Source organism: Chaetodon auriga, chromosome 15, assembly GCF_051107435.1.
Source record: "Chaetodon auriga isolate fChaAug3 chromosome 15, fChaAug3.hap1, whole genome shotgun sequence".
NCBI classification, from domain to species: Eukaryota; Metazoa; Chordata; class Actinopteri; order Chaetodontiformes; family Chaetodontidae; genus Chaetodon; species Chaetodon auriga.
In genome coordinates this window covers 11,725,478-11,869,656 of record NC_135088.1, presented here as the reverse complement: position 1 = coordinate 11,869,656, position 144,179 = coordinate 11,725,478, and the positions used below count along the sequence as shown (strand labels likewise).

The following is a 144,179-nucleotide window of genomic DNA, read 5'->3' as shown; positions in this document are numbered from 1 at the left end:
GATTTCAGGATTGTGATAAGGCGTCTTAGTCAGCTGCATGTCGCGGTCTTCATCTCGGCCCCCACTTGATGTTGGTGAGGCCTTGGAACTGTTTTTTGAGGGCCTGTCTGTCTGACCACTCTGAGTCCAGGTAGCTATCATCGTCTGCCTCCTCCAGTTTCTGAAAAAAAAAATCAACGGGAGAAGTTTAGAGAAGGACGTTCAGTGCAAGCAGGAGCATTTTTGTAATGTGTGCACATATTTACGCAGCCTCTCCTCACCTTGAGCTCCTCCTGCCTCCTGTAGTGATGCATCATCATCTGTTTCTGCTGCTCGTCGGTGATCAGAGGCTCCCTCGCTGGTGCCCCCTGCCCTTTCTGAAGGGAACAGTTGAATTATAGTAATTCAACAAACACACTGCCCGTCATATGCCACAACAATGCCCGCTTCAGACCGGCTGAAATGGCCCTCACCTTTTGGATTTTGACCACAAGCTTCGTCTTTTCATTTTTGCCGATGTAGTCCTGCAGTTTTTTCCCCCTCTGCATTTCTTTGGCAGCCCACCATAGCTGGCACTCGTCCTCTGCGATCACCTGCAGAGACGCCTGAGGTATGGAGACAGATGGAGAGCGCAGATGCCGAGGAATGGAGGGAGAAAGAGAGAGGTGGAGAGATTAGCAAATAAACAGTGAAGACAGCTTCAAATGTTCCAAACAATGGCAGCTTATGACCTTGTTGTTGACTGAAGACTATTCCCATCAGCCAACAGCCACGAGGAAACTCATTTCTTCAGCCGTTTACCTGTGTTCCTGACAGGTCTTCCTGGTCCTCAAACTCCATCCTGATGGGGTCATGAGGAGGCAGCCCCATGGGATACACGATCATGACTGCACCCCTTAGCTGATCCAGGGCTTCCTTAACCACCTCCATGGTGACACAAACGTTAGCTTGAACTTGTTTCTGAAAGATGAAGAGAAAGGCTGATTGAATAAAAAAGTACTGACCCTTGGTGAACAAGACAGTATTAAAATCTTTACACTAATACTCACTTTGGAGACCAGGGCCTTTGCCTCCTCCACTGTTCTCATCAACACCTCTTTCATTTTATCATTTGGAGCTGCAAATAGATGGATTGTCACATAACATTCTGCTTGCATTAAACTGTAAAGGTAATTTTGACAATGCTAGACATGCAATTAGAATAATTAACAGCAGTCTTAGTCTCACCGTGTCCATTTCTCCTCCCAATCTCATCCCTCCTTAATACTGGCCCTCCGCTGGGCACACACTTGTCTTCCCATTCATCCTTCAGTCTCAGCTCCACAAGCTGCTCCTCTGTCAGCCCCTGCATGTTGGGGGGCAGCGTGATGCCATGGTCTGCCAGCTCTGGCATCTCTGAGGGTCCATAAACGAACAAGCAAGTCCATAATGTCACTGTATCCTCCAGGTCTGAAAGATCTGATTTACTCGAGCTCAGAGACGTGTCACAAGGAAAATACTGATAGACAGGGCTGACATGTTAACAGCCAACCAATACTGATAGTCACGTATTATGAATTAACTTCAACTTTTTGCTAGCAAGCTTCTCATCCCTACAGTGTGTACAGAAAGCACCTGCTGTCTTTCTCACCTGAACATAATCTGTCCACTTTGAGTCTCCCGTTGTAAATGGCTGTAACTTGCTGGATCACCGTCTCCAGGGGCGCGTCCACCGTGGTGGTGAAAAGAAACTGGCTTTCATCTCCACGCTTCACATGCAGCTGCACCATCTTGAAAAGTCACGTTAGTTCACCACCTGTTCAGCCGCTGTAAGAGACGTTCAGGGGTGGAAGTTTTGCGCGACTTTGGTATTGAATAAAACCGCAACAATACGATTTGTCTGTGAGTGAGGCAGCGCTCGGGGTCTTCGCGTAAACAGTGTAACCATAGCAACAGCCGTGCGCGGACGCTTCCAGAAAACACCAAGCTAACATTAGCTTTTAACAAGCTAGCTGATGTAGCTAGCTGTTTACACCTTTGCTCCACGTTTTAAGGGTATTTTCTCTAAACTGACTGAAAATGGTAACACTTACCTACGCGAGAAAACGACAAGCTACGCTGTTCAGACTAGGCTCACACTTTACATGCAACCGGTAACATTACAACCTAAAGGTCCCATGAGTCCTCATCCGGACACATGCTTCTTCTAATAGCTCTTCACAGCACGTTAGATTAAGCCAAGCAGTGTCACTGCCCTCTAATGGTCAAAGATGGTAACACTGACTTATGGACAATGAGGGGATCCGGTCCGCAGCATGTGTTTTAAATCCCCGACTGTGACCAATAAAGTGCAATTCAGTAGGAAGGAAATCCCATTATATTATTGTACTGTAATGTGTTACACTCCACAGGGATGATGTGCCTTGCTCAAAGGCATACCAGCAGAGCAGATGAATTAATTAAACCTCTGTAATTTTGTAGAAACGTTTATCTGTGAGCCTGCCCTGCTACACTAGCAGACAAAAGGACAGTTCATCCACTTGCAAAGTAAAATCCTGTATGCAATTTAGCCATTTGGATATAATATCCAGGACCTGAAGGCTATCTAAATTACAGAGCATGAATATAAGTCCCATTAACAAACACATGGTAAAATATCTGTACAACTGAGTTTTGAGTAGAGGTATGTGATGTATAATTCTTTATGATATGCAAGTTACAGCTTGCTTTAAAAAAAAGACAAAGACCAACATTCAGGTAAACTTACATTTATTTTTGCATACATACAACATAAACTGCTTCATACATAAATGTGCAATCAGCGGTGCACTTAAAATATGGAACATTGGATATTAACATGAATCGCAGCTTCATGTTTTCTCTTTAGTACATACAGAATATGTTCAACAACACAGACTCTTATTTACTATGGATTATAGCCATAAAAAGGGACACCAACCTCACAAAAGGAGCAATTTGTTTCCTATAAAATCTCATGTGAACATGACATGACACAAAGCGCTGGCTAGTCACCTACTTTTAATGCAGATACAGTATCTACTGCACACATTTGGATAACACAATAAATGCATTTCAGAGATGACGACATGTAAGCAAAGGCAACCTGATACACTTGCTTACATAGATAGCTACTGCCTTCAGTGCAGTGAATGGAGATTACTTTTTACGTATTTTACACAGTGTTTAAACAAAGCGCAGAAGCATTAGTTAGCTGGTACGTCCTTGGCTCAGATGTTTTATCCTCCGTGGACCATGAGAAGGCTTTTAAGACAATTCAGCCGGGTAGATAATGTCTGAAGGCTTTGGGAGGAAACAACATCTGAGCAGACTGATACAGCTGCCGTGTCGCGTTAGGGAGGATTGTACTCTCACTGATCCTTTTGCAAAACTATTGCCTGTCATCATTGTCAACATTGGCGCCGACCTATACAACTCAACAGAAGTGAAAGAGTGAAGTAGGTAGTTCAGGGGAAAAATACTGACACATCACCTCTGACAACACTACACGCACCTCATGAATGACATCAGCGAGGCTCAGTAACAATTACTGTCAACCAGAGGAAACAACAGAGAGTTTAGATATCACGGGTGGACCTGCAAAGGCTGAGAGGAGGTTTGACACCCAACACTCAAATCACACTACCGTCCGGAATGTGCGCCTGGGAAGGACACGACTGGAAAGAATCATCTGGTGATGCATTTGGGTCCGAGCAGCGTTGCTACCGGGCAATTCTCACTCAGGTGGTGGGGGGAAAAAAAAGTCCTACAGTGCTGCCTCTCCACATCCCTTTGCAGGCTGCAGGGCGGGAATACAGTTAAAGCCATGAGCACATGAATGCAGTGATTCTTAGTTCGTAGTTCTGTGAGCAAATACACTGTGTGAAGACTTACTATGGAAAAAACTCTGGTAATCCACTCTTAACTCACTCACATCCACACACAAACACCACGACAGACAATATGCACCTCAAACACAACACATTACTTCTCACCACAGTAGCAACAATAGATTATTTAGAGTAAATGTTACTTGAAATTAATGTTTTAAAAAAAAAAGTGCCCTCTTATTATGACGCATTGCATGTCCCTGCCGCCGTGTCCACAGACCCAAATCGCATCATCTTCGTACTAACGGAAGTATAAGCAGGCATATGCCACATTCTCTGTATTTACAATAGTATGACTAAATGCTTTGGATAAAAATCAAGAAGGATCAAAATACTACAGAGGTGAAAAGGTCAAAAAGCCCTCTCATCTGCTCAATCCGCTGGCTCTCGTCTCTGTCACTCCGCCATCAACAAGAATACAACCAAGACGGCACGCACAGCATTTCAGTGCATATCAGTTACATTGTGCAAACCACTGATACGTTCATCACAAACACACATACGCACATTAAGCGAGTAGTTCCCATACGGAAAACATACATTTATACATAATCACTATGTATAGGTTTTGATATAGAGCTACAAAGAGCTTTTTAGCTAAGCGTACCAGCCCATAGACAAAGAATGATGACTGAGTAGAGAGAAACCAAAATGTCTTCCTATCAAGTGGGTAAGATGATGTTACAGAGCATCAGTCCCGCGGCAGTGAACGCTTTGACTGTGACGCTGACTCGTGCTGTTCTTGTTCACACTGAGGCGTCGGCAAGGAGGCCGTGACAAAACCCAGTGCAACATAAAGTACATTCGTGATTACAGGAAGGGCACAGTATGAAAAAAAACACCTCTCTGCAGTCAAAGCAATTCTGAGGGCAAATGGAAAACCTGCAGTGCATAGCCTTCTACGATATGTAAACGGATGAAACAGAGAAAACAGATTACGCTCTACTCTGAGAAACACCGTTCTGATGTTACAGATCAGTCAGAATGGTGGATATGAGCCACACAACGGCAGCCAGTGGAGCAAATGCCAACGTGACACTGATTGCGTTGAAAGCTCGCAGGCGAGTGCGGGGCGCTGCACGGCCACACAGACGTGTCTTGATATTGCACAGGTGGTTACACACATGACTTGTGCGTATAGATGTACTTTATATAATTCTATACTGTAGACACAGGCACGTGTTTGCTGCCATAAATAAAAATAAACATCAGAAGGATGCATATTAAAATAAATGTTAATATCAGGGAGCGAGCAAACATCTCTGCGGTACTTCATACTCATCTCATGTTTCTGCTCGAGTTATAAATCCTTTCCTGTGATTCAGAAGGGGATTGGTCTATACTTCTTAAATACTGTCTCTTTTGTACAATACACACACACATATACACATTTATGATAGATCTATACATATCTGGATATGCCCTTTACGTATCAAGAGTGATCCTATCTTTCTGTCGACTCCCTGGGGAAGAAGCAGTCGTCACTGGGTCCCTCTGGGAGCTTTGGGTTACTGGTTACTGTTCTAGTTGGAATGGGAGGAGGGAGCGTTGGGAATACTGAAGGGGCCGAGGACAACCAGTCGGGCTCTGAGTCAAACACGGAGCGGGAAGGCAGTGTCTGAGTTTGGGACACTAAGGAGCTGGAAGGGAAGATGGGGACCTGTGGCGTTTTGGTCGAAGCTGGGAAATCATCATCAAACGTAACCCACTGCTGGGTCCCTGCTGGGGGAGGCGGCTGACGACGAGGAGCAAGGGCAGGTGGAATGGAAGAGGGCGCTGCCAGAGGCAAGGCGGGGGCGGGAGATGGGTCAGGAGTGAAGGGGAGCAAAGGAGCAGGTGTACGATTGACAGCGGGTGGTGGTCCAAACAGGGACATGGTCCTCTGGAGCTGGGAGGTGGGTGCAGCAGCAGGGGCTGCTGTTGGTGCAGAGGTCGGGATGAGTGGCTGCGTGAGAGCAGACATGGTCCTGTGAAGGTTTACTGCTGGGGCCGGACGCTGGATGCTGAAGTCCGGGGTGAGCGAGCGGTGCTGCTGCGCCAGAGGGCCCGTGAAGGGATTGGTGCTGCTGGGTCGGGCAGGAAGCGGGTCAGTCGGGAACGGCCCAGGGGAGGCGCGCAGCGTCTCCTGCGAGCGGCTACGAGACGGGACCGGAGGAGGCGGAAGCAAACAGGAGGCGAACGGTGATGGGGTGGAGAGTGAGGAAGAGGAGGACGACTCAAGAGCCTGCAGGTCTGACAGAGCGGAGGACTGGAGGGAGAAGGATGAAGGGAGAGTGCTGGAGGACGACTTAGGCGCAGGGATGGAGGGGGGCGTACGCAAAGAGGAGCCTCTGGTCAGGGACTGGGTGGTGTGCCAGGGGGATGAGGAAGAGGAGAAAAGGTCAGATGTGAGTGTGTCGAGGGGGTCGGGCTTCCATTGTGCTTCTCTCTGGATTCCGTTCAGTCCATTAGTCTAAGGAGGAACAAAAACAAAGAAAATGCCATTCAGCTGTCACAACAAAGGCTGTGTGAAAATATGAGCCCATGAGCTAATTATCACTGGAGGGTTTTACGAACGAATCGACCAGAGGTTGTTTTTTTTGTTGTTGTTTTTCAAGAACAAAGTTTAAAGATACCCTTTGGAGCATTCTTATAAACAAACAGTTTATAACACATTTCCAATTAGTGTTTCTAACTCAGTGTGTCTCAACAAATCTACTGAATGCATTTCCTTCCTCTGATGATCTGATGTAACTGCGTTTGGATGATGTGAAAATACAAATGATGGCCTAACCCGATTGCATTGTCTATATCCATGTTTACACAATGATCAGTCATCTTTTTTCCTTTAACATTGCTATATTTCTTGGTTAAAAAAAACATAAGTCCATAATTCCACAAGGCAGTCAAAAACTCCACAGGGTACCTTTAATCAGGCCAACTTAAAACATTTACAAACATGTACAGTATTGTGTTTACGTTACTACACTGACAACTGATGTATGCATCACACTCAACATACTGTACAATCACCAGCTCTAATACAAATAAATGGAAAACAAAAAAAAAAACGTCAAATTATGAGGTCATTGCATATGTGCTCACTCTAAGGACCTGAACCACAGTGAACACATACGAAAGGACAAGTGAGGGGCAAATGGCCAACAACAAACATCACATGTTCATCTGTATTTATTTCTGTCGTTTATGGCTTGATATGTTGACCGACAAAAAGAAAACAAATAATGCTCCATTTTGTGAGCCTAGCACAAAACAATGCATGGCCTTGCAGTGGACTAAAGGTTAAAACAACTGAGGAGAGGATGTAAAAGGAAGGAATATCAATTACGAAATGAGACAGGAGGTTACTGGGTATGAGAGGTAAAAACATCAGAGAAGAGGACTGTTGTGCTATGGAGGATGAGACAAAGAGGTGTTTTAATATCAGGTACCTGTCACCCTGAGGGCTTCTCCAGCTTGTGAGAGAGAGACAAATGTATCAGAGAGACAAAAGCAGGAAGAATGACACAGACAACTAAGCTCATCTGATGTGAGACAAAGGAGCAGAAAGAGGTTATCTCTTTACTGTCAGTCTCCTTCAGCAGTTTTCAGAATTTAGCAGAAATTATCTAATGAGCAGAATTTGAGCAAGAATGTGATTTAACTACATGCAAGCAGAAACATCTCGGTGTACTCGATAGATAATTATGTTCGCTGACATTCCAATAATCCTGTGAAAAAGAAGTTGGCACCAACCTGTGCAGCTGGGGCTGTCTCAGCCTTGGCAGCATCAGGTGGCAGAGCGTGAGAGGAGCGGGAGCGTGGTGGGGGTTTAGGAGAGGCTAGACCCTGTGGAGGCCCAGCAGGGGCGGCAGCTGCACCAGCGGGAGGGGGCCCTCTAGGAGCTGCAGCTTGCTGCGGCTGGAGTGGAGCTGGAAGTGTGGGCTGCATCGGTGGTGGGAGGTGGGGCTGAGCCGAAGGAGCAGCAGGTTGGGGCTGCATGGGTGGCTGCATGGGTGATGGAACCTGGGGTCTCACAGCAGGGGGCTCTGTAGGAGGTGGGCCTGAGGGAGGAGGACCTGAGGGAGGGTACAAAATTAAGCCTTAAATTCATCCATCACATTATTAACATTCTGGTGTTGATGATCCAGTATGTTGCCCTCTGTGACAACCCATTTCCTTACCCAGAGACAGGTCGGTCGGTTTGGCCAGGCCACTGGGCACAGGTCTTGGGGCTCCAGGGTGAGTGTCTGGGATGGGTCGAGGGGCACCAGGATGCACCTCTGGGATGGGTCTGGGTGCTCCAGGGTGAGAGGGAGGTGGTGGACGTGACTGAGGGGGCATACTGATTACCCCAGCGCGAGGAGGAATATTCTGGTTGACAAAGAAGAAATGGAATAGGAAGAAACGGATATCAGTAAAAGAACAGCCAAACTGCTTTTGTTATGGATAATGAGTTGTAAACTCACCGGTCTGGGAGCACCTCCAGGTCCAGGAGCTCCCACTGCTGCCTGGCCTCGGCCTGAAAGAGTTACAACAGACAAAACCAGCTACATTAGCAGTAAAAGACTTCATACTATTTTGTACTTATCACGTGTGCTGTGTTAAAGTGTTTACAAAGATGGGAAGTTCAACTTTTACAAGTACTTCACTAAATCACACATGACTGCACTGTAAACCCATCCTAACCTGTGACAGACCAAATTCCCCATGGCTGGCTTCATTATTACTGATGACTCAGTCATTCCTGAGCTGCAGGAGGTCTGGGGGAGAGGCAGGCCTTGTTCTGTGAGCCAACTGCTTACCACACAGCTTGCAAGCGCACACCTTCACTATTCTCATGCTGAACCCCTCTCAGAGCCTGCGCACATGTTCCCACGCGACTTAGATGTCTGCTCCTGCGTAATTCTTCACTGTACAGTCACCAAACGTAAGTCAACCCTGCTAACCACACACCCCCTCACTGTGACAGAGGCATTCAGTCACACACACACACACACACCATACAAATGGGTTGGGTGAAGACAAGCCAAGTCACTGATAGGCTAAGCAACCAAACCTTATCCTCCACCCTGGGACAGGCTTAATTTGTGTCAGGGCATAAACACATAACACAGGATTATATTAGACAGACAGGGATAATCTCTGCCACGTATCACTACCCAGCAAGTACAAGGAAACTCCACACAAAGACGGGCTTCATGGGAAAAACACAAGCCCACATAACTGAGTATCAATCCTCTGTCTTCATCGGTACATTAACGGTAAGTGAGGCTACGTCATGCTTTGTGGCACTCACCTGCAGCAGCATCTGGCCGAGGAAGAGCGGGGCTTTTTGGTCCTTTGCAGCACAAAGGAAACCAAACCATATTACGGTTACACAAAGCTTGTTCACATGAAGCAGGTGAACCAATGACAACACTTTACAAGAAGCACTAGGAATAGCTTGTGGTGGTAATAATGCTGCAGAGCAGTGAAGCTTGACATGCTGTGAGTCTGAATATCTGCCTGCCAGAGGAAGACTTTCCCCACTAATAATACTGGATTAGTGTTGCTGAGCTGACTGTAAGACATTTTAAATCTTGACCAAAGAGATTTTCCTTTAACTCACCTCATCTCCCCATTTATGAAAAGCCTATAATCACCACATCAATACTTGTTTCATCCATAATGAAAGAGTGCACCCTTGTATGTGTTCCTATGTGGAACCATTTGAGTCAGGCGACCTCTGCAACGTATGCAACCTCATTCCTCCTGATTATAATGCGACTGACTCATTATAGTAGCATATCTTCCCTCTTGCACAAGTTGAGATATTCACTTTCAGTCCCCAATATAAATGTTTTTAATAAATAACTGCATTCATTTTACAACAGTCTACCAAGCACATTTCTCCCACACACACATACAAGACTAGGATGGCCCACAATGATGCAGAATTTGTCAACAGTGACCCATCAATGTCAGAAAAGTATCAGTGACATTGATGACTGGGTGTGAGACTACAGGGATCAGATGATACTAAAAGACACATCGCCAGTTACCTTCACTGCCTCGCCTACCAAGCAGTGGGCTGGGGCACTTGCCACAGTCTTAAAGTCAAATAGGGGAAAATGGGGAAAAACATAAAAAATACATTAAAATAAAAGATTTTAGCTGTAGTGCTGGTGGCACAGTATGAAAAAAAATACATTATGATCTACCAGCGACTCTCACATTAACTAAATTTAAATAATGGCTACAAAACTACTCACATATATATATCACAATGGAGGGATAGCTGTAAATATTACTGTAAAATCATGTATTATGTGGACATATGTGGTCATTCACCAACTCTCAACTCAACATGACTCAGCAACTGCACGGCCTATTTCCATTTCTAAACACAAGACCAGCTCAGAGGAGTGTACATCCAGTCAGGTGTAGGAGAGGGTTCATGTTATGTTGATGATTCAGTGAATAAACATACTATCTCCAGTGACAATGCCACTGTCTAAAACCTGTTGGGCTGAACAGACCTCAGTGAGGTGAATCAAATTTGTGGGCAGACTGTTCAAAGTCAAAAGGATGAGCCAAGAGACAATAAAGCATGGTCTGAAATACGGCAGTAAAACTGTCAGAAGTCATACATGAAGCCTAAAGTCAGGTTTTACATGCACAGGAGCACCGCTGTGACGAGCTATGTGTTTCACTGGATTATTGATGATGGCGTCTTATTGAATCAGCACTAATGCAATTATTATTTCTGTGTAGCATCAGATGGAAAACAGCAGCCGCTATTTTGAATGCTTCAGCAATGTAAGCACACAGACACACAGTTCCACTGCAATCACTTTACCTCCAGAGTCCTTTCTAACTGGCAGAGGGCTCATGCCTCCTTCAGGAATGAGGAGAAGCAGTGGGATAAAGGTGAAAACGTTAACAACTGCCTAAAGCACCTCATACCATACCACTCTGAAAAGTTAAGCATCCACACTTCTAATGTAGGATTGTTATGTATTTAGCAGCTCTGACTAAGGTTGCAGGTGATATTTCTGTGATTCAAATGTAAGAATATTGGGCTTTAATCAACGGCATCCAAGGAGGTTAAGGATGAAACTTTACCTGAAGGTGGTGGTGGGCGCTGAGGCGGTGCCGGTCTGGCTGGGGGGGCCTGGGGACGAGGGGGAGGTGGACGTTTGGGCTCCATGCTTTGAGATGTAGGGGCACCAGGCTGGAAGTCAACAGGAGGCCCTGGAAGGAAAAAAATAAACGAGGCGAAAAGGGAGTGGTTTAACTGAGGAATTACTTTTTACCATTTGCAGTTTCCAAAGAAATGTCACTGCCCAATGTATGCACTTCGTGAGATCTTGCACATTCACAAAATACAGGAGATACCTCTGTACTGTAAATTTAAATTTCTTGAAAAGAGCAGGGCTAAATGCTGCAAATGTCACTGGTCAAACATATGTCAAGCCATGTGCCGTCCTACAATTAGTTATTAGTGCATAGCTGTGATTCAGTGTTTCAGACCAAAGACAAGATGAGGCAAACACTGCACACATTTTAAGATTGCACCGTAAAACACGATTCAAAAGGAAACAAGTAGTTTACTGTAAGACACACCACAAGCTTTCTACCACTAAACAGAGATGAATTCATCACACGTCACATTTTACCTGGAAATTCTCTCCTCAGTGCTGATGGACTTAAATCTGCTTCCACGCATTACAAACAGAACAAAATGACAGTTTATATTCCAGCAGGTAAAGACTGGAGCCTGAGCAGATGATAGGACTGTGCTTTTAGTAACCTGAATCCAGGTGTGCATCGTGCTGCATTTACCTTGTGATGGTCGGGAGGGTTGTCCACGGCTTGGCCTGCTGGGGGCTGAAGGCTCCCCATGTGTGGGGGAGGGACAGGGACTACTGCGGGGGGAGGGGAGAGGGGAGGATCCCGGGCCAGAGCCTGCTCCGGGCTGCAGGTGTTGGGGAAGGATCTCCTCCACCTCATCATCCACATCACCTGATACAGAAGAACGGTGGAAGCAAAAAACACAAATATAAAAAGTCATTCATAACATCCACATTTTTAATGATGAGGATCGGGACTGCTCGTCACTCCTCACCTTCCATATCGTAATCATCGTCGCCCATGTCCGTGTCCTCAGCGAGCAGGGTGGAGCTGGCTGAGGTAGGGATGCTCCCACAGATCCTCTCCACGCTCATCTCCTCCTCCAGACTCTTGATCCAGCCTGGACTCTTCAGACGGATGTCAATCACCTTTCCAAGGACCTACAATGCAACCAAGAGACACAGACAAGAGAGAAGCGGTCATTGGTTAACAGAAAAATGACATGTTTTTGAGACACATCTTCAAAGCACAGGGGTGATTAAAATGATGTGACTTTGAGTTAAAAACACTAAAGATGGATACACACTTCATATTATTAGTGCTATGACTTATGGGAGCATTTTTATAGCTTGTAAGTTATACATATAATCAGCGATGACTTACAGTGGAAGCACTGAGAGACAGAGCAGCAAGAGCAGAGTAACCTTCCAGAAAAGTCACCCACATCTTCTCCTCAACAAACCTGCATAAACAAGGACATTGTCAATGCAGTCTCACTGTCTGAAGGTGATACACGTCTGTCTGTGTGTCTGTGTTCAGGATGTCAGGCTCACCTGATGAGGATGACCTCTCCAAACTGAACAAACTTGTCCAGCAGCTCATCTATGAGTGCATCGTCAAAGTAGTCTTCAGGGCCGGAGGAGCAGAGCGACACCAGGATGGTGCCGTCTGGAGGCCCCTGCAGGGCAATGACGTCTTTGTAGACCTGGTGCCGAGCCTCCGGGTCGACCTCCAGGATGTCCACGTCTATTATTGACACGACAGGCCTGGAGACAAGCAGGAGACAATGACGACGGTAATGTTTGATTAAAGAGAAATACCACATAATTGTTTGCAGCATTGTTATATTTCGGGGTCTATGCGATCAGTCGGTTCCACTAGACGTGGCATGAGATGCTGCTTACCTGTGGTCTGAGGTCTTAAGCTCAGCCCTGCCATAGTACTTCAGAGTCCCAGAGCTCCAGGGGTGATCTGGATCATCTTCATTCTCCGTAGATGTACAAGATGCCCCTACTACATTCATCTCCTCAGCTGTAAAACATGCATAAAGGCATACATCAATAAAAGCACGCAAAGAGATAAAGGATCAATCGGATTTATTCTGTCACACGCAAATAGGAAACAAACAGAGGCAGGCAGGACAGCTGGACATAGAAGCATAGTGTTGTAATGCTGTCTTCAGGCTAGAGGTCTGAGATAGAGGTGACAGAGATGATCTAGACTTATCCTCAGTGGTTCTGCGTCTTACCTGTTTTGTCAAAGTTCCACTTCCTCCTCTTCCAAAGTATGCGGTCAGTCCAGGCTGGTGTGCGGCACTTTTCACTTGTGTCATAATCCTCTGAGAAAAGGTCATACTTGTAGGTGGGGGCGAAATCTAACTTTCCCTCGATAAAACCTCGGAAAACCTGTTGAAGATGTGTCTGCATTAGCACAGGCTAGAAAAGGAAGGGGAAGAGGGAGAGGAAGTGAAAGTCACTGGTGATGCAAACATGAACGTGTGCTTTAGGTCATACCAAACCAGCATTCTTCTGGTCCACCAACTGGTCCCCAGCTGTCAAGGCATCCCAGTTCTGCTGTCTGATCAGCTCTTTTACTTCCTCGTTAGGCAGGCTGATTCGATAGTTAAAGTCTCCGCACCAGAAAACGTAGTCGTGCGAGTACAGCAGACGACCCTGGCGAGGGCAAGATGGATGCGGTTATGCATACGTTGTGGGAACCAAAAAACAAACAAAAGAATTTTAAAATTCACTCATTAATGTCCCGGTTCTTACCATGGGGAAGGTGAGTCTGCGTGTGATCTCGTTGTAGTCATCGTTCCTCTCTTTGACCTGTGATTGGCCAGCAGCAAAGTGGGAGCAGACGAAGCAGATGCTGGTGGTGTGGAACAGCAGGCGGATGGCCACACCTCCTTTATTGCCTGTAGCTCCGCCCATTCCAGTTTTTACAGTATCAACAGCAACATCCCTGGAAAACGTATTGAATGACAATCTGTGACCATACCAGTGATTTTCAGTATAATTAGAGAAGCGTCTAATGAGAATGTGTACAGCTCATACCTGATGAAGGGTGCGTGCTGTGGGCGGATGAAAACAAACAGACACACTCCCACAAGCTGCTCGGAAGCAAGCAGCACATACTTGTGGTCCCGTGATATGTTTTTTTGTAGCTCAGCAGCCCAAAGTTTCTGGTTAGTAGTGCTGAGACGACAACAGAAAGATGTGTCATATACCAGAAAAAGACACAGAAAAGACTCAGATTCAGCCAAGACCATAAAGTGAGTCAGAGGGAATGTTAACATTTAATCGTGTCAAATGTTACAAAATACTCTGATCTTCTTTAGGATGTAAAATTAAAAAAGCCTTGTTCAATCAGGCCGAAGCCATCCAGCTCCTGAGCTTAACGATCTTATGATGTCAAATTCAGGATCTGGAATAATTCATGGCCACCTGTGAAGTCAACTTTCTTGTGGATGACAAAGGCAGATCAGTTATCTCAAGCAGGAATCTTGCACACATACCTGGCGCTGACAATATTGCCAGCATTCAGTTCGACCATTTCCTCGAAACCAATGGCAAAGATATCTATTGGGTTGGCTTTGCTGTCTGTGAAGAGAAAGATTACAAAATGTCAAACTATCAAAAATTATGAATAAATAAGAGTCCTCTGAAACATAATTTCCAGAGACATTTACCAGCACAGTGCAGTTAAATACACACAGACGTACCCTGGAACTCAGGATGCCCCGCCTTCTTTGGAGCATCCAACAGCCAGTCATTGAGTGTCTGGTTGCGGAAAGCAATGCTGCGAAACTGTTTACCCCCGTTGACATTCCAGGTGCCGACACACACCCGGATCTTCTTGGGCTTTGTGTACTTCTGGTAGTTTTGACACATTCCCAGCAATACTCTTGGAGAGGCTGTAGAAGGAGAAGAGTGGGATTAGTGTGTTAAACAAGTGTGTGTGTACCTGCTGGAAGGGTGGCCTACAGGGAAACAAAACACAAATGGGGAAAATGCTGATCAAAACAACAAAAATGCATGGGAGAACACCCAAATACAACAGAGGAAGACTGACAATGTTCTAAAAACAGGGGTGGGGAACCTCCAGCATCTGGGCCGTATATGGCCAGCGAGACGAGGCAACTCAGAAATACAGAAATTTCTCTCAACAGCAATTAGTTTTTTCAAAGATAAATGAAAATAACACAAAATAATAAGCTAACACATCTTTCTCAGTGGTCGCACTTTCCAATTAAAATGGACAAGCTAGTTTGTGGGAACGAGCTTGCAGTGGTGGAAAAGGTCAATCTCGAGCAACATTACAGCTTGAAACATGCTAAACTGGATAAGCTGCAAGGACAAACGCCCTTGAATAAAGTTAACGCTCTTCTGTGGCGTTTGGGTCCAACAATCAGCTTTCACTAGACTGGACTGTGACTGTGACAGAGACAGAGTGTTATGTAGGCACGTTTAGTGATGAGCGAGTAGCATCATCATCTCTACCATCTGGCCAAAGAGAAGGAGTTCTAGCCACCACGCAGGTTAGTGTGATATAGGAGTTAAATAATTTAGTGTGGCCCTTGAAGGATGCTATAAAAATCAAACTGGCCTTTGATAGGAAAAAGGTCCTTCACCCCTGTTCTAAAACATGGGACATGGGAGAAAGGATACAAACAAGACTTGTGCTGAAATGCAGATAAGATTCAAATAATCAACATTGGTAACGGCTGATTTCTGTCTGTAAATCTCCACTCAAAGTGATGTTAAATTTTATTGCAAAATTCAGCATCCTCTTTCTTTTTTTTTAACCACTATTGCAAAAGCAGGATGATATGCAACAGACAGGGTTAAACCACTACCAACATTGGATTACCAATGAATAAACAATAATGAGTAGCAAACACAAATGATAGGACAACTACATGACAGGATAAAAAGGATCCATCCGCTGGGGGCAGTCTGTCAGTTACTATACCTGATTGTAAGACGGGCTCAGTGACTAAGATTTTGCGCAAGAGCAGGGGAGGAAGAGAAGGGAGAGAAGGGCGGGTTAACCAGTGCTTCAACAGATAATGCTAGCAGAGCAGTTGGTCAGCATTAATCTCAGTGGCACAGAGAGCTGACACATGGAGATTACACTTCCCACTTGAGCAGACAAACCCTTGCATTGTGTTGAGTAGCTTCTGACTAACAGGGCTAGCAGAGATACGGGTCAAAACTCGACAAAATACTCAAACACCCCCCCCCCCCCCCCCAGGCTGAGCAGAAAGGAAATTATGGGTGTTAATGTTACAAGAGAAGCTGCAAAAATGTAATATGGAGCAATACGACTTGTATTTTTACACTATTCATGTGCTCATTTTAGGCCAGATCTGAACAATATTACCACACTGTAAAGAATTACCATAAAGACTGGAAGTGGTGAGCAAGGCCCGAGCTTTGTCAGCCAAATCGCTGTTGAGCGTGGAGCCCAGCCTCAGGATGTCTATCGCCTCTTGCTTGGAACTGTCAAAGAAGTTGTTCTGGATGGTCCTGGTCACAGAACGAGCTCCATCTTTTAGCTTCCCCGCCTACAAACAGACACATAAACACACACTAAATTCAAAAAGGATTCGATAAAACCACCTTTATCATTAGCTACACTCTCACTTTGAACAAAGTCTGTACTTCCCACTCCAACCATTGAAGAGAAGAAAAGGAGGAGCACATCAGAGATCTAAGACATACAGATTTTTGAACTGAAGGATCAAACCTGCTTCACAAGGTGCAACTTGAAAATTTCACTGATCGATGTGTGACGTGGTCTGATGCCACATGGCAATGATTTTGATTGATTTCTCCAGGTTCATCCAAACAGGAGGGCAGATGTTGCCATGTAATTTAGGCAACAATTTGGAAATGATACTGTAGTAAGAAAACGATCACTCAACAATGGAGGGCAATGGATGCTTTCCTTCGTTTTCTTTATATTAAGATTTCTGTCGATCAGAGATATCCATGGATCTTTCGAGAGTTGCCAGGCCAAGACAGTTTGCATCACCAAGACACCTCAAGGGGAATAAAATCAAGTTTTATTTAAAAAATAAAGGGGCCCCACCTATCCCATCCTCATCATCATTTAACCCAAAGACACTGAAATCATTAATGCACCAGAAATAGACCCACAGCTCAAAAACAACATCGACTGGCTTGTTCACTTACCACACATGTAGTGAGTTCCAGAGGACAGCAGAGAGAGACAGCACACGAGAGTTAAGAAAACAGAAGCACACAGTTCTACACGCAGAGAGGATCAACTGTGCATGCAGACTTCTGTCACCGCAGGCATGATGCCCAACTAGCCATTATTGTTTTTTAATGTGCCAATTGTGCTTAATATAATATTATAAAAATAGCCTGCTGAGCATTACATTTTTGCCTCAATGATTAAATTGTGATTCGCCGTGAACTTGTATATTTGTGTGGATTTAATGTGTCCATATGATGTACCTTGGCCTTGCCATCCAGGGCACCGGTGCCGGCGTAGATCTTACTGACGGAGTCTCCGTTGGCAGACCACATGGTCCTAAAAACCTCCTGGAACCTGGCCACCAGCTGGGGTTTCTCTGTCAGACTCATTTCCTCCAGCTGCTTTGGCAGCATCTGGTGTGATGAGGAACAGGGGGTTAGACTAAAAGCACCACCACTAAAAAGAAAACAATGGCTTTGTTCTTGTTGTTTTATAGGAAAGCAAGACTTGTACCTCAAGGGCAAAAAATGCCTGGACACTGTTGGTTCGATCCAAACAGTCCAGGCAGTTGGTCCTAATAGTCCCACCCTGAGTCCTACAGAACACATGCTATAATGTTAAGAGGCAATAACAAAATGACATTTACTACTGCTTCATACATGTCTGTACTGACTTCTCACCTTACAATGCCCATGTCTCCGGAGTAGTAGAAGAACCCACACTCCTCGATGAACTTGCTGAGGTAAGGTTTGAGGACACTGTGGAGTTTGTCTGTCTTGCCTCCCTTCACATTTTGATGGTAGTCAAAGTTCACCATTTTCACTGCTGCTGCATGCTCCGATGCCTTCAGGTGACTCTGAGAGGGACACAGAGAGGAAGAGGACTTGTTCCTCAAAATGTAAACTGAATGCAAAACTGATGCACATGCAAGGTGAGTTGCCTGTGCCTACAATGCTACATTAGTTTGTGTTCATTAATTCACAAGCAGGTTATGCTTTGGGGACCAGGACTCAGTTAATACTTGCCAATACTATCGACTTTGCTCCCTCATTAATAGGAAAGATGTAACTCAAGTTTTGCCAAATATTTGCAGCTTAGCTAAGGGACTACATAAAGGTTTTGTGCATTTCACTTTGCGAACAAAACAACCCAAGTTTGATGTCAGCAGGACCTCACAGTTCCATCATATACAGCCAGGTACCACAGCACCACAAAGTAGGATATGAAAGAATTACTGTGCGGGTTTACAAAGAGGATAAAGGCAGCAACTGTTTTGACACACGTACTGTTTGTTGCCAGTGTGTTCTGGACTATATCTGTTTTGTTAGGAGCATCTGATAAATGTAATACAGAGCATGCCAGTGTTGAGGGACAGAGGAAGGTTCCACCTACCTGAAACGCTTTGCTGAGCATGTGTTCCCCTTCCTTACTCCCAAGCAGGTTGATGATCACCTGTTTACCATACAACCTCCGCAGTGCAGTGAAGTGTCTGGACAACACATATTCATTGACATAGTCAACATTGTTAAAGTCTAAAAAGACATCATAGACTAACAGTGCACCAATACCAACATTTATCCTAACATATTAAAGCCCTCACTCTTGTCACCAGTCTTTAAGTTTGATAGATCTCTCAGCTTGTCAATCAGCAGCACAGCAATCTCAATACCTGCTGGGCCCACATCTCAAGACACAATACAGTTTTTATCACCCAGGGCTATAAACCCACTGGCAGGCCCGTTTCATGTTCTTCTCAAATGTTACTTGTGTAACATGTGTGGTAAAGGGATGGAAGTGACTTTGAATAGGGCATGACACATCAACAATGACATGCAAATGTAGATTCAAGCTTTATTCAACAGTGGAATACGAATGTGCAATGAATCCAAAGCCATTTCAATGCACTTTTCTGCAGCTGTGACACATGCACCTAAATAGCTGAGGGAATACATTACATTAATTATGTTTCTTAGGTGGTTATGAGTTCTGCAATGTTGCACAGACTGGAGGGACAAAGGACGGGACAGTGCCTCAAATTAGTTTAATATATCGTGGATATCTCCAGTGGAGAGAAAAGCAGACCTAGACTACACTCTGCTCCTGTGGTCGTGTTTATTAAAAGATGTTGTTGTTGACTTTGTGCTATCGAAGAAATATCAACAGAGATATAATCATCACCGCAGAAAACTGACTAGATATTACAAAGGAAGAGATTTATGTCCTGATGTGGGAAGATTTTGAGGAAGAATAGCTGCCAACAACTTAGTGTGAAAAAAATTACCAATTTTGTTACAAAACACAAATGGTGTACCATCTGATATGCTTGTCTTGACATGTTACTCGATACAAGATAGTAATACGCAGAGGGAAACGTGACATGAAGACTGAGCTCAGCCCTGCCGTGTCCATCCTCTAAATTCTAAGATGTCTAGAAATTAAAGAACCACAGGTGGTCTTATAGCTGCCCTGAGAAAGACCTTTCCTTTAGAAGGCCTGGGTTTCATCCCAGAGACAATCCATCTGATGTGAGTGCCTTTAAGTAAACTACCAACTCTAAAAGGTGCTGCTCTGTTGCTGACCATGCATTTATAATGTGCCTGTGGACATGGAAAGCAAAGGACAGCTTTGCCCTTCAAGCAGCAAAATCATCATTTTTGAAATGAATCTGTCCTCAAATTTAACGTTTAAGGTTAAGCTAGAATGATGCCAGAATATGTGAGTACATATAAATGTATTTTGTGGTATCAGACTGACTGCTTCGTGACTGTATACTCTTCAAATTATGCTGTGGTACTTGCAAACATTGAGCTATTTTCTGTAAAGAAACGAGTGGATGTTTCCCAAGAGGCTCATATTTGTCACTGCCCACCTGGCCTCCACAGTCTACTTACTACCAGTTAAGACAAGATGAGTAACCAAACAATGCAGCATAGCTATTTTTGCAACTTGCTGAGTACAATTTGGGAGGATACAACTACTGAGATGACACAGAATAGTGTCTGGAAGAACAGAAGTGGAGAATTTCAATACTTTGTATTGCTTGGTGTTGAGCTATAAAAAGCTTTGATGCACACAAGCACAAACTTAATTAAACACACTGTAAAATAAATTCACTGCCAAAAGAGATGTGCAAAAAGGCAAAGACAGACTTTTGAGAAGAATCTGTCTGCAAATATAAAATACAGGTTATTACAGTCGACAGCTAATCAAGGGCTACTAATGTGCCCTTTATGTTCCCAGCAATCAACTGCCCTCTGAGGACACACTTCAATTAACATCTTCTCCTTCAAGAATCTGGAGAGCTTTTCTCTGTTGTGGGTAGCAACTGGAGGAGACATTACAGTGTCTCCTCTGCTCCTCGGGGGGCTGGTAATCTGTTGGAGGCCAGATAAAGCAGCTGAAAACTGCTACACAAACAGGGAACATTTAAATTACCTTTCGAATGCCGGAGCGTTTGCCTCAAATCCTCTCGAGAGTTTGACACGATGAGAGCCAACCTGCAGAGCAGAGACAGCGAGAAAAGACAAAAAAGACACAAGTCACAGTGTCCTTCTTTACTCAAAAATCGAATCCTTTAAAAGGAAAGTTGGGCGAACACACACATGTCGCAGAGGGCCAGAAAACCTGGTGGTGAAGAATGAAGTTGGGATAGGAATTTGGGGTAAAACTGAACAGTGGAAACAAGACCTTCAGAGTGATGAATAAAAGACCGGTACAGGACATCAGCAACACAGGGGCAGCATAGGGAGATTTGCTCATAGAGAGACAAAGACACTGAGCAGCAGAGAAACCATGTCAGCTGTCATCTCTCAGACACCTTTCTTTGGGAATTTTTCCTTTCCCCTCTCTGCTCGCTTCTGGTCTCACAAAGTCTCCTTTGTATCATGATACAATGTAATGTAATGACAATGTAATCACGGGAAATACCACAGAGCCTCCAGAGGAGTAAAGACAGTCATGACCACACCTTGGCAGGCTTAAAAGGACCCTTACACAGTGGCTGTTTCTCAGAAATCTACTCACTCTGCACTGCAGGACCGGGCTTGTTCCCTTGTTGCTCCCTACACGTCTGTGTCTGTGCACAAACATTCCTTATTTTTACGTATTAATCTTTGCTTGCGTTTCAAATCTCCTCTTTCCCGTGTTAAACAGCTTTGCATCAACTGAACACAATAAATTTAAATGTCATCATCTCCTGTGTCATTCAGTTTCTGCCTCCTCTTCCTTCTAATGGTCACTCCATTCACGTCACAAGCAACATACATGCGTTCTGGGTCTTAAACACTCAATCACTATTAGCACTGCATCGTCTCTGGATTCATTATTGTGATCTCTTGAGTGCACTTTGACTCTCACTGTGTCTTTACAGTTTCTATCTTTCTATTCCACTACCTGCTAATGTTTTCCTCTGCTTTATATTTGAGTGTTTGTATACAAATATTTTGCTAGGTCAGTGTTTGGCAGGGCCAGACATTTTGCTCCATGCTGCTGCCATTTTGTCACTCCTTCCTCTCTCTATTGTTGTGCAGGTCTATGGTATGCATATTTAATAACTTCCTGAGATGGCATCTAAAAAGGACTCGGGTTACAGGTGAACACCTCAGACCAAAACCGGTTCACATTTTACTTCAACTAGATAACATCACAAGAGGCATTTGTGAACCCAAGGTTACATAATTCATGTCACTTACTAGGTTTATCTTTTACTAAAGAAACTGCTAGTTGACCATTAATCACAATAATTCTTTAATTAATTCATTAGACGCTTTAATGCAGTAGTTTAGAAGGATTTGTAGAAATCTAGAGTGGATTAATGTATTTGCCCAACACAACCAAAAAATTATCAACTAAGATTTTGGGATCAACCAGGATTAATTGATAGAGAGGGGGCAGCCTGGCAACTTTACTATTTTACATCTTTCCCGCCAGGGTTTTATGATACTACATGACAAGTATGACTGAGCCAACTATTTCTAATGTCAACTAACTGTAAAAAGATTGATAACTCTTCTTCTGGAAGAAAAATAATGAAACTATCCATCCTGCTCAGGGAGTGAATTAGAGAGTATGGAGAGGAGAAAATAAGCCTACAAAGCCACAATTGGTACAAGGGGTCTAAAAGCTAAAACAGTGCTTTAAAAGCAGGAGGTCTACAGTTCTGTCTGAAAACAAACCCGAGCCCACTACCCTCTGTTTAGACCAAACCATAGATCTCGTGGACTGAATAGGTGACAAATATGGTCTTGGCCTCTCCTGATTTAGATTTAACTGCTCATTTTTCCATATTATCAATTAACACCTATCCAGCTGTCGGGGGAACATTAGCAGACGAGGTGACAGAGAAGTGGCTTGGGGATGTTTTCAGAACAGGCTCTCACCTGACCAAAGAAGTCTGGGAGCTGAGGAAAACAGAAAAATGCCCTTTACCATCCACTATATCTACCATGAACCTCCCCCACGTCTGATTTAATCCACCGGTCTGTGCAATGTCATGACAAGGGCAGGAGAATCCCACTGATGTTGTTTATGGTGTACAGTTAATGGGTGACCCTAGTTCCTGCTTTAAATCTTAAAAATAGCATTTCCTTGACAGGTACTGTGTTTGGGACCTGGATAAAAATTCATAATGGGATTGCCTTGGTTTTCACCCCTGCCTTTTGGCAGTGCACAGAGGAACCCCCCCATCTGCAGTATGAAAGCGCCAGCACCAGCAAGAGCACAAAAAAAAGGAAAAGTTATACCAGGTGGGGGTTCTCATCCAGCTGTTTAGGGTGCCGATTCTCATTCAGTTGCAACAAAACACCCTTAATGGACTTTTTCTGAACACAGCATGGATAAAATGTGTTAAAACTAGAATAAAGACATCCAGTATGATTACCAGGAGAATTTTCATCCCCCCCAGACACAAACACCAACAATTTATTTTTCTGAAAGTTTTTTTCTTGTTTTGCAAGAGCTCCATGTAAGCGTCATTAGAGTTTGGTGTTTGCTTACACTGTCCATTTTGCAGCATTTACAAAATGGTCAAGGACTTCTACATAAACATGAGGGCTATATTTATAGTCATATATATATATATATATTTATATGACTTTCATATAAATTTGGCTTAATATATGAAAACCTCACATTCATGATTCAAGGCTGGCTTTATAGGACAGGCTTAGTTTCCATTACCTGGATTCCTGGCTGTTCCCAGAAAAGAGGAATGGACCCACGGATCTGAATGAAGGATGAGACTTTGTCATCCAGGAAAATAACCTGTTCAAAAGAAAGGAAAGTTTGGTTAAGTTCATTTGCAATGTGGGAAAAGATGTACATGTAGTTGTAAAAAAACGCTACTACAAACATATTTAAATTAAAGACATTACAAAAAACAATTCCCATATGATTGTATAACACAGAGAGGGAAACGAGTTCACAGCACCAGTGCATGCAAAGGAGAAATCAGAACATCAGGCAATGTGTCATATGTACAGGGGCTACATTTTTTGTGCTGTGCTGACGGCATATTTTTGAGGCCAAAATCATCAATCAGCATGACTAAAAGCTGTCAACGCAGAGCAACAATACATATTCCAACACAAACACCCTGCAATTACCAAAACTAGCTATTAATGCTCAATTTCTATTCAGACACACTGAATGACCTCTTTGGTAATGTCTGAGGCAGCAAATATTGATGTGCTTGTACTGCGTTGCACTGTGTTGTAATCGCAGTAGTTCTCATTCTGTCCAACCTACAGCTTCATGTTTGTTTCCTAAAACAGGAACTGTCCACAATGGAGAGCTGTAACCCTTCATATTCAAATATACATGTCTTTTCTTACAATGTGCTGACTCAGCAATGAAAGCGAACTACTGACTGGAGTGACGTACTAAAATACTGCAAAGGCTTCAGACTGAAACTTGACCAATAAATCAGTGTGCAGATGTATTACGATCATCATCCTGCTGGTTTTCCGAGTTTTTCTGGAAGTTTTAATGTTAACTATGCATCTATAACTATCAGCATTAAACAATTTCTTCCTACATTGACAGATGGACCAATACTCTTTCACTATAAGGCTGCGCCAGGTTTGCTCCTGAACTGTCAAAATGTAACCAGTGTTTAAATAGGCTGTATTAGCCAAGGTCAAATAACTCTAGCCAAATGTGCATAACACACATGTTAATACCGTATCCCTTGGACTATTCTGCCTATTATTTATTAATGGTATGCACTAACAGATTAAAATCCCGAAACTTCACACTGCACTGGGGCACCAGGCAAGGATGCCCACTCTTTAACTCTATTCACCATTTTCACTGAATAGCTAACATAGTATATCATTACAACAAACCATCAAGCTTGTATAACAGCTCTCCAAAATTTCCACTTACTTTATTGACTAGACTGAATCAACTATCCTCTCTCTCTGCACAAATAGCTGTCATGAAGCAGCCCAAACACCTCCTTCCCCACTGGACACTGGTAATGTTATATTAAGTCCTCAATATTTCCCCCAAGCTGCCAGAGTAGTTTAATCTGAACCTGATCTCATTACTCAAAACAGTAAATGATTAACTTTAATGTTGGAAAACCCCCGCTACCAACATCCTTCATGGGCAGAGTGGCAACAATCAAAATCCAAACAATACACCCAAGAAAATGACCTGTTTTCAATTATTCCTATCCACCCACTAGTACCTGGGTCTTAATCTTAATATTCAATTATTTCCAAATTCTACTGGAAAATAGTCCACCTAGAAAAAATTAGAAACCACACAAGAAACATGGAGGCCTAGATGTTTAAATGGACCCAACCCAGTCAGGCAACAGCTGAAAAGACCTAAAACAAAACTTGTGGAATACTATTGAAATTACAAACTCACCATTCTTCGGCCAATGAATCAAACATCACTCTTGTTTCAAAAACCTGTACAATAGCAACAATTCTGACACATGGGTGCAAATTCCACTGCGAACTGCACACTTTCACCCCTTTTCACCCCAATCTGCAATAACTCAGATTTTCTACTGAAGAAGTCTCCTCTTTCCCTCCTCTTGGAATGAAAAAGGCATTGCACATCTTAGGCACATCTTTAAAGAATAACATCCTGGCTTCATTTTCCAAATCTGTCCAGAAGTTTGGCATCGGAGAAGAAACACTTTTCTGGAATTCGCAAGTCAGATCTTTCATTCAGACAAGTTCAACACAAAAGAGCAATTCTGATCACTCAAAAAAACAAAACAAAGTAAGCAAACAAAAAAAACTCCTGTCGAAGATATACAAACTGATATCCAAATGTGACACAACCATCAGGAACCTGGCACTAAGCTCTATCCATTCCACCAATCCCAATGCTGACTTCTGGACCCAAATATGCACAAATGTTTTCTCAATCACTAAGAAGACTAACACATAGCTCATACAGTACATGGTAATCCACAGAGTGCACCTAACTGGGCAAAACACCCTTGACAGCTATTCCAACACTGCCTGGAACTGTACTCCACGCCATCATCGATTTTACGAAACTGCACCTGACAACAGTTCTGCCATGCAGAGAGAATGTAAAAACCAATGCATACTGATATCTGATCACCAGCCATTCATCATAACAACTCTAAAACAAGCAGAGAAAAACTGTCAAAGATCTGAGTCACCTGTTCAGTCTCCACAAAGTTGGCCACCTGTCCATCGTCATTTGTTCCTCGGACGTTGAATCGTGTGCCGGCTCGCTCTGAGCTGAGGCGAGAGAAGATGCAGGCCTTAGCCTGTTTGTGCCCTGCATAGATGGTCCTGATCTCCACACCGCCACACATCAGCCTCAACAACCAGTCATCACAGTTTACTCCGTAGTGTTTCAGGTGCAGGTGCAGAGATTGGTTCCTATTGATTTATGACATCAAGACAGACACGACAGTAAACACACAAATAAATTCAGTGTGAGCAGTGAATTTTCACACCTTAACTGCAAATCACACAGCCGCCCCCCCAATCATATCACAAACTCAGAAGAAACTATTCCACCACAGAGACTGGGCAGATTGCAGAACGTGCACTTCCTTCATAACTACTAATTTGGAGATTTTTATAGCCAAACACCTGCCTACTAGTGTCTTGGAATAGTAATCATTTCAGGCTCTTACCAAAAGAAACGGTTATCTGTAGTGTCTTCTAGGGTCCTGCGATGTGCGTTGAGGCTCAAGTCCATGCTGACTCCAGTGGAAGACCAGGCAAAGTAGAAATGTCCTGAGTTCAGAACCTTTCGCACCTCACCAATCCGGTCCTCATCTCCTGGATCATTCTTCAGCGATATAAAATCTGTCTGCGTGACCCTGAAAACCTCAGAATCCTGCACCTTCCCTACAGAGCTGCATCCTGTCACAACCACCAGACTGTGCAGCATGGTGTCACCTGCAGAAGCAATGTGGCATATGGCAAAAAAGAAAGGATGTGAGTATGAAAACATTATATGTGGTGGATTGTAAAGAAAAAGGGAGGCAGTATGTCGACAGACATAAAGCACTGCATTGGCACCAATCTTTTATAGGAAACCACCAGCCTGTCAAATCTCAGCCATCGGTAAGACTGAGCTTTAATCTTTTACGCAGGTTTTCCTTGTTGTGATAACAAGAGCATTCAAGGTCATGTAGAGGACAGGAGAAAGCAGCTTACAAGTAAGAAGCAACAGGACGACAAAGCAGAGGGCCGTCACAGACACAAGACCCTGCAGGTCAGAATCTGGACTGGACCCAGGAAATTTCTGCAACAAGAAGCAATAAATAGAGAAGACCTTTCTGTAGCTTACCCAGGTTTAGGCGGAGGACACCCAGGATTCCATAAGCATCAACAATCTTGACGTATGTGTTTTTAATGGCCTCCTTCTCTGCCGCCGCTAGACAACAAAAGCAACAATATGTCAATATGTCTCTTATGGCTGTTTCCCCCTTGTAGCATCCTAATTTGGGGCAATAGTTTAAAGACTATTTACATACTGTCCCACTACAGTGCAATCAATCAAGATGCCTTACACAGAACGGCAACAGCCCCCGATTCAAACATGAGGCATTCTTCCCTGGTCCTAGTTTCCACTATGACACTGTAGGGGGGTGGGTCCAGCTTGTGGTAGATGCGATATCCTTTGCTGAAGGCCATTGTAGATCCAAGATGAAAAAACCTGTTATGACCTGAAAAAAGCCAGAAAGAATGAAGATCACATAAGAGACATTTCCAATCAGACACAACATCTGTTAATTTGAAGGCTGCTAGACAGACTGATGCTCCGTTTGTTATTGATGGAGAGGTGACGTTATATTTTGTATATACCTCACATTGTGACTGAATGTTCGAAAAACTAAATTTAGCTAATTGTACACCGCTCTGACTGTAGGTGGTACAATATTTGGGTTTAACTTCTTCCTGCTCATTAAAGAAATTGTCATATTAGCAGGTAATAACGTTACTCAATGCGTGATTCAGACTGACGAAAAAACTTTCATTGCGAAATCAGCAGCCTAATGCACTATACGGACATAGAAAGAGGCCCACATATGACAAACTAATCTTATTTTGAGTTGAATATCGAAGGTAGCTGGAAATTATAGGCAGCTGGAGCACTGTGAGCAATAACGTTAGGCCGAGGGACTGTAGTATCATCCATCCTGACACGGCCAGTCACGACTTTATGTAGTGCAACTGCAGCGGGCGAAGCTAATGCTAACGTTTAACCGCCAGCTAGCTTTAATGCTAGATTTAGTGCAATGGGAAACCAAATAACGTTAAGAAAACGAGAGGTATAAAAGGATAAAGCGAAAAATTAAAGGTTACTGTCTTTCACCTGCCCAACGCTAGCTGCTATCGTTAGCTGAGTTAGCTAAATTAATCACAGAGATAGCTATGATCCGCTAGCTGACGATATGTTGATGGTGGAACTACCTGCAGTCGGGAATGACAAGCTGACATTTACTAAAAGAGAAATTCGAGCAACTCGGGCATGGAAAACATGTAAACCTGAGCAAACATGGGAATTTCAGCTTCATCTTACAATTGTAGGTTCGGTTTAAATTACACAGTGGAAGGACTATTGATTTGGCCTTACCGTCTCCCCCCGCCGGGTTGTAACTCCGCTGTCACAACAAAATCCTTCCCGGTGTGTTGGCAAAATGGTACATTCCAACTCAAAGCACGCCCACCTGGCGTTACCAAATGGTAGCTCGCGCTTAGGTACAAACGAAACGGAAGCATATAGTGTATGTAAAGAAAATATTTTGTTAGTTAATTCCGAAGCGCGTCCCTCAGAGGTGTTTCAAATACACGTTTAATATGCAATAAAAGCCTGTTAAAGAAAGTCACAAACTGTTCTCATCCGTTTTTACTCATGACTGACAGCTCCACCGTCGAATTAAACGCAGTATTTAAAGACTGCTGTCCAATCGTATACGGTGAGGGGCGGGGCCTAGCGTTTCGTAATGCGTTCCATATGACTTCGTCTTATCTGTTTTAAACAGGAGCACCGAGACCGACCTCAGTAAAAGGATGATTCGACGGGGTGACTTTAACATTATAACATGATCCAAGCGACCATCTAAAAAGTAGGTGATCTGTTGCATGTTTTGTCAACATCCTGTAATATGGCTTAACTGTTGTTGTCTTTCATTGCGTGTTATGTAGACATTGACCTAGCTCTGCTCATCCTGCAGCACGCCGTAGTCCCAGACACAAACAAACAAACTGTGCATGTCGAGAATATTGTCTCACATTCTTCTTTATGTTTCAAACTCTCAGAAAATGTTTGCACCCTCGATTATCACGACAAGGCAAAATCAACCAAATATCACCCGTACTTCTTGTTGAACCCTATCTTATGACTTGAATCAATACTATTTAAAGAGGAATACTGTGAAAGTCACACACTGTTACCTGCATGTTCAGGTCAAGTGTTGAAGGTTGTAACAACAGAATTATCACCATCAAACTGTTCAATATTCTAAATCAGTTACATTAAAAAAAAATCTAGTACAAAAATGGAAGTCTCTCATTTTTAACCTCCTATTTTTATACCTCCAGTTAACCTGTCTTCTTACCCTCATTTCTTTTTCAGGGATTTTTGCAGCCCCTCAAAATGAAGGGTCTTTACCTCGTGGAGCCTGTGGTTGCCCTGTACGCTTTCTCCAGTTTTCTCATCTATCCTCTTGTGCAGCAGTATGTGTACCGGACGCTGTGGCAGCAGCTGACAAACACCACGTTTCCCATTTCAGACAACACCTCCAGATGTGCAGCAAACAGCAGCAGCAACCAGTCAAGCTACCATAAGGTTAGTCCTGAATCGCTCGATGTAAAAGAGCATGCATTCTCAGTGCCAAAGGAATGAGAAACGAATGTACTTATGTTAACATATCCTGTATCATATGAAATATCCAGTATTTCCAGGCCACTTTGCATTTTCTGTCTACAGCATTGCTGTACATGTGTGTTCTGTAATGGTTTCTGTGTGTTTATGAAAAGAAATGGCTTACGGACTTATCGTAACCTGCAGTTCAACACACAATAATGGTGTATGCCGTCTGTTGTATTTTGTATCTCAGCAACCTTTTCTGTCATGACTCAGCATAAATTTTTATAAACCTCTTTCACTCCTCCTCTTGCAACATAGCTCATGTTAAAAAGAACTGATTCAGCTTCTGCGCCATAACGTGGTATGCAGGGGAGACCTGTGGCTAAAGGTTACTGTTCTGAACACATGCATGCACTGACTGACATACTGACGGATAATCATCATTTCAGAGCACACGATCACTTATTATTTCACGCAGCACTTAATTCTGCAGTACACCAAGGCATACCGCATTTATAAGAGGAAGTTAAAAAAAAAGGACCCAGCAACGCTTTATTTTAAACATGTATTTATAAAGAACGATGAAACACAACAGGGAAGTGAGAGCAAACACACTGATCTGGAAAAACCTATCAGAAAATAGCCAGTACTGCACCTGTTGTGCTGTTGAGGGCTTTGTTCCTTTCGGCCCTCAATAAGAAAACCTCAATGTACAAATTGACATGCGTCCAGTCGATGTTGCTTTCATGACTGTCATGATGGTCACTATCTCAGTTTACCTTGTATTGTTTGTAGGATAGTTGCCAGCTTGAGGGTTGTTACTTTGCCTTCTGAGGCCTGGTATAATAGCTGAATGCAGACAGTCCGCTGTCAGTCCATGCATGTCTTTTTGACTTAACCATGTCTCTCTTTTTCTGTGTTTTCAGGAGGTACAGAGGCAGGCATCTCTCTTCTCCCTCTACACAGAGCTCCTATCCACAATCCCCTCTTTGGTTGTCACTCTCATGCTTGTGGCTTATAGTGACCGTGGAGGACGCAAGATCACAATCATCCTGCCTCTCATTGGCACATTGATCTACACCTTGGCCTTCCTGACGGTGTCCTACTTTGAGCTCAACATTTACTTGCTCATTGGTGCCTCGTTTCTCAGCTCTCTGTTTGGTGGCTTGGGCACGCTCCTGGGTGGCTGTTTCGCCTACGTAGTAGACTTGTGCAAGGATGAGCATCAGAAAACGCTGCGGATGGCTGGACTGGACATGATGATAGGCCTGTTGTCTGGGGTGGCCGCAATATCAACAGGCTACTTTCTGAGAGCTGCAGGCTTTAACTGGCCTTTTGCAACTTCTGCGTTATGCCAGTGTTTGATATTACTCTATGCAATATTCATCCTAGAAGAAACCGTGAAGAAGGCTCCCACTGATGCAGTTGTTATAGATGGGTCCCCTCAGCGTACAGCCTTGAAACAGATGATCTATGGGGTCTACCAGATGTTTGCAGGCGTCAGCTGCAGGTGTAAAACTGTCTTGCTCCTCTTGATGCTCATCTTCACCAGCTTTTCCTTTGCCTATTGGGGTGGGATCTCCCTGGTAACACTGTACGAGCTCAATGAGCCACTGTGCTGGAGCGAGATTTTGATTGGCTACGGCTCAGCGCTGTCCACCGCTGTGTTCCTGACCAGTTTTCTGGGAGTGTCACTGTTCACATACTGTGGTATGCCACCGCTGCTCATTGTCCTGATTGGGATCCTGTCCGTCGTGTCAGGCATGGTCCTGCTGGCATTTACGAAGACCACTTTACTGATGTTCATAGGTGAGAAAACTTCCATAACAACTGTGCTGCTTAAACCAATGATGTACAGTAGTTTTGAATGTCCTATTTGGTGAAAAAAACAAAAGAAACACAGAAGCCTTGTCTATCAGTTCAGTAATGCTGATTAATTTGAACAGAGCAATAGAGAATTATCAGTTAGTTTCACTTTCTGCTGTACAGTATGTCAGATATTGGAAATTGTGTTGTGAAAAATGTGTCACACACAGGATTGTTCACCTGTGGCCGTGTTAACATGCCAACTTAAATACAGTGATTGCCATCATTTATGTAACAACATATTCATATCTCTATGTTTATATGGCCCTTTTCCAATTCATTACATGGAGCTGAAAGTTCTTTATTAAAAAATGAATGGTTGTAAAGAGACAGGACATATCATATTAAAAATTAGACGTATTATATATACAGACCAAGACCACACTGAAGACTAATAAAAAATACATAAATAAACATTACAGGCCGGTTACACAGGTTACTGATTGACAGAGCCAAACTTTCCTATCATATTTAGTGATAGGAAAGGTGTACAAAAGTTACGAGGGCTACAGTATCCTGTGTATTTTAGGAGATTATTGTATTCTGAGCTGATAAGACAATGTAATTATGATATATTATCATTATGATGTTTATTTGAATTGTCATGGAGTCATTACCCTAATGAGAAAACTTAAATCAGTCACTTTTTACAATGTTTGAGATTTTTTCTGCAAACCCTAAAACAACAAACAGCATTATGATGAGTCATATAATGTCTGTCTTCTGTTATTCGTTCACCACAGTGAGGGTGCCATTGCTTCTCTCTATCATGCCTTTCCCTGTTCTACGCTCCATGATGTCCAAGATCATCCCGAAGTCTGAGCAGGGTGAGTGTGTTTAGGGCTTTAGAGGAGCCACAGAACCGTGTTTGTAGAGTCATAGTCCAATGAAGAGTGGCCTGTCCCAGCCACTTCATGATGCGCTTGAAATCAAAGCACTCCCAAGTTTCAGTTCCTTGGTTCAAGTTCGAGACCTTTATCCCAGAGGAAATATTGGTTCTGCTCCAGTAGCAATAAAACCAACACAGGGCGGGACACACAAGATAAAAAAAACACAGTTACATAAGCACACGTGATAAAAAGCATAAAATTATAAGCGTAAACGATGAACACATGAAGTATAAAAGTTACCCTGCAAGTGGAAAAGAAGAAGAGAGAAGAGGTGTGGTTGGAGGTGTGCGGGTGTGAAGAAGAATTTCTATATGGTAGTTTTATCTGATGGCTGTCTGAGGATAAACTGAGGGCAGGGCAGAGGAGGGGTAACGTCAGATATTATGGATTCTGATCCGTTTGTCGTACAGTTAGACTTTTCTGCTGAGTGCCAATAATTTAGTTTTTCTGTTGGAGGTTGAGACATGCGCCCCAGCAAATGAAAGTGAAAACTGACTCAGTGGGGCGAAGGGGAATCTTGGAACCAAACTGATTTTAGGCATATCCTGTTGTTCGTCACCTTATCACTTTTTGAGTTTTTCTTCTCTCCTTTGTGTGTTTTTGCAGGAGCCCTGTTTGCCTGTCTTTCCTTCCTGGAGAGTTTAACTAGCAACGTATCGAATGCAGTTTTCAGCAGTGTGTATGCTGCCACAGTGTCATGGTTCCCTGGCTTTTGCTTCCTTTTGGCTGCAGGACTCTGTGTCATCCCTGTGCTTGTCCTAGGGTAAGTTCATCATGTTGCCAATGCAGATGACACAGCATTAAAGGACCATATCAATGTTTTTGCATGTTTAGCTACAAAATTGTTAGTGTAGTTTACATAATTAAAGTATACCACACTCATTTACTATCGTACGCTCCAATATTGATTGGCATTCATTTTAGCGTGCCATTAAAAAACAATATGTTATTTTATAACATGTTGCAAGCAGGGGGATTTCTCCATTTTCAAAATCCATACTTTAAAGGACCCCTCAAAATTAAAAGAAATAGTGTAAAAATAGTGTCCTACTAAAAGGATTGTGTTCGTGATCTATGGTGGCTTATGATAAGGTGTTCACAGAGTATTCTGCCCAAAGATGTTTGTTCATTACACAATAAACACAGAGCAGTTTATGCTTCAGGTGTTGAAACTGTACTCTGCGGGCAGAGTTGCATTACAAACACCTCTTTTTTCCCGCAAAGTCACTGTCTGCTGGTCTTGCTTGAGGGGGGAAATGCTTGGCTTGATTTGAATAAGACCCAGTTCCTGCACTCATCACATCCAGCCTCCCTCTCCAAACTGTTTCCCTCTTCATAAAGTATATAAATGTCTGACAGATGCAGTAATGCACCACTTAGATTGATCCTCTGTCATATAGAAGAGGAAGAAAGGCCTTAGATGGACACTCGGTATGCTGTGTTCTTACATTGGTTTCGTTACACTGAGTTGACAAAGTAGTGCTGCTGAGTCAGTCTGGGAGGTGGAGCATGACACATAACACTCCTTGAGTGAATCCAGCTCTGTCACATGCACTGCTTCTTCTGTTACTCCATGACTAGTTGTAAAATAACAAAGCCCCTGCTTCAGCAGTCTCAGTATAACATACACTTTTAAAGCCATTATCCATTTAATGTATGTTCATCTGTAGTCCTTTTGTTAAAGGTACCAGTAATGTTGTGTTTCCACAAAACAGAAGTGTAACTTGTATTGTTTGTGTATGCGAAAGGTGACATTTATATTACTACAACGTGTTTCAATTGGGGGTTATGTCTCGTAAAACTGGAAACATCAGAGACTTTTAAAATATGTGTGTTGTAAATGTCTGTATTCAGGCGAGCTAATGCAGGTGTCTACAGAGGAACTGATGACCAGTTTGAATTGGTAGAGACAGTAATATACCCCATGCCATTCTGCCTCTTAAGCCTGTTTTACCACATTTCAGGGTGGTGGGTCTGGTCGGAGTGGATGTTATCAAAGAGGATAAAAAGGCAGAGACCGACATCTCAGGGGAGGAGGATCCAGTTGAAGATCAGAATGACAACAGTCCTCTTGTCTGCTGAGCCACTGCCAAAACCTCACCAGCACTTTTTCTTTTTTTTCTAAAGCCATTTCATTCTCACATAATGTCTCCAAAAACACATCTTGATGGCTTTTGTTGGAAGTTTCATAAATTGGTAATACAGATTACACATTCACCTCTTAGCTTTCGTTGCTGTGGTTGTTTGTGCTACTGAATTTGAATATGATGAAGATTTGTAGGAAAACAATAAGGGATATGACAGGAAGTGCACTAATTCTAACAGATCTTCAATCAAGAATGGTGTGTGAGCGTTCTCAGACATTATTTATAAAGCAAATGCCCGGACTGTGACATAACCAACACATTCAAAATGAGTTCGTGTTTTCATAGAGTTTTGTAGTGTGATATGAATTGCACTTTTAAAAATGGAGCTCCAGTTATGCAAACTGATGCCAGTCATTTACCACATCAATGTCACTGATTTTTGTAAATATCTGCTTATTCTGAATTTGATGCCAGCAACACATTTCAAACAAGTTGGGACAGGAGCAAATAAGACTGGGAAAGTTGTGGAATGCACCAAAAACACCTGTTTGGAACATTCCACAGGTAAACTAGTTTGTTGGTAACAGGTGATAGTATCATGATTGGGTCTGAAAAGGGCACACAAGGCATCATTGTGGCCAATTGGTTGCATTCTGTTTTTGTTAATGTTTTACACAGCATCCCAGTATAGCACAAATCTTGTTTAAAATGGAAGATAATAAGCAACTTACAAACAAAATTATGCATTTTTGTCACTAAATGATGTAAAAATAAATTGAGTAATTAATCCAATCAAAACCATGCAGCAGATAACCTTCAGAGGAAGGAGGGAAGGAAATTTTTTAAAGGACCAGTGTGTAGAATTTAATGGCATCTAGTGGTGAGGTTGCAGATTGCAACCAGCTAAAAAACCCCTCGCCTCACCCCTCTGTGTCCAAGTCTGTAGAAGGACTTGATGGCTGGAGGTGGTTGTGAAACAACACGAAAAACAAGAAAGGCACTCACTCGAGCCAGTGTTTGCATTGTCCTCTCTGGGCTCCTGTAGAAACAGTGGTGCAACATGACAGACTTGGTGAAAGAGCGCCCACTCCCTCTAGAGATATAAAGAGTTCATTCTAAGGTGACGAAAACACAAAGATTCTTATTTTCAGGTGATTATACATTAATGAAAACATACTTATGAATATCATATGTCTGCCATATTCTGCCAATAGATCCCCCTGAATCTCACACACTGGACCTTTAATAGAACCAATCAGTGCTTTAATGAATGAGTGGTTTTTGTTTTTTTCACAGGGTGAACCTTTCCATAAGCTTTGTTTTTGTTTTGGACATATGAATTGTTGTTGACTTTAGTTGCCACACAGACGAAGCACTTTTGAGTGTAATGTTGTTTTTGGACACAGTTCCAAATGTTTCATAGTTCTATCGAGAAACGAAATGAAAAATTTTGTATTTGTCGTGTTTTTAATTTTTTTCTTGAAGTTTGTGGTGTTCATCTCAAAAATGCAAATAATCTAACATATTTATTTGCCTCTGATGTCTATAATTCTGTGCCTTTACGTGGAAGTTAATACCTTTGTGTGAGTACAGTTAAAAAATATATAAATAAATAAAATTTCAATGGAAGACCAACCACCAGGAAGACTTGTTTTTGCTGTTGGTAAGAGAACATACTCAATTCACTTAAAGTTTGCATTAATCCTTCCTGTTGCTTTCTAAAACCACTAATGGAGATTTATGTGCTGTGTCTGAAACAGCGATAACAGGAGAAAGTACAAGTGAGGTCCTTTCTCTTGCAAGAATCAGCTAAATTAGTTAATTAGCGAATCAGCCTGTAACAATATGCAGACTTTGTTGCCAGGTCTAATGTTGGGTTTTGGAATGTAGAAATTAATAAAAAGAGGATTCAGGTACACAACCATGTTTGCCACCACAGTTGTAAGTTCTCAGTGTAGCTCCAGATCTCTGTGTGTCCACCTCTGTTATTTGTTCAGTGATTCAAATAGAATGAAGGAAGTGAAGCAAAGTGGCTGCTCAGTCTTATTATCAGACCACAGTTTCCTCTCTCGATGCTTCGAGCTCATTCTGTTCCCAGGTGACACAAATATCACCAGAGATGTACTAATATATGACTAAACTGGGAAATCCTTTCTTGCTGGGGGGAGTTATCTTACTATAAAGGTTTTGACGCTCGTCTGTGCTCATTCTTTACCTTGTCTGTAAAGTCGTAGGGTTTAGGCCTTGACTCTGATGTGCTGAGAATAAACTGATTCAAATTCCCATGCAGGCTAGGAGCAGAAGTGATGCTGTGTTTTGTATGTTGGCCAGTAGGTGTCACTCTTGTTACACTTACAGGCAAACTGACAACCCCTACACTATCGTCAGCCAGCACCATAGACACATAAAGCCCTACATAAAATACCAGCTGCTGTAGACATGGACATAAAGGGAAGATGTTTAGGTCTGTCTTTTCTTATCCTCAGTGCTGTCTAATAATAAATGAAATGACGGACAAATGTAGCTGTAAATCTGCCAGGCTGCATGTATATGCCCCTTTTTATTAGGCATACAATTGTGTACTCTAGATTAGCTGTGTTTAAAGGCAACAAAGAGACTATTGAGGACCCTGGGTTTAACAGCAACAAATGTAATTATGTTGTCAGTGCAGCCATGGTCTGATAACTAATTAGGAGCTGTCTCCACACAATGTCAGGGTCCCTAATACAAGAAAAACATTCGTTTGAGCAGAATATGAGTCGCCAAATGCAATTGATTAATGTGAAATTATGTTGGTGATCAATTCCTGCTGATTAAAGTGAATCAGAAATAAAAAAGAGAGAGGCCCTTTTCTCCACCAATGCATGCTCCCAACACTTCAGTTTTTAACTTCCTCATTCATGTCACACCTCAAAGTTATTGCATTTGTTTTTCCTGCACTGAGTTTTCCAAAGTTCCCACCTCCTGTCTTTGTCCTCTGCAGAAAAGAGTCGTCATTGTGCATACATGCATGTGTGTAAAACCCATTTTTCTTCAACTCGCCATGTCTCTGGGAGAGATGTGAGATTCAAGAAAAGCCTGTAAGCATGCAAACGGTGTGTCCGCCTTATGGATGATGAATGGACATCAGAAACCCTGGCAGGGATCCCATCAGATTGCATGCTTAGTTACTGGACCGTTAGTGGAAACAGAGAGGCATGTAACCAATGCCTGCCACCACAAAAGATAAATGAGATGGCGGCGATGCAATACAATTCCCCCACATGAATCTGCACTGAAGATGCCACATAAAATCAGATTAGACATACACATGGTGCATCACGGGCATAGTTATCAGCTCAGCTTTAAATTGGTTCTGTATGTTCTTTCGTTTGCACTTTGATTCTATCTGTTAAACTCTGTTGAGAGACGTGACTTCCACAGGAGGATGGGAAACCTCCATGAGAGAAACCCACCTTGAATATGCTTGTTTAAGGCCAAGATCGAGCTGGTTCAGTGTGAAAACATGTAACAGACCTCCTCACACTTAAGAGAAATAAAATCTTGTTGCTTTTGAACGTTGTTGAAGTTGAAACATGGCTGTGAAAGTGCACACAATTTCCCTTTTTCCCCTTTTTAAAAATTTATACATGGCACGTCAGTTTGAATTGGCTTCATTCACGGAAACCCAAATGACGTCTGGTCATAATGTGCAGTTATTTGATTTCCACCCTCAAGTCTTGAGAACCGTGACTGCAGCTTGATTGTAAGGTAATGTTGACACTGAGTTTGGACGAAGTTTCTCAGTGCTGGAGGTTACATGAGCGATCATCTGAGGCAGGGCTTGCTTGGCACCAGGCATGAGGTTTTCTGGTTAAATTAGAGATGGAGGTGTGGTGAGCAGTGACGGTTTTCCCAGGGGGGAGGAACTGAGGGGGTTGCCGGTCGTGGTGGTGGTGGCTTGTGTGTGTCTAGCGTGCATGGGGTCGCTGAGGATCGGGGGTCTCTGGTTTCTGGTTTCCAAACCAGCTGAATCAGCAGTATGATCATCTGCGCCACACCACATCACATCACCAATAGCTCAATCTCTGATGTTGATCCAGCGAGTTGCTAACAGACTTCTCTTTATCTCAACCTTCTGCTGCCCAGGAGGAGATAATTCACTATAATATAAAACCCCATTTGAGGTGGTTTGTGTGACTGAAGCTAAGGGGGGAATAGACTGGCTTCTCATTCTGGGGTGACTTGATCATTCGAGGATCATTTGATCACACCAGAATCTGCTGCATATTTATTTTCAATCTCAGTTTTCATATCGTAACTGGGCTCAGCAGCACATTAACTACATTATAAGACTGGTAGTTCATATAAATGTGGGTTGATTTTGATGTGCAAGCAGATCAATTTCTTTCTAGCTCTTTATTTACCCAGGAGAGATTTTGCTGAGCAAGGAAGTGGTTTCTGAGCTGGAATCTGTTTTCAAATGAGCAGCTTCACTGGAGCAGATGCAGCTCAAATGCTTCCCTCAAAGGCATCTTGACAGTTGAGGTAGTGCAGAGGATTATCGATGCACTTAACATATTTTCCCAGGCAGGTTATGAACTTTATGGTTAGCTCATGTGTCTTCTTCTCTACGTTCTAAATGAGCTTAGGGTTTGCAGTTTACAATACCACAATTAGGACTGTGCTAGTACTTGCCCTGATCTTTTTCAATTTATTTGTGTGCATATGCATTAACCTCCAATCCCAGACAGATAGTTTTAATGGAGGTACATTGTTTGACTGTGGATGTGCAGTTGGAGGACTGTATTCAGGACAGTTGGTTCCACCATTGTCAAAAGCTGGAGGTCATTTTTAGTTCTCTTCCACCTCTCTTTCCCTCTGTAAAGGTCACGTTGCTGTGTTTGTTTTCTCCTGCTGGCAGGCCTGCCATGCACTGCGGATTATGTGAGTTGGTTAAGTGTATATTTTCTAATGCTCTGATCACTCAATGCTCCCCACGCGCTATCTGCCTCTGCGTATGTGTTGTAGGCTGTGTGTGTGCTTAGCTGGATGTTTCTGGATGTCTGAGGTCCAGCTCTGTCCCTGAACCATAATTACTGCCATTTCCCACTGTGTTTTTTTCTATGAAGGGATATAATCACTTGTCGTACGTGAAACAATCTTCCCATCACTTTTTGGATTTTCAACTTTCGCCTCAATACTTTTGCATGGCTGTTCCTGTTCCTTTTTTGACTTATCCCTTCACATTACTGAGATCAACACATTTGCCGGCCTGTTTCTGTCCCATCTGGATCCCATGGCTTCATGTGGTTACCCACTCCTTCCACAGATGTCTTTTCCCTGCCTTAACTGCCAATAATGTCGATTCCCCCTGTCGGTCCTACTACCTCCCTGCTTCACATCCTCCTTATTTTCTCTCCACTGCTTCACCTAAGAGAATTGACTGGCTTTTTAATGATCTGTTTCAAATATAGAACTGTAACTGTCGTTATTGGCACACGCCTTAACAGACCTCTCTTCTCTCCTTTGCCATCTCCAACCATCCTACCATCCATGCTTCAAACCCCAGAAGCGGTTTTACAGTCAAGTCTTCACCTCCCCCATGCTGCATATTTACTGTATGTGTCTCCTGGCCTCTTCCACATACACTCAGACGCACAAACACAGCCTCAGCCAAATGCCAGTACCTTCATTCAGCTGCTTCACTGCCTTCTGATGTGCTATTACACCACACAGCAACACAGCAACACTGTAAGAGTGCGCACACACACAGACATGCACACCCAAACTTCTTTTATGACTTTTATCTCTTTGACATGTCAGGAAAATCTCCAGGTTTTTACTTCTTTGAATGTCAGTATTTAGTACTTCAATATGATTATTTTAAACAACTGTCACTTTAAATTGTTGAAAGCTACATCTAAATAGACCTGCGAAGAGATCTGAAAGCATTCAGACTCGAGCATATTCAATACGGGATTATTTGTAGATAAAATACAATCAAACATTAGTACATGCAACCACTATTGATCGATAAGCTCACTGTTTTGCAACATGTTTGATTGCTGTACAGTGCTGGTGGTAGCTTTTAGGGGTGATATGAAATAAATATGAAACAATTACAATGGTCAAAATGATTACACTACCTCTATAATTCTACGTTATTGAAATAACACAACAACCTGATTATTTAAAGCTAGTGTTATTGCATTAAGGCATGCTTCAATTCATGCCCATGGGCTATCTTTTCCTACAAACATGATGAGTTGTATTGATTATCGTCCCACCCTGCTGAAGCTGAAGGTTGCTGTGTGGTTGTGTCACCCTGCTGAGACCACAGTGATTACAATTTAGTGTGTGAAAGCTATGAATGCCATTTGTGCAGAGCAGCGTTCCTGTCTTCAGCCACATGGCTGCTGGTGATTTGGAGTCTTGAAGAGTGGCAACCCCCCCCCCCCACACACACACATCTCGAGAACAGTGGCAAAATAAAGGTCACTGTGACAATCGATACACTGCTGTTCGTTTGCCTGCTTCTGCTCCAGTGCGTCAGACTAATCAGCCTCCTGCCCGGATTGGAGGAGATGTCAGGACTTGATCAGAGAAGAATGGAAAGAAGAAGGCTTGGCTTAACAGTGATCTATGGGCCACAGTCAGTGTCTGTACATTTAAGGGGTTATAGAGAGCATTACTGATCCTTCTGGCACTGTTGTTGTTGTCACTATCCAAGTCATGATTTCTTTAAAGTCTTCATCATCTTACCAACTGATGAGTCCAGATTCTACTCTCTTTTGGTCTACAGTCTCCTTTCTCTGGTCTCAATTTTCCTCCTGAAGGTTTTATTGTCTCTTTGGGTATATTGACAGCAACTTGTGTCTTAAGTGGGTTCACACTAATTGCATTTGGCCGGGGCGTGCTCTTAAACACACACAGACCAGAGCACACAGACTGACTAAGAGAGATATCTCTGGTCAAATCAGAAGCTCTCCTGTTTCATCAAAGGAGCCACAAAGCCAGTAAGCCTTCTGTTTAGCCGCACTGGCAAACAGTAACCCGGCATGCTGTTGAGTGATGTGTGAGCACACAGTCACATCTGTATTTATCAGATTTTCTCTGACCCAGCCCATGCCTCTGTTCTTTGCAATGAGCTCATTTTTTACAGCCTGCAGTTGGCTACGTCTGGTTTTCACTGGTCTATTAATAGGCATTTTCATTTCAGTTTGTATTAGCGCCGTTTCCACAGCGCTCACAAGCGTCAGGTTTCTAATTACGGCCTTGGAGTGGAAATTGCCCACAAAAAAGTTAAGAATCAGTACAAGCAATGGAGGGTATGTCAAGCTATTATCTTCCAGATATCCAGAAGGTCAATTGCCTGGAACATTCAGTCTCTGCACACAAATTACAGATGAATAAAATCCAAAATTGCTGGTCATATATTAAACGATAACTGCTGTTTTTCTATATTTTTGTAACTGTCAACAAATTGAACGAAAAGACCCAAAAGATCAACAAGTTAGTCTGTTTCTCAATACTTCATATACTATATATACTTGAATACTAATCTGACTTCTTCATCCTGTCTGTAGCTCTCAGCCCCAAGCTCATTGGTTCCCACTGAGGACAGTTATCTTTGAAAAATGGTTCACAAATGTTTGGATTCATTTTATTTTATTTTTTTAAAAAGGCTCTATTGGTGGATTACTATACATTTTGTGCTATAGTGAGTATTTCCTGCAGCAGGATGTATGTGTATGTGGATGGACTTGGCATGTTGTGAGCATTTCTATGACTTCCGTCTTCACCATAAAAGCTCAGTTTTGTGTCAAAAATTCCCCAACCAACAATCTCTGTCTGGAACCCCCCCATCACCGACCCTTTAAATATTATTGTTTTGCTTTCATTTGTCTGAATTAGCAAATCCCTTGGTGTTCAACAATGGAGTCAAATGATACATCTGGACCGAGCTTTAATGAAAGCAGTTATTTGAGACAGATCTGTATTTTGTCTATCAAGCCTGTGCCGTGAACCTAAACATGAGAGAGGAAGTCTCCATCACATTTGGTACAGCAGTAGATGATAGCAGATGGGATGGGGTTGGGATGAAGGGGATTTCGGGATATTAAGGTGAATTTATTGTCCATGCAGCCCCAAGGGCTTCCTCCCCCTCTTCCTCTCCAACAAGTGATTTCTTGGAGGGAAAACTTACAGAATGAGACCACTGTGATGTCCTTGAACCTTTCTTTGTTCTGACTGCCATCTCCACTAAGGAGGGACTTGGACACAAACCTCCTGGAGTGTGTAAAGCCTTGCTGCAGAGGCATTTGCAGATACTCCTCCTACCAGCAGGGCAAGTCTCACGGCACAGATAGTATCCTGAGGGATGTTTTGCCCTTATCTTCTTTTCAGAGGTCTCTTCCTCCAGCTGTTTAGACTTATTTATGTCTACTGGAACACTGCTGAACATCTGTCCCGTGTCTGTCAGTGATTGATGTCAACCATGTGAGTGATATCGGCAATATCACAAACGCATATGTACACGAACATATGCATTTGCAGTACAGAGAACACATGTGCTCATATACATGACTGCATATGCAGACAACCAAACGTGCACATAATAGCTTTACTGGCTGTTAGCTCCACAGTTCAAGCTCTTGTCTTGGCACATTTGCAGTCTTCAGAGCCTTATTTCCTGAGAATCTGGATGTACTATCTGCAATTGTATGCAGTGTGATGACTTAAATGCAAGGATTACATAAAGGAAGACAGACAAGACAAAGGGATTTTTATCTAATATTGTATATTGTATGATGGTTTGTGACATGGGGATGTAGTATGTATACATTGGCCAAAAGCTTTTTTTTTTTTTTTTTTTTTTTTCTCATTTAACCCAAAACAAAAGGCAGGACTCTCAAATTTCTCATCATGTCTAATTATTTTTATTGTTTTACTCACCCAAACAAAGCTGTAACCTTAACCCTGACCTTAAATAAAGCTGTTCAAGTTGCCTAATCAAAATCTACCTCAAAGTTATTTTACTGGCTGAAATGTAATCATAAGCTAACCTTTCACACTACTGTCATGACTATTCACCTGTGAGATCATGTTAAAAGTGTGGTATTCATAAAATATGTTGATAATCTGATGCAATGGAAGTAAATATCATTACAAAGAAGGCCACACCCACTGTGCATTGTAAAATATCTTTAAAATCAGTAAAAAACATCCTTGTCGTTTGGATTGTGAGTCCTTTTCAAGGTACAAAAGTGTCAGATAAAGGTCTAGCAAAACAGTGACTTTGAGAGAAAAACAGGAAAAACAGCCTTATTTTGAAAGTTTGGTATAGTTTGATGTTTAGGCTAGCTGCTTGGCAATAAAACACACATCTCCCACCTAATCACAATCATGCTTTGGCAGAGTAGTTGTTAGGCTAAATACCTGTGATAACCAGAGAGCATCATTCATTTTGCAGCCATAACAATTCACCATAATGTCAGCTATTCCTTCCTCTGAAATGTCCACATTGTCGCCAGTCCAGTCAAGCCGTTATAGTGCTCCAGCTTGATGTATAGGCTGTATAGCATTCAGTTTGTGTAGGAGATGCCAAGCTAAACAGATGACAGCTCATGTTACGCTCAGAGGAAACCACTGGTCAAATACCAAGCTATGTCAGTTTTCCATCGCTAAGTATGGTCAGACAACGCTTTCGAGAATACTCTTTAAGACCACAGAAACACACACATGCAGCCTCACACACAAACCAAAATGGACACACGCACACAAGCATGCAAGCTTGCACGCAAACACATTGACACCCGCTTTTTTTGCAGCCTCCCTCACTTGTTCTCGTAGGCTTTAGTGTTGTATTTGAAGGTAATAGCTTTTGTTTCTTTGCCTACAAGATGAAAAAATGGAGCTGAGAGGTGCTTTTAACTTCCTTGCACCTGGAAACGTATAAACTCTGCCAAGACTTTTCCTGGATTTCAGCTGTTTCATGCTAACTGCCACACTAGGGGGTACAACCAGATGCTTTAAGCAGGACAATAGAATCCTTTTCTTCCACCATACTCACCGATAAAATGGAAATGACCTTTGCGGTTAAAGCCAAGAGGCTTTAATCATAAACTAAGTTTTTTTTTTTAAAAAAAGTCCCTGTAAATGCATGTGAGCTAAACTCTTTTGGACTAAATGTCGTTGTTTGAAAAAATCTTTTGGTGTTTCCTCCAAATCCAGTGAAATATTTTGCCCTGAAAAGAAGCTGGCTACTTGTCAGTTTTAGACTTTACATGTGTTGCCATTTTAAAAAGTGAACTTATGCGACCCAAATTATCTGGCGGTGGACTCAATTGTCTTACCAGTACCAGATGCAGTTTTTGTGATACAGCTTGCGTGGTGCTGAGTGTTATGTTTGACACAGTGATGCAGAGCCGGGTGGTTAACCTTCATTTGAACTCACTGATAATCCCTTTATCAGCCTGGTGTGCTTATATAATTAGTGTTGCTTGGTGGTGAAACAAGAAAGAGAGATGGGTAGAGAAAAAAAAACACTTCTCTATCACATTTGATGGGAAATACTTACCAACACTTTTAATCGTTAGATCTCTTTATTATGCCAAATTCTCCATAAGGAAAGGGGAGGTCAGTTAAAGTGGGACAGAAAAGAAAAACATTCGATGCCATTGGTTTTTCCATTCCCCTTTCTTCACAATGGTCACCATATCCTAAAATCAACATCTTTCCTTTCATTTCTTGAAATTTTTGGAGCCAAGTAGCTTCTGGTCTCCAAGTCAGATCTACAGAGGAACCACAATGCTATTGTTCTCTGAGATTTATGAACAATATGTCATCGACAGCTCTGCTGAAATATTTCCCTCCGCTTAAAGACTGTGCCTGGGTGACCTCTCCGACTGGGCTCAACAAACGGCAACTAATTGACGCTAAATGTCCGTAGTAATGCAGTGTTTTAAGCAAATGTGTGTTTTAAACAAATACCCCTTTTTTAAAAGTGTGGTTTGCTCATAAAATTGACCACTAAGCTCAGACTCAGCTGAAACCTGACTTAACCAATAACCATTTTCTCTTTAGCTTAGTTTTTCCCAGTGCCTTGGTTCATACTGTGTTTCCACAGAGGTTTCGTGAGTGGACATGACCTTTGAAATACTCCAGGGAGGGAGTTAAGCAGGCAGCAAGAGTTTCAAACAGTAGTCGGGCTTTGATGAGGTCTGCTACTGCCGTCTGTATTTTAAGAAAGAAAAAAAAAAGGCTGTGCCAAGCGCCCAACGAGTGCATAGACTGCAGCAGCTCCAAGCGCACATCCTAAACACAGATTTAGTAAATTACAACCTGTGCTTAGAGCTCTTTAAAAAGCTAACACTTTCTTTGATGCACTTTAATGGAAAGCAGACCACAAGGCAGCACACAGACATACAGTGCATGTATATGCAGTGGACTGAGGTCTACTGAGGTCAGCAGTGTTGGTATAGGATGTCCTGTTGATGTCACTCCAAGGATGAGGATGGTGTTAAAAGGGGGAAGGCGCAGCTGGAGCTACTATGGGTTCCACTTTGATCCTGATGTGTTTGCTGGAAACCCCTGACAACATCAACATTACACTTCACAAATGAATCCTCAGTGTCATGCCTAAAATATTACATTTGAATGAAAACAGTGTATCAATGGCACACAAATGAGAAAAATAACAGCATTACTAAATGTCACATTTCCTCTAGGCTCTCTCTGCAAGATGAGATGCAAATCAGTTCAGTGAAAACCACAACCCCCCCTGCTTACTCTGATTATTTTCTTGCTTTCTCCAATATGTTGTTGACTATATTTATTTAATTGTGGGCCGGGAGTTTGAATCCAGTGGATGACATTTTCCAGACCTGTTTGATTCTGCACATAACAATGAAAATCATACCATGAGGTGCAGGAGAAAGAAGAAAAGACAGGGTGAGCCTGTCAACACGCAACACTGACTTCTCCCTGGATCAATTCACCAAAAATGTTATTGTCACAAATTCGGAGCAATGCTTTTTAGTGTTCCCACTTTCTGGAGTTAATTTTTGGAGACACATCACCATGTTCCGACAAATAGTCTGAGGCTTAGCGAGCTAAACTCAGATTTAGCGAGGACTGGGGATGAGAAGACGCAGGGGGATTTGTCTGTGTTCTCACAGTCTTGGGACTGGATTGCAGAACTATGACGTTTTCTTTTATGTCACGCGTTTCAGTACGCCACACCAAATCATCTCAAACTCGTAAAGGTGACTTTTAAACTCAGATACATCTTTTGTCAGCCTCTTTATTGTTGTGCAATTATTGTGAACAAAATGGGGCCAAAGTCAAGATGATTTGCAGCTTCTATCCCACAGCAGTGGCCGTTTACTGTAAGTGTTTCTTAAAATTATAACCACATTTTCCATAAACTGCTTCCTTTTGCAAAGAGCATCTCTATTTCGTCTGGTTGACAGTTTTTGTCTTTGCTTTGCTGAAGATAAACACTTTGGTTAAACATAGAAATCTTGATGAGGGTCTTTTAGAATCTTCCCATCTGCCATTGCAAGAAACTACTGCAGTAGAGCTGAGCCCTTTTCCCAATTTGAATCTTAAACCGATCCAGGGGGGTTCAGTGAATTCTGACCTGAAGGCACAACATTTGAAACAAATTCCGGAGACCAGTATCAGCTGCAAATGTCCCACCAGTAAGACTGTCTACAGTAATTATACAAGTGTTTGAAAGCAAGCCTTATGATGATTTGTTGATATTAAAACACTACATTTGGTATCAATTGGGTGACAAATCTTTTGAACGTTTTTATTTTTAATGACTCATGACTGCTTCTTTTAGTACAGCTTCAGAGACTTGGGGACAGACAGAGAAAAAAGCAGAGGGGAAAAAGCAGCAGTTTGGAGAGGTTAAGTGGGGATGCAAGAGTTGGGTAACGTAGAAAAAGAGGGTGGGTCCGAGTCCAGACAGCTGAAGAGGACAAGAATCCAAAGATGATACTGTCACTAAAATGAAAACCACCTGCAAATTAAAATCAGAGGCAACCCATATAGTCTCTGTTGCCTGGGACTGATCACAGTGTCCTCAGGGGGGTTATATTTGCTCCGCAGAATCAGCTCCAAATCAGACTCCCACACACTGTATCCAAATAAAACTGCCATATATTAACATTCACACGCACAGAACGCAGACATACAGGCAGACCAGCACGCACAGAAAACACAAAGTACGCTTTGTTTATTGGTACATTTCTGATAACATCCCTCAAGGTTTTCTGGACTCACTCTTCACTTCCCTCCTATCACATGCAATCTGAAATCCACTTGCTTGTTGCAACCCCTCCAATCTCCCGTTGCATCACAGTTAAAATCTCCCTCCAAGAACGGCCACATCAGAGGGCGACAGACCTTTCGCGTTAGCCAGAACTGAACAATGCTGGCATGTTCAGCGGTGTGGCAGATGGGCAGAATGAAAGAAAGAACGAGAGGAGCCACAAGCCATATGAAGGGTCTCGTTAAAATCACAGCACCCTGCCGTCTTTATTGGGCCGCGATCATCACAGCGGCTGACTAAAAAGTATGGACGTCTGGTAAATCTTCACAAGGAATCTGCAGCGATCAGGGAAGTGTTTCATATTTTTCAAACCCATGGACATCATGCACAGTGAAATGTTATTGCATTATTCTATTAGTATGAACAAGAACTCCTTCATTCAACGTCAAGAATTACTTTTATGGTCACACTGAACACCTGGAGCACACTGCGAGGTGCCTGAACAGTCATCAAAGTAGCCTATTGCGGTGGAGCTAATGGTGTACAAATGGGAAGGCCTGTTAGGCTTCCCCTCACACCTTCAACCCCACATGGCACCCATATTTCCCTTCACACACACTCATGCACACATAGAAAGAGTGCTTAGCATCGCACAATATGGTCATAACTATCAAAGCCCTCCGTTTTTCAAACTCTTTCCTGTCTTTGTTGTTGAACCCAGCCCAGCTCTCTCTGATGTTCAGGAAATTAATCAGTTGAAGCACAGGTGAGTATGTGAGTGTGTGTGTTTGTGTGTGTGTGCGTGTGTAGAGGCCAAGCTGGCTTGTAGGAAATGTGATAAAGCTGACAGACACGCTTAGGAATTACCAAATAATAACACGTGGCCAAAATGCACAACTTTGAATTTGACAACCAATCTGAGAGTGTTGTGTGATTGAAAGGGGGGATGCTGGGTTTAGTTTTCATTCAATGTTGCTGTCGAGTGTCTAGAGTCCTTCTTATGATTCCAAAAGGCACTAAAAGAGCTGAACTTTGCATTCAATTTGCAAAAGAAGACAGTTTCTTTAGCAAATCCTGGGATTGTCTGGAAGCTGATCAGCAACAAAAACAAACTGTGTGGTGGACCTCATGACAAGGACTTAATGTACTGACTCTTTCAACACCGACCCACTTGCCGCTGAGATGATTCATTGCATGGTGATGTTATTCCTGCAATAATTTACGCCATGATCATTGATAGAGCCAGATCAGATTCTTTCTCTTTGGCATGATTTACATACCATCTGCATACAGGCTTTCTGCATTTACCCGCCCTCTGGATCCCTTGTCTTATAAATGAGCTCTGACATGCCTTTATAGCATATTTAATATATCCATCATGTAGTAGAATTTCATCACAACTTAAGAAAACATTCCACGCAGAAGTAGAAAAAGATGTGTGTCTTCTTCAGTTGTTATTGCTGAAAAATTGGGCGAGGGGCTATAGTTTGCTGCTGCGGTGGCTAGGAAGCAACTGACAGAGGATGTGGCAATGTCGATGAATGCATGTCAAGGTTTCCAGTTCAAATCATCACTGACTTTTTTGTTAGTTTGTGTAAGCATGTATTCATTGTTTATTTTCCCGATTCTCTGAAAGACAGCCCGCATGCAACCTATATATTTCTCTGCTGTGTGTGTATGCCTATGTGGCTGACACATGCTGTATGTGTGTGCCAATCTCTCAGCAGTCTGCCAGTTGACGGGAGTCACATTTAATAAATACACGATGGAGCGTTTAAGACTGGAGGGATCCTGACAGAGTCTTCATATTTTTATCCATTGAAGGAGCTAATTGTTGGGTTGAGCTGACTTTCATGACAGTTGTAACCGCAAGCTCTGTAATGAATTCAAATCTGGGAAGACTTGGGACAAGTTTGTGGGTCTCCAACACATATGTGTGAGCCTGACAGAGTATAAACATTTATGGCTATGTCAGCTTGTCATTACACCCAGCTGATTAATAGTGGATGAGGAAGAAGTCATCAGTTAGACATGCAGAAATGGAGGTGATTGAGTGTGAGAACGAAATAAAATAAAAGGTTTTTTTTGTCTTTTCTCAGCTTTCTAATGGTCTGCCCCACATAAAAACCTACTTGTTCTCCATCTTTTAAAAACACGCACACACTTGGACATCATAGATATACACATACACACTCCCGTTCAGCTGCCACCGCTCTCAGACCATCACATCTAATCTCAATCTAACTCTGTTTATTATTCCTTACAAGCAACTTCCACCCTCTCCATGGAAACACTCACTATCCCTGGCAATTTGCTGTCTAATCCATAGTCAGATTGTACCAAAATAGCCCTGCGTACGGTGATTACAGAGCTCAGAAATCAGTGGTCACTGTGATGTGGACAGCCGGTGGGTATCCTAAGCGGTGCAGCAGATTTTCTGGTTGCGGTTGCATACACACCACCTTGCTTTTCCATTTAGGGCTATCTGTGTGTGCAGAGAATGATGGGAAACACAGTGACCACTCTGTCCCCATGTAAGCCCTGCGCACAACCGCCTCTGTGGCATGGGCATGACAGTGTGCACGTGTACGGTGTGTTTGAGTGTGTGTGTAAGGCGGCTGCAGTAGTTAAATAATAACTGCTTAATGCATGGAAAATTTGGGAATAAAACAGTGGTTGCCTGGAAGAGAGATGAGCGACGCCCCCTTGCCACAACCTCAATATCCCCCAAATCCCTGCACCCAGCACCCGACACACTTCACCGACATGAAACAGACTGCCTCTGCAAGGCACAGCGATATTTCAGAAGAAAGCATTCGTGCCTCCGGGGCAAACTCAGAAAGAAAAGCAACAATCGGGTTAAGAAAGGAGGAGAGCGACAGGGAGGGAAAAGAGGTTGGGGGCAAAACAAAATAGAAAAAGGTGAAGGATGCCAGCTGGGGCCACGTGGGTTGTGTGACAAATCTCAGCACCCTCGAGCATCCAGGTTTACAGATCTCTCTGACTTTAAGTGACTTTGAAAAGCAGAGAGCAGGCAAAATGAAGTCATAATGATGTCAACCTCACCGTCTGCCTGATAGGCAGGGAAATAAGGGAAATGAAGATAGCCTCATTAAGTTTCACGGAAGGGAAGGACTGAGAAATGGTGGATTTCTTCAAAAGCACTCAAAATAAAGAAAATGTGGTAGTGAATCACAAACACATAAAAAGGAGGAACAGCTCTACAGGGCCTAAGAGGAATGCTTTTGACCAAATTAACACTTTTTTTTGATCAACTTAGTGTTATGAGCCAACATCAAGGCTGGCAAATTCCACTGAGCTCAGTAGTCACTGTGCTATGATATGCTGAACCCTCTAATAATACACAGTATTAAAATGCACTTTAGTAATATAAACAAATACCAGACACACAGAGGTGAAACTGAAGACACTCTAATCGTCCTAAAACACAAATCTGATCAAAGGGCTTCTCTGCCAACATGTCAGAGTCATCTTTTAAAGCAGTTTTTCACATTTTACTGAACCATGCAACCACACGTATTATATTCCATGTGCATATGGATATAGGCATGCTGGGTGAAAATGAAAAATTAGCCGCCAGTGTTGGCTTCTTTGGACATTCATAGTCATCTCACTCATTATTTAAAAGAAATATTGTAAAAATTAATAGCTGTTGTAAACATTTAAATTACTGGAGTGCACAGGTTTTTTTTTTATTTTTATTTTGGAGCAAACATCTATGACCTACAAGCTGGAAAGCTCACTGCTTTGTGGCCTGACTATTCATAAACCTTTGGAGGTATGCACGGTAAAAAAAAAAAAAAAAAAGAAAAAAAAAAAAAGAAAAAAGTTCAATAAAAGAGAAAAAGGCTGTAAATTGGAGAATACCTCCCTTGTGGTAGGTAATCACTGGTAGCTCATACAGTGCTCTTTGTAAAGCCAAAAGCCCCCTTCCAAAAACACCTCACCCTACTGTCGGCTTGAGGCAGCCTACCTGGACCTTGAATCGTGCAAAAGTAGTGTTTATGATTTCCTCACCAGTCAAAATGGTTTACAGAGAGTATTTAACAAACGTCATACATGCATCCAAAGTTTCTCCCCGTCTGTTTTGAATCAAAGCCATCGGGACTATACAGTTGTTGGTGGAAAATGCTCGCAACTTGGCCTGGACCTGCAGTGCTCTTTTTGTCTTTGTGAAATGAAGCATAATTGAATAAATATGTCATGTAGAAAGGGTGTTTAGATGGCAGACAAGGCGCAGTAAATATTTGGGTCTTACTGACTGCCAAGCTGCCAAGGGAGGAGAGAGTTAAAACCTCTGAGGACACACTCACCGGTCAAAACACGGCATGAGCTGAACCCTCTATTATTTCTTACACTATGATATATGCAGCAGTATAGCTGCATTACATGAGACCTGATGTTAAGCTATACTGATCATTATCAGTGTGTGTTGCTGTATATCTTTTATTTCCTCCTGAGTAATGATCAACATGCACAGACAAAAATCATGAGAAAAAGGAGACGAGTAGACGTACCTCCAAATGAGGTTTAATGAGTTAGTTTTGGGAAGATGCATGTCTGCCGTTAGAAAACACATAACATCATCAGTGGCTCCTGTCTGTCTCCAGCTCTTATCAGCGTGGAGTCTTGACTTAACCTTATTTACCGTGTTTACTATGCACCTAGGACTGTCTAAATGTGTTTACTTTATTTTACTTTTACTTGTGTGTGTGTGTGTGTGTGTGTGCCTTTCATGAGCCATTCAGTAAAGAGGAGATCTTGGATGATGCAGACTGCACGATCCAGGTCACATGTTGAGAGACACACAGGTCACATCTCTATATCGGTAAAGATGTACTTCACGATGCACAGATGAATAGCCCCCTGTTCAGTGGTCGATATGCCTTGAATGCTCCAAAGCAGATCTAATAGAGACACTGTGCTGTGCTGAGGGGGTTTCAGAACCACATTCAAATCAATCTCAGCTTGTTAGTTAGACTGTTGGAACAGTGTTTTGTGGCTTTTTATTTTGTCATATTCTGCTCACGTTAGCTTACTTAATGGCTGAGTCCTTTCGGTAACAGCAGTCCAAAACAGATAAAATATACTTTTGAACTCTGGTGATCAGACTCCTCTACAGAACCTCAGCTGCTCTGGTTTGTCCTGTTTTTTTTTTTTTTTTTCTTTTTTTCCAAACCATGGCCTCAGCTTAACTTCTCTGTTGCTCTCCATCTTTCTCCAAGTCTCTGTATACTTTTGTCACTTTGCCAAACTAGCTCAAGCATCCTTATGAACAAATATGAGCTTTGTTGGAGCCTTTCCATCTCCTGGCCCTAATCCCTCTAAAAGCTCAGACAGCCCTCCTTAATGTAAACATATTGTGACCTGTACTGTGTGTGGCACTGGTTGGGAGAGCAGTGCAACCTTATCTTGATTATTGTCCTTCTTTAACAACTATTTATTGGAAAAGAAATCCTAAACGCTTCCAAAAAACAAACAATCAAACACAGTCAGAGCAGTGGGAGAAAGCCGGTCTGGACATAAATCACAACCGAGGAAGGATGCAGAAAATTCTCCAGCTTCTGCCCTGGCTCCAGCAACGGACAGCTGTGAGAGCTACAAAGCTGATTTCAGAAGTTTCTGGACCATTTTCCAGACTCAAAGTGGCCTCAAGTTCCTGCTCTCTGATTCTAAGAAGATAGGCAAAGTTTTGAGAACACTGTATCATAAAACCTTGACTATAATCTCCAACTCCTTCTGTCTCGATGTAAACTTATAACCTTATAGTAAAAATAACAGATCTTGCTTTTGGGACAGTTTCGCGCTCTGTAAGCCAGATTCTGTTGAGTTTCAGTCAGTGTATGAGAAGCTTTCAAAGACCTCTTTGGATAAGAAAACTGCACACATTTAAATAATCTGTCCTAATGCATTACCAAATGTTGAGGGATTTAATGTGCAGTTTGCTTCAGTGGTTGGGAAAAGGTACTAGATTGCTCCTTTTGAGAAATAAAAGATGGGTCAGTATTAACCATGTTTTTCTACTTCCAGCTAATTATTATCCTGCACGCACTCAAAGCAATGTTGGGCCACAATGATTACGTCTGATAAACAATGGTGATTAATAGATATACTAATGATCATGTCAAGGTAGCCATTCAATCATAACGCTGCACTATGATCCACTGTGACGTGCTAACTGTCCAAATGTGAGTCGTTGGCAGGTCACGCCGGTCATGTGATGAGACGTGACAAGGCACTGAAACAATATGGCATCCGTCGCGGGATGTGCTTCTGTTCCGCCGGAGTCAAAGGTCAAAGCCTTGTTATCTTCATAGAACAACACTTCAGTGCAACAATAAACAGGAAGCAGCTGATCCAGAAGGGCAATGTGAGGGACGACTTATCTCCCCCGACGCACTTGACCCTCTCATCTTCCTTTTCCTCTGAAGTCTCCGACACACACATTTTACGAGCTGAGCCAAGATTCAGGTGCCTCATTACACGTGCAGCACACACATTGCACGGTGCATGAACAAAAGAGTAATTGTCACATAAAGCTGCAAATTTTATTTTGGCAAACCAGGGATGAAAGAACAATGGAGGGGAGTGTGTGTGAGTGTCATACTTGTTCTGGAGGTTTGAATCTGGTCCAGGACATTAACCTTCAGCATGCAAAGAACGATCAGATAAGTTAAAAACAGACACTATAACACACTTGCTTTGAGTGAAATAAAAGCCTCCCTCCACCACACTCACAGACTCCTTATCGGTCATACCCTAAAGATGGAGTCACGGTGGCACTTTAACGGCACAGTTTCATAACAGTTCCACGCGGCAACACATCTGTTCACAGCACCCATTAAATCTGTCCCCGTCTCTGCTGCTTTATGTGTGTGGGGAGTGAGTGAGCGTGGAGTGTAGAGGTGAGACTCACTCTTTCCCACGACGCCGTGCATCAGCAGGCCAGGGCCAGGGAAGGAAGCAGAGGGGACGGAATGCTGAACGACAAGTGCGCGCACACACACAGTAAAGACACATTCAGGAAACTCCTGTGCCCATAGTGCAGAAGCTGGCCAGTGGATGGGCTCATACAGGAAGTTCTCAGCTTTGGCTACTTCCTGTTTGCTAGACGCCTGTATTAGAAGCACATTGTGGAGTGGAGAAGGCTTTCAGCAGCTATTCACTAAGTGTAATGAACCAGTATGAGAGTACTGCAAGTAAGAATTCTGTAGCCGCTGGTTGTCATCATATGTATAGCTCATTGTCAACTCTCTGCACATATATAAGAATTTTTAGTAACACTGACATTTCAGCTTCCCCTTGTTTTATTCATATAGTGTAACAGATAAAATTGGCACAAAAAACTGTTTTGGACACACAAAATAGGACAGATCTCTGGAAAAGAGTCATTTTAGTTAAGCCCATGTTTCATCGTCGCCAAGGTTTTATACTATGTCAGGCAGCCAGCAGCTAAATGGTTTCCTCACAACCTAAACAACCTCAGTTCTTAAATCGAGGCGGTCCTGATTTAGTGGTTCTGCCTGTTTAGAGTATTTGCTTTGTAACAATAAAACACTCTGATAGAGGGAGGAAAGGGGGTGTCATGGAGAGATGAATTGGTGAGGAGGGGAAGTGTGTGACAAGAGTGCAGAAGAAGCCGTCTGCAGGTATTGCGTCAGTGTGATGTCCAAGAGATCACAAAAAAAGAGTCTTAAGTGAAGAGATATAGTAGGTTGATATTTAAACCAGCCTCCAGCTTCTGAAATGATTTCTTTGGAGCAGGTCCCTGTGACAAAAAATCAACATCTACATCCTGTGGTGGACTCTTCCATAAGACCCAGTGGGAATACTGTACCTCACAGATGTGTGATAACAGAAAAAAAATTAGTACAAACCCAGATAGCACCTGGTAAGTTACATTCATAAGAGAGATATAAGAGAAGGGAGTGCAAAGATCTTCCCAACAAAGTGGGAAAACCTCAGATGGATTGTGACCCGTAAATTTCCTCCATCGCACAAAACCTGGAAGCTCGTCAGAGGAACCATTTAATCTCCTTCTCTGATATCAGCCTGCACGTACAGATACAGTGACAGTATAGGCCAGCATAAAACCTGGACTGCTGCTTTCCTGTTTTCAGTCTTAACCCCAAGATGAGCGCTCGATAAGAAAAAACTTTCGACCTTCACGCTTGAACATATAAGATAAGTTTCTCAGCAAATGTTCAGCTAATGCTGGGAGGCCTTGTTCAGGTGAAGCTTGCCAAGTGGAAGCAGGCCAGCCTCTGAGGCAGAACCTCTGAAGATATAACAGTTCAGTCAGAGAAAGACAGGTTTTAACATTTCTTTCAACCCGGTGCACATTATGGAGATGACGTAATTCAAGATAAGGCTGGAATATGACGCTCAGAATTAGAGGAAATCTTTGCCTGAGTGAAAAGAGGATTTAATGATGGATTTTGGAAAGTGCTATAGTGGGTATTTTAGGGGTGAGTAGCTGCCACGATGATATCACAACTTTAAACGCTTTATTTCAGACATAATTTCCCTTTGCATGTGGAACATTTTGTGTGATTTCATTCTGCAAAGCTCTGGGGGAAGCGCTATCACTCTGAGCTCCTAATAACAATGCCCTTTTCCTGCTCTGTCATCCCTCGGTCTATTAATCCTCGGTCTCTCCCTAAAATAGTCCAAAAAGCTGCACGCGTTCATACAGACAACTGTCATAAACAATGCACATGTAAAAATCACTGAAACGGCTAAAAAGGTCTGCAGGAAACCACACATAACAAACAGGAAATGTGGTGCCAACACCCAACAAAATGGAAACAGCTTTCCCCCCCCCCCCCTTTTGTTGGCAGAACACTACTTCTCCCATAGATTTACATTCAGTTCATCTTATTCCACTTTGCTCTCGGTCCCCTTTTAGTGACATCTGCAAAAATGCACAACGTAGTAGCTTTGAAAGAACAGCCAAAGTCATTGGGCCGGTGTATGTGGTTGCATGGCAGGCATTCTGGCCTCAGAGTAAAGTAAGCTATAATAATCTAACCTAAGAATACCCTGCAGGGACAGATGAAGACATATACAAGTCTATTTGTTACCAGTGGCAAAGGAAGGCACTTGAAGAAAAAAAAAAAAGAAAACAGCTTGTGAAAGTGCCCATAGTGTTTTAAGTGTGCGAGCAGAGGTGAACCTAGAGCCATATTTAAGTGTTGTGTGTGATGTCCAGGATTGTAAAATTTTGACATTTCCTTTCTAGCATGGAAATAAAACTTGAAGTTGAACTTTCCTGAACTTTATAATATCTAAAACTATTTTAAAACAAACTGAAGACGTAAAAATATTTGCTGGGGACGATTTTCAGTGGCACACTGATACATTTTTGTGCTTGAGAGTAGGACAATGCATGTGGAATTGACTAAATATGAATTACAGTGCAACACATCCTCATGCCTAAATGACTGAATAGGTCGATTGCCAATGACACCCAGAAAGAAACAATCTTGGAGAGCATGAATGATAGACTTATCGGACCTTCGCAGTCAAGAAAAGTACTTGCTTAGCTTTAGGGAAAGATCATGGTTTGGGTTGTATTACTGTTTGTCCTATTTTTTCCAAGCTAGGACTCAAACAGATGAACTCACACCAAAGCACTCCAGAGCAAGACTGAGAATTAACCTGAGGAGGTGAGAGACAAAACAGGCAGGAGGGCAGGTAAGCAGCTGTACATGCGAGCAACGACACTGAAGACAAACTGTTCACAAGAGACAATTCAATTCAATGAATACTGGAGAGCAGGTGGGTAATTGGCCGATGAGTCTCAGGTGTGCTGAGGTGATGAGGAGAAAGTGTGGACAGGTGGAACCAATCCTGTTGGTGTGACCTGTGTGACACACACGCAGGGAAAAAGGAAACAGAAACACAAGGCAAGGGGAGGCAGACTGCCGAGCCTAACACTGTTACACGCGCTACATCACTCAAATATGTTACCTAACTTGAGATGGGTCGTCCTTGACTTTTGGTTTGAAAGGACTCTGCCTTCAGGATGAAAGTCCTGTGTTTGTTTGGTCCTCCCACCACCTCCTCCATATGCTGACTTTCTAGCTCTTTATGCCACACCACCTGACTTCCTCCTTCGCTTCTGTCATAATCACCACAACCACTTGAGGTTGCAGCCTAACAATAAGCTCAATTATGGGTCTCAATAACCTCCTTGTAACATATACAACTGTTTCTGTGGTGAAGAAAGGCTGTCAAACACCATGTTCATTGCACTGAAAGAGTATGCAACCCAGTGCAAAGGTGCTCCTCATCTATGTGTCTCTCATGCTTTTGGACAACAGTGGAGACTGTTATACACTTGCTAATAGGATCAATTTGTTGTACGTCTGGGTTTTTTCATGGGATTTGTTGACAATAAGAAAAACCTAGAATATTACCAGAGTTATCCTTTAAAACACTGAAGTGTGAATAACGCGTTTTCTTTGCTCAAAGGACTTACAGAATTGTTTCTGAATGAAGGCCTTATGACAAGTGATATTTTGGCCATGGGAAAGGAAGGTCTGATTAAGCCACCGCTCTTTCCTCTCTTGGCACGGAGTCACCGAGTGGAGCTGTGACCTCATCCCATCCTGCCGCACAGGAAAGGTGGATCAGATAGCCGGGACAGACACCTGGACAGACACAGCGTCGTGCGTATGGTCGAGGGAGAAAGAGAAGGAGTCAAGAGGCATAAATAAGAAGTTAATGTATGTGCAGTGCTGTAGAAAGGAACTTGTGTGTCAGGAAAGAGACTGAATCCAGAGAGATGAAGTGATAACATTTGAATGAAAAAAGACATGGTGGAAAAAGACACATTAAGCTCTTTTTGGGATGGAGCTGCCAGGATATACGGAACTAGGATATTGTGTTGCTGCTCGCCAGTCGAGGAATTATTTCAGACATATTTTCCAGAGGATTTTGCTCAGAGGAAGACTGCTTGTTATGTATTCAGCGTTTTTTGATTTTTCATTTTTTTCAAAGTGATGAAATCTAAAAAATTAGTTTCAGTCCACTGCACATGCAAACATGCCAATTTGGCTAATTTGCTGCTTTGATTCACATCACAGGCATCACAGTCCTGCGGTCAACTGTGTGTGTTTGCACAGGAGAGAAAGACAGAGCGACCCAGCCAACAAGTCCAATTGTACAGCCAATATAGACAGGCCCCTCCATTAGCTCCTAACGATGCATTTCCAAATGACCTCCCAGCTACCACTTGTTAGCTAACCGCCATGTCACGCTTATTTCTGTGTTGTGTTCATGATGACCATGGGTCCAAGCTAATTAAAATGAGGATAAAATAGCAGCTGAGGCTCGAAAGCCTCAGATTAAGTCATTTTTACTGGGCTTCTGAGAATTTACAGCTCTGGTTTAATTAGTTCCTTTATAAATGCATCGAGTTGGAGTAAATACAAGGCTTATCTAAGACTTGACAGACGATAAATTTGGGAGGTGTGCGAAAGGTTTGAAACGTGGACCGGGGTTATCATGGTCAGGCTGTGGATTTTGAGGTTAGAGGGGGGAAATGACAAATAGGATAGACACGGGAGCCAAAAAAATCCTTTGACAGCACATTTCATGATATATGTCTGCATGTGCACACATGAGTTTATGTGTACACGCGTGTGTTTGTATTTGCAAAAGCGGCAGAAGGAGATTTTACATCCATGAATGTGTGCGGCAGCGGTATAAATCTCGCACTGGTCTCCTCCATCGTGGGGAGCCCCACCAAAAGTGTCACTCCTCAGCCATCTGCTATTGGTTAAAGCTGTGTAATTGCAACTCTGTGGCAAGTGTTCACACAACAAGATCGATGCCGAATCTCACACACACTCAGACTGCACTGTTACACACATGCACAAATGCAGACTCTGCAAGGACAAGGATAGACAAAAGATGTGAGAAACAGTGTTAAGCTCTGAAGGGAATCTTGGGGCTTGTTTCACTGGAAAAGGGTCTGTTTCTTCATCTGCTTCTTCTGGTGACAAGTGCTGAGGATCAGGATTTTGTGCTTTTTAAGATGTCAGGTCTCTCCAGCCAAACAGCAAACATTTCCAAAGACATGCATAGAACAGTCATCGTAAGTCACAGCCAACAGGGCCAAGGCTCAATCAACTGGTGGATCACTTTCTACTCGATCATAAATCGTATCTTTCATGTTAACCCTTTGGTATGTTTTCTTAGAAGTGCAAGCCTATCTGGGGTCCCGGGTTCAGTCAGGAGGTGAGAACCAAAGGGTGAGAACAGGAGTTGGTTTACACGTCGTATCCTGGTAATCTTATCCAACACATACCATCATCCTAAAAAAATAAAGTTAAACTCGCTATCATAACAACATAAAGCAGGAACATAATGAATTAGATCTTAAATGTTGTTGGGAATTTTGTTGGCCTGGTAAGGATGGCAAATACTTTACTGATTGTTTGCAACTCAGAAAATGAAAAGAAAAACATTGATAAGAGCACATTTATAGCTTTAAATAGCAGAGAGGAAAAAATTGTACTGACGGATTGTTTTAAGTGGAAAAGTGGAGATGTCAAAATAAAGCGCACAAACAAGCTTCTCTCTCTCCGATGACTCCACAGTTGCCCAAATTATGACAAAGCTAAGCTTATTTTGCACTCAGGAATAAAAGGGATTTTAACTTTAGTGAAGCAACAAAAAATCCTCCTCAATTACAAGAGGAGCATTATTAGTTACGGTATGTTGACCCATTTAATTTTAGGAAAACAGTACATGTTTGCTCTTCAAACCACTCCCTCTTGCTCGTTGCTCCTCTGGGATTTGATCTTATACTTTGTTCACTTTAAGAGGAAGCACATGACACTAATACTGCTGTGACTGAGGGTTCAACCCTCTAGCGACTGCAGTCACAATATGGGAGAACGGGGACATTTTGTTTGCTTGTTTTTCATAGATCGTTGCTTTTTGCAATCACCACTAACCAAACAGTTTTTGATGTAAAATGGGTCTCCTGCAGAGTTATATGAGCCTGAATCCTGGTCATCCTGTCACAGCCAATGTACATAAACGTAGTCGCTACCATTTCCCTCCATTGACTGCAACATACGCACTCATCCGGCATGCTGAAGGAAGAGGGGATGGATTGATTGCTGTCCTTGTCCACAGACCCAACACCCACCCACAGATTCCTCCCCATGTTCACACATCCCACCTCCACACCGTCTCCCCCTCTTCCTCCACGTCTCCTCCCTCGCTTCTGCTTCACTGATGCAGGTGGAGGCTTGACCTAAAATCTGGGGTGATAAATGACTCCCATCTTGCTGATGCTTGCAGTCCAAATGGTGTGTGTGTGTGTGTGTGTGTGTGTGTGTGTGTGTGTGTGTGTGTGTGTGTGTGTGTGTGTGTTTGAACCTCAGCCTAGTCTTCTCTGCTGCTTCCGCTCTCAGGTTATAGTCTTAAGCTTCCAGATCTAGATCCTTACTGAAACTAAATAGCTTGGACTCTTCAATAACGAGGCTACTTTAAATGACTCTAATAATGCCTGCGCAGTATTAAATCCCTTATGCAAAAGAAGAATTTTGTATTCCTGTGTTGTAAAATGTGTTTGACAAACTTTTTTTTTTTCATCATGTTGTTCATCTTACATGATTATGGCTCTTTTCATGAAACATTATACCACTACCACGTACTTAAACCTGAAATATTATGTTTGCACAGATAAAAATCCTTTAAAAGGAAACGCACACATTTTGTGTTCACTAGTTCACTAGAGTTACTAGAAGCCTCACATCCAAAATATATTAATAGCTATAATTCCTCTGATTTCTCATCATAGAAAATACAATGAAATAAATAAAATACAAGATTCCTTACATGTCTATGGGGTTTTATAGGGTTTATATGCTTTTGTGAAATTTGTGTGATGTCCTTCAAAATTATGATCATTTTGATTACAGTCTGCACGAAGAAGGGGAATAGAAACAATGCTGTTAATGAGTCATTTCCATGCATAATGTGCCATGCTGAGCTAAACTCCTCTTCTGATGGTGCATGGTGCGCTCCTTTGTCTCAAAAACTACTTCCACTGAACGGAGCTGGGGGGCACCAAAGTCTGCTCTCCAGTCTCCTCTCTCCACAGCCTCCCTCGGCTCTGTCCCCCCTTTTGTGTAGCCGAACCCGAATAAATTAGCAACCCACGTCGGAGAAAGGAGGAGGGAGAGAGTAAGAGAGGGGGAGCAAGGGGGTGGGGGGCCGGGCCTTGTGGCGGAGGAGTCGGCTTTCAGTCGGTGAGGTGCACGGTGCCCTGAAGCGGCTCTGTCTCAGCACACACACACAAACACACACGCCGTGTCGGAGTGACTGGATGCTGAGAGAGAGGGAGAGGAGAGAATCTTTTAGGATCAGCGAGAGACCGGGCAGAGCACTGCAGGGCCACAGACGGCTCCTTTCTTCTGCAGACGGCAAAGAAACCGTGGAGCTCTCCAGCTGATCCAAACGCGCTCACCTGACACGGAGACGCAAGAAAAGACCCTTCACTGGAGGAGTAGCGGTGTACCGGATTAGAGAATCTGTGGAATTGGCTCAACTGTCATTTTTGTGGATATTATGTAAAAACAAAAAAGCCCAGTCCAGCTGGCCAGCACGGCTCCATTCAAGATTTTGTCCCGGTGGATTGTCTGTCGTTGGGGGGGAATTGGAGAGCCGTGTGCATACTAATCAGTTTTGGAGGGGATACCCAGAGCGCACATCCAGAGCTGCGGAGTGGGTCAGATGAATGTAAGTGACAGCTGCTTTATTCTCATCCTCTGTGTGTTCACTGATGCATCTGATCAGGATAAAGGTGGAGGAGAAATGAGCTCGTGTTGGGTGGAGGCGTCTGGCTCCCCATATAGATGGATGCACCCTGCATCGGCACCTTGCATGCATGAGCTGGTAGCTGGTGGGGCTGTGGGGAGACCATAGTGTAGAGGGGGCTACAATTGTATCACAAGATCAATGGATCATGGTGATGCGGCATAGCCTCATATTGATTATTGGTCACCGTTCACAGCCACGCCAGCTAAACAGCCAGACTGTAAAAAGAGGAAAGAGTGGAGTCCCCTTTTACAATATGTGCTTAACATGAAAGGGAGGTTAGTTTAGTAGGCCAGTATATAGGTTTCTTAGTATGTCTCATGGAACTATTTAATAAGAGTGAGTCAGTGGTTTCCTCACCAGGGTTGCCAGCTTCGAGCAAATACACTTTGTTTTGGAGGGAGGACCAAACCGCTTAATGGGAAACACCATGAAGTGCACAGAGTGGGCCAGCATTCTTTGGACTATTTCCTGGGGGGACCAACTGATGTGACAGTGCAGGGATTTTTGGAAGACTGTGAGGCGTCACTAGTGGAGAGAATTTGAAGTGCTGTTGTGTGCCTTTGAGCAAGGCACTCAGGCTATTAGCTGCAGATGATGTGAATACAGAGCCAAAGGGGGTGTCTCAGCAGACAATAAATCCAATATGTTAAGCATGCAAAAATAAGAAGTCCAAGAGGACTTTAGGTAGTTTAGTTATCCAGCAAATAGATTCTGACACAATTGTAATTTGTTTTTTTTGGGGTTTTTTTTAACATGAAGTGTATTTATAGCCACCAGTTTGCCTGTATATGTTTACATGGCCAAAAGCTAAAAAAGGGAACCCAGGGGCATATTTAAGCACCTAACCACAATAGTTATTCCAGTCATATCTGGTGTCTGCTGGCATCCACAGCTCCTGGTTTTCTGCTGTAAGGAGGGATACGGATCTTTGCATTATTACACTATCCACTTACATGGTCCTGCGTGCTCCAGCTCGGCAGTACACTGGCCTCAGCCTCTGGTCTGCAAACAACCAGTAAGAGTTTGGTTTCTTGCGGAGTGATGAGGCGTGCAGCAAGACGTTTTCTAACAGGAACCATATGGATATCTGTTGGTGCGGCTGCAACCGAGTACAAACAACGGATGATTAGACTACTCATGATCAGCTGCTTTACAGGAGCAGACCTGGAACAAACTCTGGATACTTTTCACAATTGTGACAATTAAGACTTTTGCTGGTTTTGATTCTTTAAGTAGATATTCAAGAGGATGCAATTATAAAAAGTGGAATTCCAAGTTGGAGCCTAGCCAGGCATTTAATGTGATCTTGGGTTGGCTGATTTCAGATTGTGGCAGCCGAGGTGTCCACCTTGACCCCTGACCTCCCTGTGAAAGATGTTTTTATTCATCTTCATTTCAATTCATCAAGAGAGTTGTGATAATTAAAGTTGCTATTCTCATTACAAGCTGTGTTTGCAGCAGTGTCAGGGCAGAGGGGACAATTCATCCAGTTCAGTGTCAAGTCTTTGTAGAGCTTATCAACAAAGTAAACAGTGTGCTGTTTACCTTGCACTTCATGTGGTTCTCTGCAGATGAATCAGTGAGCCTGACTCTAGCTCTGACAGGGTCAGGGTCTTAATTCTCATCAGGGCTGTGTTCAAAATGCAGGCACTTCTTAGACAGCAGCATCTGCTAAAAGACTTTATATTACAGTTTTGGGGGGAGGTGACTGAACAGTACCCAGCAACCTCCAACCCCCAACCTCTTCACTGCAAATCGGATTATTTGGGGTGCATGTTGGCAGCAATGTGGCATCAAACTTGGCTTGGTTTCTGCATCTGATTCCGCTGCTTGACTCTTGAAACCTTACATCTGAATCGTGCTGGCATGCAGGGAAAAATTGTGAAATCTCTGCTTTAAACTTTCATCAATTTATTTTTTTCCAAGTTGAAATATAATACAAGCATCCACAGTCTTTAAGGATCTTTTTTGTTTATTCTAATGGTATTACTTTAGGGAATGTCCAAGTTGAGGCTTTATTCTTCTGCAAATCTCAAACAATCTTGAGAGTTTACTTTAAACTCTGGAGATACACAGAGTAATCAAATTGCGCATTCGCCACCCACATTGACACTGAAATCCCGCTTGTACTGTATACACCGTTGTCCTCTTTGTGGCTCCCTCAAAACCCACATAAGAAGAAACATTTGTCTTTTTCAGTCAAATTTCATTACGTGCATGGTTTTCCTATAACCCCTTTCTCACAAATTCACATGTTTGAATTGTTAATTAAGAATACAAAGACACGATATGTAAACTATTGCAGAGAAAACTGTAGAGAGCGAAGGGTTTGGCGTAATATCTGCTTCTGCTTATCAACTCAAATGGTGGAGAGCTGCCAACAGAGAAAGAGAGTGAGGGGGAAAAAAACAGAAAGCATCTTCCCACCCAAATGTTGCAGCTCAAACAAAAATCTGTCTGATTGTATCCCAGGACTGTTTTTTCCTGGGTTTTTTTGTTTTTTCATGCATGGGAAATCAGCGTATGAGTACAAATATCGGAAAGTGACTCAGAGACTCCCTCTCTCTCGTCCCTCTCTCTCTCTCCCTCACACACACATCCGAGCACACACACAAACACTGCTCCTCCATAAGCCTAACCTTTCTTCAGTTTTATTCCTAACTGTGACGCCAACCCAAACTCAACCCTAGCTCTTAAGATCATATGCTTTAAATGCTAAATGCGCACCTTTAAAAATGAGGACAAGCAAAACAACAAACAAAAAAACGTAGATGTGCAACACACACGCTCACCACATTGTTGAATGGGTAGCAGATGACAACTAACAAAAAACTAAAGTAACATAAATAGGATTGTTTTCCTCTTCCCTGGCACCACAAGTAGCCAGTGGAAATATTTACCCTCCATCTTTCGCTCACTGCACGCTGCTGACGCCTGGGGTTAGTGTTGGTGTTTTTATTTACCTCTCAGACCACCGTCTTAGACATAACATAAACCAAAGAGTCAATATTGAGGGGATTTCATGTAATTTTAGTTTATAAAGCAGCATGTGAACTATAACCGGTGTTAAGCTGCAGTGTTTCGCACGAGGGAGTTTCCTGGAAAGCCGCTTCTCTTTTGCATCATCCATCCACAGGAAGGCGAGGCAGTTATTATTAGCTTTAGTTGTGGAGTCAGAAAGTATGATTCCCATTGATAAGGAATCCCCTTTGCTGATTGCTCCACATTTCATTAGCTTTACCCCTGAGGGCCTCTTGGTTGCCATAGCAGCTACAATCACCAAGTCTGCCATCTTGCAGTGATTATAATCGTGAAATTTCATTACAGCGTGGTAACATTTGAGTTGTGGTGTGTGTGTGTGTGTGGTTACATGCAGAGAAAGTGGTACCCAACATCTCAGAGCTTGTAGTATATCAATGCATTGGTGGACTTTCTTCAGTAAGTATTGTATCAAGATTGAAGAAACAGGTTGTAATTTCCGACTTTTATTTTGGCGAGCCACCCATAAAAATGAATTCCTACTTTCTACACAGTTAGCATCCTTACTTGTTCCATTCTTGATTCATGCTTCTCTGGGAGATAATATTTGAATGATGAGATGCCTATTTTTTAATTTGTGGTCATCTGATGTTTTTAGACAAAATAAATCCTGGCAGAATAAATCAACCCTGATACATAATCATCCGAAGTCATACCTCATCTTTTAGCTCGGACGGAAGCTTTTTTCTGACAGTGTGCTGTAGTCTTTCCCCCTGGGGGTAATACTGTACAGATCTTGCCTTCCTACTTACGATATGAAGACCCATCTATCTGCTGCTCTGGAGAAGATATTACTGTGTGCCTGACTCAACTAATCAAAGGAAATGACTGGACTCTCCTGTCAGACGCACAGTGATTGACTAGCTGGAGTTTTGAGACGGCGTGTTTCCATTTTTGTTTGTTCTGAAGCCCAGTTCTGAAGTAACTGCCTTCATCGTTATTCATGGTCTTTGTCCTGGCAGTAGGGATCCTGTTAGTATAATGATCAGGTCAGCTGAATGAGAAAGTCTACAGGCACTGGTCAAATTTAAAAAAAGACCTCTTTTGTGTGCAGGACAGTAGCTGCTGCCTGCAGGCTTCAAACGTCTCGGCTTGCTACAGTGCAGTCTTCAGATTTGACAACAGACGTTGATCCAAGCTGGCCGGCGTGGCTAGACCATGCCTTTAGCTGGCTCGTGATTAGGATCTGGGATAATGACTGTTGGAAATGGGTTGTTATATTCCTGGAGGAAGCTGCAGATGGAAGTCCTCTCAAGCCTGGTGTTGTCTCGAGTTTCCCCATCCTGTGCTTCTCTGCCGTGGGTTGGACCTGTGACACTGGCTCCCGAGTGCCAAAGTGTGGCTAGGTCGTTGGAAGTCTGTGTTTCTCGTTGCTGCAGTGGATGAATGGAATAAGTGAGATTGTTTCTGTGTATGCATGCTAGCACGCAAGCAAGTGTTTGGCCTTCGGAGTTACACTGGTGTAGCTGATGGTGATATCTCACCAGGAGTGCAACCAGTGACTATTTCCATTAGGAGTTATTTTGTTTACTAATAGATTATGTACCATTAGAGAGAACACAGTAAATCTTCACATTTTGCAAAGCTTGATCCAGCAGGTGTTTGGTATTTTTGCACAATTGATATCTTAATTGTTGTTGATTATATTTCTGTCTGTCCGCTAATTGAGTAATTCGCTAGTTGTTTATACACTGTAGCCCAGTCTGTTACTTCAGATGCCAGCAGAGACATTTCTGCTCTCGCGTCTGAGACGACGACTGGCGCAGGCATGTGTGCAAATACTGCACATGTTTCTGAATGAAGTGATGTATTCATTTCTTAAGTCACATGAAGAGGTACAGTGAATGTGGGAATGGGAATGGAGTGAAGATGAATGAAATGTGGTAACTTCTTCCCATCTGGGAGCTTGATGGATGAGAAGTGTATGAGCTCTGAGGCAAGCCGGCCGAGTGGAGAGAGGAAGAGGGAGAGCCTGTCTTCGTAACGTCTCATGTGTTTTTAATGAAGTAAGTGAGATGATCTGAGCTCCTGGTAACTTCAAACACTCGTGCCGAGCTGTGAGCCGCATGTAGGGCATCGCAGCTCAGGTAGTGCAACGTGTTATGCATGTTAAGGGATTCAGAGACTGGGTGTGTGTGGGTGGTGTGAGACAAAAGGAGGGAAAAGAAAAAGTTGGAGGGGAAAAAAAAAAAAAGTTTTTTGGTTCTTGACAACTTTTCCAAAAGACAAAAATTGAAAGCAGTGACCTTTACGAACATCAGAAATGTTATTCGATGCTGTTTGCTTTTGATATTTCTGTCAGAGAATCAAAGCGCTATTGATCAGTCCACACATATTTTTCATTTGGAGCTTCAAAGCCATCTATCACATCTTACATCTTTTTATCAAGATTTTATTTGCTCATCATTGACTGATGAGTATGGATGTCTGTTTAACTCTGTCGAGCAGATTAAAACAAAGACAGACAGCCTTAATTCCCAGGCTTACCACAAGAAATATAATGGAGTAACGTGATACAAAGGCATTCTCTTGGAGAGCAGCTGTCGGCGCGCCACTAACCCGAGAGTTGATGGAGAATTTAATATCTAATAAGCCAAGTCCCATATTCTGAGCTAGAGATGAGTAATTACAGATTTTAATAGTTTCCCAGATCTGTCAGCCAAAGAAGAGCTAAATTCCCCATCTCTCCCAGTGAAGTTAAGCCCGTAGCATTTCTCTTAGGAAGATCCTGACCTCTTTTCAACCTCCAAAAAATCGCTCCGTAAGCTGGCAAACTTCTCAACAAAACATTTCATCACTTTGATTAATGTTTATGTGTTTTCTGAAGCAATAACATGACCCGATGCAACCTTGTGCCTGGTTTGCCGTGAGGTCACATGGCTGATTATTTCGTTGGGTGGAACGCAGAAAGAGATTAAAGTGTGTGCTTGTCTGCGTGTGTGAGAGCGTGTGTGTTTAAGTTACAAGATGGATCTTTGGTTTCCCTTCTCTTGGCCCTGTTTTGGCTATCAAGACAAGTGTTTTGTCTCTGAACTTTTCCTCTGTTCAGTCATTAACGAACGCTGTGATTCCTCTAATGTAATACTGTGTGTGTTAATGTATTCACATTGTGGGCACAAACGTATGGTCATATATTACCACATGTGGGGACTCGCCTCCCATATGGGAATAAAACTCCAATCCTCCAATCCTGTTGAGTTCAGAATTATGAGTCTTGAGGTTAAGGCTAGGTTAAAGGTTGAGGTTAGGCATTTAAGGTTAGGATAACCCTACAGGGATTTAACATAGGTCAGTACACTCTCCTTACAAGTACACACTCATGCACAGAAACAGAGCAAGTAATTTGGTAAACACTGCAATTGAAATTTTAATTGCAGTATAATCAACTCCTGAGTGGTTACTCGCATTGCATTTACATCACATTAACATCCGAATGTAATGATTTTCAAGCACCGTCACACAAGGCATGCAACTTCAAGACATACTCACACATGCACACTGTCTACGAAAACTCTGCTAATATTTACTTATAACAAAATACATGCTGCTCGTTCAGCAGAATGTGCAGCCAAATGAAGCCATTATGTGTTTTTTTGGTGCGTTTTAATGTCTTCCGCATTCAACAGTAATAAGAATATTTCCTGCAGTTTAATAACTTCCAGCCAGCGTTCTGCAGAACATTGAATTGTGGTTCACCTCTCAGATTATGGAACCCAAAATGCAAATCATGAATAGAGAAACAGTTAGTTTGAGCCTCCATAAAGGCATTTATGTCAGTTTCACTGTGAGGTAGGGATAATGAGTTTTGTCAGAGTTGTGGACTCGGTTCAGCTCAACTTTTTCTCGTTTGTGATGAGTGATGGTAGATGGCGGTAGCTGCTTCACCTTCAGGGACATCTCGTCATGCCTTTTTATGTTTTGTTTTACCTCACTCTCTCTTGTCCTCATATTCTTTTGAATTCCTCCCAACTTTCCTCCCCTTTTCTCTTAAAATCACCAGAATCAAAACGTACGCACACACGAACACACATCCTCACCAGAGAAACAAAAACCACTGCACATTCACTCAGCAGCGTGGCCTTGAAGGTTAGCGAATTACCTCCGACTGTGTTTTCACTTGCTCCATGTCTTCACTGATGGTCCAGAGGGTACATTATTTATGTGTGTGCATGTGTGTGCGTCTGCATGCAAGTGTGTTTTTCAGCACTCACTTAGGTTAAGTTGAACTTCCTCGCATTTCTGTCTCTGTCACCGTGACAGTGTTTTTTTTTAAGGAAACCTCATCCAGAATCAAACTTTTCCTCTCCACCTCTAGTTCCACTTCTTCTCCTCCTCCTTCCATCTCTGACTGTAACGTTGTCTTTCTCCTTCTGGCCTGTCGGGCAACGAAATCTAGGACGTTTTGTCACAGGGGACCTGGTGCAGTTTGTACGTGTGTGTGACTGTATTCCAGCTTGACAGCCTCTGTGTGGGTAAATAAACAAATCTGAGTCATCACACCAGCTTTGAATTGTTATGCTGCTGCTGCAGAGTTTCAGAGCATTCTGCAGTTGTTTTTCCCCAGCTTGTATCCCCATGGAGTTGAGTAAGAATGCTAGTGCAGAAATGCAAAAATGTAAGTGTAGCTTGCCTTAAAGTCTTGTTGTAGCAGCCGAGTGAATTGAAACTGATTTGATGACTTCAAGCAGTCATGACTAGTAAAAGTGCTACACTACAGAATAAATTAGTCAAACCATAGCTCAATACTCAGATGATTAAGATGCACAGTGGCTATAAATAGTGCTCAAAACCTTGACAGTTTCCTTGCATGCAATGGGATGTGACATACAAAAATGACTTTATTGAATCATGTCTTAAATAGCACTGACCCCAAAATGAGGACACATAATGTACAACCATGGCTGTCTTTTATAGCTGAGAATAAAACAAAACTTAAACAAGTCAGCACTCTAACCTCATTTTCATCGCATCATTTCACATCCAAATGAGAGTGTGGAGTCAAACCATGAAAAAAATGTCTCACTCTCCAAATACCTTTGGACTGCAACGAAAAAATTTCATTCAGTCAGTCACTTCCTTGATCAGGGAACGAGGCTCGTGCCCTCGGGTTTAGTCTTTTCTAGTCTGCTCTTAAGGGTAGAAGAAAAACTGCAACACAGAAACAAAGTGTGGACTTGAGCCTCAAACTCTAAGTCTCAGTGGGCTCCTGGCACAGAGGCTCGCTCTCACTGTGAGCCGATGAGTCTCTGTGATGACGTGGTCCCCCTCCCCCCACCCTTCCCCCTCTCTGCAGCCTCACTGATGTCACTGACATGGACATTTATGTAGGAAATAAGTCATAAAATAAAACTCCAGAGCAGCATTTCATGGACAGAACTGAAAACAAAGGCTTTCACAGAGCTGAGTTAAAACTGGGGAAAATGGGACAATTTGGGTCCTCAGCACCAGAGATTTATTGATAAGATGATGAACTGGATGACGTATGAACCTCAGATCAGTTTTAGTGACTCATTTGCATTTGCGGCTGGATTAGTTGTCGCCCTGTGTCACATCAGCCAATTGAGCCACAGCTCAGAGGAGCCAAGGAACTGGTCCTCACTTCATCATAATTAATTCAAACTTAGACACTACCGCTCTCCCCAAACCAGATAGGTTAGGGTTTCACAGGTTGTGAGAGCTTTTACGGCTGCTTCCCCTGGGTGAGGTAACCATTGTATGACAGTCATGAACTCTCGCAGCTCATAGTAGTATTAATATTGATTGGGCTGTGGTGCAGCATGTGCATGTATATTTCAGTGTGTGTGTCCAGACAGTAGTCGTCTGGCTGTCTGAGGGGCTGGTGTTAACACACATTGGATCTTTGATTGAGTCAGTTATGGAAGTAATTTGAAACTGACATTTAGTTTGGGCTCTTAAATGAAGGAAAAAGTAAAAGAGGAACTGAGGTATATGTGCACAGAAGGGTTGAATACACACACACACACACACACACACACACACACACACAACACACATGCATATGCTCACAGTGCTGGTGACAGCTGGGCATGGAAATGGGACGACTATATCCAGAGATCCGGAGAAAGGCGACTGAAGGGGAGGCAGTCGTCCCCCTAAACAGCCACAATCCAAACGACATGAAAACTGAGATGCAAGGCATTCCTCCATCCTCTACCCCCCGCCAGACTCGGAGCCTGCTTTCCCTCCCTTCCTCTTCACCCAAAGTTTTTTACCACTGCAGACCGCCGCAGCCTGTTTCACCACAACCTGGCCTAACCTTTCATTCTCAGTCATTTAACGATTTGGTGTTGCTCTAGCCACCCTGTAATTGTACACTTGCTGAGAGCTGTTATAAAAAAAGTTTTTCTTTGCACTTTTAAATTGCACCAAAGCTACAACACTTTAATGTCTTAACACCATACACATGTAGAGCACATGCATGGATTGCAAGAGAGCTGCTGCAAAATGTTAAAATTCCTCTCTAAATGTGATTTTTGCATTTAGGGTTTTGAATATGCAAAGCCACGTTCGTCTCCAGTGTCTGTCTTTATGGCACACATTCATTTCTGTTGTAATAGAAGATGACTTGTGTATTTCATTTTGACAGCCTTTCCCTTTATTCTTTCCCCTGTCTGACTTAACTGTCAATCACAGGATCTGGCCACTGTTTGTTCTGGGCGACACAGAAGCAGAAGTTGCAGGGCTGAATGAGTGGCTGCCAACTATCTGGAGGCAAAGCCAGACCTCTCAACCGCTGAGGAACTAGCCGAATGCAACCATGTGCTGTTCCATCAAAGCACAAGAAACATGGTTGAGATAGAGGCCGTTTTTTTACTTGGAACTTCGTGACTTTGGGTCCTGTTTAGCTTGGCCACGGGTAGCTATGGCGTGCCCAACCAGATCTGCTAAATCCATTAGAGGGGACGGATGGAGGGAAGGAGGAGGGACGGACATGGGAGGGAAAGGGAGATAGAGAGGCCTGTTCAGAATTGGCACTGCATGAGGAAAATGAACGATTCCTCAACTGAGATTTGACAGTGTAAACACACTCACACACATTTTCATACACATACTGCACTGCATTGAATGGTCCCATCCTATAGAAAACACTATGGTTTTCTATTATATGTTAACAGCACTTAAGAGTGGAGGCCCATGTATTTGAGGCTTTGAGGCTTGCGCACACCAGAGGCAGATTATGGGGGTGCAATGCCAGATAATAATGTGGCTGAGACTGCATGGAGCCCTCCGGGTCTGCCCTGGCTGTCAGTGTGGTCGCACAGAGATGATGTCACTACTCGCATGCACATGTGCTGCATAGGCGTGCAAAGAGACCCATGCAACTAGACAGACAGGTGAAAATGCGTTGTTTGTTGCATTTCACTCATTTTATGAACTTTGTATGCATTTTAGATGAAACTACAAGACACATCATTTGTCATAATTAGCAGAGTGTTGTAGAGTGCCACTAGAGGGAGTGAATCAGGTGGTTGTCTTTTACTAAGCTGAGCATCTGTTCAGGCCAGTATCCTTTCAGCACGAGCTACATTTTAGCCCTCCATTCCTCTTCAGCGCGTGTTTTCCAGGGTAAACACAAGTGCATTACAGCACACGTCAAAAGGGAGATGATGTCATGGGCCAACTGCTCATTGACAGTGACAGATTGCAGCCGTGTGATTTGTTCATCAATATAACCTTTCACTGACACTCAACTGAAGCAATGAGGGAGAGAGGACGTAAAAAGACACACATACGCACTCGCAGACAGTGGAGTACACCCTCTCTGACTTCATTTTTCAGTCCCAAGTTTTGCCTACGCGGCTCAGTGGTCCCTAAAGACAACAAGGCCGTCAAGCCAAAGCAAACTGCAATCACTCCTCAGAATGTAACTTTTTCTATTGTGTCCTAAATCCACTTTTTCCATTGCTTTGCTTTGTTCTTTTTCTGTTCTCCCTGGTGTTCTCAATGGCTGCATTATGGTACTGTGCTGTGGGTTCATTTCATCAGAGCAGGGTCTCTGAAGGCTCTGACTCAGCAGTAGAAAGGTTTCTTTTCATCATCACACCCCTAATTGTTTCTCAAACCTCTTCTTTCAACTTCTCTCTTTTATTTCTCTTTTTACGTCTGCTCTTGTTCAAGACTGTCCCGTAGACACTAAACACTCACAACTACTCAAAAGAAGAAGGGTGTGTGTGCAGACAGTGCTTAGTCTCGTCTCAGTTTCCCCCTTTGTGTGGGACTGCAGCAACTGTCCAAAGCAGCCGTCTGGACCACATGTAGAGGTCAGCGACCGTACCGGAGGGGCCAGTATCAGTGTCCTTCCCCCTGTCCCAGTGGAGCTGTAGACTTTATTAATCTCTCCTCCTCAGAGGTCTCATAAACTACCGCAGAAGGTCAGGGTCAGCAGAAAGCCTAGTGTGTTGGATGATTCCAGGAGGATTCTTCAGATATAAAATAATGTTTTTTAAATTTGCTTTATATGTCATCTGAACTCTAAATAGTCTTTCAGGGGCCTTGCAAATCAACAACATAGTAGTAGTTGTTCAGTAGACTCAATGCATGTGTGATGATTCAAACAAAAGAATCAGACATACCCTAAAAGTGCTTTTTAGGCAACTTGAAAAGAAGGAAGGAAAATTGATAAATCTTAATTATGTTCAGCTCAAAGCAAAGTTTTCAGCTTTTCTATGTGTGCCACCATATTGGTGATCAATATAGTGAATATACTCCTACTGCTGAGCGCAACTTCAATCTGGCAGCTATTTTATATGGAATAGCAGTCATCCTTTTTATCGGCCTGCAAGAAGGTCAGTCTATGGTCGTTTTGCATGTGTGAGTGTGAATGCTTCAATTTAACGTATGTGCAAATACTGCAGCCGGCAGCAGGCTGACTTTCTCTCTAGAGGTGGAAAACATTCCTAAAGTTAACTGTCCAAATTATACATGCACAGGGGGAGTGATTGTCTGGGTGAATATGGCTCGCCAGCAAAGAGCAACACCCTCCACTGACAACTAGTCCTGTCTGCGACTGGTCGTTCGCCTGCGTCACACGTTTTTAGTTTTGATAATTTGTACCAAACATTAGCTAATAGAGGCAGGACTAATTCACATTCCATTGAGTTTAGGTATTAATGCTGTGACCAGTGTAGAGGGTTGTTAAAGCAGGTTAGGCCTCCACATGTGATGAATAAGTTGTGTCAGGCCTCGATGGTCCTCCTCATTTCAGGATGTTTTGAAGAGTTATATGCTCAATAAATCTTCTCTTATAAATACGAGAACTTGCATAAACTATTGGTCTCATTTTGAACATAATCTAAATATTTGTAGACCTCATCAAGGGGTAAAATGAACATTCATCTCGTGAGAGTTTAGAGCAGCCACACAGGTTAAATTTGCCAGAACAGTTATGAGTGTATTTCCAGAATTTTGTAGTAGTGTGCGAAAGTATGTGTGTCAAACCTGGGTCAAATACCATTTGCAAATAATTATTGGTGTTTGTTTAAACTTGCTAAAAGCACCAGATGGTGGGTTTGCTGCAGGAGAGCTCACACAGTGTCAGGTGTCTTTAGTTAGATAGCCTTTTCAGCTCTTGTGATTGCCTTTCTTGCAGTCAGCGTACCATCTGATGGGGTATGTCCACTTCTGGTGCAGCAGGCAGGTTAAAGCACCCTGTAACGATTTTTGGACTGATGCATGACTTTGTAGACAGTTGGAGTATGTGTATCTGTTCATGATTAGAACCAGTCTATGACTGATAAGACTGATTTAGCATTAACATGAGGAGGATATTATCTTTATGGATTTGTGCATGATTTAGAGTTTGGGGGAACATACAGGGTAAGCTTGCAGTCTTAAATGACTACTTTTCCCCATAAAGGCCTTGGTGAAGCAGCTATAGAATTACTTTCCCATGCATTCCATGTATTTGTGAATCTGTGTGTGTGTGTGTGTGTGTGTGTGTGTGTGTGTGTGTGTGTGTGTGTGTGTAAGCATTTGCTATCACAAAATGAAAATGAAAAAAGGATTTTGATGCCTATTTTAGTGTCTTTAACATGTTTTCCCATGGGATTGCAGTGTGTGACCACTCTGGACACTTTAAAATGTTCTCACCCAGTGAATAAAATTTGTTATCCTTTAGATAAATATAGTTTATGATTCTGTCCTCAGTGTGGTTCAAGCCAATGTGGATCCTGGACAGACTTAGAATTCCATTTTCATGCTCTTTCAAAGCTTCCTGATCCAGCCGAGGAGTTCTTTCCAAAATGTTATATATATCCATTTTATGGGGAAAAATGCTGAAATTCATCAGGCAGTGTCTTTAATATAGGTTCTGGATTGTAAAAGTGTTAGCACATTGTCACGCAAGGATTTAAGATACATACTCCACTTTGGGAAAAAAAGGACAAATTGTATTCATTTTGGGAGAGAGCAAGTGAATTTTCAAGATGTTTTCAAGTAGAGAATGAAAAACGTATTCAATTGCTCAATTCACACATCATAAAACACATCTACACTTGCAGAAATGCATCTTTTCTTGGCTGATGTTCTCTCCTTTTCTCTGTTTTTCATTCTCACAGGTGTAGCAGTACCCAGCCATGCCGTTAACAAGTAAAGGGTCAAGACGGAGGCCTTGGGTCAGCGGACCCTGCGTGTGTTCAAGTCTCTGGCGGCGGAAGTCACTATTTTATTTCTGCATCGTCCTTGTTCTTGCTCAGTCTACAACTGTCCTCGGAGCACTGGAGCTCCAGCTAGATGAAGGGCAGCCGGCAGGGACCATCGTTGGTGACATCAGTGCTGGGCTACCGCCTGGTGAAACTACAAGTCTTTACTTCATCTCAGACCATGAGGGCACAGGTGTTGGCAGCGATCTCAACATCGATGAAACCACAGGCATCATTACCACCGCACGCAGTCTGGACCGTGAGCAGAGGGACCACTATAGCTTTATCGCTGTAACAATGACGGGGGTCACTATTGAGGTGTCAATTACTGTCAACGACATCAACGACCATGCACCTGTGTTCCCCAAAAAGAAAGCTGTTCTGAAGATTCCAGAGCACACACAAGTGGGGACAAGATTTTCCCTGGAGCCTGCAACAGATGCAGACAAGGACCAGCTGACCACTCAAGGCTACGCTATTCGAGAGGGCAATGTTGGCCAGGCGTTCAGGCTGGAGACCAAGAGAGGTGCTAACAAGGTGCTGTATCTAGACCTGGTGGTCAACGGACTGCTGGACAGGGAGAAACGCTCAACTTACACCTTGGTCATAGAGGCCTTTGATGGTGGCTCACCCAGAAGGATTGGATCCATGACCCTGGAAGTGACTGTGACCGACATCAACGATCACGCACCGCTCTTCAATCAGAGCAGATACCATGCTATCATCTCTGAAAGTCTCCCACAAGGCAGTAGCATCCTACAGGTTAGCTCAGTCAGGTCTTGTCAGTGTTCAGATAGTGACTTGTTACTTCAGCAGTACTTCTTGCTTCTGTACATCCGGATGTTCCAGTGTAATTTTAATTTCATTATTTGATTTTCTGTTATTTGCAGGTGTTTGCAACAGATGAGGATGAGGGTGATAATGGTCTGGTCCTTTATGAAATCAACCGGCGTCAGAGTGACCCTGACCGCTTCTTTGTCATGGATATCAAGTCTGGGGTCATCACCCTGAATAGGCCCCTGGATTATGAACTGAAGAGGGTCCACGAACTGGTGGTCCAGGCCAGGGATAATGCCAGCCACCCTGAGGTAATTACATTACTGTTATTCATTACAGTGCATTAAACATACAGTGCTGTACTTTCAGTGATGACAGATAATGGCATCATTTTCAGTTTTTACTGTTTTCTCAGAAAAATATGCATTTTTTTCAAAGAGCACATTAGTATAAACAGATTTTACCCTGTAGTTCATATCACCACAAAGTGCAAACTGCTTGCCCCTGCAAGAGGACACTGGCCACTGCAGTTCACAGTAACCAATGTCTTCTTGCAGCATTGACAGCTCAGAGAATACTTCTACCATCAGAGTACATATGAATGAGTGCTTGTACTGCAGATAGTAGTATTTAAAATTTAATTCCTCTGTGGATTTCAAAGAAATTGAATGTGACACAAATGATTGATCACTAAGTAACATGAATCATGCATGATTTTCCCAGGTGACCAATGCGTTTGTGACCATTCATGTACGAGACTACAACGACAACCAGCCCACCATGACCATCATCTTCCTCAGTGAGGATGGCTCTCCAAGGATCTCAGAAGGAGCCCAACCAGGCCAGTATGTTGCTCGGATATCTGTCACCGACCCAGACTATGGAGAGTACGCCAACGTGAATGTGTCCCTCGAGGGGGGTGATGGGAAGTTTGCTCTTACAACCAAGGACAGCATCATCTACCTGATATATGTGGACCAGGTCTTGGACAGAGAGGAACGGGATTCGTATGACCTCAGGGTTATGGCCACGGACTCTGGCACGCCGCCCCTCAGGGCAGAGTCATCTTTCACCATTGAGGTGACTGATGTCAATGACAACCCCCCACTGTTCGACCAGCAGGCCTACAGACAGACTATTCCTGAGGTTGTCTATCCTGGCTCCTTTGTTCTACAGGTTACTGCCAGGGACAAGGACCAGGGTCCCAATGGGGACGTCCGATATAGCCTCCTCAAGGGCAAAAACTCTCACTATGATTGGTTTTCCATCGACCCGATCACGGGGATCATTACCACAGCGACGACTCTGGATTTTGAATCAGAGCCGGCACCCAGTGTGACTGTTGTTGCAACGGATAGCGGCCGCCCGCCACTGTCGTCGACGGCACAGGTGGACATTGTGCTGCAGGATGTTAACGATAACACGCCTGTGTTCTCCAGCAACTTCTACAATGCCTCCATCAAGGAGAACACCCCAGCTGGGACCTGCTTCTTAGAGGTAAGAGAAACCCTGCAGAAGTTTTCTCTCCTGTTTTCAGCCTCTTTTCCTCTCAGTCGTCTTTCATTCGGCTCTCCTTTCGCTCTACTCTCCTTTATTTTGTAAGTGAACTGCCGTTTTTATTCTCATGGAGCTCAGTCTTGCAGCGTGTTGGCCATAACACTATTGTCCTACTTATGCAGCCAAAACCAAGTATTCACTGTCTTCCTTGTCCTCTCATCTCTTTCTTCACTCTCTCTTTTCACACACACCCCTCCCCTTAAGCCCCCTCTGATTGCTCCCCTGGCAAAAGCCTGATTTATACATCAATATAAATGAGTCTGGAAATCAAAGTCATGTCTGAAGTAAAAAGCCGTCTTCTGTCCTATTTCAGAACAGGATGGTGCACTTGGAGACACTGATGCGTTGTGATGTGATTCATAAAAAGTGGGCTATGAGAGTAGAAGCGAAACCATTCAGTGCGTTCATTAAGAGGGAGAAAGATTTATAAAGGCAGGAGAAAGAAGAAACAGCGAGAGAAAGGCAGGGAGGGAAACTTCACCTGCATTCCTGAAACTGCTGCGAGGAGATTTACTCTGTACTGCTGGTATGTCCTCTCTCTCACCTCGTATGGTTGCCATGGTAACCAAGTCATCAGCGGAGGGTGAGGCCTTGGTATCGGCGGTATCTCGTGGCGGCTCGGCTGCTTTGCTTTTATCTCGATTCCAGCAGCTCTTATTCATAAAGAGGACCTCTCCTGAGAAATGAAAAAGGATGACTGGCTGTTTGTCTTCCGGCAAGGTCTTAACTTGGCATGGTGCACCGTTTAGACCAACTGTTTTTACAGGTTGGTTCTACCCCTCTACTGTGAAGTGGATGACAAGAAAAAGAAGCGTTTCCGTTTCTCAGCATTTTTAAGAAAGCCTGCGACTCGAACTTAAAAGTGCAGTGGTTCTAATAAATGGCTTTGGACCCCTAATCGTACCATCTGAACTGGAATTCGATAAATAGTTGAATTTCACATTCTTGCAGGTTCATTTAACGTATATTTGGAAAGGATGGCTGGTTGGTATTCAGTGGAAACTGGCAAACTGGTCTGCTTTGGGAAGGCAGGCGACGAGGGAAGTAATGGAATGTCATGAAGAATAGTGATGTGAGATGCAAGTGAAACAAAAAGGAGGAGGAGGAGGAGGAGGACTGAGAAAAGGAAAAAAAGGGGATGTGGATAAATACAGCATTAACATGATTTATTTTTGAGGTGTCTTTACAATCACAGATACAGCCTGTCCATTGCTGAATTATTGAACCTTGTAATTTGCTCCTAATTAGGCTGCTCTGTTGAATTATTGCATCCCTCAACCAACTAAACGAACCCCCTGGACCTCGATTCCAGTGGTTGCAACAGTTGTAATCAACTGTTAGTCGTTTTTCTAATCCTAGCCGGCAGTTATTCTGGCACTAGGTGCAAGCGTAATCCCATGCCAGACATCACGGGTGGTTTTCCAGTATGCCAGAGTGAGTGAATAAGGCTTGATTTGCTCATTCCGGCACGTTCCTCAAGGCTCGCTCGGACCGAGCCAAAATTCTCCGGGCGAGAGTCTCCCCACAGGGGCTGCTATTTGCAGGATAATGGTAGTTGGAGTAAACTTTTTTTCTGGGCCAGTGGAATATGTGGCTACTCAGATAGGACACACGCACACACAAATGTTGCTAGGCCTGACATCATAGCCTAATGGATGCCCTTCCAGATTTGTTCTGTATTTTCTCCATTTGCCTGCAAACCAACTGCCAATCTCAACAACCTTGAGATCGTGGAACATTTGGTATTTTACTCTGTCAAGATACAGACAAAGTGAGGAATTGGGTCAGGTGGTCCAGCGGGCCTAGCTTACATTTTCGTGGGATGTTATTTGGCGCAACAATCAGGTTGTGAGGTTTGTCACGTTCATAATCGAGTCGAGACGAAGGCAGAATGTTCTCAGAATTGTACCAATATTTACAATAGATAGCAATCACTATTTGGCTTTAGGAATTATTATACTGGCTGGCTCCATTTGAATTCTGGACACTGTGTGTAAAAATGGGTGGAAATCAGCAGATGTTTAACGTCTAAACAAGAAAATATGTTATCAGAAGAAGTGTTTGAAGGACTGGGACACATATGCACTTAAGGTAAGAAGTAGTTTCTCCCTATTTTCTGCCCCAAATTGTCTTTCCAAAGTTCCAGGTTTCCTTTTTTCCATCTATAACTCTTTCTTACTCTCTAATTCTCTCATTGTCCACTAATGTGTGATCTCATCCTCCTTATTTCCTCTCTTTCTCTTTCTCTTTCTTTATCTCTTTCTTATAATGTCTTTTGCTTTGTCTCAGTCTCTACTCACACTTACACACACACGCACACACACATTTACATGCAGCAAAAGTGTGTAGGAAGTTTTTCTTATCAGTTCTGCTACTATAGTAATCTGTAATGTGCTGCACTGTTTATGTAGCCGCGACACAAAGGAGTTATTTATTTCTTGGTTTCCCTGCTTTCCTCTTCCTCCGCTTCCTTAAAGTTTTTCCCAGGCAGGAGAGGTTATGGTTCCTCAGTGTGTGTGTGTGTGTGTGTGTGTGTGTGTGTGTGTGTGTGTGCACGCGTAAGCACATCCATCTGATTCAGACTCAAATCCTGAGAAGGTAGAGATCATGAGAACAGTGTGAACTGTGGCCGATGATAAAAAGTGACAAGCATGTTTTAGAGTGGGGCATTTTCATTGTTCTTATTTGCATGCAAAAGTTGCTGAAATCGTCTGATCTGTGTGCAGCCTGGTTCAGTGAGTGCCGATGCCACTGAGTTGATATGATTACTTTCAGGTTTCTTGCTCTTTTTCTTGGGTATAATCTGTGTTTTTCAGAGTCTAAGCCTGTTTTCCTTCCTGTGTGGGTTGTGCCTTGCAGACTTTCTGTCAAATCCAATGACATGCTCACTTCCAGCATGACCTGACCGCTGGGAAGCCACTGCTGATCTCACAAGCAGTGACATCCACGCTCTTGCCAATACTCAAATGTGGTACCAACAGACAGCAACAGATGAGCTGCAAGCTGGAAGATATATTGATTGAAGAATTAAGAAAAATCAGCTCAAATGATGTCTTTTTTTTTTTTTTTTTTTTTTTTTTAAAAAAAAGGACCTCAACCGTTGGAGAAATGACAAGAAAGCAAAAGTTTGCATGTGTGCTACATGTACATGCACATGCCTGAATGTCATACATCTGTGTATGTGTACTTGTGTACACTGCTGAGGCCAAGAAGTCACTTTCAGCAGGTGATGCGTTTCCCCTGTGATGTTCAGCATGTGGTTTCCTGGTCAAGCCTGTTAAACGACACTCAATCATCTCGACAGACACGCAGATGTGCTCAGCTGGGAGATATACAAAGACATGGAGGATGGCTTGCTGGCATTGCAGCACAACAGTACAATAGTACTGCACTGTCTGTTTGCAGAGTTGAGTTTGACACAATGCTTTAAACATGAATAATTTTGACAATCAAAAAGAAATAAGGCAGGGGAATAAATCGGAAAGATGACTAAAACCTGGAAGGCATGTGCTAAAGGCCCATAGAGGCTGCACATTTCTTTACACCTCATCGTACGATGCTGGAAAGAATGAGAGGCATACTGATGATTTTTCTATTCCTACATCATTGTTAGCACTGAGGACAAAACCGTTGGATTTGTTGTGAGGATGGTACGAGCAGAAAGGAATCACTGAACTCTGAGGGCTTATCCCCAAAGGAACAGGAATGTGCTCCAGATTATCCGAGATAGAAATGGTTCATCCTCTGGGGAGCATAGATGTGGTCAACATATGTAATTATAATATTTCCATTAAATTCGAGCTGCCCATTCGGAGACTATGACTCTCAGTGAATTTCATGGACATCTTTGTGTTCTTTTTTGAGCTGCTTTGCACTATACCGCTGATTAAGGGAAGTTTTGACCTGATTTCATTCCAGTTTCACTGATCAACTGTGGCTAAATCTTACTCTGGATCACATTTTGCAACAGACAGACAGACAAACTATCTACTTACTTAACAGGCCGCACTGGTAGTCTGATAAAAAAAGGAGAGAAAGTCAGGAAGAACATGTGTGTGTGGTGTGAAGGTGACTGAAATAGAGCAAAAACAAGTGAGAAAGGAGACAGGTTTCTTTTGACAGGTGGAGTTAGTCCTCCTGAACTTCCCACAAAACCGCTTAAATAAACACAGCATGTCTGCCTGTCAGAGTAATCAGTCCCTTTGGTGTGAAGTCCAAAGTCTGGGACCCTGTGGCTGAAGTCTATACGGCTCTATAAGGAAAGGCTAATCATGTTTAAAACATACACACGCATGCACACTGAGACTAATCGCATTTGATAAACCAATAGAGCCGGAGAAATACTGTAAGGTGACACACTGGAAACAGGAAGGTGTTCAGCTTAAGCTTCCTGTAAAACTGGTCCAGTCTCCCGCTGGTGTCGCGCTGAATCCAGCCCCCGTGGAAACCACAGCCAGACCAAACCACTTCCACTTGGAGCTCGCATGCTCTCCTTCAGCCCAGACTCACAACACACACACTCGAATTTTTATTATGCTTGAAAATTTGTGGGGGAGGGAAGATGAAATTTATTGACCGCTTGATGTCTTCTCCCCCCCCCCCCCACTTGTTCTCAGACAGTGGCAGCTGTGCTTTACCATGGGCCTGCCCTCTTGAAGGTTTATCATGCATGTTTTAATTAATCTGTCAGTGTGTTTAATTTGAAGGATCAATAGCTGAGCCAAGAGAGGTTGCAGGTTGGAGCGATCACTGTCACCACATGCCTCGGTTGCATCTAACAGGCGATCAGCGCTGACAAATGTTTGGGTTCACACACAAACAGACACCAGCGAGATCGAAAATTTGGTGAATCGCTTCATGCTGTTAACAGCTGGCCCCTGTTCTGACACGCTTACTGTCTCTCCGGTTCTGTCTTTCTGTCTTCCACTCTCTCTCTCTCACGGACTCACGCACCCCTCAGCTGCCGGCGATGTTGACAGGATGTGTGTGATGAGGGATCAGGATGGTGTGTCTGCGATGTGAACTATTCTCATAACATCCATCAGCACCGACGGTGAAGTCATCACCTGTTGCTAATGGAGACTCAGATGCTGTAAACTAAATTCATCTTGGTTTCACGCTCATGACCTAAACTTTCTGCGTAATGTTGTGGACTTTATTTGTTAATTTTATGGTGGTAATGTCTTTTTTTTTTAGTGGCATCATCAGATCAATGTTTTAATTATCCAAAAACTCTGCTTTATGAGCAAATACATGCAAAACTAATTAACACCCCTCAGCATTGCTTTGTGTTTTGTTCTAATTAGCATCCTAACATGCTAATCGAAGACTGTGAGCATGATACTGTCCACCTGCTTAGCATCAGCAGTAGTACAGCTTCACCGAGCCGCCAGCATGGCTGTAGACTCCCACTCCTGTTCCAGCAACTATTCACCCTGCTTGTATTCTGTAACTGTCTCTGTATGTAGTACTTCTCATTTTTTAGTGGAGCACGTCTTTTGCTTGGCCGCGCTGCAAACAGAAAAACGAGCTGCTCTTCTTCTGTTGCATTTCTGACTGATTTCTGACCCCGCTGGTTGTTTGCCGTTACCTCCAGTAACCAAGTTGCCAAATCTACTCAGGCTGAAACTATATATCACATTAGAGCAAAGTTTTGTTTTAATGAATTTTTTTTTCGGGGGAGGCATCAGTTCAGAGCCCAGATTCTCTGCTGATCTCTCTTTCTGCTAGAATAGTTTCAGTATCAATCAGCTTCAAAATGTAAATGTGGTGCTTCTTTTTTTTTTTTGTTCTGCATGAGCATTTTTTTAGCTCTTTGCAGGGTGTTGGATTCTGGCCTGAACTGGGTAAATCATTCTTTTGTCTTTCTTTTTCCCTCAGAAGCAGTAGTTTGGTTCCATATCACTAGCTGTTGGCATATGCTGTGTTTTAAACCTATCACAGTGTTCATTCATGTGTGATCTGACTGGCCAATGCCTCTGTGGAGAGGATGGCCTCACGCCTCATTAAGCCCAATACTCTGTACCATATGGCACTGAGGGGTTTTCTTCTCTCGCTCTCTTTCTGTCTTTCTCCAGTCTGACTGGTTTCTATTCCATTTCTTCATCTCATCTGTTAGTGAGTATCTCGCTTTCCATTCCTTTTTTTCTTGTGTTTTTTACCACGTCTCATGGGCTTTTACCCTTTTGGCTCCTGCATTCGTCTCAACTTTATCTTTTCCTCTGCTGTTTTAAAGGAATCAATCTCCCATCAGTGAGTGAGACTAGTATGGAAAGTATTTTTTTTTCTTTGTACTGTGCTGCTTATTGCTGGCATCATTTTATTCTCTGTCCTGGTTCACCGACAATCCTGTTTTTATTCCCTGAAAGTAAAATAAATGAAATAAATTATACCTGGATTCAAAGACAACCACTGCATCAGTGGACTCTTTTAAAGATAAGCATGCCAATATTACATAACTAAATGTAGTAATGCACCATCAGTTTTGCTTTGCCATTCATTATCTATTAATCCTGTATTATATAAAATGTCAAAACTGGTATTAATCTCAAAGTTTCCCATGGCCAAAGGTGATACATTAAAATTGGATGTTTTTCCCATTAAACAGTCCAAAACCCAAGATATTCACTTTACAAGAGAAAGCAACAAATCCTCACATTTAAGAGGCTGAAAACAACAAGCTGAAGCCATTTTTGGTAGATGAATTTCATATATGATTAATTGTTGTTAATGATGGTCAAATCAATCAATTACTTAACTTTCTACCAAACCAAAAAACACTATTGGCTGTTCTGGGTCAAATGAACGGGATGAAACCACCAGAATACCAGCAGATTAAACTACACAGCAATGGATAAACATGTTTGGAAAAGACGCCAGTGAATTGCAAAGCTCGTCTTCAGTGCAACGTGTTTCTTTCCACAGTGTGAATCCGACAAGGTGGACGCTTTAGTGAGAGCACAGATGAGATAGCTCCTCTAGACTGTGGAACAGACGGATATCAAACAGCTGCAGGCACAGGATCCTCTATAAACGCCACATACACAACTGTAGCCACACATCCACGCTTTTTCTGTCTGTCTTTCCCCTTCAGCCTATCTCTCTATTCCAGCTCTCCTGGGCTGCCTTTGCATTGTGTTTCTTTTCAAACTTATCTGACCCTGTCCAGGCCTCCTCTCCTTCTCTGTCTGCGCGTCCATTTTGTCACTGTCTCATCTCTTATTGCTTAAATCCTCTGTGTTTGAGAGTCAAAGGACCAAACACACACACACACACACACACACACACACACAGTCACACATTGTGCTTGAATGCACACAGAAGAGCGACACACACACCACACACGAGCGGCAGGTGATCCCGAGGCGCTCTCCACAGTTCATTTGGTCACACTAATCTAATTTCATGACACATTGAGTTAAGTTGGTGTAAATTAGTATGCTTCCTGTGTTTCTCTAGATTGTATTTGCTTTGGGAGGGGTTCTGCAGTTTGGGACAGCAGGTGGTCAATAAGTTAGGGGTGAAGGGTGGTGAAAGCGCCGGTTTCCCAGTGTATCAGATTCTGTCATTTCGGCTTTACAGAGAGATAGATTTGAAGTCATAGTTGGGTGTGGCCGAGACATTTCTCTCTGAGTGCTGAGTGTCATAGTGTGCTAAAAGATATGAATGACTTAAGTCCATTAACTCATTTTTCTTTATCTTTTTTTGCAATACTCAAAGGCATTACTTTTAATTGTTGTGTACGTGTGTGTGTGTGTGTGTGTGTGTGTGTGTGTGTGTGTGTGTGTGTGTGTGTGTGTGTGTGAGTGAGTGTTGTGGCAGCAGCCTCGGAGCTGTTATCTGGCTGACTCTGCTCCTCTGGTGTTGTGTATGTCCCTGCTCAGGGGTCTCAGGGGTCAAAGACTGTGCGGCTACGGATATTTGTTTTCTCAAATGAATCATCCATTTAATCATCTCACTTGTCCTCTTCTTCTTCTCTCTCACCTCAGGAAGTCAAGCGTGGAGAGATGCTGAGAGAGGCAGAGAGGGAGACGTTAGCGTTCCAGATCTAGTGTTGCGTTCACAGTGCCAAGAGACACAGTATTAAACAACACTGATCCTGCCTGGTCTATGTGAGATCACAGACGTGGCACCGACTAACAAAAAGCATTTTATATTCAATATGGTCCACATCAGGTCTCTCACTTTCTTTACATCTCCCAGATGCATTTCTGTCATGCGTGCGCCTCATATTGTCTTTTCTTTGGACTTCAGCTTTTATAAGGATAGTTCTCACCGTGAGATGTCTATTAAAGGTTAGAGCAACAGTAGAGAGAGTGAAAGAAATTTTCCACTCCCCCAGAGTGGAATCTTTTAAGAGAATCTCTCACTACGTCCCACCTGCCCACTCTGACCTCTGCTACTCCCCTTTTCTTCTTCTTTTTTGATTGCTGTCTGGTTTCACTCGACTGTACAAGGGGTGAAGTGGGACATTTCACTGCACATATATATATAAATACATACACACATAGTATGTGATTAAACAGCATTATATGTAGATGTATGAATTGCATGCACAGAAAAGAAAAGGAGCACAGCTTGAAACCCTGAGCTTTGGCTTCAGGGATAAAAACCACCAAAAAGTCTGAGACTTATTTCCACTGTGGGCCTCCGTGCATGTGAGCGTACATGTGTGTTAGTGGTTGCTGGATGTGGTCTGTCAGACAGGGTTGGAAGGACTACAGGAGTGGAAATAACTTCAGTGTTTGCATGGGCAACTGCTGCGATTTGTTTCGACGAACTGTACAAATCTCGAGCCGCGAGGGCGACGGGAAGGGAATGAATGAAAGAGTGACGACAACGAAGGGAGAAGTGATCAGAGAAGGGATCAAAATGTTGGAACAGAAAATCAATCGACGCAAGAAAAATGTATTTATAGAGTTGATTATTTAGCTTTAGCTCCTGTCTTCAGACACGCTCTGGAGGCTCTTCTGTTCTGTAGCCTTCTGGACTCAGTGAACCCCGTCCCTGCAGGGCTAGCAGAATATTAATTTAATAAGCAGCCTTGAGATGAGGAATAAACCTCAGTGTTTTTTTTTCCCCGTTTAAATTGACAACCAAATCAGTGCGGGCTGGCCTTTTCAGAAGCTACCACTGTGCTTATTACAGTCTATCCTTCCTCCAAGGTCTAATTTATCAATCATTTCAGCACAAATGTGATATTCTTTTGAGTGAACACTCGCTGTAATATTTGTAAAGCTCCACTGACATTAACACTAATAATATGCCTATAAATGCATGCCTCTGAGTTTGCCGTTCATCAATAATGCCTTCGATTATTTCTCTAAGCTCTTGGCTTTGACATTTTTGACAAGGCATGCAGATTTCGTACTCGGGTCAGTTCAAAATTTTGCCTCAAGCCACTTTTATCTGCTTCAGGGTGGTCTGTCTTTTTCTGACCAGTCATACTGAAAGGCATTATTAAGGAAAAGGGATTCTTCATCTTGCCTTTCACTGTGTCTTTCAGTATTTGCACCCTGCAATTTGGACAAAGCTCTTGTAAGGACTATGACAGTCTGAAAGACTATGACAGTCATTTTTTTTTTTTTATAGACACGTGTATTGCACTCAGATCATGCATAAGGTGTTTGTGCTGGAGTCGTGTAAGGACTACAAGATGAATCTTTCTGACATGAAACAGAAGTCGCTGTGTATTGTTATAACCTCACACTGAGTACATTTACAGGCATTTGGCCTGGGCGATAGGTGTTGGCTGAGGTTAGGTAAATCATATGATTTGGCCTGTGTTCTGTCTGGCTGTTGTAAGTGATTTAACTTTTAGAGTAAGGATGTGTCAGATTTAATGTCAATTTAGGAGAACCAACATTTCTGGTGCATGTGGCCCACATTCAGCTCTGTGGTTTTGGATCAGATTTACTGCGGCCTAACACACCCTGGTGTGCAGAGCACAGTTTAGGAAGTTCTTTATACTACTTGGAATAAATCTCTTGGTTTTGAAATAACATGTCCGTCTTGCAGAATTTAGCAGTAAAAGTGCTACTATATGATGTTCTCAAGTCAAAGTGCATGGACATGAGGAAGAGGGAGGTGAACGTTACTGTAAACAGACTTGTGATGGAGATGCGTTGCTGTCAGAAGTCTGGATTTTGGAGACATTCAGCTCCCTTCTCTTGAAGATGCTGCTCTGGTCCTACTAAAGGGATCAAAGGAACTGACAGCAGGAGGGAGTTGCACCAGCCATCTTTGAATGTCAGCCTCTGGTGTCCAAACTGCTGTCATTCACTTAATGTTTTCACATCATGGCTCAGCAGAGCGGGACTGTTGTGGCAAGTGGGAGCAGTTGGTTGGCTGGAAGATGAAAAAGGACACGTATTTCATTGAATCTGATGTCCTGCTCATTCATTTTCACACAGACAGGAGGGAAAAAACATGGTTTGGGCTCCCAGCCATGTGTTAATAAAGGAGGTTTTACAAGGAGGGATTTGCTCTAATGATTCATCTGAAGTGTTCTTCCCAACACCGACTAAACCTCATGTCTAGATACAGTAGATGTATACATCAATACAAATTTATACAGAAATGAAAGGCCAATCACAAGTGATGCATCTAAAACAAGCCCAATTAAGCAGGTGATGCATATGAAACAGAAGCCCAAAGAGCCATTGTTTTGCGCAGCAGTTGTGTATCTTTTGTATGGTGTGTGGAAGAGACAGTGTAAACGGTGCATAGCTGTGTCTGCGTCTGCTAATGATCATACAAACCATTCCTGTCAGGTCTGTCAGCCTTCATTGTTAATGGAGGAACCCTGTTCTGTTGGCGTTGCACTCTCTCTCTGTATCTCTACCAGAGGCAGGCCTCGGTATGTTGGCCAGCGTCCTGCTCTCTGTAGGGGAACGTCAATTTAGAAAGCTGGAAGTGCTCTCTGATGTCAAGCGCTGTTCATACACACAAACACACATACAGACATATACATACACACACACATTTATGCATGCCCGTGTATACATACCTCCCCACAAACACTTGCACACTGATCACCCACGCCACTGGCGGGCTGTTGAGAGCGCTTTGTGTCGTGCTCCAGGGGACGATTACAGAGGAGCTGCTTGATTGCAAGAATCTTGGAGTGCCGGATCTGCCGCTGTAATACCGGATACGAGGCCTAATGTGAATCCATCGAAGGGCATTTTCTTCTCTCAAGCCTTTGTTTCTTATCTAAAGAACGGTTCTTTCAAGTCACACAGATGGAGAAACTGAGATCACAGGAAGTGCAGAACAGATGATACAGCTTATTTGTGAACAACATGTAATGCGATGTACACTCTGCACGGCATGTTGGAATGAAACATGCCGTGACGTCAAGGAATTGCAAGAGTCTGATCTCGACTGATCAAGTCCATGGCAGTTTGATACCTTACCATATAATGCAATTGTATTTACCTGCATGGAATTATAAGTTGATCCCCGAACATGTATTAAGGTTGAATTATACTTTAAGAAAATAACATTTCAGTAGCTTTTTATGCAATATGTTGTAATATTAAAGGCTTACTTTCATCAGATATGTGCAGCTTTTAGCTTTATTTAGTCTGTTTGGAAAAACTCCCTCACACACAAGTCGGATCATGGATTTTATGGAGCTACGTGCTAGCGATGTGCAAAATTTGCAAGAAATGTAATGCTCTTGCATGAACATCTCGGTATTTCGTAATGAAGAGCTTAATGCTGAATATATGGATGATTTATAGTGAATAAATGAAGAACTTTGGAAAGAGCAGAACTCAGCACATTTTAGACAGCAAGCGAGAGTCCATAAAAAAAAAAGAGGGAGTGATGAACAGGATGGCTGCATGTGGTGTGAAAAGCATGAATGCAGGATGTAGCCTTGGTGCTGATGGTTACCATGACAATGAGAGACGTAGAAGCAGGTCAGGGGAGGTGGGGCCGAGCCAATTCATCACCGCTTACGCTTGTGTGTGTGTGTGTGTGTGTGTGTGTGTGTGTGACTTCACCTCTGTCTGTCTGAGTACGCCCTTGAAACGGGCTGTTTCTCTCTCTCGTACCTTGCTTGCCCACACATTTACACACAGATTTATAAAAGAAGTAGAGCAGTGCAGCGGAGAATTGGATGTGGAGCAGACCGGGAGTGGGCAGACCAGCCGTGCAGGTCGTCTAACGCAGCATTTTCCTAGAGAGAGAGAGAGAGAGAGAGAGAGAGAGAGAGAGAGAGTAAAAGAAGACAAATGTTTCTTTTCAGTCTTCTTCTCACGTCAGCAGCCTGTCATTCTGTCCATTATTCAAAAGACATTATCTTCTTCAACGTGCAGACGGAGAATTGTATCACAAGCTGCCACAAGGCTTCACTACAGATACTATTGATTAGATGCTAATAGCTGCAGTGAGGGGACTTTACAAATGAAAACGATCAGACGAGATTGGATTCTCTCTCTCTCTCTGTCTGTGTGTGTGTGTGTGTGTGTGTGTGTGTGTGTGTGTGTGTGCAGGGGAGGATTCTTCCATCCAAAGGTATCTTTCATTGCTGTCAGGGGGAGAGTGGGGTCATGTTATTGTAACTGGGCACAGAGAGGAGCAGGCAGACTCTTCATATGAACACTCACCCATGTGAAGGATGACCGCCATTACTTCATACAGACAGCATGTGTGTGCGTGCATGTGTGCGGTGGGGGAAGCATGATGGTTTTCAAAGGGTTGGAGCCATCGTTCAGTGGTAACCATGGCAACAGGACTCTCAGGACCACAGGGAGGGAAGAGAGGAGGAGGAGGGGGGTGGAAGGGGGAGACAGAGGGAATCGTGGGGAGTGGGGTTGCCGTCTGTATCTTATGATAAGCGTTGATGTAAATCTGAGCCTCGTAGAGCCCAAATGGAATGCAGTTGGGTTTTTCTGGCCACAGGACAAATTAAAGTACCTTTTTATAGCTAATTTAAATTAAAATGAAAGATGGTTTCAAAAGGAATGAGTTAAAAAATGTGTCGGGATGAGAGAAATTACAGATTGGTTGTCAAAATGGCCTACACAGCAAACTCAACAGCCTGAATTGATTCCGCTTCGGTCAGAAGTAACACACATAAAGACAGTCACTCCAGACTCGGCTGCAGTTCTTCATACCTCTTCATCTTGTAAAAAGCAATGTGGGCTTAAAAGTGTACACAGAAATACATGCAGTTTTACCCATTTTAACAGCTCCCATTGTCCTCTTTAAGTTGGTACTGAGGTGGATTTATAAACTTCTTTATCTACCTCTTAGGAAATGGGCCCAAATAGTGCGCAGCTCCCCTCTTTTAGGAAACGTTTTGTGTGCATGTGTGTGCAGTTTGTTTGCATAACTTCATTCCATGCACTTTTGCAAGACAGATAATGTGTATGTACGTGCGCGGCTTACTTTTCCAACACCTAATGCGTGCCTTGATGTGAGGTTAACGATCCTCAGCCCGCTGAAAAGAAACAACATGTGCGGGTTTTATTTGCATCACCTTTAAATCCCTGTGGCCTGCCGCTGCTTTGAGGTAAACTGAGGTAATGCTTACCCTGCTTTCCACAACTGTAAATACCCCATGCATGAGCCAGCTTGACTGGCACAGCAGTAGGTTCGGCCTCGTGGTTTGAATTAACAGAAAAGTAAATTCATGTTCATTCTGTTCTTGCCTGTGTTTACTCACCGCTTCTTTTCTTTTTCTTGCTTATCTAAACTGACGGTTCAGGTCTGCTCCAGCTTTTTGGGCTCCTGCGTCCACAATACTTCCCCTCCTGTCTCTTTCAATTCAGTTGAGATTCTTGACAAGCACACACACTTGCACGCGCAGTATACGCAGCCTCCAACTGCGGCTCTAAATGGAGTCCTTTGTTTTCTTAATTGTCAAATTAAACATGTCACTCTATTTGAATGGGACACACATATGCCAGCTGCCAGCTAACCCAATGGAGAAATGGGGGGGGTTAGCCCTTATTCATTTAAGACAAGAGCCCCTTCCCCCCCAAAAAAACTACTAGAACATGCTTGAGAAATCCCTGTCTCTCTCACACACACACATGTGCAAGCACACACACACGCACACACTCGCAGTGAGTAGAGGATGAGGAAAAGTCGGTGCAATCTTTTGTCTGTCACAGAGTGAGGCTGGATGGACGACCCCCCTCATCTGGTAACAATCACCTCACAGGCTGCCTCTGTCTCATGCTCGTGTGTGTGTGTGTTTAAGCGTGTGCATTGCCCACGAGCATGTAGATGTAAGGACAAGCATGTGTATGTGTGTGTTTATGCGTGTGTTTCTAATCCCCGAGTGCCACTAGAAAGCCCCATCAATCCCAGCCCTGTCTGTGAAATATGAAGGAGGAGGGAGGGTCCAGCATCCAAAATGGAAAACTACAACATGGAATAGAGTGGGCGCTTTCTTTCTTTCTTTCTTTTTTCCTGTGGGTGATTATTCTTTTATATTTATTTGCCCAGCAGACGTCCTGTTCTCAGTACAATCATACGTCCTCCATTTTACACCTTATTCTGGCCTTTCCTGCAGCTGCCTCTCATGGTGGAGTGGATGTGAACCCTGTGGCGCTGCCCGGGCTGCCCACAGCTCCATACAATGCACACCTATATTTCACGCTGCGGGAGCAAGTCTCCCGCTTGTTCCTTGATGAATGCTAGGAGATGTTTTGTAGAGGAGGGATCGTTTAGCTTAATTAATGCCCTCCTGCTGCACGGCCCCGAAGACACATAATTAAGGCTCAGAATTCAGAGCCGTCTTCATTGGTTTAAGATTCAAAGGGGCGAGGGCTTGAACCTTGGCTTGAAGTCCAATCAGTGGCTCATTTAGTATTTCAGAGGCAGGTGTAGGATCTGTAAGGGAACAATTTTACAGGGAGAAAATCTGTCAAAATAAGACAGATAAATCACAGGCTCTGGCAAAGGCAATTTGTCAATGAGCAACTCAGTTTAAGCCGTATCCCTCAGTAAGATTTACATTTATTCTAAAAACAAAACAGGTTCTCCTATTTTTGGAGGAAAGCTTTCTATTTTCCTAACCACCCTTTTTCATATCGTCTCATTTTGGTTTCAGTCATGGCTCCAATACCACTCAGCCTGTGCACTGTGTAATAAAGTGATTTGGCTTCTTCTTCCCCCTGCCATTTCATCCCGGTGATTTAGAGGACTATAGTCAGGTCCACATTTTCACAAGGTTACGTTTGATGAATAAGACTTCTTCTGGCACAGCTCTCTGGGCGTCTTAGTGTGTGAATGTGTGGGTATGAGATCTGCTTCGCTCTCTTTTGACTTACATCAGTGCGGCGTGATGTACACCAGAGAGCATTTGGCTGGAATCCTAAATGAGATACATTGAGTCACCAGAGTAACATTAAAAAATGAAAATGAAAATAAAAATGAAAGTGATGTCTCTTCAGGGGGAGCATGAAAAGAAGATGCTGGATAAAAGCTAAAATCCTGATCATCTCCGAGTAGAAAATCTAACTTTGGGGTTTTAAAATATTCAACCAAGATAGAAAAAAATGAAAGAAAGAGTACACTTGCACAGAGGAAAGAGAAAATGAGAAGGACAGGCGTGCAGGTGGACTGGCAAACAGGCTCACATTCAGCTATACACACGGTTTCATGCTCTTTCTGTCTCAGTATCTTAGCATATGAGGTTAACGCAATGCTGGTGGTCTGCATGGAGTTAGCGTGCTGAGTGTTCCATTAATCCTGCTATTTTGCACATTGCCCACTCCAACACACACACAAGCACACACACACACACACACACACACACACACACACACACACACACACACACACACCCCGAACATCCAACAGAGATCTACAGCCAAGATAGAGAACTGTGGCAATTATACACCTAATAAATCAGTCATTCACTCATTTTTGTATGTATGCGCTCACTGTGCACCATCCCCCCTCCCCGACACTGCTGACCTTTACACACACACACACACACGCACGCGCGCACACACACACACACACACACACACACACACACACACACACACACACACATACACCTATAGACACACACATGCATGCAGGCTCACAAATATAGAGGCTTGTATAATCACGTTCATTGAAAGGTCACCTTGGATGGTGTGTCACACACATAAAACACACACACACACACACACACACACACACTTATTTCATGGCTGACAGCTGGCTTCTGAAATGACTTCACTTTGGTACCAAAAATGCCACAAATCAGACTCCTTTGTCTGTCGGGGTTGTCCCCAGGCTGAGACAGACTCCTTCGGATTCCATTGTTGGGTGGAGTAATGGAAGACCGGGTATCTGAGACCTGGATCAGGGGCGTGAACATACTGCCTGGTTTAGCCATCAGTCTCTCCCGCTTTTGGAAACGTGCAGTAGAAGAGGGGTGGGGTTTTCCCTGCGTACTGCACTCAGCCAGGGGTTGGGCTCAGCTGGGCAAAACAGGATGACAGTGTCAGATGTACTGGAGTTTCTCAGGTGTGAGAGACAAAGGTACATTTACGTCCCAACACCTGTGACAGAATTACAGCTGACAGCTCCATCCCCGAGGCTGAGCCGCAACTTCCACCCAAATTCATATTCATGTTGCACAGACAGGAGCATATGTGAAAAGAAATATGTGAAAGAATGCACAGCAAAGTTTTGAGTGACAGGAGTTGCCAGGTTTGGTGTCAGCCCAAATGAGTATGACACTTTGAAGTAAATCCTGTATTGGTTATGACATGTGATGCAGGATGTAAGAATTCTTGCTGATATCAGGTAGATGTAAAGTTTGCTTGAAATTTTGCCAGCCATTGCCATTAGCATTTATATAAGACTATGGAGACCATCTTGTTCAGAGCACCACATTTATACAAGCTTAGGGCCTGCGGTCTGCAAAATGTGGCCAGCAAGTGAGGTGAATACAGTGAAAGGACTGATAGTTCGATAAATACTCTGCAGTCATCAGCTATTCGTTCCATGTGATTACACGTGGAACTGATTTTCCTGTGTAGTGAAACTGTTGTAAGTAGTTAACTGGAATTTTTTGTTTGGTTCCCAGTTTTTGTCTTGGTCCTCGGTTTGGTCCTCATAGAGTATTAAGAGATGTAGATACAGTGTTCTGAGATGGCGGCCCATTCGTTCCAATGAAAATGGCTCATGGGTGCAAACGCAGAAAAAGTACTTCAGGCTTTTTCATTTTTGAACCCGTTGCACATGCACTTCAGAGTCCTTTACGACCGAGCTGATCGAATCTCTGCACGTATAACAGGCACAAAAATAATATGCTGATATGACTACATAAGTTCTTAATTTGCGCTGTGCAGAACGGCTCCAATTTTGATGGAACAAAGAGCGACCTTTCTTTTTACAGCTGTTTCTTTGTAATTATTGTGTTTGGGGAAAGTGTGTTTTTGGCCCCAGTGCATTACACCGCCGACTGTTCTGGCTGTAGCAACCGCACTGAATTTGAAAGCTTTGGAATCAGGTGGAGCGATAACAGACGCTCGTCGATATCGTGCCATTGTTCTAACCTCCAGAGACTGAAGTATTTGTGACAAACTTTTCCTCAGGGCCTCCTCAGTGGCCCCTCAGGCTAGCCTCACGGTGTCTGGACCCCAAATTGGGGACTGCTGCTCTAATCTGAACGCCACCTAAGAGAGTCATAGTGGTTAGAAGTCAGGTGTGGTTAGCCGGCAGACCACAGAGCCAGGACAGAGGTAATGTGAGATGCAGGCTATAGCAGACCTATGGAAACAGAGAGACGTCCGTTTATAGTCCAGCTATAGAGATTTAATCTGTGCTATTAAGCTGGCGAGCGGCGTCCCTCTGCCGGTCCCCTCTTATGGGAATTTTCAAAGAGAACTATTACTGTGATTTACTGAGGACAGGTCTCAAATAGTCCACACTCTCTGTCAGCATCTCTGGGTCTGTTCTTTTTCCTCCTTTCGCTCTTCTCCCTCACTCTGTCTTATCGTACCTGTGCACTGACATACACATGCATGAGTTCAATAATGAAGCCACTATATACAGTACAGTGTGCAGTGTGTTTATACATGCAGTAAACCTCAGGGTCTCTGTGTATACTCATGGGTCTGTGTAGTATTTCCCTGTCGGGTCTCTGAGGTTAAGGTCAGAATCTCATGTAACCCGCCCCTCCCTGTTTTTAACTTCAGCGCCCCCCTCGACCTCACTCCAGTGTCCTGATCAATTACAGCTACTATAATCACATGAGGCGCCTCCCCTCCTTCTTCAGCCCCTCCACCTTCCCTTCTCACTCCTCCTCCTCAGGCCATTTTGGTCACGGTATAGTTGGCAGTTGCTTGCCTAATCTCTCTGCGATGAAGAATGTGGACAGGAGTGTAGCTGGATGTTGGCTGCGTATCAACAAATGGTGCTGCATGTCTGCACTGACGCTGGTTTTGTAATGTATTTCTCTATTTGTCTAAGTCTTTCCATTTACGCAACATCCATTTCTCCGCTGGTCATGATTCGAATTATTTGAATCAGTTTTTTTTTTTATGAGAAAAAAGAAATTCCTTTCAAGTAAAAAAACTAATTTGTGATAAGTAGCTGAATATTTTGTCCATCTTTGCCCTATTTTCTCTTTTGCCTTTGCACACTTGGAAGCAATCACACGAAAGCCACACGAGCGCTCCCACATGTTCCCTCACTCAATGTTACTGTTCGTGTATTGAACGGTGGGAAAGAGTGAATTATCAACAATGATCTCAGAACTGTAGCGCCGTATTCTCCATCTGGCATACAGTTTAATAGTGACCACCTCGAGGGTGAGTCAGCTGTGAGGAAATTAGTCTAATTATTGGTCTGAATTCGCAGCGGCTAACTGCTGCAGGGGCAGAGAGGATAGAAGAGGGGACAAGGAGAGGAGAGGACTTTGATCTGGATTAGGAATGGTAGGAAACTTGAGCGAGACAGTGCCTATGAATTAATATTTTCCCAGCGTCTTTGCTTTTGGTTTGTTCCACCCATCATGTCAATCTATTTGTCTGTCTGTCTCATCCTCTCAATCCTTTCTCCCCTTAGGGATAGATTTAGCAGATGTATGTAAATACCCACATGTGTGTCTGGTTTATCCATCCCTCTGATTGGGTTAAGGCCTGGGCCCGGGGCAGAGACTGGGGTGAGAGCTGGGTCTGAGGCCCGCTACTCACGCGAGGTGGTGAGTTTGGACCCTAAGCCATCTGTCAAGCATATCTCTCTCACATAATGCACACACAGAAGGAAAGTGAGGGCAGCTCAAACCTTTTAGGCAAAACTCCTGTTACATAATGCTGCCATTTACTGGAAAAAGTTTGAAACTCTGGTTTTTCTTGGATCGAAACATTGCACTGTAATTTATGTGCTGATTAGGTTTCACGGCCATGATGCCTGTGTAAACTCATTTTGAAGAGGATGTCATGCGTTGGCATCAGTGAGATTTTGTTGGCTTTCATCTGTCATCAGTGTAAAGACGAGCACGCAGCACTCCAAAGGCTGCTCTGGCAAGTTGTTAACAGAGGAATAACAACAGTGAGCATAAAAAATAAGCAAAAAGGTAAAGAAAATTCACTACTAGTGCTGGGCTTTTGACACTTTGGACAAATAGTCCGCATGCTTTGAGATGAACATGTGCTTGAGTCCCTGCAGGAGGCCGTCACAGGGTCAGGCAGGTTAACAGGGTTGCAGCAAAGTCCATTGACTGGGAAATACTTTGACATGTGCAGCGAAAGGGTTTGCACACACACACACACACTTCTCTGCTCATTGTCAGGTTAAAGGATGTTTCTGGTTCAGTACAACTTATTTTCATACTTTGCATTGCTTGCCTTTGTTTTCTTTTGAAAGTAGGTCTGGCTAACCTGGGGGATTGTTCGTGACCCGTCTGATCTGTCTGACTGCTGGTGTTTCTTCCCCAGAAATGTTATGATAACTGATAGAAATGATGTCCAAAACTACAAAAAATAAGATCCAGGTTTTAATGAACCAGAGTTGTCCTTGAATTTTGAATATCCTCATCTCCCTCTGCTACTTCCTGCTGAGCAGAGATCAGTTTCCTTTGTCACAAACGCAACCTATCATGTTACTCCTGTCAAAGTTGGATATTCAGGCCCAACTTCCAGTCACTCATGCCCAGTTGCCATTGAACACCCATTGTAACCTGAGGTCATCTCTGCTTCTGCACAACTGCTGGCATTTGAAGTTACCTGAAGTCTAGATGTGTGTGCATACAGTAAGCCAAGGAGCATGCATGTTTGGGTTTCAGCTCATTTTGTGTATATACGTTCAAGTAAATCATGTGGAGCCTAGGCTGAGTGGAGTGTTTGTAAGTGTGCCGAAGGGTGGAGCAGGAGCGGTTAAAGCTAATCTCTCATGTCATCGGTTGTTGAATGAGTTTGAGTTAGGTAATGGTCTAAAGGTAAACATATAATCTCCCCGAATCCCCCATTTGTACGTATTTCTGTATATCGTCATGAGAGGATAGATAGCTTAACATGCTATTGCCATGACAGAGACAAGTATTATGGATGAGACGGTGAAAAATAAATGTGGTCAATCCGTCTCATCCAAAAACCAATCGCTTGCGAACTTTGAGATCAAAGTAAACTATCTGCCGAAGAAGTTTAAGGCTACATTGCTCCGAAATTTACATCCTCTCTTCCCTGTCTCTCTTTCTCTCTTCATACAAACGTGGTGTAGAGTGACTGATCCGGTAGTTTATAATGCTGACTGGCTCTCTGGTGTAACTCCACCCCCCTCCACACACACACACACACACACACACACACACACACACACACACACACACACACACACACACAATCCCTCCCTCATCCCGTGAGGTTGTGTTTCACTCTGTCGCTTCAATATTTTATGTTCCATGTAGCGCCAGTGCTAAAACATTTACAGGCCTATTGATCATGTATGAAGGGGACGTTTAGAAGACCACCCTCCCAAAAGCAGACAGGGGGCATCAAAGCGCAGACCCTGGGTGTTTATACTGTGTCTCCACTTGCTATAGCATGTGTCTGCGTTATTCAGAGTGCACATGTATCGCAGTGTGTATCTCTAACCTTGCCAAGTCGAGTGCCAGGATTATTCCCCAGCTCTCTGGACTTAACCACTCTGGAAATCATTACCTGGAATTGCTCTTGCTTCAAAGACTTCAAATGACAAATCAGCCCGTTGAGTCCGTCCTGCTCTGCGTTGCCAGAGCTGATAGGAGGAGGTCGACTTTTGGTGTCTTTCAGTCGAGAAAGTTCAGTATCCTTGTGTTCCAAAATTCTAAATCATGCCATGAAATCAAAGTTGTGTTACATTTCTGTTTCGTGTCTTATTCCCTTTGATTTGAAAGTTTCCAAACTGCAAGGATCAGTCCTCAAACAACCTTCTAGTCCCTTTAAATAAGTGAGCCCAAGAATATTGCATGTAGTGTGAAGCTGTTGTACATTGTGCTATGCAACAGAGCAATCAAAAAATTTTCCCAATGGCATAGGGGGCCCATAGAGGTATGGATGCAAGCAAACAGCAGGTTTGGTTTATATTATCTACTACTTCCACTGTTTCCTTAGAGCAAGAGTGATCAAGCGATAGAAAAACAGCTGCATTGATCCAGATGGAAAGATTCAGTCACACACCTGCATGGAGCCTCTTCTCTTACTAATAATATTGAAATACATGTTAATACACGATTCAGAGTATATCTCATCAAGGCCATTTGCATTGTGTCAGATTTGTTTTCAGTTCCCTGAATGAAATATCTCTAAATTAAACCCATGCGGCACCTAAATGAGGTAAAACAAACAACCAAAGGAAATGAAATATATTTGCTAATAGGATCTGACCCAGTTCGGCTCTTGTGAGTGGGGCAGACTCTCTGTTTAACTGTCATGTTGCCATAGTAACAAGCAAGGAGACAACCGCCAACCATCTCCGAGTTGACTTCCACCGTTACCGAAACATCACTTTTTACACAAGTAGCCACATTACAGTATGAAACTAAATGCGAACAAGATGTACATGAAAGCACTCCGGCTGACATATATTAGGGTCTCCTTTTGAACCAGTTGTAGTCACAGCCAGCTGTTTGATTAAGCCTGTATGAGTAATCCAGATGTGCTCTCCTATGAGTCGCCTCCCCTAATGAACCAATGAAAGGCCTATTTCATCCCTGCCTCTGTCTGCAAAGCTTTTCTTTCTTTATTATTTTACAGAGCTTTGGTCACGGCTGGTAGAGACTGCTTTTCATACCTTCTCCCTGACGCCTTGTACAGTCTGGCCGTCACTGTTTGGCGCTCACTTATCCAAATACACTTGCACATTTGCACACACGTGTATACACACACACGCAGTTTGTCTGTCGCTGTGAGTAGCATGCAAAAATCCCATTTAATCATGTTCTGATTGACAACCATCTTTTTTGTCCTTGGCCATAATGAGGTTTGTCTGGTGACGCACGAGAGCACGCCGAGCGCACCTAGACATTGGATTGTTTGCAGCCATTTGAAGTCTCCATGGTGTGTATGCCAGTCATATTTTCTGTATGTCTGTGGGAGAGAATTTGGGAAGCATAGCTTAGTTGTGTAAATCAATGTTATACAACATGGAGACTTGAATGTAAAAGGAAGAATCATTTCTGTCACCAATCGTTTTATGTGTGTAACAGGAGGGATGGGAGGAGGAGGGGCGTATTGAAAAGCAGAGGAGAGGGATGTGCGTGTTTCTCCTGGGGCGTTGCTGTAAAAAGGTTTAATTGAATCTGTGGATGAGAGGTGTGAAATGCATTTCAGCAAAATGGAGTGATTGTTGAGTCAGACCAGAATGACTGCCAGGCTGTCCTCCTGAATCTGGAGGTTTAACAAAAGTAAACAGAGACGTAATTGTTTGCCTGACCTTCTTAAAATTGCCGTATGGTGTGAGAAAATGAGAAATCTTATTTGAGACCACTGGGTTTCCTTTGTTGCCAGCAAAGCTACAATAATCTCTGAAGTCCCCCAGAGCCTCAGCAACAGTTTGTTTCACCATCCCAGTTCAATAATGTCTATTACGCAGACATACATCATATAAAAAGACTCAAGAAAATATTTGAAATCCCTCTAGTAGATAAAAGTGTTACTCCTTCGCCAGAAATCACAGGCCTGTCTCCTTTATGAAAGGATTTTTTTGTATATATGATAATCTTTTTGTGCGTTTTATGTGATTTATTCTTTGTCAGGGCTTCATTGTTGGCTTTGTTTGTTAGTTATGACTTCAGTGTTTCCACCTCGTTGCATTACAAAGCTTGAGGAATGTCTATTAATAACATACATCATAGCTGTTGGGGGAAGCAGATTTTTTTTCTTCATCAATCAAATACATTTAAAAGCAACTACAAGCTTTGAGGATGTGTGTTAAAACACAAAATGTGAAGTTGGAGTCCTAAGAGGAAGTTTCTTGGAGGATATATCACCTATAGCTGAGCATTATGTCGAGACAGAGTGTGTGAAGGTGTGTGTGTCTGTTTGCTGCCTCCACGTGCTTTCTTGTGTGATTTCTGCATAGAAGTCCAGTTCCTGAGCATATCGTTCCAAGCAGAGCTTCCGTTTTCGACCCCAACAATAGTGGCAACTTCCTGGTTTATCGCATCATTTCCTGTCTCGCTTCTAATACCGTCTCACACCACAGTGTCCGGTCCAAGACTGAAAATCCACCCCTAACACACCAAGTAATCAAGGACAGGGTAAAGTTGAAGGATAAGGCAAAGCTAATTTAATTTTGTAAATTAAATTGACTGTTTTTATACACCATAAATCATTTGTTTGATTTCCTCAACAAACTAGGAAAACATGAACTTTTGTCCTTGTTCACTTTACATTTAGCCCAAGGAACATAATCTGGTCATCTTCATGGTGTTAACGCACCATAAAATTCAAATGTTTCACTTATTCTGCAACAATTTCCCCCTGTATCTCATACTTAAATGGCATGTAGCAATGTCGAATGCCGTTATAATTCAGTTATTTAGGTCAACTATTTATGGTAAGGCAACAAATGGGGAGAAGATAACTTTTTTTTAAAGCCAAATTTAGTATTGCACATTCACAGAGTTTTGGGAATTGTTACATTAAAATAAAGTCCAAGATGTATGTATCAAGCATCGGCAACTAGCTCCTTTAACCTGTAAAATCAATACTGATCAATATATGAACATCTGAAAGTGTACACTCATCTACACACATACACACACACCACGAGAGTGACTCATAATACTTGTGCTGTAACAGTTATCCATGAGGTCAAATGACCAGGTAAGGTTGCTCTTCTGTGACATACGTTGTGCTTGCTTACGTCGCTGTTTGCGGAGGAGGGATGTTAAAATGGGCTTTCACAGGGACTATCAGCCATCTGCATGTTATTGCGGATCAAAGGCCACAGACTGGGTGGTCTGGTCTGTCCAGAAGTCTAGTCTAGTCTGACTCTGAACAGCTTGCTTCTCTCCCTCTCTCATCTATGGTTTCATGTCAAAGCCCAGGTAAGGCGAGCACTCGAGAATACTCAACAATGACAAAACCATGGTGCTCCACACGCTATGTTTCATCATTGTTAGATTAACTCATGCCAGTGAGGCTGAATCCCTCTGTAGGGTTTGACTTGGAAGTCACCTGATACACCTGGCCCAGGGCCTTGTTTACAGCAGCTGTGGACTGTGGTGAAGGCAGCAAATACCAGCTGTGTGCTGCAAGTCAGAAGAGGACAGGTCTGCCTAACACACATGTGAATCTCGTGCTGCTCCTCATCCAACACTCCCATGACAGCGATATGGAGCAAAGTGAGCCCAGGGGTGATGACAAAGACTTGAACTTGGGCAGGGACGGCTTGCTGTGGAACTTTCTTATTGTCGTTTGTTGGATCTCGCCTGGGGACCCCGTCTAATGAAAACATTCTCATGGTGCCATGCAGCAATGATGCACTGATTGTGTGTAATCGTCCTGGCTGATTTTAGCTTCCATCATGCAGTACAGTACGCAATGCAAGTTTATCATAACTTAAGTGAAGAATTACTTCATTGTATTTGGCTGGCTTGTATGTGAGCTCATCAGACTCCAGTGAAAGCCCTGATATCAAAATGGCTCAAACAGTCTGACAAAACTGAATTCAGCTCAATTTAGTTGTTTGTGTAACAGTGTGGAATAGGACTGTTAAGTAAGTAAAGCCCTTAAGGATCTCTTCACTTAAATATTTACTCATACTGGACATCAGTCTACCCCAAGAGCAGGATTTACATTTTGCTGCTGCAGTGATTGCGGACAAAGAATTCAATATCTGCACCTGTCTGCCAAAGTGCAAATTAGAGCATCATGAGTTGAATTGAGGATGTCATCGAGTGACAGTTTTTGTGTCCATTGGCGCCGAAATCGTGGCTCATAATGTGCTACTCGCTTCTCTTTCAGAAAAATGTGTTTCACTTCCAGCTGTGACAAATTTTCCTAATTTTCCTATAAAACCAAGTGCTGTCATGGCGTCTTAGCAGCTGTTCCATTATTCATAATAATATTAGCCATAAATTTGTTAGAAAGGGTAGAGAGTATTTTCAAATGCCGGATATCTGGTGTTGAAATCTTTAAGCACATTTGTATATTTGTGCACCGTCAGTGCAAGAGGAGAAAAGCCAACTCTTCTGTGCGTTATGTTTCAGGCTGTAGAAATGTGCCATCTTTTGAGATGACCCAATCACAGACAATGAAGAGGAGTAATCATCAACAGTCAGTAATCAGCTGCGTCTGGCTGTGTGTGTGTCCACTCAGCCTTTCTTCATTCTTTGATTTCTGAACCTGACACTGCTCCGTTCGCTGTTCTGGACGAAACACTGAGCGAGGGAAACACAGTATCTACTGATGGAGCCAGTTCTTTAATGGGAGGCATTGCATTGCAGCTGGCGATCTGCTGTTGTAAGCCTAAATATGAGTTGTCCATATGCATTATGCTGATGGAAAGATCAGATTTTGCTTTATTGTTTTGTACAGAAATTGTTCTGACGTTTGTAAGTTTGCAAGTGTCCTCGTTAGAACTCTGTGGATATCTCTGTGATCATGCTTACTCCCACTGTACATACAGTGCAGCCTGAATCTGTTTGTATCCTTATCCTTTGTTCACAGCAGTTGTGTGTGCACAGGCCTGTGTATGCATGTGTGTAGTCACAGCTTGTGTAGCTCTGTGCCAGTATGTGCCACAGTGAGTGCAGGAGATTAGCGAGAGCATCAAACCAGCGAATCAGTGAAGCGGTGTTAGAGCATTGCCTGAGTTTACTGCCCCCTAGCCTTCTGTCATCGGCCACACCTAGTGGAGAACAAAGGGAGCGGAGGCTGGCACTGACTGGAGTCTGGAGAAAATGAGGGAGGAGGAGAGTGGGAGGCAAAAGACAAAAGAGGAAAAACAAAGATTAAAAACACTGTGGATAAAAAGACCTGGCAGGGATAGGAGTGAGAAAGGAATGACGGCTTAACAGGGTTTTTCCTGCTCAAAAATGGTTTTTTGGCTGTTCTTTCGTCCATTAGGGCCAGATGATGTCACACATGTTAATGTTAGTACTGGCATCAGTTGCACCAGTGTTGGGAGTTGCTTCATAAAGGTAAATCTAAGACATTTCTCAGCCTTGTTAATGTCATGTAGGCTGAAGTAAAAGACCAATGACACCATTTGAATGAAATAAAAGGCTTTCAATTCGAGCAGCTTAACAGCTCTAGCAATTGCAGTACTGAAGCTACTGCAGGATGTTTATCTGATCAGACTTTTGTGAAGAAGACATCAACATAAAGCTGAAACTTGTGGAAAAGCCTGAACATTTCCATCTGTTCATTACTAAAATCCATTGTGTAAGGTTTGTTTGTATGTGCAGTGTGTGTGTGCTGTATGTGTGTGTTTTCTCTTTTTGGGACAGCATAAGTTGGAGTCAATTTTGGCTTGTGGTCCATTTACAAACCACATCACCATCCCATTTCCACTTTCAGAGCTGGCTGCTGTTCAGAGACATAACAAGCTTATTTTTATTAAGATTAAAGCACACATACGAGTTCTGCACGTGTTTCTGGGAGGACAGTGATTTGGGAGATCGTCTTCCGGATTTTCTTAAAACTTGCAGCCGTGCGGTGCCACCGCTGCCAAATTAATGCACAGCGGAGGAAACGCAGAGCACCCTAAAGTAACTGAAATAAAATAAAAATTCAACCAGAAATATTTTTGGGCTCTCTTCCTTGGTCAAAACCAAAATGAGAGTGGACTGTAGCAAAAAACATCCAGAAATGAATGTGACACACCCTGTCTGTGAAGTAAGGGACAGTAACCAAAACAGAAAAAAATGCAAATCAAAAAATGTGCATACCTGAAATGCAGAAGCATGTACGAAGATAGAGTTGGACAGAAGGGCTGAAATTCCTAAGTAGAGATGGATTACAACCAAATTAAATTTAAGAGAAAAGTGGGTAAAAGGAAAACAAATCATTGCAGTTAAACAGACAATTACCCTGGCTTTCCAGGTTTTACTCTCAGCAAAGAATATTGCATACGTTGCCTCCAGCCTTCAAGCCAGTGGAGACAAATTGTCAATAGAACAGAGTCAGAAGGCGGGAGGGGCAGAGACAGTGAGATGAAGATGAGATTGAGGCGGCAAGGATCGAAAAAGGGACTCAAAAGAGGAGAGGAGGAAGTGATAAGAGGGTAATGGAGGTTTAAAAAGGAAGCAGGTTTAAAGGGAAATACCCTGTCAGTGCAGAGATGTGCCAACAACCTGGGGAACGTTTTAGTTGGCCCCTACACACAAGGCACCATTGTGCGTCTACAGTGGCCTGCTAACTGGCCTTGACAGGCCTGTTTAGACTTGCCCCTCGGGGAGCAATGTGTTTGAGATAGAAATTTACAGGGGCATTTTGTTTCTACATCGTCCAAGAAGCTGCTGTCTTTTCTGTCCAGTGCAAACGCTCTCCTTTCATGCTTCATTCATAAAAGACACAGGAGGGATATTTAGCTTTTAGCCGCGTGGAGGCAAATCCCCGCATGCTGCTTGCTACCATCCGGTCGACACTGATGTCGCTTTTTTGTAATTGCGATATAAATGAAAAAGAAGCTAAATCACTGCTATGTATGATGTCAAAATAGAGGCAGTGTATGAGTCTGCACGTATACCCTCATGCATGTCCCAGTATGCATATAAGTTAGTGATTGATTGTGCGTGTGTGTGTGTGTGTGTGTGTGTGTGTGTGTGTGTGTGTGTGTCCAGGCAGTATAGTTAATCCACAGGGAGCAAGCAGTGTGCAGAGTCAACACAGGTTCTGTAATGAAAGAGAAAACCAATAAGACTTTAAAGACAACAGGGAGCACCTTTTCCTCTCCCTCCCCCCAGCTTTGCATAGACGCACCCCTGTCATTTTCATCCCTCCATCTCCATCTTTCTCTTTCGCCGTTGCATCTTATCCCACTTTATTCTTGCAGTTGTATCATTTGTCCCTCCGTCATTCTCCTCCGTAAGTGCTGAGCTGGGCTAAATGTGACCCTGGTGATGGTGAGCTCTGCTGGCTAAGGTACGATGCTGCTATCTGAGCTGAGGGGGGGGTTTAGGGGCGAGAAAAACACCATCGTGTGGATGCCTCTTGGAGGTCAAGTAAATACATTAAAGGGTAAGCAAACAGAGAGGAAGCGTGGGCAGAAGCTGTTTTTGGCAGCGGCGTATTAAGGGGGAGGGGGGGGCAGCGGGATGCAAGTCTGTCATAGCAGGTGCATGCTGAAAGAAATGGTGAATGCTGTATTGTGGATGCTGGGCTTTAGCTCCAGAGGGAAAGTAGCATACGTAAACCTATTTTTACTTAATGATGAGGCTCTGAGGTGCATAATGACTGAAGGCAATTGGAAAACAAGATTTGGGTTATGTTTTAACAAGGCTACTGTAACCCCTTTGAAACACTGTATCTTTAGATCTCCGCCCCCCCCTTCATCCTACACCCTGTCCCTGTTGTCCTCCCATTTGTGAAACCCAAATCCACTCAAACGAAGCTTTGATCTGGGTAATAATCTGCGCCACCCTCAGTCCACCGCCCCCTCTCACCCCTCTCCCAGGCAGCCTTGGTGTGACCAGCCATGTGATAGCTGGGACCCCATCATTTCCCATTACTGTGTGGCTTAGTGCATCTTAGTCGGCGCCTCCTACCTTGAACCCCTTGGCTTACCGTGTTGGAGGTCTGTTTACCCCGTGACTTCACGCTAATCTCCCCTCTAACTCCCGGCTAAACCTCTCAACCGTCATCGCCTGTCCTCCCCTCCTTCAGGGGTGCAAATGATGCCAAAATAGACATCCGACATGTTAAACAAGAATCACACAAACGCAAATTTCCATGTCCCCATCATGCATGAAACCATAAATACCGTAATATTCTGTCATCATCTTTATTGGGCCAAGCGATAATTCTCTTTGACTTTCTGTCTATCCCCTCTGCCTTGTCTTCCTAAGCCCTCCGTTTCACATCTCCAAAACACCACATTAGTTGAGCTCCCCCACTCCCTCCCTTGCTATCCACCTTTCCTCACGCACACTTCTTATCCTGACAATTTCCACTCCTCCCCGACACATTTTGGATGCCGCACCTTCACTGGCACATCATCACCTCATCTCTCGGCATCATGCCCATTAGTGGATTCTCCGTTTCAGTCCTGACTTCTGTTCACACCTCCTTCTGGTGCATCATGATTTACACAGCAGGGTGCAGCTGATCGTGTCCGCTGAGATGTGGACTCCATTGGAAGTGTTGCTGCTGGTCTGCCTTTTTCCTCGACTGAGCTGGAGACATTTTCTTGCAGAGTGTGCTTTGTTTTTTTTTTATCTGCTGTCACTGTAAATTAGCTAAAACTTTCTGCATGAGGTAATTAGTGCAGTTTTTTTTCTGTATTGTAATGACGTAAGGGGCGCTGTGTTAATGATTCAGCACAGTGAGTGAAAGCAGCAGAGATACAGATAGCAGGAAAGATGGAGTGATCAAGATAGAACAGGCCCCTCAATTAATCAGACTCACTAGAGTCTCATTATTTCTTTCTTTGAAGCTAAAGTCTCTCTATGTGGAGACTATTCAGCTTTAAATTAATCTTCATCCCAGCTTATCTCTGCTTCTTCGCCTCTGTTCGCACAATTAAGATTTTCAGTTTCCCAGCGTTCAGATAAAGCAACTGTCTAAGCACTCAACATTCCTTTGAATACCTGTGGTGTGCTTATATAGTTTTTTATTGGAGACAATGGAGTAATCTGTGGCTCAGGCCCTGTCTGCCCACTTCATGTCTGCAGTGTTTGGGTTTGAAGCTACTACTGTGCTGTACTGTGCTTGCAGTGGGTCTTTGTGTTGAGAAGCCATTTCCCGGTGAGCTGACTGATGAAGTGCGGACGTGCAGCTGATTTAAGACTTCTTTCCACACGTCTGTAGGTGTGCAAAGCTAACCCTTTCCCCTCTTCTTTTTTTCCTCTCACGTTCTCCCTCTTTCCCCTTTTCTTCATCCCTGCCTGATTCGCTCCCTGCAGGAGTTGGCTGTGTCTCTGACCCCAGGGCTGCATCATGCCTAGCCAACCTGTTTTTCTTGGAAATTCCAGTTGGCTGAGCTAGCCGTGGAGGATGGGATGATAGTGGGGAGGAAGGCTGTGCACATGTGCGCGAGCCCTGTGCACATGAATGTGTCTTTAATGGATGCTCTGCATCACTGACAACCTGGTTTACCAAGTGTGTTTTGGGCTTTATGAGGCCTCCACTGCTTTCTTTAATCTGATTGGTTCCCTGCTGTTTGGCTGCGCCATCACTGTCCACCGTCTTTTGTTTGTGCTGAAATCAGAGGGACGGAGAAACAAATGAAAGAGAAAGTTGCGGACCCAAAGGAGCAATTAACTTTAATCCTCTCTGAAGAAAGCGATGAGAGCAGATGAAAAGCGTGAGGACCGAGTAAAGGAAAAACACCAGAGAAAGACAAAGATGATTTAAGCAGCTAAAGAAGCTTTAGAGCGAACAGTTTATCCCGAGAATAACTTGGCTGCCTCTTCTAAGGACGGTTGAAATTCTGGGTATCAGGCTTTGGTCCCACACGAACCGTGATTTAACAGGTGCTTTAGGAATCAGGACTGTGTTTCTCACCACTTCCCTGTATTCACCTCACATGTGCCGAGTCAGGAAATTAATTTAACAAGGATAAGCTAGTTTTTCACCCCCTCAGGCTGTGTATGAATATGTAATCGCGGTGTCTAATATCCTCCCCCCACACATACACATGGAAGCTTTTTGTGTCTCTGTGGTTCAATTAAACAGAACTTAGTTACACTGTAGACACGTCTGTGTGTGTGTGTGTGTGTGTGTGTGTGCATGTGTGGGCGCGCTCTCGCCCGCTTGTGCAGCAGACGAGGGTTTGGCTCCTGAACCTTCAGCAGAATAACGTTAATCAATAGAATTCATTAAGATGTGATTGCTTTGACTGCAAGCTGACCACTCAGCAGTTTGTGCGTGCATAGTGTGCGTGAGTGTGTGCGTCTTTACATGTGTATGGGTTAATGAGAATGATGTGTTTTAATAGTGCCTTTCGCTCTTTAAATTGCCAACACACAGCACGTGTAGCAGCTGGAGTTCATGACCTTCAGGGTCTTGCGTGGGACCCGAGTAGTTGAACCCTCTCAACATTAAATTTGCTAACTGTGTTTAGTTTCATCTTGCCGTGGACCCTGATACTAACGAGCATTAACGCACTCAGACAATCCTCTCTCTATACGTTCTCTCTCAGCAGTCACTGAACAGGTGACCCATCTCTGACTCCGGCTGTGGTTCAAGCCCAGGTCAGTCAGAGGCTAATCCAGTTATCATAGCTGCCTGTTACTCCTAACTGCACGATCAACTTAGCTCCATTGTCAGTCCGATGTCCAGCATTAGCAGCCGTTACGCTTTGCTGCTTGTTGTGTGATCCTTATCAGGCACATGACTGCAAATTCACAAGGTCAAGGCCATGTACAGGAAAGTACGGTACTGTAGCCTAAACAGGAACCGTCAGATATGCATGAATGCGTATGGCTTTTGGTTATACATTACTGTTAGCTGGTGAAGATCTACCGTTAACAGATGGCTGCATTCATTCAGAGTTCAAACCTTTGTATGGGATCATACGGAGCAGCAGCCGAGAACACCTTCAAGAAATGGAAATGTTTCAGTTGTGAAGAGAATTATTTAATAACTATATCACATGGAGCTACAGGAGTTAGTCTAAAAGGTGATGCTTCCAAGATTGCCTTTGTGAGAGTTGTTTGGCAACTTGCCAGCCAATTTAATTAGATTATTTAAATATCTCACATTTAATTAACATCTCTTTCAGTGTAAATCTGCATTATTTTTTCATTTATAGGGTCTCAATTTGTCTGAAAATCATTGTATTTTGGTTAGAATATGCCTGTGGTTGCATGGACACATGTATATGTGTACATGCTTGCGTGTGTCGTTAAGACAAAAACATTTCTAAGTAAGTGAGATGATGTTATATTTAGATTTCAAATCTGCTCTCATTTGATTTGAGTATTGGATTATCTAGTGGCGACTATGTAAGGCTTGATTCAAGTAAATGTCACTTACTTTGTCTTAATTGGCCATTTTGGTTGGGCTAGCTTCTTTAATGTCACTTGTGTGTGTCTGTGTGTGTGTTTATCTAGAAAAAAGAACAACACTAATCTTATTTCAAGTGATTCGATCCCCCGGTATTGAGCATTTAATGGTTTGTAATTTACTTGACTGCACGAAACAAGCATTCCTTGAAATGAGCCTTTGTAATCTTATTTTCCTGTAGACTTATTTTAAAACGGCTTGTCATGCTTCTTTCAAGCAAAATAATATTTATATTTGAACTTTTTTTCACTTTAACACTCGCTTGAGGCCAGTAAGTGGTTTACTTACGAATCCTGACCTGGGTTTCACTGTTTAAGACAGTCACGTTTATAATGCTCTAGTATATATTCTTTCTGCCGATGTGACAACTTGATAGACAGACAGTACAGGATTACAAATCCACATTGCTATATCTTCTACTTCTGCTGTTTGAGGTGTGTCCACTCGCTATAATACTGTGCACAAACACACACATGGACCCTCTGATTTGGAGCTGCTGTGCCTGTCTGCAGTCAACAACTATCAGAGTAACCCAACACCAGATGTAAGCTCAAAAAGTCAGGGGGTGCTCCTGCTATCTTTTACTATTGTCACTTCCCTGAGGTGGAGGTTACTAACTGCCTGACCTCAAGCAAAAAACACAGGAAAGAGGGAGAAACTGCAGATGTAGACGAGGGATTCAGGTGTAAAAAGCAGTGATTAAAAAAAAAAAAAATGCACATACACACAGCTGGTTAAATTTGTTCTGTGTGCTCATCTGCTAAAAAAAACCCCAAACGTGAGCCTGCTGAATGAATGATGAGTGTCGCACAGGTTTTTATTTCCTGTCATCAAAACTGCCACAATTTCTCCTTTACTACAAAGATAACAGGTGTTACTCCCTCTTAGTCTGTCACACACACATGCACACACACACACACACACACGCACACATCGGGAGGGGTCAAGGAAAGAGGCGCAGCTGGAAGTCTGGCTCACCTTTGACACTTAAGGCTCACATTGATTTGGTCACACATACGCAGACACACATATGCCACACACATGCACACAGACACACAGTTTGCAATGACCTTCATCCCACCCTGGAACTACTACACTGCAAAAACTCAGCTCTCAAAAACAAGACAAAAAAGCAACAAAATGAGGGATATATCAATTAAAATGAGCAAAAATGTCCCTTTATAAGACAGTTCTAAGATCTTATTAAGAGAATTAAGGACAAAAAAAATGAAAGGAGTGACCTGCTCTAACATAAAAACTACTTACTGAGAAGGTACATCTTGCCAGACACAAAGCAAATATTGCCTGGGATTTCGTGCATTGTCAGATGAGTTTTGGCTCTTTGTGTGACCATGTCTGGAGGGCAAGAAAAGGTGGTTTAGTCTCTCCCCAATAAAACCTAGCTTACTGATAATGATAAACACACTCTGCCTTATTATTGTGAGCCTCCCACATAGCTTGCTTGTTGGTTTACAGATCGAGAAATAAAATGACGCTGAAACATAAATGTTTATGTAGAGAAAATCAGGCTTCAACTAGCCTGGAAGCCTGTGTGCATCTAAAAGGAGCCTTCTGCTCCACAGAGGGGGACTTGGTTTCAATCAGATTTACTTTTTAAACCCGTGATTTAGTTTGAATTGGAAACATGTCAGTATAGAATCCTTTAACTCAAGTTTGGCTAGATTTATTGTATTCTTAGCCCCTAGGCAGAGATAGTAATAGATAAATAATGTAATAAGTGTTTGAGTTAAAGGCTTCCATCTGGCAACTCACGACAATGCCCTAACCGCAGCAGCGCCGTAGGCGGGAGATACAGGGAATCATTGTGGCAATGACAAATTATTTTTGGAGTTTACCTCCGTGTTTGTGTGAGGTCAGCCATTTTTATCTGCCATGTTTTGAGCTTTTTGTAGAGAGACGTTTGTGGCTTTTCAGTGAATCATGTTTGGGTTCTCTGCTCAAACAAGTGTGCACCTCAAACGAAAATGTCACAAGGCTATTTTTTGTCCAGTGGCCGTGGTGAATTGATACATCCAAAAGTTCCCATGTTGCTTTGACGTTTTACCAGCCAGTTATATTTTCAAAAAGCTAATTTTATGTTTCACATTAGGCAAAACTTCAGTAACTAATTTGTTAGTTTTTGCTTTTGCTTGGCGTCATTAATGTGCACAGCAGTGGTAAACAATATGATCATATCATGACAGTATGATGTCAGTAAATGGTAATATTGAATTAGTGCTAATTAGGATGTTTAAATGGTGATGGTAACATGCCATTGTGGCTTTATCCGCCACACACAAAATTCAGCACTATTTGGCTGAACTCTGGTGTTAAATCATATACCTCCATTGTCTTTAGTGTTAGAGCTCAATGATGACTGGCAAGGACATGACGAAACTGTCCCATGGCCTCAGTGATCACATCCAGGAAGCATGACTAAATGGGCGGAGGGCTACAGAGGCTTACGGACACTATTTTGGTTTAGTGGAGCGAAGCCTTGCAATCAGCAGGGATAAGCCTGAACCCTTTGTGCTGCATGTTTAGAAGGTCTTGTGTGTATCTCTATTTGTGTATCAACTTGAGCCAAGCTGTTGAGAGGGCAGGAGCTTTTTGCATGTTGACCCCAGATTGGAAAACTTTGTCTAAACATCTCAGGCTAATATAGTGATGGTGGTAATAATGTGAAACACCAGCTTTATCAGAAAAAAAAACTCACCCACAGAGCGTAAAACATGAAGGTAACAGATGGTTTTCAAAACATTTGGTCTCCACTTTGATAAGGCTGATGACAGAATCTTATTTAGAATATTTCAGATCTGTGGAGGAAGTTGACATTAACCTTCTCCACTCCTTCAACAGCTGTCTTCATGATAGATTGTTCAAATCACACATATTGATCTCCTCTTTTGTGTACTTTTGCTCTCACAGATGGACTAATCAATACCTATAATCAGAATTGCTCACTGTGTCTGCCCATTCAACACACACACACACACACACACACACACACACACACACACACACACACACACACACACTTACACATTGGGTGTCATAACACAACATTTGCCTGTTTGCAAACAGAAAAATGTCTGATAGTAGACGAGTTTATTCTCGTGCTTCAGTATGAACCATCTTCCTCCCCCATCCTCTCCCCTTTCTCTCCCTCCCCCTCCCAACATGCAGACATGCTTTGAACATAAAATACAAATTAGAAACAATAACCGTCAACAAGATGCTAACCCTCAAATTCCGAGTGCCCGCTCCCAATGATATACTCTTTACACAGTCACACACTCGTCAAAGAGAAAATAAAATCCTGTGGTGTCCCAGTGGAGGAAAAACAAAACAGATTCCACACTCTCTCTGCCTCTTTGTCATGTTTGTATTGGATAAACCACTGAAATGCCCAAGATTTGTACACACACACACACACACACACACACACACACACACACACACATGTCTGCTCCCATCCTGGGAGAAACACTGCAGCAGAAACACAGATGCACCCTCCTAAACAGATACTACTGTTTTAGCTGGTTAGAGGCCCCCCTGAAGCAACCGTGGGCTGCTCGCTCTCAATCATCCATCCCTTCATTCATCCAAAAACCCACCAGCTCAGACCGTCTCAGACAGCGGTCCCCTGTCTGAGGTCCAACTCTAGTCCGTCTTTGTGCTCTCTCACTCCTTAATTACTGTTTTCTCTTCATCTCTGGAGCAAAATTACAACTGGAAGACAATAAGTGACAATCATCGCTCTCTTCGTATGACAGACCTCGCTGTGTAAATCAAAGGTGATGGCCTAGAGAAAACGTTTGCTTCACGCGTTTTGTTCTCTCTGTTTCAGCAGTTTTTGCTTCACTTTTGCAGTATTTTCATATTCTCAGAATACATAAAACAGAGCAGTTGCAGTCCTCATCAACGATCTGACAGCGTTGAGCCTCATTAAGCTTGCAAATGTCCGGATTTGATTGCTGACCAAGGATCATTTAAAAGGGCACAATGTTGATTTCCCTAATTATGCTTAAAAAAAACCCCAACTCTGCTTCTCAACTGATGTCGAGGAGTCTTGATAATTGCGAGCCATATTGCTTAAGACCATTTAACGACCGCAACTGTGAATATATAATGACAATTCCTATTAATCTCTGTGGGTGGTGGACGTGCACAATCACCCTTCAACTCTGACACCTGACCTCAAGCACCTCATTAGCTTCCCTGTTAGCAGATAGCGATGTTAAAACCCCTGGCATTTCACAGATATCCATGTGGATCTGTTGGTAGCAGCTGCTGCGCCAGCCAGTGGGTCTAACTGAGGCCTCTGACACAGACAGAGAGACAGGGTTTAAAAGGCTATAAATATTTAACAGTAAGTAAAAAATAGGGCTGATTTCTGCACTGATTAGGCCAGCTGTCAGTCAGGGCCCACAGTATTCACTTTGAAAGAATCTATAAAAGGAGGGGGGTGCGTACAGTAGACCGACACACACAACCGTTGCACCCCGGGTTAAGAGTTGCCACATTGCAGGGCTTTGCGCAAGATAGGATCACTACCATCTAAATCCCCCTGCGTCTCTTATCACTTTTCAGAGTCCAGTAAAGTGATGTCATCCCTCATTGTGCTCCTCTATCCTTCTGTCCATCCCTGTAACTAGTTTTTTATCTCCCTCTGACCTCACTTTTGACCTCCATTCACATTGGACTCCCCCTCCTTTCTTCCTCTACCTGTTTTCGGAAAACAGGCGACAGCTCGTTCTTGATCTATGGAGTTTATGGTGACAGACCTGGACAACAGTGCTGGAGGTTTCTAGCAGATTGAGCCAGTGATGATTCGCTATTCCAGTCTACATTTACTGGAGGGTAAAGCATAGCAAACTTATATACAATTGAAAAAAATGGAAGAAGCGAACATCAGACGTAGATGTGAGCTGATTCGACTTTTGGAGCAGACTTGTAAATATGCCTGAGCAACGGCTCCCGTGTCCTTTAACATGAGATGCAGCCCAGAGATAAACTCCGTAACACACACCACATGTGAAACTCCACTGAAGCTGTAACTCTATGGTATAGTTTACTGTTTAGCCCTGAGTGTGGAACATCTACAAATATGCCCCGCTGTGTGTGTACACAAGTGTGCACATTTGCGGGAGACAGAAAGAGAAAGAGGCACTTTTAGTGGCCATCATCTGTTATTATGTTCATTAATAATATTAGCATTCTTTCTTCCAAATATAGAAGTCAATCTCTCTCGCTTCGTCTCTTTCACCTCCCTCCCCTTCTCTTCCCTTCACTGGTTTGATGTTCCTAATCATTTCCAGCCGTGAACTCCACATGAAAGACAACAAGCACTTGCCGTAATAGGGTGCTGAAAGAACGAGCGAGGGAGAGGACAGAAGAGAGGGAAGGGTGGGGGGGGGCGCTAAAAAAGAAAGGGGAGGTCAAGGGAGGAATGGAGATTGAAGGAGAAGCGAGATGAAGCCTCGGTCCTCCTAGTTCCCATTTCAAGGTCTCGTGTTATCATTAGCCCTGCCTTTTGTTCCTTTGCCAAACTGTTCCCCCCTCCTCTCCCACCTTCTCCTTGCTGCTCTCCTTCCCTGCCATATATCTTAATTGTACCCATAGTGCCTCAACTCATTGGCAACAGAAAGGCAGAAATTGATTTGGAGACTTGAGAATGCCTAATGTGAGGATTGCAGCTCACTGGAGAGCGAAGGAATGTGTCTCTGGAAAAAGAGCAACAAAGTCGAAGTGAATGCTTTAGCTCCATCCGACACTCCAACGCAGTTATTGCCTTTAAATCCAGACTCCTATTTCAGTTTGTTGTAAATAACTTCAGCTTGTGTGCAATTATCCAACAATGATGCATTCAGTTCACAAGCTCCAGGTCTGTTGTGCTCTTTTATGGTCATTGCTGCTCCTTTAAGGGATAATTCAGGTTTATTACAGAGCGGGTCCAATTTTCATAGTTTCTGGCATTAGTTATATCAGTCATAATAAGATTGTGCAAGTTAATTTCTGAGATCTGGAAATGCGGTGATGTCCCTAAAAATAAGTCAGATGAGAAGATCAGCAGTCGTGGTTAACAATCAACCAGGTTTTAAACAAGATTTTCCAAACCAGAAACCAAAATTTAAGGTAAACAGCAAAAAAATACAGTCTAATGATTTAAATCAGGAATAAGTAAACAAGACTAAGAACCAGTGCCAGTTCAATGAAAGAACCAGGAGAAATGATGGCCAAAACTAGTTTTAATAAAGTTTTAATAAATAAGAATTATCTTTTAATGCTCCATATGGTGGGCCAAGATTTGCATTGATATTTGGCTTCTTCTCGATGATGATTGCTTTATAAACATCAGAGAAAGAGTAGATTAGACTGGGACAACTCTCTGCATTTTACAGGTTTTACTATCAAAGCCTATAGAATCTCTCTCCCCCTCTCTTTCATGAGAAGCTATAAAAGTCCAGAGCCGCAGCAGAACTGCAGCTGCGTCCGAGACGCCGTGCGCGGACTTCCTCTGACACTAACTGATGTTTTACAGAGACAAACTGCAGAGAACAGCAGGATCCACCTGGATCAGCGCCCACATCTGGAGAAGATGAGCATGGAGGAGAGGAAGGGAGAGAGGAGATACAGTACAGCATAAGGGGAAAAGCAAGTATAATGAAGGAGAGAAGGACAGACAGGGGAAGGGGTGAACAAGGACAAAAGACCACAATCGAGAGTAGAAGTAAATAAAACATGGAAGAAGTCAGCTGATGACATGCTGTCACTCATTAGGTTTCGGGGTAGATGTTGGCCCTCTGGTATCATTAGACACCGCCTGTTAATCTGCACCCCATTACAGACAGGAGACCAGTCCTTCTCTCCAGCATTAAATACCACTGACAGATGACTCTGGGTGATGTGCTTGAGCCATGAGTTGCAGGTAGGAAAGGGTTAGGTGTGTGTTTGAGATCCAAGTGGACCCATGGAGAGCCATCCACCCGGCATCTGCGGAATGAGAGTGACAGTGGGAGCGTACGATAGAGGAAGGCTAAGTGGAAAGGTAGAGAGACAGAAAAGGAGAGTGATTGTGAAGAAGAGTGAGGCAAATGAATGATGAGGTCTGGATCTTTGCTAATGCTCCAGTGAGTGATCACTCCTCTACTGTCCCAGCCAGGGATGAATGGCTCTCTATGGACAAAAAAGCTGCAGGCCTGAGTCCTGGCTGAATCTGATACTCTGCACGCTCTTCCTGACTGTTTTTCACATAGCCCTTACCAGGCTGACACAGCTGTGCGAGACTTAGACTGTGTCTTTTAACAGATATTTAGTAGTCCGTCAATGCGCTACACGTGAGGTAAATCAAAGTACTGTATGAAAATCTTAAGATGAAAAAAAAAAAGCATGCTGGATGAATTTATGTGCCATGTATTACATGTTCACATGGTTGGCAGATGCTTATAACTGAGGCAATGCATTTGATGATTTTTCCACTGATGAACGCTCTGAAAAGCCAGTGCATATCCTAAAAGTCAAAAAGGAAATGTCACATAATGCATAATTAGAATCAAGTTTAAATTATTCTTCTGTCAGTTACCATTTACATGCAGGAAAGACACCATTTAAGCCATGTTCCTGCCATATGAGCGTGGTTCTTGTCATATAAGAAGCTGAAAAACAGGTTGACAGTCCCTTGGCTCACTGCGTTTTTTAACTATAATCCCAGTTCCCAAAAAGTTGGTATGCTGCGTATAAATTGAACAAAATGTAATAATTTGCTGATCCTTTTTGACATACACTCGATTGAAAACAGCACAAAGACAATATATTCAAATATATTTCAAAATTTGTGCTCATTCTTAATTTAATGTAGCAACACGTTTCAAACAAGTTGGGACAGGAGCAGCTAAAGACTGGGAAGTTGTGGAATGCTCCAAAAACACCTGTTTGGCACATTCCACAGGTAAACAGGTTATAGTATCATGGTTGGCTATGAAAGAGGCGTCCTGCATGCTTCGCCACTTACAAACACGTGATTGTATAAAGGCTATTACAGCAAACTAAGATGGATATCACCTTGTTTTCTATTGTAGTTGATTGTGCTGCTGGAGCAAATGTACCGTTTTGACCTCTTTGATTTTTGTTACCTGAGCCTGCTGTCATTGATGCGTTCCCTGCCGTGCATGTTTACTGCTGCATTTGGTGAACCCCTCAGGTGGGATATCAGAGCTCCCACAGAAAAGAACTACAGTGGTGGTTTTGCACGTTTAACCCCATTAACTACAAATTGTGTGTACTTAGCTTTACTGCAGCCCATTTTCCAAAGTGAACCACACTCCAGGCATTGACCACCTTCCAGGCAGCCATTAGTTTCAGTTCACGCCTGCAAAACCACCATTATGGTCCTTTAATATAATAATGACCACCATAGGATATGAATCTTTTTTTCCCCTCAACTGCAGTTCATATCTGTAAATGCTGCATCATCCAAAACAACTTATAGTGAGCTATGATGCTGTGAAGAGGTCCAATACCAAGACGCTCTCGACCATGCAAAAACATGATGACAAAACCAAACCAAAAACAGGCCTTCTAGCAACTCGACCACCCCGCCATCGAAAATACACTTCCGTCCAAAAATCTATGTAGATGTGGAAGAAACATACAGCGTTGTAACCACAAACATCACAGAGACAAGCACATCACAAGCATATACTTAAGAGCCAGAGAGATTTAGATGTTGAAAGGTATGGGCTGCTGTCTGTGCATGTGTTGCTGTGCGGTTGTGTTTACCACAGCGGGATACCTCCAGGGAGTACGATGAGGAATAGGTGTGCAGAGTCAAGGCTCGCTGGCTGGTCATGCATCAGAGAATAGACTCCGGCGTGGGAGGAATTCCTCCCTGGCAAACACCTTTGTCTGGCCCACTAGATCTCTTGATTTAAGAAGACGTGTCGAGTGTACGTGTTTGTGTTTACTGTATTATCTTATAGGCTTCAAAAAATAGCCATGTAAATGCAGGATACGGCAGAAACTGGGAGTTTTTGGTTTTGAATCGGCTTGTCAATTTGATCCAACCATCTGGCCTGTGCAGCATAAACTGAGCATTGGTGCTGTGCTGTCAGATGGATTGACAGGAGGGAAATGTACTGATGACAGAGTTGATCCTTACAAGCTCCTGTCTTTTCAGGAGGGTTGATATGATTTTCTTCTGCTGCACATTTCCAACTGTTGTGCTTTGACAGCACTGACATGTATTCCAGCTCTGTCTGCTTTGTCCCTATGCATTTTTTGCTATGTTCTGCTTTGGCATTTCAAGTGTGGAACCACATAACCGCTGTATTGTATGCAGTGTGCGACAGAATAACTCAAATCATTACATCTTTTATTTTATAGCTCCCAAGGTTTCCATGAAAGTGTGCTTGCATAGGCGTTTTTTTTTTAGTACAACCTTGTGTTTGTCTTGCATAGTTTTTCCAGCACGAAGAATCCATACCATAGTGCGGAGGGTTTTTAAATTTTAGAGCGTGTGGAGAATCAATGTCCTGCTCTTCTTCCTGTTCCCAGCCTCCTCTTTCCAGCCTGAGCCTCCATTCAAAAGCTACTTTTAAGCGTATTTGTGTATACTGTTACCAACTGTTGTATATCACAATCCTAACAAACACAGCCATGTCTCCTTTGCTGCCTTATCCAGGGTAGAACGCCCTTTCCTTTGTCTCTGTTTGTGATCTATGTCCTCTTTAGGGTGAAGTTAGAGGTGATGATGAAGTCACCCTATGGCCAGGTGGGCGGTCATGGGTGTTGAAGCGTCTTTAATTAGATTTACTGAAAAGGATGGGGTCATCATATACGTATGTGAGCGTCTGTGTGTGATCGTGTACACATTCATCCAGCTCTCATCACCACAGGTGGCTAATCCATCACAGACAGTGAGAAAGATATGAGGAACAGCCAGACATGAGCTTAGATCCCAAAGATAGTGTTAGTCTCAACACTGTAGTCTCTAGGAAATCCCACCAATGACCTAAAATTCCCAGTTGTAAACACTGACCAAAGGAGTATGTAGGTGCACCAAGACCCCTCAAAAACCACAACTGTCTAGCCACGGTAACTCTATGACTAAAAACCCCGAAGGAGCTGTCCTAATGTTCCCAGGTTTTAATAGCCTATAGGACCAACAGCGTGAGTCAAGGTGGTATTGTTTCTGTCCGTCTATAGCCAGCAGGTAAGTGTAATGGTGAAGACATGTGTTGGTGGGACTGAAGGACGGTCGTTGCCGGATGTCTGCTACGGTGGTTGTGCACTCTGTGGAGTTCAGGGCTAGATGGATTCAGATGGATGATGAGATCATTAAACAAGAAGCACAGACATAAAAAATGTGTCTTTTATATTCGTATTTTTCTATTTTAGCATTTCTGAAAAGTCGATTAGCATAGAAAGCAACATGGCAAAGCAATGGACGTGCATCTATAAAGCAGACCGCGACAAAATGCTATTTTAAGAAATAATGTAATAATATTCATCCTATAGTCATTGTAATCATGTAGAATAATCATCTTATTTAAAGAATGAGGTCGGATTTTGCTAAAAAGTCAGAACATTACAAGATTTCATTCCAAAATATCTCCTTTCTTATTCAGAATGAATTCTGGAAATCTTGGAACATATAACTGACAGTGCCCATAATACTCAGATACATGACATACACTGTCAATTGTCTTTCTAATTAAAACGATCTTTGTATATTTCATTGTGTATTATCACATCCACAGGCCATTTCAGTTTAACAGAGCAGAATATCTTTCCTTCCTCATAAAGAAATATGAAGAGTATTCACGCAAAACAAACTTGAAACTACCATAAAAGTTTCAAACACTTGAGACATCCTACTGTTGCCTTATGAAACAGAGAGAGAGTGATGTCATGAGACCTCCTGGATCTTGGCTCGCATTAAAGGCTTCGAGATCTGAGGGAGAATGCTACTTTTAACAAGCACCATAAACGCCACCAAACAATGTTATGGATCAGTGTAAAACTTCAGTTGGAGGCAGGACCCTGGAGCCCAGAGGACATTTCCCTTTTGTGTTTTGCAAGGAAATCTTTGTTGTGTTATGGGATTTTGGAGTGTTTTAATAGATTTAGCGAGAGCATACAATGCATGTTTGTGTGTATGCTTTTTATTGTGTGTGTGTGTGTGTGTGTTTCCAGTAGAAAGAAGGATGTAAGGTAGATGAGATAAATGAGGTCAAGGTCTGGGTCAAGACCTCTGCCTGTTGAGAGTTTTTGTGTAAACAGTTTGAAGTCCTCCGGAGGAGAAATGTGGATTGCAGAGTGGTTCCTCCAGTCAGTCAGTCGGTCTGTGTCTTATTTAAATGCCAGCTGAAAACCAGTATGCGTCACTTGACCTTCCAACATTCTTTAAAGTGCCTCTGTTGACCCCTGAACCAGAATCACAACCTCTGTGAAAGCTTTCCTCTCCTCTCCCCTCGCCTCCTCTCTTTTCCTAAAGGTTACCTGTCACTTCCTTCATTCTGTATCCATGATGATGCTGCACCACCTGTCCCTGCCAGTTTTTCAAACACACCTCGGGGGAGATCCATCCATTTTTTTTACATACCTTATATCTGGGATCTATTAAAGTGAATTGCTCTCACAGATGCTCAGTTTTTATAGCACCCTGGAAATCATAACAAGTAGTGCTATGGTGTGTGATATTTGGACAAGTGCAGATGTATGAGCCTGTGAGATGACTATATTATGGGACTTTATTGTGATAACAGAAAGGCCCTTAGCTCATATATAATAATTGTGACACATGTAGGTTTTATTTAACGCACATTTCTGGACCTGCTGGGTGTGTTCGCGTGATGCTTTTTGAAATCCTTAAGTCTCACAGGCTGTTTGGCACCGGTGGACCGTCCACGTCTTACCTCATGTCTCTTTTCCCACAGGTGTCAGCCACAGATGAGGATCGTGGTTCCTTTGGTGCTATATCCTACAGCCTGGGTTCTGGCTCTGGAAACACAGCGCCAACCCTCTTTACCATAGACAAGGAGTCTGGCCAGATCTGCACCCGCACAGCTCTGGACCGGGATGAGGGGTTGGACAAGTTTGACTTGACCGTCACTGCAACGGATGGAGTAAGGAAAAGCCGACAAAGCAATCCTTAAAGGAAAATATTTTTGGATGTCGACGCACTATTTCTTTGTGTTGCTCCACGACCAAACACATTGCTTGCTGAGTGTGTAGTTCTAATTCTGATCAGAGCTTCAAGCTGACAGCCAATTAAAGGTGTGTACAGCTGCACTCGAATAAATCTGATCAAAGAGACGTGTTTTGAAGAAGACAGCATCCTGTCTCTTACTGTGTGTCTTCAAAAAATCAAGGGGGACCGCAGCAGCATGGCAAAGCAATCAGAGCGAAAAGCCAGGGAGTGTGGGGAGGAAAAAGGTAACGAAGTAGAAAAACAGGTCCATTGAAACAGTCAGTTTGAACAAGCTCTTACTGTAAGATGCCTTTTAAGTTAATATGATGCCTTACATGACCACATTTACACACTCTTTGTTCAAGCATCTTCCCAGTTTAAAGTATCAATTAATCACAGTGGACGCACTTAAATAGGCATTGAAACTCCACATAAGGTGCAATAAAGCATTCATTCTCTTGTGTGTACTTGGATTACAGAAAGAAACAGTATCCTGCACCATTGTTCTAAATGTATTCTTATTAGTCGTAGTAATGGTAGTGATCATACTTTTTATTCTTCTTATGCACCCTGGTCAAGGTAAAGATTGAATTCAGGTCTATGATTTACCATCCAACCCCCGCAATGCATCTTCTCTCCCACTCCCAGCACATTCCCAGCCCAATTCAGCTGGTGTCTGTTCCCTCCGTCTCCACTATCCCTGTTTTTAATGGGCTCGTAAAACTAAGCCCGCAGATACAGTGTAATGAGTGCAAACTCTTCTCCATGCTGACAAATGCATACTATGCTTGATTGGCTCCATATTTCAGGGATCTTCAACAGAGAACTCATCCTTTCTCGTTTACAGCTGCTTCGTCTTAACAGTGTGACATAAATCTATTGTCACAGATTCATAACATGAAAGTCCTGGACTGTCGCTTTTCACCAAGGGCTAGAAAACAAATTGAATGTTGTCTTCAGGGATATACAGTGCTGGAAGGAAGGGAGGATGTGGTTTAACTAGGGCTGCTATTCTTCTGATGTAGCCTCCCTTTGTCTGAATAGCCTAGTCAGTTAAAGTCCTTAATGCAGCATTTGTGCCTGCCCCGCTGATGCGACCTTACGGGCTCTGCTAAAATTATATATTAAATGTGAAAGACTTGCGTCGAATCTAATCCAGCGAATCAATTTTTTCAGGGTGGTTTGAGCTCAGTTGCCCGTGTGCGGGTCTCGGTGGTGGACATCAATGACAACAGGCCCGCCTTCTATCCAGTCCTCTACACAGTCAGTCTCAGTACCCATAGTGCCCCGGGCACCTCTGTTGTCAAGGTAACAGCGAATGACCCTGATGCTGGGGCAAACGGCAGGGTGACCTACCGCACGGTACCTGGAGGAGGCTCTGCTTTCTTCACTCTCAACAAAGACACAGGTATTTCTGCTAACACCCACCTGTACTGAACAAATATGGATGAGCTCTTTTGGAACTTATTAAAAAGAAAGCAGTGTAATTCACCTTCTCTACCTAACTGTCTTCCTCCACAGGTGTGATTTCTCTGTCTCGCTCGCTCCATGGCAAAGCCAATACGGTCATCTCCATGGTGATATCAGCAGAGGACGGCGGTGGTCTGACGGCGCCGGTCAATGCCAGGGTAAATGTGAGCGTGGTGGGAGGCTCTGTGGCATCTCCCGTGTTTGAACAGGCCCAGTATTTCTTCACCGTGCCCGAGGATGTTCTCAGGGGGACAGCGGTGGGAGTGGTCCGTGCTGCTGCCAAGACAGGTGAGGACGCCTGTATTTCTCTTGGCTGTTCTATTCTGCCTTTGGCCATTTCAGCCTTGTTTGTATTGGTTTGCTTTTCATGATTTGCTAAGGGGAACCTGTTATATGTGCCATACCAGGTTTCATCTATCAGACAACTACCAGGACAAAATGTAGTAATGGGCTGAAGAGTGTATGATGTGTTACCTCTCACCCCAGCAGTTGCACAAATACGCAAGAGCATACACTCCATTAAGAAATCACATCCATCACACAGCGTGGGCTTTACGGGGGATTATTTTCACTGCAGCCAGACTTTTATTTTCTCCCAGTATTAATGATGGAGAAATGGATTTGGATGGGGCTGTAACTCTGAGTGGGAGTCAAAATGAAGTGTTCTCTCCGGTGAAGTGGACAGAGGAGCACTTATCTCTGTCTGTGTAGCTGTACAAGGCTCTCAGTGATTGTATCTCTTCACCTACTTTGAGTGAATCCAGCCTTTCATTAACACTTAGATGAGAAATAAACGTGCCATATCTCTATCTACTAAAAGTGGATATGGATCTGTCATGCTTTTTTTGTGGTGGGTATGTATTCATTTAACTAAAGGAAGAGTAGATAATCAACAGTTGAAGACAATTCTTTTTACTTTTGAGTCATTTATAAAGCATAAACATAAAGATTTGCTGGTTCCAGCTTCTCACATGTGATTCTTTTGTTCTTTTACTGTCTGTCTGTGTTCTGCATACAGGTGTTTCTAAGGATATCCTCTACTCCATCTCTTCCGGAGACCCTGATGGTTACTTCACAGTGGACAGTGCCTCTGGTACCATTCGCACTGCCCTTCCTCTGGACCATGAGACCTGCTCCAGTCTTGACCTGGAGATCCAGGCACGCTCTGGCTCTCCTCCAGCATATGGAACCAGCCGGGTGCGAATAACCATATCAGACGTCAATGACAACGCCCCTACCTTCCTCCCCTCATCATCAGAGTCCCTCCTTTTACCTGAGATCACCAAAATGGGCACTGTTATCTATACCATTCAGGCCACCGACAAAGATTCTGGTCATAATGGTCAGATCAGCTTTGACCTGGTCTCTGCTGGGGCTGCAGGCAGCAGCGGCCAGAGGACGTTTGGTGTTGACCGAGGAAGCGGGGAGGTGCGTCTGATTGGGAGTCTGTCATACGAAAGCGTTCCACGCTATGACCTTCAAGTGGTTGCCAAGGATGGTGGAGCACCTCAGCTTAGCTCCACCTTCACCCTTGTAGTCCACATCCAAGCGCAAGATGCACAAGGCCCCAGCTTTGACACCCTGACCTATCGTGTGGAGCTACGAGAAAACACACCTCTCAACACACGTTTCCTCCAGGTTCGAGCACTCAACATAGAGGCTTCTGGGAATGGTGGAAGCTCCTCCTCATCTTCCTCCTCCCCTATTTCCTACCGTCTTAGGCCTGACGGTGATGCTGCCGGGTTTGGCATCATGCCAGATAGTGGTTGGCTGTTTGTTCGTAGCTCTCTGGACAGAGAGGTCAAAGACATGTACCTGTTGACTGTCCTGGCCACGTCAGGCCCCGATGGGGCGGGAAGAACCGGCAGCGCCACAGTCAGGGTGACAGTAACTGACGAGAATGACAATTCCCCAAGACTGAGCCAGGAGAGGGTGTTCCTGGCTGTCAGAGAGAACCTGCTTGCAGGGACAGGCTTTGGTAGGGTGTCTGCAACTGATAGAGATGCTGGACTCAATGCTCGGCTCACCTACAGGCTGCTGCACACTGACAGGCACTTTCAGATTAACTCACAAACAGGTGAAGATAAACACCATTTCATTTAAATTTAAGAACAGCAATAGTACACTTGAAGCTGTTAAGCTATGGCCTCTCTCCTTCTCTTTTTCTTTAGGTGAGATTAGCACCCGTCTCGCCCTGGACCGGGAGCAGCAGTCCAGCTACCAGCTTGTTGTGGTGGTACAGGACGGGGGCACGCCTCCTCGCAGTGCCACTGGCACAGCTCATATCACTGTGCTAGATGAAAATGACCACGCCCCTAGTTTCTCTCACGTTAGACCTGACAGGGAGCTACTCCTTCAGGTGAGAATGAAGGATTGCACTTACTGTATTCTGTATAATTTCTCCCAGAAATATTTGAAAATAAACAATACTGTGTGCACTCACGGCCATAAAGTCTAATCCTACGATGCATGAACAACCTTTTATATCTCAATGTTCATAGGGCTAGAAAATTTAATAAGACAAGATGAGGAATAAACACAATAGGAAGATTATGTACATAGAGAGGCATGGTATGTTGGAAAAAGACTGAATTACAACCCCTCTCCATTGTAGGTGATGGAGGGGCTTCCATCTGGGACAGTCATAGGGACAGTGACAGCTAAAGACCCAGACGAGGGAGAGAATGGGACTGTATACTACTCTTTATCAGGTGAGTGAATTTCTCAATATAACGCACTTCCCTCAAACATCCGATTGTTAATGTATGTTTATGTAGTGTTAAACTTAACTTTGAGCTGATATCCATATCTCATCCTCTGAAGGCCCCAGAGCAGAGCGTTTCTCCCTTAACCCGACCAGTGGTGAGCTGAAGAGCGCTTCCCCCCTGAGATGGGTGGAGCGAGCCGAATACACCCTCACTGTGACCGCTGCTGACCACGGCACACCAGGCCTCAGTTCCACCTGTCAGCTACAGATACAGGTAAACATTATGTACATTTTCATATCCTCATCCACGCTCCAGTTGCATGCACAAGAACCTACACATTTGCTATGTCTCCAAAATGTTTCTAAGGCAATCGTAAAAGGCCAATCTGGTGACCAAACCTAAAACTGTCACATCTACACATTACCTCAGTCCTGTTGCATTCCTTGCTGCGAGTAATTTCCTCAATCTGTGCACAAAGTGAACAGTATAACTGTCAAAGAAATTGGAAAAGGAGGTAAATATGAGAAGGAGAGAAACTGAACCTGTGCCTGTGCAAACAAAAGCATCTATCCAATCTAGTGTGTGTTTCCTGCTCCAAAAGTTAGTGGGGTAACCAAAACCCAAGGTGAGAAATCCTGAGCTGCAGGAGGGAGCTGGTCTGGACTGAGTTATTGTTCTGAACTTTCCATCGGAGGGTCAAGCCTGCATATCAACATACAATATCAGGAACTCAACAGCAGGAAAAAAAGGTCTGCCACAGAAGCATTTGGCCAGAGAGGGGTGGTGGTTTGCTTTGACTGTGGAGTTTTGAGCGCAGTGATTTTATGTGATGTGATTTCAGAAAGGAAAAGGATGCTAATTACAGCGGGAGCGCTTGCCTTAGATTTCGCCTGCGCCCTCCTTGTGCAACACTGAGATTAGGCAGAGGGGAAACAGGCACCTTGGAATCAAATGCTCCCAGATGAGATTTGATGAGAGCCAGCTGCATCAAATCACACAGAGAGAAAGGGAATACACCACTGTACGGTAGCAGGCGGTGATATATGCACACACACACACAGAGACATGCTCACTGTAACGACGCATTCAAACACTTTTATGAGCTAACATTTCCAGATAATGATTTTGAGATAACATTTCACATAGCTGTGGGTAAAATCAGACGCAGTGATATTACTGTACACCACTACAGTACACACACTAGCTAGCTTGTATTGGAAAAGGCCATTGGGAAACAGTACGAATGGTATAGTACAGTACAGTTGCTGGCGTTGTATAAAGCATCACATTCAAACTTGAGAAATAGACTTTAAAACTGTCAAGACTTGAAATTCCTGTCACCCTACAGGCAAACATGTAGGGCTGAAACACCACTTAACTAAATTAAATGCATTAAATCACAGGATTTCACTCAGTTGCTGTATCAAGCAAAAGGAAAAACAGACGGACCAAATAGACATGGTTTTGCTCTCTTGCTTTTTTAAAAGGGAGTCAGTAACAGGTGGCCCTTTCACATGTGGTTTGCTGTGCATTGTAGCTGCAAATGTCTGCACATAGCTTCAGTCTTTGTGGTCAGCACGAGACTAAATTATGCACATTATTCACATCACGTCCCTCGTCTTCGAGGTTTATTCTCGCTATTCACATTTCGATAAAGACAAGATGCAATTCATTGCAACATATCTTGAGCAAGGGCTGGTGTGTGTATGGATTTTTTGATGACGAAACCAGAGCTTGTTAAAATCTGCTTTTGTTTGCTGTCTTCAGAGCTCTTTGATCTGTCCCTGAACCATATCAAACCCTGAGGCTGTTGCTCAGAGTGGCGAAAGCCCCCTGGCACGCACTTGTTTCCCATCTGACCGGACTGCGGCATATGGAGGCTGCAGTTATTGCTCTGCATTATTTGAAGTGGAATATTTACAGTTTTCCCTCTCATTACACCCTTCATTATTTTGTCACAGGTCACAAACTCCAACTCTCATCTTGAAGCCAGAATACTGCAGTGTCAAGATATTTACTGGAAGGATTGTACATAATGTCTTCACGCACAACGAGAATGCCTGTGAGGGTTATTATAGTAATCGCAACAAAACAGAAACAGACTGCAGCCCAAGGCTATGTTTAGGGATGGTCTGTGGTGAGAGCCATATAGCTTCATTGTTTGCAGAATACCAAAGGAAATCATATCCAGTGCCATGCCCAGCACAGCATTTGCCTTGACACTTCTATGCTTGGTTAAGATACTACTATATACTGAAAAGTTGATTTGCATGACACAATCTGAATGTTTCTGACAAGATGAGGAAAGTCACAACAAATGCTAAAATGACACTACTTTCCTTTCCATCAGGTTCTCAGCTCGTCCAAGTCCAACCCCAAGCCCAACGTGCTCTCCATGACCCTGAACACAGTCGAAGGGGCTGTTCCGGGCTCTATCATTGGCTCTGTCCGCCCACATGACCAGCAGGAATCTTCTTTATTGGAAGGCCAGGTGACCTACCTGGTAGTTGGGGGGACCGACCGAGATGGGACTTTCATGGTGGACCGTTTAAAGGGCGATGTGTATCTTGTCCGCGAGCTGGACTATGAGAAGGGGTCAAGGTACACGCTGAACATCGAGGTGTCTGACTTCTCCCAGTCGTTTCCCAGCAGCCACCTGGTGCAGCTTGATATCAACGTGCAGGACAGCAACGACCATGCCCCCCAGTTCATGGAAGATCCTGTTACCATCGTGATCCCAGAGAACATAGAGCCAGGGGCTTCCATATATACCTTCCAAGCTTTGGATCAGGTATGAAACAAAATATTATCTGCTAAAGAAGAGTTATAATGTTAACCAGTGATTGACACTTGTCACTGTATAAATTATATATATTTACAACCAAACACCATAAATCAGCTAAATTTGGTTGTTTTGTTTTCCGTCAATTGTTAGAACAAATAGAGTATAACAATTTTGTATAACATCTATCATGTAAGTCAAGACTGCACTTTCATGCTTGACATTTTAAGGGCTTTTCCTTGCTAGATCAGATTTTCCACTCACTGTGTTATTCTTCCCCTTTCCTTTTTTCTAGGATGGCAGTGGACCCAACAGTGAGCTACGTTACTCTATCGAGCACTACTGGCCCGACACCCCTGATCTCCTGACCCTCGACCCCTCCAGCGGAGTCCTGACCCTAGGCCAGAGGTTAGATCGTGAGTCAACACCGTCCCTCTACCTTGTGGTGCGGGCCACAGACCAGGCAGAGGATCCCTCTCAGAGGCGCTGGGGTTCGGTCACTGCTCGAGTGTTTGTGACGGATGAAAACGATAATAACCCGGTCTTCAGCTCGCCGTCTGCGGTCAGCGTCATGGAGGATCAGCCTGTCGGGTGAGTGGCATGTCTAGCTGAAGCCTGGTTTTGGCACCACAATGGACATTTCTCCCATTGCGCCGACAGATTTCCTCCATCGGCCACAGAGGATGAACACTGAATTTAAAAATAATGAAGTGCATTTTTGTTCATGGCTCCAAGCACATGGAAGTGGTTGTCTATGGTTTTTATAATCTGTTGTTTGTATGTTTATCGGCAGGTTTGTGATTTTGTACGTGATAGCTGGAGATGAAGACGAAGGAGAAAATGGCAGAGTGTCATACAGAATCCAGGCAGGCAACAGCGCTGGTCGCTTCAGTCTGAACCCCAACACTGGTAAGCTTATTTTTAGGGTGAGCCACAGCGTCTAAAAATATAGTAATGTTACTTTAATGTAACAGGGTCTGTGGAGAGTGGGGATTTCCCATAAAGACCCAATTTGCACCCCATCAAGAGATGATTAGGGTAAAATTCACATCATTTCATGCATTTACAATCCTGCTTTGAATGATTTAACACTGCGGGAGTAGTATGTAACCTTTTTCTGTGGGGTTTCATGATTGATAGATAATCAGCATCCCACACATAGAAGCCCCCCCGGATGAACAAAACTTTCCACAAGAGCATAATTACCCACCAAAGTGCAGGGTCTCAACTGCTAAAACACTCATAACCCTCATAACCCTCTTTACTAGATGGTCTTTCAATGCCTTAGAGCAATATTTCACTTGAATAATGCTGTGGTGTTCTTTTCTTGACGGTTTTGTTCATGGGAAACGATTTGGGTGAGGGACGTGGACAGGCTTTGATATCTTATATATGTGTATACGTAATAGCTTCATCATCGGAGCTGGGTGGTGTGGGCGTGCTCAGATCTGGCTGAGATGGGATTAGGAGCCATAAGACAGACACTTAATGCAACTTCCAGATGGAAAAAAGTCTTTACTTCATTACTGTCAAGTGTCTGGTGTAATAGCTGTGCTTGATTTTGCTTCTGGTTTGTTTCTCACACTGTGTGGTGTTAAGCTTATGGTTAATAATAGCTGTAATAGCAGATTACCATTGTATTGAGAGGACATTTACCAAACTGTCTGGCTAATGTGGGGGGTATCATTAGCATGATTACTGCTTCTAAATTATATGTCTGCACTGCCAACATGAGCTTTCTGTTATTTCCCATTATGGCTGCTTTACTGCTAGTTTTATAAACCACTGCAGCTAATGGTTTGTCTTATATGTCCATTTTTTCACAGGTGTCCTCAAAATTATATAAAACTTAGTATTCATGCTGTTTGAGACCAAACAGTAGATATATTCTGTATCTGCTTGTTCTCTCATTAAAGCGGTGTCCTACTTACACTATATAATCAGATCCTGGATGCCATTTTTATGTCTGCAGCAAAAAGTTTCTCTGTCGTGTGCAGTATATTATGCTAATTTCCCTGAAATTTAGTATCTTTTTTTTGTCTTTGGAAACCTTGGGATCTTCGGTAGCACTAAAACAAAGTTACATCTGAGTTTGAGCAAAGATAATCCAGAGAGAGTAAGAGTACCTTTATCATATGGCTGATACTGTATCAGTAACACTAAATTGGCTGCAGAGGACGATGAAATAGTACAGCAAATGTTTTGCATATGTTTGCGTTTGGCTGAAACATGGGGGCTTGCAAAACCTCACAGGAACATCTGATCTTCAGTCTCAAACGCCAACAGTCAACACACGATGTATGTGTTTGGCATGCTGTGGCATTTATAAATTACACACTCTCTCAGGCACCATACGCCTGCTAAACACACACACACACACACACACACACACACACACATACTTACAGTCATTTTTCCAGCACTTTTTGGAACTTTGCATAGACTTACCTTCAATTCCTGGATTACATTATGCAGACTTGCGCTTTGTCCCTATAAATCTGTAATCAGATTTATGTCCCCACAATGTGAGTAATACATGTCCACATCTACATGCAAATCTATACACTTGCACACACACACACACACACACACACACACACACACACACACACACACACACACACACACAGGCACTTGTACATCCTTGTGAGGACACTCATCAATGAATGTGTAGTTCCAGGTTGTAGTCTGGATTCTGTGTTCATACATGTTCTGTGCTAAAGCGCTGCAGCACACTGATTCACATTTGAGTGCCAGAGTAAAAACGCTGGTGTGAAGGAACTGTGGTCTTTCGCTAACTGTGGAAACTCTCATAAAGCAAATCTGTAAGGGTTTTGTTTTTACTGGTCCTCTAGGCCTCTCTCAGGTACACAAGATTACATGTTCACAAAAATAGTCCAAACACACAGCAAACACACCTAAACGCACAGTTCAAGACAAAAAAGAAAAAGAAAAATTAGAATGAGAGAAGAGGTTTTAAATGAAGTGATCTGGATAGTTTTAGAAAGTTTTCAGTGACTGCATCTTTTTCCCTTTTGTAGGCTCTCTCTCCATCCTTAAAGCTTTAGACCGGGAGGAGCAGGAAGTCTTCAATCTCACCATTGTAGCAGAGGATCATGGGATACCCCAGCTTTCCACCTCTCAGGTGCTGTCTGTGCATGTGATTGATGTGAACGATGAAGCCCCAGTGTTCCAGCGAGCAGAGTTTGATGCCCAGGTGATGGAAAACCAAGGACCAGGAACAACCGTATTGACAGTTACTGCCACTGACCGGGACCAAGGTTGGTTTAAATGTTTGATTGCAGTGTTCATAATAAATTTAGTCAGTGAGCAGGAAATGGGGACATAGTGTGGTTGCCATAAGATGCCAACAGAATGAACACTGACAATGGATAATGTCAAGAAAGATAGATGTAGGAAAAAGACAAGATATGAAATCAGAAAAAGAAGAAGGATTCCAAAATTCAGTGCTAGAAGAGTGAGTGAAGGGGTACAGCTGATATACATTACATACAGTATGCCTCCAGTTGGAAGACCAGCAAACTAAACAGCAGAGACACATAAATGCTTTTGAGAAACCAAATCACTTTTAACCAAACCACAAGCTACTGATAATGAAAATGTGTGGTTACAGTCAATCGTCCAGAGCCTAATATTTCTGGAGCGTGGAGCTTTCATTAGGTTTTGCCAGTGGCTCTATGCAGCTGTGGTTTCATTAATATCACTGCCATACTACATCAAATGTAGCATATTTCCTTTATTGCTTGTTTCGTAGTGAGCCATTTGTTTTGTATTTATATCTGTTTTGTGTTTCACTGAAGGTTCTAATGGCCAAGTGACATATGGAGGTGTGACAGAGGAAGGCTTCATCATCAACCCTGTTACAGGAGTCATCACAACCACGAGGGAACTGGACAGAGAGCTACAAGACCACTACACACTCACCGGTACTACATATCCATTGTCTGTTTGAGCTGTCATACGCTGCACTCATTTATTACTACAGATCATCACAAAATTTTGTATGGGTTCTAACATCTAGTCATCTTTTCCATCTCTTGTCAGTGTATGCCAGAGATGGAGGGCTGCCTCCTAACTTTGCCAAAGCTGTAGTCCGGGTGGAGGTGCAGGATGTGAACGACAATGCACCGGTCTTTGCAAAGCCATGGTACGGGCTGGAGGTGCCGGAGAATCAGGCCCCTGTAGAGCTTTGCTTTCTCAAGGCCACAGACCCTGACTCAGGCCCTGGTGGAGAGCTGGAGTACAGGATCACTGGTGAGAAACAGTGTTGTGTATCTAGTCACAGTATTTTATTAGACTAGATTTAAGGAGTGATTTAGTTTGCCACAATTGCTGTAATTGCTGTTGCAGGGTGTGTAAAATGTGAAAATAACAATATCTTGGGAGAGGCAGTGAATTTTTGTCATTTTTTGGTGTTTTTCAGGCTTAAAATGGTCAAGTTTAAATTTACAACTTTGTTGACAGATTCATGCGTATGTCAGAGTATGATTGCAGCTAAATCACACTTATATTAGTATCAGTTTGGCACATTGTTTTGGTGAAATGTGTTGTACTGACAGTGTGCAGGAGTAGATTTGCTCTTACCTCATAAGGAGGGGATATACTATATGCAGCATTTGGACCAGTGCAGTGCATTTGACAGAGCTCTATATGAAAGATCAAATCTGCATACAGCCACCCCAGGCTCACTCCTGACATTCCTCTGTCTTATTTCAATTATAATACATTCCACATAAATGTCTGGAGAACATTCAAACTTTAACTTAAGTGCAGAGTTGGCACAGATCTACCCCTTTCCTGTCTTCTTTTAACACTCAATCCACAGAAGTTTTTAAAGGGTTTTTCTTTTCTTCTGCCATATGAACTGCCCGACCAGCTGGGGACCCTGATGGAGATTTCCACCTCCACAGCAGCACCGGAGCTCTTTCCACCTCACGTGGGCTAGACAGGGAGACCAGGGCTGAATACACTCTGGAGGTGGTGGCGACGGACCGAGGCAGCCCTGCTCTCAGCGCTACTGTCACAGTGGAAGTCAAAGTGCTGGATGTTAATGACAACAGCCCTGTCTTCGGCAAAAGTAGCTATTCTGTTGAAGTGTCAGAGGATGCTGCAGAGGGGTCTCAAGTTGTGGAGGTAAGTAAGAATTTGCGCAGATGATCAGAGAATCAGAATACAGCTCCAACGCTGTCACTGTCACACTGTATATGTCACTAACAAAAGTGCTCATATGTCAGTCATAAAAATATGTTTACCTATTTTCAGGTCTCAGCCATAGATGCTGATGATGACCTGAATGGGAAGGTTCTGTATTTCCTTAGCCGAGAGGCGCATGGAGCGTTCACTGTGGATGAGAACACTGGTGTTATCACCACATCAGCCCCTCTGGACCGGGAAAAATGGGCATCATACAGTTTCCAGGTGTTTGCTGTAGACCTTTCACCTGCTGCACCCAGGAACACCTCTGCTCAGGTAAATGAAGGGTTAGATTTTGAATATGTTGATTGATTCTTAAGGAGAAGATTACTTTTTACAGTTTTGTACTTAACCCATATTTGACCTCTTTCTTCTAGGTGACAGTCACCATCCTAGACGTCAACGACAACACTCCCTTCTTCATCCAGGATCCACTGGTCATCGAAGTATCCAGCAGGCGTACCCAGCGGGTTCTGGCCACCATGAAGGCTGAGGACAAGGACTTTGGAGCCAATGGCTCTGTGTTTTACCGTTTTGCCATGCCAGTGAAGGGTTTCAGCATCAACTCCCTGACTGGGGAGATCCAGGCCACCGAGCCATTGGGGAGTCTGACCCAGGCTCAGAGGACCCTGATAGTGGAGGCTATGGACCAGGGCAGTCCAGCTCAGTCTGCGCAGGGAGTTGTGGTGATTTACGTGAAGGAGGTGGAGTACAGCGGCATCCGCTTCTCTAGAAATGCCAGAGATGTCAGCATACAGGAGAATGCTGCAAAAGGTCTGAAATTGATACAGTATTTTTGGGGATTGGAATAATCATCTCAGTCAATTTGTCTCTCTGTACACTTTGATGATCTCTCTGCTGTCACAGTTAAGCAATATTTTCTCTGCTCTACTTCCAAAATTCAGGCACAGCTGTGGCTCAGGCTCAGGCTCAACACCCAGATGGCACGCGAAGTGGAATCAGCTACAGCCTCTTCAGTGGGAACAGAAAACAGGTCTTCACCATCAGCTCCTCAACAGGTGAACCTCAGTACAACACTTTTTTTATGTTATGTCTTATAGGATGAGAATTTAGGTTTGATTTACCAATTGTTAAAGAGATGTGGATAAAAAAAAAAAAACATATCAGTTTAGTCTGTCTCCCATCTCCTGATGCTAATTTTCTTCTCAAATCTGTGTGTCTTTCAGGTGAAATAAGGGTGCAGAGCTCCAAGGGACTTGACTTTGAGGACACCCCCAGACTCCGTCTAGTTGTGAAGGCTGAAACTGTGTCCTCCACATCATTCATGGCTATCAACTTGATCCTACAGGATGTCAATGACAACCTTCCTCGCTTCCAGCTGCAGAATTATGTGGCTTACATGAGAGAAGCACAGGGATATGAAATGCCAATCATACAGGTGAATTGCACAATAAATAATACAAAGTGATACTGGTATTTGATCTACTGGAGTTTTGCTCAGGGTAAAGATAAATTCTCATCATTCTACCTTTTTAATCCTCCTCCTCCACCTTGTTCCAGGTGGTGGCTGAGGATGTGGATCAGGGCCAAAATGGTCAGGTGACCTACTCCATCCAGTCATCAGGCATGAGCGGCCTGTTCAAGATCGACCCGATGACAGGAAGCATCACCACAGCAGCCATCATGGACCGTGAGATCTTTACCCAGACCAAGTGAGAACAGATCTGTGGCTGAACCACATCAACAACCATTCTGTGCACATTTTGAGGATCAATATATACTTCACATATTATAAATGTCGGAGCTGTTGCATGGTGCTGTTCAAAAAAAGTCCAGTATGTATACACAGGCAGGTAAACATGTATAGAAGGGAACGTAGCACAACATGAATCATATTCACTCAGCTAGCTTGTATTTAGATAGCTGGTTAGGAGGTTTACATAGTCTGCTGAAGATATAAGCACCAGTGCAAACTAACGTCTGCATGCCAGATTTATCAAAGCTACAACTGTGTAAACTCCTGTTCACTGTGACATTGTTATAGCTTTTTGTGTGTTGCTTTCTTAACAATATGAGAATGCATAGCTAAAGGTAAAAAATGTGAAATTAAGTAGATGTGCATTATTTTGTGTTCCTTTTACATGTTTCTCTATTACCACCATTCAAATTAAACTAAAAGTACTCATGTAATAAGAGACTTTTGGACAACCTCTTTTTTCTTTCCATCCACAGGCTAGTGGTCACAGCAACTGACAGAGGGAGTCCGCGATTGGCTGGTTCGGCCACATTGACAGTGATCATTGTTGACCAGAATGACAACAGTCCCACTATTCCCTTGCCACAGGAAGTCCGCATCCCAGAGAGTGAGTGCTTTAATTTTTAGGAATTTTGTACTTTCTGGCCACGTGTCTTATCTAGACCAATAACAGCAAATGCATTACATTTACTAAACATATTTTATCACCAGGATGTGGAGTTGTACAACAGTTGCGTAACAGTTCTTCAACCTCTTTCTCCTCCTATCAGATATGCTGATTGGCACAGAGATCACTCTTGTGACGGGTAACGATGTCGACTCCAGTCCTGCCCTCTCCTACTCCTTGCAGCTGGACCCAACAGCCTTAGGCAAGTTTGGGATTCACCGCTACAGTGGAGGCGTATCACTCACCGCCCCTCTGGACTTTGAGGAGAAGACGTGGTACACCCTGACTGTCAGAGCCACAGACACCCAGCACCAGACTGAGGCTAACATTACAATACTGGTTGAAGATATAAATGACAATGCACCTGCATTCACCCATGATCTCTATCAGGTAAGATGGCTTATAAATCAAGCTGATATTCTGTTTGTTTTCACTGTACATTGATTAAGGTCATGATGCCACATTAAATGTTTCTCCTGAAAATCTGTTTCTCACAAAATGAAACATGCATCTTCAAAGAGAGTTGCTTGACATTCGTTCTGGCCCCTCCTCACCATAAATTTGGGAATTTTATTACAGTATTTATTTATTTATTTATAGTTTGTTTTTGGCTTATTGGTTTCTTTTGCCCTTCTGGTCAAATGTTATTAACATCTCTGTGCCCCAGGTAACTCTGCCTGAGCACACACCACCAGGAAGTGCAGTTGTCACAGTAACAGCAACTGACAGGGACTCTGGAGAGAATGGAAAGATCACCTACAAAGTGATGTCATCAACCCAGGAGGGTTTCTACATTGACCCCAACAATGGTAAACCACCATGGCTTCTTTCCCGCTATAGTTTACTTCCAGTTTGAAAAGAAAGCAATATGTAATTTTTCATGTTTTGAAATGAACTTTCTCATGACAACATCTGATTCCCTCTCATTCTTCTGTATCCAGGAACCCTGTTCATCAGTCACAGAGCTGAGTTTGACCCTGAACGTCCATCAGTCAGTATTGTTATTGAAGCTCGTGATGGAGGCTCACCTTCACTCTCCTCTCTCACCACTGTCCATGTCCAGATCTCTGACATTAATGACAACGCTCCTGTGTTTCACCAATCAGAATACAGGTCAGTCTACCTTCATGAGATTCTGGATGTGTTATGGTAACCTCAACTGCTGTCCTTACATATGTAATGTTGTTCTGTCTGCAGGGCTACAGTCTCTGAAGATACCATCCCAGGGTCAACAGTTATGACTTTTGAGGCCTTTGACAGCGACCTCTCTCGAGAAAACTCTGGCTTTGACTTTGCTATTGCCAGTGGGAATGAAGGAAATGCATTCCAGATTGAAAGCAGTGTGAGGTTCCTGGAGGGGCGGGGGTTTCAGACAGTTGGGACTCTGCTGTTGGCTGAGGGGCTTGACTTTGAAACCAAGCCACTTTACAACCTCACTGTTGTGGTGTCAGACCGTGGTGTGCCCCAGAGGAGCTCTAGTGTTGCTGCCATGATAACCATTGGTGATGTGAACGATAACCCTCCAGTGTTCAGCAGAGCAGAATATACTGTGTCACTGAGTGAGGGAGCCGCTACTGGGACTGAGATCATTCGACTGACTGCTACAGGTGGGCTAAAGTCTTATCTTATTGTCCAGTCTGTTCCCTTTTTCAATATTGCTTTCTTACTCTGTCTTTCAGATAGTTCATTGTACTCTGTTGTTGTCATCTTTCCAGACCCAGACTCAACTCCCAATGCTGAGGTCCAGTATATGATCAGCTCTGGTGATGAGGTGAACTTGTTCACCATTGACCAGTGGACTGGAGCCTTGCGGCTTCAGCGAGCACTCGACCGTGAGCACAAATCCACCCATATTGTCATCATCCAGGCCACAGATGGACAGGGTCACTTTGCACTAGCTCCAGTCATTGTTGATGTCAAAGATGTAAATGACAATCATCCGTTCTTCCCTGTGGAAGTCCTGACAGCCAGTATCAGAGAAAACCAACCAGCAAACTCAGCTGTGACTGTTCTACATGCCATAGACCATGACACAGGGGTTTTTGGCCAACTTAAATACTATATGGTGGAGCGGTCTGGTGCTGGAAAAGACAGCTTCACTGTGGACCAAAGCTCAGGAGAAATCAGAAGCAGAATTTCCTTTGACTTTGAGAAGATCAACTCCTTTAACTTTGTAGCAGTAGCAGTAGATTCAGGGAACCACTCAGCCACTATAACTGTACAGGTGTTTATCACAGGTGAGGATGAGTATGACCCACTCTTCACATCCTCTGATTTCTCCTTTGAAGTCCCAGAAGGAGCTAAGAAAGGCCAGAGCATCGGCCAGATCCAGGCAAATGATGAAGATGGAGGGGTAGATGGTATTGTTCTATATTCTCTTCCCACCAGTTCTCCATTCTTTGACGTAAACAAAACCACTGGTGTGATTTTCCTGAAGTTGGACGCTTCAGGCAGCAGTAGCAGCAGCGGTTCAGGCCGGACCAAACGGGAAACCAGGCTGATGACCTTGGATGTGAAAGCTCACAGTCCTCTAGATGCATCTCGCACCACTACAGCCCAGGTCTCCATCGATGTCACAAACACCAACTTTGGCCTGGCCCCTGATGTCAACATCCTGCTGATTAGCATCATTGCAGTGTCCCTGGGTTTTATCGTATTGCTTGTGGTCATGGCTGTGGTGGTGTTCCTTGTCAAGTCACGCAGGAGGAAGAAAGGCCAGGATGCAGGAAACAGAACTGTCGCCTCTGGAACTGCTCTGCAGAAAATGGATGAATGCAATTCAGGGCCAGGAGGAGAGAGGATCTACCACCAGGCCTTGCCAGGCTATGCTGGAGATCAGGGTGGGGCCGGTGGTGGTCCCTACACTAGAGGGGGCTCTCTGGATCCTTCTCACTCTAGTGGAAGAGGGTCAGCTGAGGCAGCGGAGGATGATGAGATCAGGATGATAAATGAGTACCCCCGAGTCGCTTCCATCACCTCGTCCATGCAGGAGCACATCTCAGCCAGAGGACCAGACTCTGGAATTCAGCAGGATGCTGACCAGCTCTCTGATATCTCCTGTGAGCCTGCAGCTCTGGAGGGCAGCACTTGGTTCAAAGGAAAGAAACTGGGAGGCAGTCTCAGTGGAACCTTACTGTCTGGCCAGCTCCCAGTCTACAGGGACGAGGGAGGTGGGTACCTAGGAGTAGGCCGTGGCCTCAACATTTCCCTCCCCAAGGATTACGCCTTCCCTGAAGATGGTAAACCTTCAGTGGATGGCTCCCTCACAGCTATTGTTGCCAGTGATGAGGAGCTCCGTGGAAGCTATAACTGGGATTACCTGCTCAACTGGTGCCCTCAATTCCAGCCTCTGGCTAATGTCTTCACAGAGATTGCCAGGCTGAAGGATGAAACTGCGCAGCAGAACCAGAACCCTCGCCAACCCTTCCAGCCCAAGCACAAAATTGATCCCAAACCTAGAATTGACCCTCCACCGCTCATCACGTCAGTGGCCCACCCAGGGGCCATGTCAGTTCCCCCGAAGGTCCCTGTGATTGGACGGACATTCCCCCACTTGGCTTCCCTCCGCAGGTCCCCTATCAGTCATGAGGGATCCATTTCATCAGCAGCAATGTCCCCAAGCTTCTCCCCCTCTCTGTCCCCTCTGGCAGCTCGATCTCCAGCTGTTTCTCCCTTCGGAGTCAACCAAGGGCCCTCAGCATCCATGATCAGCACGAGGGAGCCCTCACTGGACCAGAGTCCTGATCACGAGATGAGAATATGATGGAAAAATTTTAAAAAGTTTCAGGAAGAACTTAAAGACAGACAACCTGAACAAAGCATGATAGCACATCCTTTTGGCTGTCCTTAGAGGATGTGTCGGTTGTACTGTCATTCTCAGAACTCATTGTTTTCATCATAAGAATGAAGGTCTCATAAATGTCCTGTTAGTGGCATTTGTTTCAAGTGTTCGACCCTATGAATTTTGTACAATAAACACACCCACAAAAACATACTTAACCGTTTCCTAGTAGAATATTTGCATTCTTTCAAGTATTTCCATTGGTTGCCAGTGTTACGGGAATACACAAAAGTGGAACATGTGCCTGGGCTGACAGGACCAGCCCACCCCTCCATGTCATAAATGACGCAGGTCTCGATGAACTGAACAGGGTTAAGAGGTAAACTGACCTCTTCATGGGAATGTGCACTTACCATGCCCTGCAGTCAGAGATCCCTTAGTGTGTAGATAGATGTGTAGTTTTCATGTTACCTCACTGGCTGGCCAGAGAGCTAAGGACCTTGTTCCTCTCTTTGTGTCTGTGGACATTCTTAACACTCCAGTATTAAACTCATCTAGGAGCTGCTTTTAAAATGGCCTCTGGATATGTGTGTGAATCCCATGGACGGAAAAACTGTGTATTCACAAAGACGTTGATTCATTGAATTGCCATCACATCACACAGTGGAAGAGCAATGAAGACAATTGTTTTTCTCACCAATTCAAATGACACTTCTTTTGATTTTTACTTTTATTTTTATATATTTTTATATGAAATTATGATTTCAGATCCAGAAATGCCATTATTTCACATGGAGAGGCTATTGTTTTTGTGTATTTGCATATATGTATATTTGTATGTATGCAGGCTACACTATGTACTGTATGTGTCTCCTAGGTTTTTAGAGACTCTTGTGACAGTTCAGATGTGAGTGAGAAGGAGACTTTTGTGTTCTTAGCATTATTTATATGAAAAGAGGACTTGCTGCCACATTTTGACAGTAGGAAACCAAACACAGCTCACACTATGCTGCGTTGTTACCCTAAGATTTTTTTTTTTTCTTTTTTGTCAAATTGTAGATCATCCCAAATCCAAAACAGAAATTGGATGAAAACCTGTGATCAATCTACATGCCTGCATCTCCAGCAGTTCAGCACTCTTTTGTGGTGTGCAGTTATGCACAACAGCACATTCCCTTTGTTATTCAGGGACAACTCAATTTGCTGATCACCTCTGTGTCTTTGAAAGAAGTGCTTCCTAACGTCAGTTACATCAGTCATTAACTTAAATGCATTTTACTGTGAAGTTGTTCATCTTAGCACAACAAAAAAAGCATGCAATGAATAGGCTGGGATTCTCACAGGAAAGTGGCATAAGTGGCAATGTAGCACATGAGCCAGACGAGTGGGAAGCAAAAGCCTGAATGCATGAGCCCTGATGAATGTACAAGGATTTAGCAACCGGTGCAGTATTTATTTTCCATGTCAGCTCTCTGTTCTGTGCATTTTATTTCTATGATTCACTCATGATTGTCACCAACATGATGAGGTGTTTTCAGGCTCCATGTGTTAAACTCATCATCTGCACTTTCTTTCTTTTCTCTCATTGTTCAGATCCAGGATTAGCAATCTGCTTGTGTAGCAAAAGGTTTTAAGACTGCCATTGTCATTCTCTCATGTATATTTATCTTATTCTACCATGTTTTTCATTGTTTGGGGTAATTGCGGTGATCAGATGTCCTCTTGTTTTCAAAAGATGGTTTCTACCTCTGTTCTTTGTTCAACATAACTCTACAAATTGCCCGATGCAAAGCTGGCACTGCAGCTTAAAAGCTACACATGCCATGAGCCTAACTTCAGCACAACATGCTCTCCACTCATAATTATGCTGTTTCAAAAACATTTCTGGGTTGGAGGAGCTCCATTTGGAGTTCAGTTTGAGATGACTGCCAGTGACTGATCAGTGGATTGATGGCAGAAAAAAAGAGCTGTACTTGTATTTAAAGCAAATAATAAATTCCTACTGATCTCTTTTGACAAACTGGAGTCAGACTTCATCTTTTTCAGGATTCAAACCAAGAGGGAAGAACTGAGAAGTAATTAATGTTTAACAGCGTTTCTGTTATCTGGCCTGTGAATGGGAACTTTGAAGAGCGAGAGTTAACTTCAGTCATTTATGAGAAGGCTATTACTAAAGGGAGGGGCAGACTTGGCTTTGGACAGACCTTAGGACGGGAAGTGAGCCAGGACACAGAGACTTACATCCACTATGGTCACCGTCTGGCTTTCAAGAACAGCAAATATTAACCTGAAGGTAAAACTCAACATTGGCCCGATATGCAGTTAATACAGCATATTCGTATTACGACGTTACGAGGTAGTAAAATAAGTGCAGTAAAATGAGTTAATCTATATAAATACAACAATCAATGAGACTATCTGTACATTGAACCCCTGACTTAGCAAGATTTGTGCAGCTTGGTACCACAGACAAACCAGCAAAGCAAGATATAATACACATGATG

At 43.3% G+C, this 144,179-nt stretch overlaps 4 protein-coding genes across 11 annotated transcripts in view; 2 read left to right on the top strand and 2 right to left on the bottom strand.

The window, feature by feature from the left end:
- cfap298 (cilia and flagella associated protein 298) overlaps positions 1–2,192 on the bottom strand; it is a 2,279-nt gene extending 87 nt beyond the window's left edge. Inside the window, exons 1-8 of one of the 3 annotated variants that reach the window (XM_076751393.1) lie at positions 2,052–2,192; positions 1,610–1,785; positions 1,207–1,374; positions 1,029–1,096; positions 781–939; positions 453–584; positions 261–356; positions 1–160 (exon numbers count right to left, since the gene is read on the bottom strand). The exon at positions 1–160 is cut by the window's left edge and continues 87 nt beyond it. In XM_076751393.1, coding sequence (XP_076607508.1) covers positions 50–160; positions 261–356; positions 453–584; positions 781–939; positions 1,029–1,096; positions 1,207–1,374; positions 1,610–1,748 — 873 coding nt within the window. In that variant the 5' untranslated portion in view covers positions 1,749–1,785; positions 2,052–2,192 and the 3' untranslated portion in view covers positions 1–49. Of the gene's footprint in view, positions 161–260; positions 357–452; positions 585–780; positions 940–1,028; positions 1,097–1,206; positions 1,375–1,609; positions 1,898–2,051 lie in introns of those variants that run through there. The other 2 variants (XM_076751395.1, XM_076751394.1) reach the window with 2 other exon arrangements.
- Positions 2,193–2,710: 518 nt separating this feature from the next.
- On the bottom strand, positions 2,711–28,322 carry synj1 (synaptojanin 1). Of its 6 annotated transcripts, XM_076749741.1 has the most exons (33): positions 28,115–28,133; positions 27,211–27,366; positions 26,988–27,074; positions 26,326–26,593; positions 25,840–26,065; positions 23,367–23,450; positions 22,931–23,008; positions 20,625–20,686; positions 18,582–18,678; positions 17,870–18,045; positions 17,703–17,784; positions 17,450–17,602; positions 16,365–16,521; positions 15,936–15,959; positions 14,686–14,877; positions 14,479–14,563; positions 14,018–14,158; positions 13,733–13,925; positions 13,475–13,633; positions 13,210–13,366; positions 12,866–12,992; positions 12,515–12,727; positions 12,345–12,423; positions 11,956–12,121; positions 11,673–11,852; positions 10,953–11,081; positions 10,687–10,725; positions 9,890–9,937; positions 9,145–9,186; positions 8,315–8,367; positions 8,030–8,219; positions 7,602–7,924; positions 2,711–6,318 (listed from the first exon to the last, which is right to left on the bottom strand). In XM_076749741.1, the coding sequence occupies exons 2-33, from the start codon at positions 27,332–27,334 to the stop codon at positions 5,311–5,313; spliced, it is 5,142 nt and encodes a 1,713-aa protein (XP_076605856.1). In that variant the 5' UTR covers positions 27,335–27,366; positions 28,115–28,133; the 3' UTR covers positions 2,711–5,310. The 6 variants fall into 6 exon arrangements, with proteins under 6 accessions (XP_076605856.1, XP_076605858.1, XP_076605860.1 ...); XM_076749743.1 differs by lacking the exons at positions 22,931–23,008; positions 28,115–28,133 and adding an exon at positions 28,278–28,322; XM_076749745.1 differs by lacking the exons at positions 9,890–9,937; positions 10,687–10,725; positions 22,931–23,008; positions 28,115–28,133 and adding exons at positions 7,298–7,321; positions 28,278–28,322.
- A 322-nt stretch (positions 28,323–28,644) lies between these two features.
- Positions 28,645–35,996, top strand: LOC143333260 (lysosomal proton-coupled steroid conjugate and bile acid symporter SLC46A3). Its single transcript, XM_076751279.1, has 6 exons — positions 28,645–28,770; positions 29,280–29,492; positions 30,440–31,322; positions 32,123–32,206; positions 32,876–33,032; positions 34,234–35,996. The coding sequence occupies exons 2-6, from the start codon at positions 29,301–29,303 to the stop codon at positions 34,349–34,351; spliced, it is 1,434 nt and encodes a 477-aa protein (XP_076607394.1). The 5' UTR covers positions 28,645–28,770; positions 29,280–29,300; the 3' UTR covers positions 34,352–35,996.
- A 25,909-nt stretch (positions 35,997–61,905) lies between these two features.
- On the top strand, positions 61,906–143,695 carry dchs1b (dachsous cadherin-related 1b). The gene is made up of 29 exons (XM_076750656.1): positions 61,906–62,404; positions 76,102–76,947; positions 77,076–77,273; positions 77,686–78,459; positions 123,083–123,271; positions 124,513–124,744; positions 124,858–125,094; positions 125,825–126,883; positions 126,978–127,165; positions 127,421–127,517; positions 127,630–127,787; positions 129,865–130,305; positions 130,592–130,887; positions 131,090–131,205; positions 133,338–133,577; positions 134,118–134,243; positions 134,362–134,571; positions 135,194–135,450; positions 135,580–135,786; positions 135,888–136,284; positions 136,416–136,529; positions 136,698–136,909; positions 137,032–137,183; positions 137,704–137,834; positions 137,998–138,284; positions 138,562–138,703; positions 138,836–139,007; positions 139,092–139,501; positions 139,610–143,695. Exons 2-29 carry the CDS (start codon positions 76,120–76,122, stop codon positions 141,655–141,657), a joined length of 9,918 nt encoding a protein of 3,305 aa, XP_076606771.1. The 5' UTR covers positions 61,906–62,404; positions 76,102–76,119; the 3' UTR covers positions 141,658–143,695.
- The last annotated feature ends 484 nt before the right edge of the window (positions 143,696–144,179 follow it).

Coding starts and splice junctions, on each gene's coding strand:
- synj1 (XM_076749741.1), bottom strand. CDS start 27,334: ATGGCCTTCAGCAAAGGATATCGCATCTACCACAAGCTGGACCCACCC. Junction 12,122..12,344: donor TGTCTCTCAGTGCTTCCACT/GTAAGTCATCGC, acceptor GTTGCATTGTAG/GTCCTTGGAAAGGTGATTGA. Junction 11,853..11,955: donor CGATGATTACGATATGGAAG/GTGAGGAGTGAC, acceptor CTTCTGTATCAG/GTGATGTGGATGATGAGGTG.
- dchs1b (XM_076750656.1), top strand. CDS start 76,120: ATGCCGTTAACAAGTAAAGGGTCAAGACGGAGGCCTTGGGTCAGCGGA. Junction 137,835..137,997: donor GGAAGTCCGCATCCCAGAGA/GTGAGTGCTTTA, acceptor TCCTCCTATCAG/ATATGCTGATTGGCACAGAG. Junction 139,502..139,609: donor CATTCGACTGACTGCTACAG/GTGGGCTAAAGT, acceptor TCATCTTTCCAG/ACCCAGACTCAACTCCCAAT.
- LOC143333260 (XM_076751279.1), top strand. CDS start 29,301: ATGAAGGGTCTTTACCTCGTGGAGCCTGTGGTTGCCCTGTACGCTTTC. Junction 29,493..30,439: donor ACCAGTCAAGCTACCATAAG/GTTAGTCCTGAA, acceptor CTGTGTTTTCAG/GAGGTACAGAGGCAGGCATC. Junction 32,207..32,875: donor CATCCCGAAGTCTGAGCAGG/GTGAGTGTGTTT, acceptor GTGTTTTTGCAG/GAGCCCTGTTTGCCTGTCTT.